The sequence below is a fragment of the Pempheris klunzingeri genome, chromosome 18 (assembly GCF_042242105.1).
Source record: "Pempheris klunzingeri isolate RE-2024b chromosome 18, fPemKlu1.hap1, whole genome shotgun sequence".
In the NCBI taxonomy this organism is placed as follows: domain Eukaryota; kingdom Metazoa; phylum Chordata; class Actinopteri; order Acropomatiformes; family Pempheridae; genus Pempheris; species Pempheris klunzingeri.
The window spans coordinates 21,245,274-21,383,294 of record NC_092029.1 but is presented as its reverse complement, the minus strand read 5'-3'; the positions used below and the strand labels follow the sequence as shown (position 1 = coordinate 21,383,294).

General features: G+C 43.4%; 4 protein-coding genes across 9 annotated transcripts; 2 read left to right on the top strand and 2 right to left on the bottom strand.

The window, feature by feature from the left end:
- The first annotated feature begins 12,117 nt into the window (after positions 1–12,117).
- LOC139218240 (probable ribonuclease ZC3H12D) lies at positions 12,118–20,938 on the top strand. 2 transcript variants are annotated; one of them, XM_070849801.1, is made up of 6 exons: positions 12,118–12,174; positions 13,390–13,736; positions 16,640–16,779; positions 18,125–18,359; positions 18,473–18,579; positions 19,193–20,938. In XM_070849801.1, exons 2-6 carry the CDS (start codon positions 13,441–13,443, stop codon positions 20,134–20,136), a joined length of 1,722 nt encoding a protein of 573 aa, XP_070705902.1. In that variant the 5' UTR covers positions 12,118–12,174; positions 13,390–13,440; the 3' UTR covers positions 20,137–20,938. The 2 variants fall into 2 exon arrangements, with proteins under 2 accessions (XP_070705902.1, XP_070705904.1); XM_070849803.1 differs by lacking the exon at positions 12,118–12,174 and adding an exon at positions 12,591–12,610.
- A 2,607-nt stretch (positions 20,939–23,545) lies between these two features.
- On the bottom strand, positions 23,546–61,655 carry tab2 (TGF-beta activated kinase 1 (MAP3K7) binding protein 2). Of its 5 annotated transcripts, none has more exons than XM_070849179.1 (8): positions 61,344–61,655; positions 37,381–37,571; positions 35,112–36,804; positions 32,110–32,270; positions 31,138–31,231; positions 28,591–28,686; positions 27,905–27,985; positions 23,546–25,722 (listed from the first exon to the last, which is right to left on the bottom strand). In XM_070849179.1, exons 2-8 carry the CDS (start codon positions 37,480–37,482, stop codon positions 25,583–25,585), a joined length of 2,367 nt encoding a protein of 788 aa, XP_070705280.1. In that variant the 5' UTR covers positions 37,483–37,571; positions 61,344–61,655; the 3' UTR covers positions 23,546–25,582. The 5 variants fall into 5 exon arrangements, with proteins under 5 accessions (XP_070705280.1, XP_070705282.1, XP_070705281.1 ...); XM_070849181.1 differs by having other exon boundaries at positions 28,606–28,686; XM_070849180.1 differs by having other exon boundaries at positions 37,381–37,568.
- A 16,515-nt stretch (positions 61,656–78,170) lies between these two features.
- On the bottom strand, positions 78,171–126,012 carry cdk19 (cyclin dependent kinase 19). Its single transcript, XM_070849334.1, has 13 exons — positions 125,836–126,012; positions 121,311–121,386; positions 99,629–99,739; positions 98,815–98,955; positions 92,134–92,191; positions 90,270–90,401; positions 89,174–89,317; positions 88,354–88,423; positions 88,161–88,233; positions 87,224–87,321; positions 87,061–87,139; positions 82,305–82,550; positions 78,171–79,131 (listed from the first exon to the last, which is right to left on the bottom strand). The coding sequence occupies exons 1-13, from the start codon at positions 125,961–125,963 to the stop codon at positions 79,006–79,008; spliced, it is 1,482 nt and encodes a 493-aa protein (XP_070705435.1). The 5' UTR covers positions 125,964–126,012; the 3' UTR covers positions 78,171–79,005.
- A 1,476-nt stretch (positions 126,013–127,488) lies between these two features.
- amd1 (adenosylmethionine decarboxylase 1) lies at positions 127,489–137,804 on the top strand. Its single transcript, XM_070849422.1, has 9 exons — positions 127,489–127,785; positions 132,337–132,423; positions 133,215–133,341; positions 133,482–133,584; positions 133,725–133,767; positions 133,971–134,115; positions 134,300–134,392; positions 134,499–134,654; positions 134,754–137,804. Exons 1-9 carry the CDS (start codon positions 127,673–127,675, stop codon positions 134,895–134,897), a joined length of 1,011 nt encoding a protein of 336 aa, XP_070705523.1. The 5' UTR covers positions 127,489–127,672; the 3' UTR covers positions 134,898–137,804.
- Positions 137,805–138,021: the final 217 nt, after the last annotated feature.

Below are 138,021 nucleotides of genomic sequence, written 5' to 3'. Positions count from 1 at the left end.
CTGATAAAAAGCAGCATTGGGAGTGGGTTTAGAGCATCATTTTTAGGGTTTAGAGCTTCTTTTTTTAAGTTTTTTAGCTTGTGTTTAGGGTTTAGAGCTTGTCTCTATAGTTTTGTGCTGCTTTTTCAGGGTTTTTAGCTTGCTTTTAGGGTTTAGAGCATAATTTTTAGGGTTTTGCGCTGCTTTTTCAGGGGTTTTAGCTTGTGTTTAGGGTTTAGAGCTTGGGTTTCCTTTCCAAAATGACGAGTGTAACTAAAAAAAAAAGGAAAGTTGACTGCGAGGGCTGCCGCTTTTTTCACTGAAAACACAACCCAATAGCACACATTTCCCAGCGCTACAGGAAATAATGTCCAGTTTTCCACAGAACAATATCAGTGCACAAACGAGGAGGTATGCAGCAGACATCTCATCTCTGGCTGAGGAGTTTCAACAACGCTTTCGGGATTTCGCAGCTATTGAAAAGGAGATCATTCTTTTTTCCTCTCCTTTCTCTGTGCAACCTAATGATGCTCCGGACCACCTGCAGCTAGAGCTCATTGAGCTGCAGTGTGACCTTGAGTGGCGCAGCCTGCACCAACAGCTCTCTCTTGTCAACTTTTACCGCCAGCTTGATAAAGGCAGGTTCCAAGAGATTCGGACATTTGTTAAAAAATGTTTGCTTGCTGAGTTTGTTTGGCTCGACGTATCTGTGCGAGGAGACATTCTCGGTTAGGAACTTTAACAAGAACCGCGTGAGGACAAGACCAAGTGACTCTCACCTGCCTTACGTCTTGCGCATCAAAACCACTGTCTTTGAGCCAGACCTGGCCTCGAGATCTCAGTGTCACCCATCACATTAGTGCAGGCAAGGCAACTTATTTGTTTTTGTCGTCTGAGATGAATACATTCCAAAATCTCAGTGAATTATTTTTTTGTGATGTTTTGTGCTGCTTTTTCAGGGTTTTGAGCCTCTTTTGTAAGGTTTTTAGCTTGTGTTTAGGGTTTATTGATTGATTTGATTGATTGATAGACTTTATTGATCCCCAATAGGGGGAAATTTACATATTACAGCAGCAATAGAGGCAGGGGCAAGATGCGCAGTAATAGAGAGAAAAGAAATAAAATAAGCAACAGCAGAAAAATAAGCCATAGCAAATAAATATATATTGTAATGAGAATACATCAATATTTACACTATGAACATAAATGTACAGTATGGGGAGGTGTATGAAATGATGAGTGAATAACAGTGCCAGTCAGCTACCATGTAGTGACTGTGGACTGTTCCTCACTGACTGTTTCAGCCAGTGATGCTGCTGTTGAAGAATCTGATGGCTGATGGGAGAAATGACCTGCGGTAGCGTTCCTTCTTGCAGGGTGGGTGCCTCAGCCTGCTGCTGAAGGAGCTACTGAAGGCCCCCACAGTCCCGTGCAGGGGGTGAGAGGGGTTGTCCATGATGGACTTGAGTTTCGTTAGTGTCCTCCTCTCACCCACCTCCTCTATGGAGTCCAGGGAGCAGTCCAGGACAGAAGCGGCCCTCCTGACCAGCCTGTTCAGTCTCTTTCTGTCCCTTTCCGTGCTCCCTCCTCCCCAGCAGACCGCTGCATAGAGGACTGCAGACACCACCACAGAGTCATAGAAAGTCCGGAGCAGAGTCCTGCACACTCCAAAGGACCTCAGTCTCCTCAGCAGGTGGACCTTGCCTTCACTGCTAAACTGAAGAGCCCGCAAGTCTTCCCATGTTTGAATGAAACACAAACATCACACTGATCTTTTCGTGGAATAAATACGGAATAGTTCTCCTCATGGAACACAGCTGTGAAATATTGGACTCCAACATCCCTCACACCAGCAGTTGCAGCTGCCTGTTGATATTCACGATGTAGTTGGGAGATGGTTGTGCCTGGGTAAAGGAACTTCTTGTCTTTGTAGGTAGCTGTGCTTCTGCAGTAGTGTGAATCAACACTGGGCAGGTCCCTCAACCAGTTCTTAATGAAATCCTTGACATCAGGTTCAACCTTTGTCTGCTTGCCACTCTTAGGTCCAGATTTAGATGGCGCCGCTGCTTGTTTTTCAGGGTTGATGGGGTCATTCAACCATTTTGTAATGGTTCTTTCAGGGATACCAAGTGTAGAGGAAAAAAGTGCCTTGCACACTTTAACACTTGTTCCATCTTCAAGCTTCAGTTGGTAGGACAATGATGAATTGCGTCGGGATCCCTCAGCAACTTTTTTTTGCTTGATGTTAACCTTTGTGACCAAAGTGGTGACGGATCTTGAATGACATCATCACCATCATCATTTGATATCTCCTCTTCATGGTGTAGATGTGTCTGCTTGGCATCTTTAACATCATCCATGGGAGTTGATGCTGCATCATTATCAACATGCTGCATTATCTCTTTAATGATAGTCTCATTGTCATCCTCAGTAGATGAGGATAGACTGGTGTCATGATTGTCAAGTGCATCTCCTACCAAAATGGAAAAAAAATATTTAAACCCTTCAAAAATGTGTGATCATTCTGAGAAACATGAATTGCCTTGTGGTCAATTGTATTAAGCTACACCTAGGATTCCCAAAATGGTTTGCAAGTTGTCTCTAGACACCGCAGAACAGGCATACTATAATACCAGTCAAATCATGTTATGATTTCTTAATTAGATGATGTACTGTGGAGAAAATTAGACAAAAAGCAATACTGTTTGTTCAAATATTGTTTGATAAGACATAAAAAGTTAACAGAAAGCTTATCACTTGTAAAAGCCATAGATTCTGGAGCCTATCCACTTTTTAGCTAAATTCCTAAACTGAAATTTTAACTAAAAAGACTGAATAAAAAGATGAAATATTATGCAATATTTATAGCCTAGTGTATATTATAGTAAACATCTTCACCTACCAATATGGGAGGAGCCCTGAATCGTGGAAATAACGTCAGAAACTGTGTAGAATTTTCTTCTTCTTGAATCAGCCGCCATCTTGAAAAGCTTGTAAAATTGCCTAAGTCACATTGTCTTGTGACTTGGGCAAAATAAAACTGCCTAAGTCACACTCTTGACATAGGCAATTATACTAAAGGGGTAGAATGGCATGATCTGTTTAACTGAGGATGTAGGCAATTTTACCAGAGGTGGCCAGCATCATGAGATGATTTAGGCAAAAAAATTTTTTTGTAAAAAAATGACTTAGGCAATTATTTTAAGAGGGTGACGATATAAGATAAAGAGTATTGGTCCAAGCACTGAACCTTGTGGAACTCCATGTCTAACCTTAGTGTGGACAGAGGACTCATTGTTAACATGTACAAACTGAAATCGATCTAATAAATAGGACTTAAACCAGCTTAATGCAGTTCCTTTTATGCCAATGAACTGTTCCAGTCTCTGTAATAAGATGTGATGGTCAATGGTATCAAAAGCAGCACAGGACAGAGAGAAGTCCTCTCTTTTAGTTGTTGTGTAGTTCCAAACCCAAAGATACAAATTTGACAGGAGCATTGACAGGGAAATGTGTAAAACATGAAGTGTCTGTCACAGAACTGCAGATGCTAGAATTAACCAACCATAAAAACACACAAATGTTGCACAGATAGCAGGCAAACCTCTCTCCCACACACACACACCTTCACGGTCCTTTGAATATAGAATATATTGAATAATAAGTCACAACAGAATAGTTATAGGGTTTCCCCGAAAATACATCAGTGGGCGGAGGGGAGCTTGTTGTGTGCTGTGAGCGGAAATGGAAATAAGCGTGAAGCTGACTAACTTTAAGAACTGAGAGTTGAAGTGCCGAGCAGAGTGGAAACAAAGGATTGCACAGCTTCAGTCCCCCAGGTGGAACCACTGGCAGAGACTTCCCCAGCCACCTACGCTGCATGCACAACTCACTGTCAACTTCAGCCTATACGAGCAAACCCAGAGGAGGTTCTAAATGAAGCTTAGCATGCTGTGGTGTTTGTCAGTTTATTCCTGAGACAGTGGAGCTGTAAACTCAATACTAAACACAATAGATCCGTGTTATGGCCGAGGAGGCAGAGCCCAGCTTAGTCACATACAGAAACAACAAACCTCCCTCTCCTCATCGGATTTAATCAGGTCTGGATTGTTGCTGCTGTTTTGCTCACAAACTCATGTCATCCGCGTGTTGACATGAGGGGGGCAAAGTGTTTAAATGAAATATATCTACAGCAGAGGGCTTGGTTGGCCTGTAAAAGCTGTCACACACTCCTGTCGGTCCAAATCCCTCATATAGACATGGTCATGCACATTTAGTTATACATTCACTCATGCAAACACACAACTGAACTGTGTACCGTATGGGAGTTATAAATCAGTTGTTTTCTGCCACTCTCTCTACTGGGAGGTAGAAGGTCAGGTCTTTATTGTCCCACTGGGGGAAATTCAGTTTGCAGCAGAGCACAGACAAAAGAAATTACAGTAAACTAATAAAAAAAAACTAATGGCCCATTAGAATCTAAAGATATAGTTTATAGGATTTTTATAATAGTGTGAGCAAAAGTGCTGAGATGTAAGGTAACAATCACCTTTTGTACAAGTTAAGCATGTGTGTTAATGTAGTATATGAGGAAAATTGAGATCTATTGCACTGACGTGGAAACCCTACACCTCTGACCTGAGGGGAGAAAAGTAAATGTGAGGTTGTCAAAGAGATGATGGTCTGGGCTCCCTAAAATCAGTCCTGCCCTCTTTAGTCTACTCTTAAATGTAGAGAGGGTGTCTGCCCCCCCGAACCCAAACTGGAAGGAGGTTCCACAGGAGAGGAGCCTGATAGCTGAAAGCTCTGGCTCCATCACTACTTTAGAGGACTTTAGGAACCACCAGTAGGCCTGCAGTCTGGGAGCACAGTGCTCTAGTGGGGTAGTACGGTACTATAAGCTCTTTAAGATATGATGGAGCCTGAACATTAAGAACCTTGTAGGTGAGGAGAAGGATTTTAAACTCTGTTCTAGATTTAACTGGAAGCCAATGAAGAGAAGCCAGTACAGGAGAAATATGGTCTCTTCTCTTAGTTCTCATCAGAACAGGAGCAGCAGCGTTCTGGACCAGCTGGAGAGTCTTTAAGGACTTATTGGGGCAGCCTGATAATAAGGAGTTACAATAGTCCAACCTAGAAGTGACAAATGCATGGACTAATTTTTCTGCATCATCTATAGACAAGATGGGCCTAATTTTAGCAATATTACGTAGATGGAAAGAGGAGCGATATTATTAGAGATGGTGTCTCTAAGGTGTCTGGGGCCGAGCAGTATAACTTCAGTTTGACTTCAGTTTTGACAAAAAGTCAATACGGTAAAGTTGTGTAAGAGTTTTTGAGCCCTCTAGGTAGTTCTGCAAATATTAAAATAAAGGGGCATTTTGGGGGTTTAGTAGCCCCTCAATGCTTTTAACTACAGGCAGGTGACACATTTAAGGAAAAAACGTGAAGTGTAAAGTGTGTCAGTGTGTTGCTAATTATTAAACACAGTTTGGTTAGAAGTATTTAAATTCATGTTCGAGGTTTCTTCCCCTTAAAGGGGAGTTCTTCCTGCCACTGTTTCCTAATATAATATCTGATGCTGCTCATGTGGGGATTCTTGAATCCTTAATGTTGAATTCCTGAATCGTTGGGTCTCTCTCTTCATTAAAGAGTCTGGAGATAACGCTGTTATGAATTGGCGCTATATAAATAAAGATTGATTGATTGAGAAGAGATTTAATGAAATCTCCGAACTGAGTGAAATTAAAAAAAGAATTCTGAGGATCACAGCACTGCAGCAAATAACAAAAGGGTGAAAGAAAACAACCATAATTCATAAAATAATAGGAAGTGCAACTGATGGAGAGGGTGAAAGTCAACCAAAGTGGTTGACCGCTGGTCACTTTATCCCGCCAGGCTCTTAAAAAGCCTCCCAGACTTTTTTGTGCCCTGAGCTTGTGAAAAAGGTCCCTGACAGTAGAAAAAGACCCACAAAATAATGAATATGGAACAAGTGTCTGGGAGAAGGTGGACCAGTTATCAGCCTGTCTTCTCGATTTCAACTACACAGTTTCTGATCACCTCTATAAGTGGCAAGTATGCTTTGGCATTGTGTACAGGAGCATCTGCATTGAGTATGGGCTGGAAGTCTTAGGGTCAGAGTGGAAGACTCCTCCCAAAGTGGTTCGAATGACCGTGCTAAGATCCTGTAGGACTTCCAGATCCACAAACTGGTGATGGCTAACCAACCTGACATCTTGTTGATTGACAAACAACAGACAACAGCAATGTCAGGAAGAAGGAACATGAGAAGCTCGAAAAACACCAAGGGCTGAAAGAGGAGCTAGAAAAGATGTGGGGAGTAAAGGCAACAGTGGTGATCAGAGCTGTGACCCACAAACTGGGAAAGTGGCTGCAGCAGATTCCAGGTTCAACATCTGAAGTCTCTGTCCAGAAGAGCTCAATACTAGGAACAGCTGAGATGCTGAGCAGAACCCTCAACCTCCCAGAGCTCCGGTAGAGGACCCGAGCTAGAGGAAGACACACCACCACCCTCAAGGTAGTGAGAAGGGTTTCTTCTTCTTTTTTCCATATATATATTTAATGTACAGAAATGTAGGCAGTATCCAACCTGATTGTCTTTCCCCCACCCTCTTTTCTAAATGTATTCATTTTGTTTGTCTGTCCAGTTTAAAATGTTGGTGACAATACGTTTGGACGCTATTAAGCAGTATTTATGGGAGATAAAATTACAGTTGCACTCAAAATTATTCAAGGTGCACTGGCAAAATGTACAAACTAATTGACTGCTTCACAATCTTTGTGTCAAAGTCTTTCCCAGCAAAAGGGTTTTTAACTTTAACTGTGTGAACTATCTTACATAAATGTAGTTAACATAGCAGCAGACAGTATCGGCACAAAACGTACAGTTGCACCTCCGATGCAAATTCTGTGTTTTGGCAAAATGTACAAACCTTCAGCTGAGTTCAATGAACAACTCAGACAAGAACAACTGAAACTCTACACAACTAATATTACAGGTGGTTTCTCTATTATAGGTGTCAAATTCAACACATAATGCAACTTTAAATGACTACTGCAGTCTCAAAATTATGCAACCTCCTGAATAGAATCCCTCATAAGAGCCTCATTAGTATCATCAGGTGTGCTTGAGACAAGGAAAAGGCAACAAAAAGACAGAAAAGGCACTGAATGTTCCCAGAGATACTGTTGGAAGCACAGTTCACCAGTTCAGAGCTAAAGGGACACTGGCTGCACCACCTGGACGTGGCAGAGGAAGCTAGAAGGAGGCAGGAGGACAAAAACCCTCAAGAGACTGCAGAAGACCTGCAGTAAGACTTGGTGGCAGCAGGCTCTGAGGTTTCACTTCCTACAGTAAGACACATACTAAACTCTGAAGGCCTCCATGACGAACTCCAAGAAGTTCACCACTACTGACCTACCGCTGCTGGGATTGTGTTCTGTGGAGCGATGAAACAAAATGGTAACTTTTCAGGTCTGTGGATCAGCAGTATGTCTGGAGGAGGAAGAATGAGGCAGACGCTGAAAAGAACCCCCTGCCTACAGTGAAGCATGGAGGTGGATCAGTGATGCTCTGGGGCTCAACGTCCACCAAGACTTAGCTTCAGAAAAAGTCCCGGAAGATACTAGAGTGGCCGTCACAGTCACCTGACTTGAATCCCATCGAAAATCTCTGGTGAGATTTGAAGAAGGTGGTTGCAGCACACAAACCCAAGAACAACAGAGAGCTGGAGGTTGTTGTCCATGAGGAGTGGGCTCAGGTTCCTCAGGACCGCTGTCAGAACCTGGTGTCTGGCTGTGCATCACATTTACAGCAGGTCGTAACAGCAAAAGGTGCTTTACTAAGTACTAAAGATGCTTGTCAAGAAGGGGCTGAATCATTAGGAGCCTGCAGTAGCCAGTAAAAGTGGTATTTTGTGTTGAATTTGGGAAAAACCTCCTGTTTCCATTGTTCTTGTTCATTGAACACAGATGAAAGTTTGTACCTTTTTGCCAATAAACCTAATTTGCAATAGAGGTTGAATAATTTTAAGTGTAACTGTGAATACAGAAAAACTGTCTATAGAAGTGGACTGTTCTTGCTGGCATAGACTGCATGTCAAGCGCAGTTTGCCAAAATTACCAGGATGTCCTACTACATGTACTACACTTCCTGTATGCAAGCAAGCATGCTTTTGTGGCTATTCTGCAGCAGAAGATATTCCACATCAACTTGGCACAGATAGATAACTGGACATGAGCAAGAGGATCAAAATTCAAGGTGCAGTGTTATGATGAAGTAGTGTGACTGACTTTGTCAGGGCAGCTGCACTGCGAATACTATTGCTACCATTTTGACGGTTCTTGTTCTTCTCATGTCACATTTATTACTAATCTAATGATGCGGATGATATCCATTGATGTTTTCTTTTTTGCTTCCAATGAAGTAATGATTCACTGTTTTTCTGGCTGCACTAGTCTGCCTCCCCTCTTGTGAAAGCTTGGCGTGATGCAATCATGCTTTGCCTTGCTAACCCTCTTATTTGAGCCCTACCTTCAATAACCCCACCCCCACCCCACCCCACCCCACCCAGCTGTTCCAGTGAACGAGCAGGTGTAGGAAATATAGACTCAGCTGAGGGAGTTCACAGGCTCCCATCTGAACAAGCCCAGTCAACAGGCTCAGAGAACAACCTGTGTGTTGGTGATTAGAGAACCAACATTATCTGCTGTGCATCTTCCTCATTTTCATAGTAGACGCACGCAGGAACAGAACAGATGTGGTTTTAAGGAACCAAAAGTACCGTATGTCATTTCAGAAAAAAACATTGTAAGCAACATGCCTTCTTACTCTCTTTACTGCTTTATTGCTGACTTATCGTGGGAAAACACTTCTCTATTATTCCAGTCTTGTGCCCCTTATTTTGACAAATGCTGTATTGTTGTAAGTCACAAGAATTTCAAGGAGTCATGTGACTCTTGACTGTGAGCTCTGGCCTTTTGACTCACCTTGGGTTGTTTTCACTGATATGGATTTAGAAAAAACCCTCTAAATTCTGACACTGTACTTACAATACTACCCTGTGAGAAGAACCTACATTCAGAATGTACTACAGCAAAGCATTTTGCAGAATCATTACTATTATTCTAGTTTGACAAAATATTTAATATATTTTAACACTGGATTGTTGTTACTATGTTGTAACACCTGTTTTTAACCTACTTTATATATATATATATATATATATAGTTTATAAATGGTAAATGGTCTGTATTTGTATGGCACTTTTCAAGTCATTCTGACCCCTCAAAGCACTTTTACATCACATCCTCATTCACCCATCATTCATACAGGAGGAATCTAAGCTGGAGGAGACTGTTCTTTCACACACATTCACACAGCTCAGTGTCTTTCCCAAGGACACTTCAACATGCTGACTCTACTTCTGAGCCACAGTGTTACAGTACATCATATTTTTAAAGATGATGCAATGTGTGTGTGTGTGTGTGTGTGTGTGTGTGTGTGTGTGTGTGTGTGTGTGTGTGTGTGTGTGTGTGTGTGTGTGTGTGTGAAACAGTTTTAGTCTTAGTTTGACTACAGCTGTCAAATAAAAATAGTGGAGTAAAAAGTACAACAGTGGCCTCTGAAACATAGTCGACTTGGCATAAAACAGCAGTATTTACTATTTCTTTTCATCACTGGTGTTTATATGATAAAGTCTATTCACATCATGGAACATGCATGTCATGTCTATAGTACTGAAACAGTAGGTTCCTACATATTATAGGCATTCCTGTTTAGAATGGTGACAGCTGAGTGGTGTGACTGCCGACGCTTTGTGGAATAATAAGCTGCAGGCGGAAAACAAGTTATTCCCGTGTTGACTGCACAGTCCTGACCAATACTGGCAAACTCTTTGACGCCTTGAGTTTGGCATTTTGGCCACCATCATCTTGTTTTTTTTTTAGAGCCAACAGTGGCGTTCACTTCACTGAGACCGCCTCTGATTGGTGAGTTTTAGCCGTTCGTGCGACATGCTGCACTTTTGTAAGTACGGGATCAATCCTGACAAGGTGTCTATTATCAGGAATTAAAGGAAAGTTGCCTCCCCAGAGTCCATTACTTCCTGATAATAGACACCTCGAAGGACCTTATCCCACTTATACCATGGTTATTTGCCAATATGACTAATACATGGATCAATCATTACCATCCCATTAGGTTCTTATGCAATTTTGCAGACAAAAGCTCCAGATTGACATGAAAACATTTTTCATTCAGACTGCTGCTGTAGTAGTCTACCTGTAAAAAATAAATAGGTCAATCAGCAGTTTGTCCTGCCCCTCCCATCAGATCAACAAGCCTAAACACACTGACATCAAACTGCTGTTTCATTGTGAGTGAGCATTATTTTTCCTTTCCCCATTTTCCTCTTCGTGGTCCCCCTGCTGACATCATGGTGATGATGCCCTGCCTTATGACAGTTTTATTCAAACATATTAGCAAAGAAAAACTGCATGCTGGAGGAACTAGTGAATGTGGAAAATATATTTTCATCTTCACTTGGTGCGTACGGAGATCCACAGTGGCTTTGTGCCCACACAAACACGGGTGCAGGTCAGATGACCGCTGTCCCATTATGGTAGTTTGTGGTTTCAAAAGTTCCCTTTTAATAATGACAACAGTGTCAAAATAATCATACGGTTATGAATGTTATCAGTCATTGTTGAAAATGTGAACCTGACCTGCTCCACTATTTTTAGAAGGAGTTCACTTCAGTCAGTTGCAGGTTGTTTGATGACGGATTCTCTCATTTAGTGTGTTTGTCCATTTGACAGACAGCTGACAGCAGAGAACAGCAACATGGTCACAGCTCACACTCTGTCATTCAGACACTTTGGTTGGATCAGACGTCACCGTGTGGTTTTGTGAATGTCAGCTTCAGTGCTGATATCCTGTTATGTTTTCATTGTGTTATGGCAAAGGTTTCTGGTACTTTTGTCATGGCCTACCAAACTGAAATTAGACGTTTGTGGCTCTCTTCTGAATCTCACACTACTAAAATAACATGAGGTGTACTGTATGCTATGTTGTTTTTTTCGGTTGGCTACGTGTACCAGGAGATATTTTACATTGATACAAAATCTAATCTGCAAATGTTTGTCTTTTGCAAAAAAACATACATTCTCTTGTATTTTTGGTCGTGATGGAAAGGCATGTTAAAGAGCAGAGGAGGAGGAGAGGACATTTTTAATAATTCACTTATTTGTCAACAGTTGGAGCTGGTTAGCTCATAAAGGCTAGCTGGGGGAAACCCGTTCCATCAAAAACTATAAAACTATAGACTATAAATGATCATGTGCTGCTTTATGGAGTGTTATCTCCAGGGCCGTTTCCATTTCCTCTTTGTGCTAAGCTAAGCTTAGCTAAGCTTTGTATTTATGATGGTCTGTCTAGATGGTTGCCCTAGCTTTGTGAAAGTCTTGCAAGATTTGGGTTAAGGTTTGAGGTTAAGCTCATGGGCTACATTTAGGTTAAGGTTTAGGATTAGTGGTGCACAATGAAAACAACACACACAATGAAAAAACAACACGTACAAATTTCGCAAGTTGCAAATCTGTGGTTACCATCTGGAGAGCTTTATGGGGCATTATGCTTCTCCTCTGTCTCTGCCAGAAAGTGCATTTCCCAAGACCTTTTCTTTAACTATCAATCCAACACACCTGTTTGATGTTGGAAATTTGTCATAAAAACATAACTGAATTAAAATCCAAAATGTCTGTATGACTAATAAAACCTCAACAATGTGATGGACTAGCTCCACACTGCTTTGTCACAGACACTCAGTCAGCATTTATTTCACCAAACCAGGAAGAGCTCCAAAAACTGAGGAGAAAGAGGAAATAAAATCCCTCAGTCTCCCACAACAAGCCTCCTCCTGATGAGGAAGTAGTGAGCACAAATTCACAGAGCGATCGCTTCCTTGCTGGTCAGAAAACTTTTTTTTTTTCCTCAGCAGTTTACTTCCTCCTATGAGTAATAAGAGCAGCTTCTCACAGAGCGACTGCTTGTCAGAGCGACTGCTTGTCAGAGCGACTGCTTGTCAGAGCGAATGACTGACTGAGAGCAGCTCACACAGAGAGAAAGGCAGCGGGAGACACACATGTTCTGATCTACCACCGGCTGAATGTGTAAGTACACAAGGAGACTGACTACTTTGAGTCATGCGACAGTGTAGCTCTGATGCCTGTGGTAATGTGAGTTGTCAGTCTTGTCTTGCTCGGACTGGGAGAGATAGGTAGGCAGGAGCGCAGGCTACAACGAGCAAAGGTTGTTAGAGCTTGGAGGCGACTGAGCAGAGATAATGATACTTTTCATTTTCTGGGGAATAACGAGTCTGCACGCCTTGTACATGTGCTGAATGTCAACTCAGCAGCAAAGGATGTGGTTTGGTGCAGGTTGTAGCAAGCCTGTGCAAAGCCAAGCCCCATGCATAGGGGAGGATATCTCCGCCAAAAACATCTTCAACTATAAAGCCAAGTGCCAGTGGCCCGTTTAAGGCGTGCCAGGTCGGATAAGGTGTTTGATTCTTTCAAGGCTTTTGTAGAACGGGGACGCTGTGGCAAGGTTTGCATCACATCTTTTCTTTTTTCCTCATACTTTAAATGTTTAGTTGACACATCAAATGCAGAGGTGAATCCATCCATCTAGCACACTGACAAGGATCACAAAGACTGTACAAAGAGAAATGCTTCAAAGTATGTTGGACATGTTTAGTCTGTGAAGAGAGATGGCGTTCAGGCACTTGACACACCTCCTCAGTCACCCTTACAGAGAGGTTTTGTGTTTTCATTGTTTCAGGTGTAATACCGAGCGAGAGGTTTTGTTAGAGTCTCATATTCGGAATAGCTCAGCTTTGTGGGAGGAAAAGTGGAAGAAGTGGGTTGAGTCATTCAACAGTCTTCACCCTAAAATACATCAATGTGATTTCTCTGTAGCTCTGAACTTCAGGGGGTTTCCAGAAAGAGCAATGAAGCATGTGTGGAATGGGTTGACATACCAACAATCACCTTCACATTAGTTCCATTCATGTTTGTCTTGGTGACTGACCCCAATGACACTGGAGGTAAAATTAGACCAGGGATCAGTGCAGACCCTCAGCTTCCTCTTGGTATGTGTGACAGGGGCTTTCTTCACTAGCCTGACGTCAGCTACTTTGCGTTTGCGTTGGCAGTCATGAGTTTGTGGTAACCAGTGCAGATTCTATCAGTGAGAACCAAACCGCAGTCAGTTTGTCCGAAAACCCCTGTGACACCACAAGCTGCGCTTCCTGTGTTTACACTCGCAGAGGTCGGCAGTGATTCCATCCTCCTTTTTACACCTGTCAACTGCTCCCCCAAACACAGGCCATCAACAAGCCAGAAACAGGAGACGAGGAAACACACACGTTCTGAGCGATGGAGCACGACCAGCAGCAGCATGCCAAAGTGGAGCGATTTCTCAAACTGGGATACTCCCACAGTGACATCCTGAGAGTGCTGGAGAGCCTCCGCCATGACGCCCAGACCAACGACATCCTGGAGGAGCTGATAAAGACCTGCCACACTCGCAGCAACGAAAGCCTCCCAAACAGTCCCAAGCTGGTGTCCAGAGGGTGCAGCCCCAGTCCCTGTCAGCCCAGACCCGGATCAGACAGAGAGCCAGCTGCTGGCTTCAGACCCGTGGTTATAGATGGAAGCAACGTGGCCATGAGGTGAGACAACAGTCATTTAGGATCCTCAGTCTGTGTGTTTACATCCACTGATAGTGATTGATATTATCAACACGTTATTATTGTAAATACATCGGCGGCACTTTAAGGTGGAGCTCATTTGAGCTACTCTGTATGCTGTTGGGTGACTTCATCTACATTACTGCTCATATTTTAGAAGCTGGTTATGTTTTGTATTTAACCCTTTGAGGGTCTTCAGCACTTTCTAGTGTGTTATGATTTTTATTTTTAGCATATTTTATCAGTTTTTCATGCATATTGCTTATAATTTTGCAAGATGGTGAATTTTTCAGAGTTCTCCATTTTTTTCATGTATTTTTTGTGTATTTTAGACCATAAAATGATGCGCATCATGACAAAAACATGGCAATTTAAGGGTTAATTTTTTAAAAAACTAATTAAAATTTGATATGTATGATTAGGGCTGATGCTGGTCTAAAAAACTATTTAAAAAAAATTTTAAAAAAAGAAAGATTTTTAACATTTTTATGGCTTGTTTTTATGCATACACATTTATGTGTGTAAGGATCTTTAACGTGATTATTTCTGAGGACCTTCAAGGGGTTAAACTCGTGATCTGCAAAGGAGTTGTAGTCGTCACATAGATCTATAAGTCTGACATAAGATGGAAATAATAAGCAGAGTTAAAAAAGCAGATGTGTCCATTCTTGTGTATAATTGGAGTGAGAAAAGAAGGAAAGGGACATCACAACTACCATTTTAGTTTTGAAATAAATGTCCGTTTGTAAATCAGCACCTCCACTTTGTGTCGAAACTTGTTTCGCTTCAGATTTGATAGCGCCACACTTCCTCTTTAAAGCTGAGGGAAGTGAAAACATCATGTGTCCTCACATTCTCCACTTACTTCAAGATTACATGATGCCTGAAGGACACAGTGGCCACCTTTCTCACCTATTTGATATCAAAATCCGAGCGATCCTCTTATCATAGCGTGACTTGCAATATGCGTAACGCTATACTGGGGTGAAATCCAGGATCTCATGATCGCCGCGTTTACCTAAACTAACTTTGGTGACAAGTCAAAGTCAAAATGTGTTCAAACAAATGACATGACAAGTAGGTGGAGGGCGGAACGTGAATCCAAAGTGGAAAACAAAAGAGTGATGCTTTCTTAACACGTATTTGTGTTTGGACATGAAATTGAAAGAGGAAGAGGGAGACGTTTGTGCTGTCACACCCTTAATGACAGGTGAGGCCTCAAGCGTGAAGCTGTGAGGAGACCCCCCCGTGCTCATTAAAGGGCCACTAATGTGATTTACTATCGCATCTTCATTCATTTGGATTTTTAAAAAGCCAAGACATCCTGACTTTTAGTCCCTAGTGTGAATAAAGGGGAAAACTGTTAATAAGAGTGTATAATCCGCAGAACAAGAGCTCAGCGCCGCACTCATCGGTGATTTTGCTTTACCAACAGATCAAACGGCAGCGTGTGAGGGCGTGATTCATAGTGACAAACCCACAGATCATTAGCACCTCACTCTGCCTCCTGCAGCTCACTGTTTTAGTGGCTTCAGTCTTTTGAGCCTCGTTAGCAGCAGGCAGCTGTTTTCAGTGGAAACCAAGACCTGCTCAGCAGCAAACAGCAGACAGAGGTTTCAAGGATTCAAGGAACTCTATTTGTCATACCAACACACATTTACACATGGGGAGGTACGAAATTACGTTCTCAGGTCCCGGTTTAAGCCACAATGAATATATAGAATAAAATATAGAAAATAGAGGTCCTATATAAAATAGCATTTAGCATTTAGCAGCCAAAGAGCCGTTTCATCAGTGCACTGCAGGCGCTTGTTTCCATGACGTCACCGCCCCTGACGTGAGTCCCCGCTCTCACCAGCCGCTCCAGGACCCATTGTATTAATGAGATACGATGACATAGTAACAAGTGTGTGTAACTCATCAACAAACTATCTAGGCAAAGCAACCAATAAAAATGGTTTGGAGATTCTGAAGAAATTTCATGCCAAGCTTCTCTGATACCTGTTGTGTGCAAAGTGTCTTACCACTTCCTGCTCACAGAGAGAAGGGAAACCCCCATGCATGTGCGCGCACACACACACACACACACACACACACACACACACACACACACACGTCCTGGCTTTCTTCTGCAGGCAAAACGAGCCAGTCTATTTCTACAGAAGCTCCTGAGCACAGCTCGTAGTGAGAGTGTCGCAGTAGGTTTGGATTTCAGAGAACAGATGTTTGTCAGAGCATAAAGAAAGCTGATCAGGTTACCCAACTTTTCAGTAACTCTTTCAAGACCTAGTTTTGAGAAATGTCACACTGCAGGGTTGAAATGAACACAGAGGCCAAGTTTTATTCGTGACCGTGTCACATGACGGAAAACATGTCAAACTGCTGCTGTCAGTCAGAACTCTCTCCTCAGGACGTAGCATTCATATAAAAAATCCCATTACTCTCCTAAACAGCAAGCTCTTATTAGCAGCACTTTTGCAGCACTCTGCTCTTCTTAGATTTACAAATCTTGAAGCACTTTCCAAGCACCAGTATGTCACGTGACCGTTGATGAGGTCATATTATGAACGACAACAACAAGATTTTTCTTTTTGTGTGAGAAATTGTATTAAATCTTATCTTCTTAATTTAAAAAATGTTGCCACCATTTTAAAGGCTTGATAATTTACAGTGAAGACACATCTTTCAAATTGTTTTTAGTGCATGTGAGCATTCAGTCCAGTTACTCATCACTGATTTTGCAATCTGAGCACATGCCTTACAACACCGTTGACTTCCTGAAAAAGAGGAGGACGTGTGTGTGTGTGTGTGCATAAGGTGCATGAAAACATAAAAGAAGAAGTTGTTTTGTTTTTTTGTTGAAGCTGGCTTCTGTGTCTTTGTAGCCATGGCAACAAGAAGGTTTTTTCGTGTCAGGGCCTCCAGCTGGCAGTGAACTGGTTCTGGGACAAAGGGCTGCGGGACATCACCGTGTTCATCCCCCTGTGGAGGAAGGAGCAGACGCGACCTGAGGCACCCATCACAGGTAAGGCCACCTGGCTGAGGCCCCCAACTGCAATGTCGTAATGCATTATGCAATGGCTGCAGGTTTCTAGACACTGAATTAAAATCGAGCAGGATTCTGCTTGAGGAGGCTGTGACACAACCAACACAATACCCTTTAAATGTATGAGCAGAATTCAAACCTCATTTACAGATGGACCGAATGACACTAAGATCTTATGTGTTATGGGGGCACAGTTCATCCATGACTTCTTAAAGCAGGAGTAATAACTCTCTAACATACGACATGTTAGAATCCATCAGGCAAGGAACCAATCAGAAAGGGCCCTAACAACACTGCACCGCTCTCCGTCTTGCACATCATTTACGTCACTTCCATTTTAAAGCTGCATTAATTGAGTATTCAGGCCTCCTGGCTGCAGCGAAACAAGCGTGTGAAGTCAGTATGGCGAACGTGTTGGCAGACGAGTTATTATTTACAAATGCAGAAGACGAATGATGAATTATTGCAGCTTTAACTTAGTTAACTTCAATCTGCGAATGCACCCTTTGTCTGTCCACTTCACAGGAAATGATGCTTTGTACACTTATAGCAGCAAAACAAGCAGATTCATTCGAATTAACTGAAGAAAAGGTAGAATTGTCTCTCGTGTAGCGTGCTGAGAAACATGCAGTCACTGCTGCCGAGGAAGTAAGATCATCTCTGTAGCTGTCCGGGCGTGCTATACAGTATGCTGCTCTGGCACATAATGATTATGGCGGCTGGTAAATTCCCAAACCTCCGCCTTGGCTGTGATCTTCATCCTGTTTGGCAGCCTGATCCTTCCCGGAGTGCAGCTGTGCTGTAGCCAGCTTGGATTTAGAGTGGCAACGCAACACATTTCACCTAGTTTCACTATGAAAAACAACTATCAAATGGTTTGTGAGCACATCTTGAGCTATGAGGAAGTGTAACCACCAAAACTGAGACCCAATCTAATGTTCAAGTTGGATCAAGTAGACTAAAAATAGCTTTTTCTTTCCTGAGAGCTGTCATCAGCACAAGGAAGCATCATCAGTGCCAAGCGCAGCTCCACACCTTTTATGATGGTGGTGTCAAACTCACTATCAAAAACAAGGGTTCTGACATAAAGACAAAGGCTCGTATGACCTGCGACGTGCAAGTCATCGGCGAGGACATGTTCCAAAATCAGTTGAAATGTAGCGCTAACCTTAAAAGGTAACAAATAGAAATCCTTCAACCAGAACACGTTTATGTTTCCACACTCTGGATATCTGGTTCACATGATCCTGTGCTGCAAAAACAAACACAAGAAGGACTAAGTGACTGCTCTGAGAAACCAACACAATCCTCATGCGTTTTGCAGATCAACATATCCTCCATGAGCTGGAGAGGAGGAAGATCCTGGTGTACACGCCATCCCGCTGTGTGAACGGTAAGAGGGTGGTGTGCTATGACGACCGCTACATCGTCAAGCTGGCCTTCGACTCTGATGGCATCATCGTGTCCAACGACAACTACCGCGACCTGCAGACAGAGAACCCCCAGTGGAAGAAGTTCATAGAGGAGAGGCTGCTCATGTACACCTTCGCCAATGACAAGTAAGTCTGCTGATGTCTTTAGGCGGTCATAACAACCTTTTCCACACACCTTTTTGACACCATGCATTCAACTGAAGCCACCTGGTCCTGACTGTGTCCCTGTGCTGGTGCAGGTTCATGCCCCCAGACGATCCCCTGGGTAGAAATGGTCCCACCATTGATGATTTTCTGCGGAAGAAGCTGTGGACGCCAGACAACAAGCTGCAGCACTGTCCTTATGGTTGGTTAACATTGCACCTTCCTTGTTCTTCCCTCTCCTGTGGGATTAGTGCAGCAGGCACACAATACAGTAAGAATGTAAGATCCACGTTCAGGTCTGGAAATGTCTTGCCGATGATTGGGCAATACTATCATGTCATATCTTTTAGGGGTAGTAGTATTTTGCCAATTTAATCTGGGAAGTGCAGGGAAAAGACAGTTTGGCCACAGTGTATTTTTTATCACACTGAGGTAGAGAAGATTTCATAAGAATTTTCTCATCCCATAGAGGAAGTATAAAGTCCAGGCACATAACCCAGTTTTACGGGTTTCAAGATTTCGAGTCAAAGTAGAAGCTGTGCTCACGTTACTTCTGTGTGTACTCCCTCGAAAGTGAAAAATTCCACCTGCCTTCATTGAAACTATGATGTCAGGCATAAGGGGCATGCTCAGAGAGAAATAGAGCTGGAGGGGGAGGGTTTCTTTTACTCCTTGGTGAGTACTGACCAGGGCACAGGAAACATGTTTCATGTAGAGGTTGGCTGTTCCCATGTTGACAGTTTCTGAAGGAGATGCTGTTTACAGCAACCTATAAATAACCACGTATTTCTTTCTTTCTTTATTGTTTATGTCAGGAAAGAAGTGTACTTATGGAGTCAAGTGCAAGTTTTACCACCCGGAGCGGGCCAACCAATCGCAGCTGTCTGTGGCTGATGAGTTGAGGGCACTGAGGGACAGAGCCAAGAACTTCTCGCCCAAAGCGAGCCTGCAGGACACACACTGCTGCCCCGCCGCGTACCAGCCAGAGCACGGATACACTTCATCCACCCCCCCACCTCTCATCGAGGATCCGTCTCACAGGGCTTCACCCAGTGAGCACTTCATCTGCCCAAGAGAAGCCAGCAGTCTGAGAAGCCAGCTGAACATGAGCCCCCACCACTGCCCCAGTCCGGACGTAGACGAGGCCTTCAGCTCCATGGAGGGCTCCATGTCAAGGCTCTACATCCAGAATGGGCCCTACAGCATGGAGTACCCTCCCCACAGCTACAGCAGCGGGGTGGCCAGCTACAGCCTAAACCACGATGACCACTCCCTCTCAGGATCATTTTGCGGGAACACCCAGAGCCCCTGCCCGGGCGGAGGAGCTTATTACGCTCATCAAAACAGTTCAGGTTCCTGCGAGCGCCCCGTGTGCAGCCAGTGCAGGTGTGGTCACCAGCAGACCAGGATGTCCCACCACCACCACCCGGCATGGGGCTCCTGCCCAGCTCTGCCTCCGCATAATGGAGAGCATCCTAGCCATTTTCCAGAGAAGCAGCTCTACAGACAGCCCTCCAACAGGCAGAGCCACAGCTTACCCAGGGATCCATGGGCACAGGGCAGCCTTTCCGATGGCAGGCTGATCGGCCGAGACAAGAGCCCGTCCGGCGAGTGGAGGAAGGGGCTGAGGAGCCAGCTAAGCACCCTCTTCCCTCAGGGCATGGTGGAGCAAGTCATGAACGCTTATCCACACATCTCAGACATGTCCAAACTGATATCTCTCATCCAGAGCTACAGGACCAGCCACATTTCCTTCTAGATTAGAAAAACTTGATTCTTTGACTCAAACTGAGCCCACATTGGAGTTCTCATTGCAGAAGCAAAGTGAAAACGGAAAAAAAGAGAAAATTTCTACTTTCAAAAATGACTGTGACTGTATTATTATAGGGGCAGCATGGTTCACACCGTTGCCTCACAGCAAGAAGGTTCCAGGTTCGAATCCAGGTTTGAACCTGCGGTCTTTCTGTGTCGAGTTTGCATGTTCTCCCTGTGCTTGTGTGGGTTTTCTCCGGGTACTCCGGCTTCCTCCGGACACGACACAAAAACATGCAGGTTAACTTGCCCGTGACTGTGAGTGGTTGTCTGTCTCTGTATGGAGCCCTGTGATTGGCTGGTGACCAGTCCAGGGTGGACCCCGCCGCTAGTCCAAAGTCAGCTGGGATAGGCTCCAGCTCCCCCACGACCCTGACGGATAAGCGGCATAGATGATGGGTGGATGGATTATTATAACTCAGTGTGGGAAAACGATCCCTCTTCTTAAACACATTCCAAACGTACCCTTTTTTTAAGCATTAAAAGTGACTCAATTGATGAAGTCTTGAAAATGTAGTCATACCAGTATAAAAGTGCAATGCACTACACTCCATACATGCTACTTATTGTAGCACTAACGATTGTTTAATTAAAGCAGCATGTGTTGTTTTCTCATGTTGCCTCAAAGTGAGGAACTCGTATTACACTATTCTATATTTCTGTAAAGAATGTCTTTGAACTGTTTTTGATACGGATGCTAGAGGCTTTTTTTTTTTGCTGTGCATGTGAAATAAAAGCATTCAAACCACTCTGGATGTTTGTCTGTGTGAGATGATATTTGAAACCAACATTGTTAGGACTGCTGCTGCACTGCTCTCTGCTGGTTAAAACTCTCAAGTGTTGGCACGATCCAATCAGCGACGACACAGCACGCGTTTTCCATCCGTTTCAAGCCCGAATACCTGCTGTGACATGCTGAAAACTAAGGTAACATTTAAAGGGGCAGTCCACTGATTTATTATCACGTTTCTGTAATAGCAGGAATTCCATGACAGAGTTTTTGTCTTCATCCCTCAAACCACATGAAGGAGCCACACTGTCATGGTGGATATGTTCCATCATTATATTCATCATAGCTGCTGTAGTCTGTTTAGACACAACCCCACATACATTGTCCTGCTGTCATCTGGTGCATCACCTGTGGATTAATACACATACTAATAGTAATACTTACAAATAGGCTATTTGCTTAAAACTGCAGTGGCTGTCCTTGACACGGTCCTCTAAATTATGTATATAACCAGTCTTTGAAGATTTTCATCTTTTGTGGGAACCACCGTGCTGAGACAAGACTGGGTAGAGCAGTCAGAAGGTTAAGAGACGGCCCACCGCTTTGTTGGCTTTAGTCGTTTCACTGAATTTGTTGACACATAAAAATAAATCCCAGAGCCAGACTTAAAATGAGTCTATGTGACATTTGCTTAACAGTGTCTAGGACCAATACTCTTTATCTTATATATGCTTCCTCTGGGTAATACTATCAGGAAGCACTCCATTCATTTCCACTGTTATGCAGATGATACACAATTATATTTATCAATAAAGCCAGATGAACCCAACCAGTTGGCTAAATCTGCCTTAAGGACATAAAGTCCTGGATGAGCAGCAACTTTCTGCTGCTAAACTCAGATAAAACTGAAGTTATTCTGCTTGGCCCCAAACACCTTAGAGACACCTTTTCTACGTAATATTGCTAAAATCAGGCCCATCATATCCACTGATGATGCAGAAACATTAGTCCATGCATTTGTCACTTCTAGGTTGAACTATTGTAACTCCTTATTATCAGGCTGCCCCAATAAGTCCTTAAAGACTCTCCAGCTGGTCCAGAACGCTGCTGCTCCTGTTCTGATGAGAACTAAGAGAAGAGACCATATTTCTCCTGTACTGGCTTCTCTTCACTGGCTTCCAGTAAAATCTAGAATAGAGTTTAAAATCCTTCTCCTCACCTACACCTACACACCTAAAGTCCTCTAAAGTAGTGATGGAACCAGAGCTTTCAGCTATCAGGCTCCTCTCCTGTGGAACCTCCTTTCCAGTTTGGGTTCGGGGGGCAGACACCCTCTCTACATTTAAGAGTAGACTAAAAACTTTCCTTTTTGACAAAGCATATATTTAAGGGCTGGATCAGGCCTTAGACCAGCCCCTAGTTATGCTGCTATAGGCTCAGACTGCCCGGGGACTCCTATGGTGCACTGAGCTCCTCTATTCTCTATCCTCCTCTTCCTCTCCATCATTATGTCTCATGTCAGCCAAATGTCTGCCGCTAACTTGGTATCTTCCCCGGAGCCTTTCTGTGCTTTCTCATCTCTCAGGTTCCTGTGGATCCTGGTCCTGGTTCTGCTGATATGGTTCTCTGCTTCATGAATCACTGCTGCGGATCGTTGGACACTCGTCATGTTTTTCAATAATATCATACTGCTGATCTTTTAGTCACATTTCTATTGCTAGTGCTATCTCTCTCTCTCTCTGTCTCTCTGTCTCTCTCTCTGTCTCTCTCTCTGTCCAACCTCCACCCAACATGGACCCCTACAGAAGCCGCCCACATTGAGCCTGGTTCTGTTCCAGGTTTCTTCCTGTTAAAGGGGAGTTCTTCCTGCCACTGTTTCCTAATATAATATCTGATGCTGCTCATGTGGGGATTCTTGAATCCTTAATGTTGAATTCCTGTATCGTTGGGTCTCTCTCTAATTAAAGAGTTTGGTCTAGACCTGCTCTTTATGGAAAGAGTCTTGAGATAACGCTGTTATGAATTGGCGCTCTATAAATAAAGATTGATTGATTGATCGATCTAGTAGTAATAGCCAGAGCAATAACCTGTATATAAGAATATCTGTCTACTGTTTGTCGCATCTCTCTATTGTCAGCTATGAACAATGGCAGAAAATTCCCATAAGAGGAAAAAACAAAGCAAAAAACCAATGTGTTGCCACTGCCTGCTCCTGATGCAGATGTTTCCCATCAATTAGCAGTTTGTGACAAAAACAGTGCGACACTCACCTTCTCCACAGCAGCTATGTGACAGGTAGTAAGAGGAAAAGGCCTGGAGTATTACATTGATCCTAGCACTACCCCAGAGAGCCAGGACACACACTGCTACAGCTACTAACTACTAGTTCCAGCTGCTGTTTTCTTGCTCTGATGCAGCAAATTGAGCTCAGTTGGTTTCTTAGTGTTGTAATAGCTGCGTGTTTATTAGTGTTACTATCAGAGCCCTTTAACCAGATCATTCCAGGCTGGTGGGACACGGAAAAACCTCCACGTCATGTGCCTCTGCTGAGGCCACGCTGTCCGTCTCTGCTGCCGTCTAGTGGACAGAAACACCAGAGGATCACAAAGACACCAAACCAAAAACATTCAGAATAGATTTTTTTTTATTATTTTTACAAATAACTTATCTGTTACAAAGACAGTTTTCCCAGCTAAAATCAAAAAACACTTTAGATATCCAAATTATTTTTTTTCCATTTATTAAAACATGAATAAACTGCCTCTTCACACCAAGGTGCAGATAAAGCTGAAAACTGGTTTCTTGGGGTTGGCAAAAGGAAAAAGTATGGCGTAAGTGCTTAAGAGACAATAATTCATCTTCTACTTTTAAATGGGTTTAAACAATGCTAAAATTTTGGTTTAAAAATGGCACTCGATGTGACAGAATAGATTAATACAAATTCAACAGTTTTAATAAAAGGCGCTGATGCAAGGCAGCATTTCACAAATGTGGAACAAACAAAACAAAGTAACTACTCCACAGTTAAGGTAAGTTAATGACAAGTAAACTTTAGAAACACCCTCATCAATAAAAGCTTAGGAGGATGAAATGAGCCAAATAAAAAATGAGAGTATATAAAGTGGACAGTCATGTACTTGTGTGTTTTTTGCCTTGTCTGCTTCCAGGATGGTGTAACAATTGTGACCTATTGTATATAAGGCACGAGGACCATATGAATATTTCTACATCATAGCAACACTTTAAACAGAAACGTGCTCACTTTGATTTTTGGTACCTCACAAAAACACAAATCAGGTGCACAACGACACAGAAACGTTCCAGCTGTTCAGCTGTTCTCCAGGAGCACTTTGACGCCGATCTGCAGTAACATCCTGATTGTACTGGAAAACAAGTGTCTCTTTGCACTGAGGTGTAGTTGTCCCCAAACATTAAACCTACATTCCAGTTGTCAGATAAGATGGCAGTTTATAATTTTGCTTTTTGACCCCTTCCTTTCCCCCGACTGTCCCGACATATTTGGCATCCTGGGAAGAAAAAAAACAAAAAAAACCAAAAAAAAAAACCTCCTCCATCGCCTTCCACTTTGCTGCATCTGCAGATCGTACACAGGAAATTCAGCAAATACACAAGCGATGAATGGACCGGGCGACGTAGCTTCATGATGACTGCAAGGGCTTTTACTGCTCTGCTCCTCTCCTTCTGCAAGGCTTCAACTCTCACAGAAATCAAGTAAAAAGTTTCAAAAGGGAGCATTGGTGCTTATGCGTTCGAAAGAGGGAAACAAAAGAAGACAAAAAAAGTTAATAAAGTCTATAAAGCTATACTTACAGGAAATACAAGTGATTCATAGTGTGAGGAAGAAGGCTTTTAAGGCACATTCTAAAATTATGTACAGTAAAAAGCTCGAGGGGAGTTTCTGCCTCCGTGTACTGTACACAAAGCATGCAACTTAGTTTTGTTTTCATTAACTCATGATTGAAGAGACAAGAAAGGGATACTGAAGAGGGAGGACGAGACGCACGTTTGAGTGGCAGCAACACTGCCAGATCCCCCTTTGGCATCCTCTAAAACAGCAAACAAACGTAGAAGTCCACGATTAGTCTGTTAGTTTTCCCTTCAGATGGAGAGTAGTGGCTGAACAGTTCCCGATCCCCCGGCCGTGCCACCGCAGAGGAAGAAAAAACTCAAATTCAAATCAGCAAAAAGGCACAATGGCACTTGTGTGTATCTGTGTCAGTGTGTGTACGTGTGTGTATGTGTGCCATCACACTGCAGGGCAACACAGGTAATACTGTAAGTGAGAGCAGCGAGGTACCCCGGGGGTAGAGAGTCACCTGTCGAGCTGACAGGGGGAGGGGTGGACCCCACGCGATCTGAGTCTCTAAGGTGAGGTATCATCCATCTCTGCCAGCCTTTAGGAAAAAACACAAGCTGTAAACACTATCCAGTCGAGCCTTCAGTGGACAGCATTCTACAAACGTCAGAGAAGAAAAAAGAAAAAAAAGAGGAAAAAAAAAAAAAAAAACGGGCCACATGATGACTGCACCCCGTCCCACTTTTCATACACCTAGGGGACAATCAAGGAGGGCCTTTTTCTATCCTAGTCTGGGGAGGGGGCAGGCGGGCAGAGGAGGGGGCAGCGCGTCACAGCCTCGTTGGCTCAGAAGTGCCGCGGGAACTCGCACTGTTCACAGCGGTTGAGGGCGGGATGGTTGAGGAAGGTGCAGGCGGTGCAGCTCCACTGCGTCCCCTCGTCCTCCTCCTGGTCTGCGATGGGCTTCACAACCTTACTGCCCGGGTCTGTGGAGAGGAGGAGAGCACGGCCCGCCGAGCGATCAACACACTGCCATCAAAATGATTCACACATGTGAATGCCGCTGTATCGGTGCGTTTCCATGCATCGCAGTAATCTGATTACTGCTCGCTTGGCAGTAATCTAAAGTAAACACAGAACCTGGAGTCAGCTTTCAGGTTAAAGGAACAAAAAGAAGTTGGATGGCGCAGCACCATGTCTGCTCTAAAGTGTTCCTAAAAGCTTTCTGAGTCAGCATACTGACATGGAGCACAATGTAAACATGGACATCACTCCACTGGAAACAACACATAGCTCTGCTAACATCTCCTGTCATGTCACTGTGCCTGCTTCCTAACTCGTCTAAGAGGTTTGCGGGATGAAAACTTCCCTGTTTTTAAACCTGGGCCCTATTCTTACATGTTTTGGGTCAAAATGAGTGTTGGGTACAAAAAGCCTGCATCGTAATGCTTTGGGACAACTGCACCTGATCACAGTAGGTCCAGTGAAAGTGCTTGTTTTAGCCACGGACAGGCTCAGAGAGTTATTCTAAGCTTTCTGAGTGTTAAACGAATATTGGGTTGGATCTTAACTGGCCCTTTAAAACACTTAAGTCACACAATAAGACTAACTAACCGACGGAAGCAGCAGCAGACCTGCAACTACTGTGCTCCTGTGTAAAGTAAGATCACTGTTTAATGAGGGAAAGTGGAGTGTGATGTGTCTGAGGAGAGCAACAACAGCTGTGGTTAAACCAAAAGGATCTAGTTGCACACAGAATTATTCAACCTCCTTTGCAAATGAGGTGTTTTGGCAAAATGTACAAACCTTCAGCTGAGTTCAATGAACAACTCAAACAAGAACTGAAACAGCTCAACACAACTAATATTACAGGTGGATTCTCCAAATTCAGTACAATGTGCCACCTTTAATGAAATGATCAAAATGATTCAACCCCTTCTTGACAAGCATCTTTAGTACTTTAGTACCTCCAGCTCTCTCATGTTCACGGGTTTTTGTGCTGCAACCGTCTTCTTCAAATCCTTCCAGAGGTTTTCTATGGGATTCAAGTCACGTGACTGTGACGGCCAATCCAGTATCTTCCAGAACCTTTTCTGAAGCCAAAGAAGCAAAGCAGCCCCAGAGCATCACTGATCCACCTCCATGCTTCACTGTAGGCAGGGGGTTCTTTTCAGCGTCTGCCTCATTCTTCCTCCTCCAGACATACTGCTGATCCACAGACCTGAAAAGTTACCATTTTGTTTCATCGCTCCACAGAACACAATCCCAGCAGCGGTAGGTCAGTAGTGGTGAACCTCTTGGAGTTCGGTCACGGAGGCCTTCAGTGTTTAGTATGTGTCTTACTGTAGGAAGTGAAACCTCAGAGCCTGCTGCCACCAAGTCTTACTGCAGGTCTTCTGCAGTCTCTTGAGGGTTTTTGTCCTCCTGCCTCCTTCTAGCTTCCTCTGCCACGTCCAGGTGAACTGTGCTTCCAACAGTATCTCTGGGAACATTCAGTGCCTTCACTGTCTTTTTGTATCATTTTCCCTGTTTGTACAAGGCAGTGATCTCTTCTTAACTTTTTGGACAATTCTCTTCCATATTTCTAACATGCAGCGTCACTCTGAACAAACCTCTAACTAGTACAGACAACACCAGATTTGCAAATGAGTGCTCTTGTGAGGGATTCTATTCAGGGGGTGAATAATTTTGAGACAGCAGTAGTTATTAAAAGTGGCATTTTGTGTTGAATTTGGAGAAACCACCTGTAATATTAGTTATGTTGAGCTATTTAAATTGTTCTTGTTTGACTTGAAAATTTTGCCAATACACCCAATTTACAGAGTCCAACTGTGTCTCTGTAGGGATCCTTTCCATGATGCTGTCACACACTTAGAATAACACTCTGAGCCTGTCAGTGGATCAAACAAGCTCTTTTAGTGGACCTACTGTGATCAGGTGCAGTTGTCCCAAAGGATCACGTTGCAGCCATTGCAGCCCGTTTGGTGGCTGCTGGCTGAGGTGATCTACTGGACCAGTTCCAACACTTTTACTACCTACCAGTCACTCTACCAGGATGTGGACAATAAGGCCCAGGTTTTAAACATCCAAGTTGTCCTTTAAAGAAAAGATACATGGCTGATGATAAAAGGAGGCAGAATGAGAGGAGAGAAGGACAGAGATACCAACCGAGAGGGAGAGGAGGGGAAGGACCAGAGGAGCGCTCCATCATGAGCTCAGAGGTGACATTATATCTACAGCCTCTCTTGTCTGGCCCAGGTGTGATGGAGCCAAGCAGAGAGCAAGGGATGGATGGATGGATGGATGGATGGAAAAGGATTGCAGAACAGGAGGAGGGAAGAAGACAAGTGCAGAAGTGAAGAAATCAGTAATCACTGATAAACAGGGTTGAACCAGTATCTTGGGCTTCTGTCATGTAATCAGCGACAACACTGAAAATCTGAACATGTATCTATTCATTTACTTTTCAATAAAACTTGGAAATGTAAAATGGATGAAACGATGAAAGTCAAATATTTGGTGGGAAGCACCGAGTACATTTGAAGTAAATACATTCTCTAGTGTCGGCCTTCCACAACCCACACTGGTACAACCCTGATGAAAACATGAATGGAGGAGTAAAGTTAGTACGATCAACCTTTAGTGGTGATTGGATTTGGAACAGTGTATTTTAGTAAACCCAGTTTGTAGCTGATTATCTAAACATGCAACCCCACTGACAGTCTTTAGAGTCAGCAAGTACAGTCTGAAAACATGACAAGACAAAATACATGGGGGCAGTTTTAATGTGGTTAAACCAATACAATGACATGAGTAATGTCCAGATATGACCATGCAACCTTTTCTAAACTTACCAATAGATAAAGTACCTTTGGGTTTGGGTGGGACAGGACCAAGGAATCCAATGTTGTCATAAAAATTGTGGATTGCACTGGGATTAAAGTGTGGTCCTGTAAACACATGGACAAAGAGTGGAGCCACAGGTTCACTTTCTGTTTAGCCTGGAGTAAGCAGTTTGACTGATGTGCTGTTAGGTTATCGTTTAGCCACACTGCTAAACACACACAGTCAAAGTGTTCTCTTTCTAACCCGGCACCTTTATCCACCACTATCACTTCTATACTCAACCTCCATAGAGAAACAGCCACACATATCAGATTTATATCTAATTATTTCCGCAAATTTAAGCATAATGGTGCAAACCCAACAACATGTTTTGAATGAAAATAAAACAGTGAGGACATGCAATTACAAATACATGCAGCCATATGAACAGAAATGTCACATCCACAGACTCATCAGGATGGTCTGATTTCTCCACAAACAAGATTGTACTGTAATGACACTGCAGGATGACTCAGGTTAAACCATTTTTTCCCCAAAAAGCGATAAAGTCATGACTTCTTAAACATGGCTTGGTGTGCCGCCCCTGCTCTTGGATCAGATGCCACAACAGCTTCACTATGAACTATAAAAATATTAAATCTATGTTATACTATGTTATACAAGGTGACTGTGGTTTGGCACCATAACTGCTCTGTTTGTCTGACAACATCTGGGGTTGAATCCCAGGGGTAGGGGTTAGATCTTACCCTAACCCTTAATCCCAATTCTGACTTTAGTGACTGAGAGTTACTGTTCATTCATGTGAGCCAACTCTTGCCTTCCTCCACCTGTGTAAACCGTGTGGTCGGTGGCTCCGTCTCTCATAGTGGTGGAGCGCTGCCAGGGGGCCAATAAATCCCTTGCTACCAACCAGTAACAGGATGCAATTCAGGAAGAACTGGTAGTTAAAAGTACAATGGCAGCAACTTGACTGCATGTGCCGAGGGGATGTGAGCGGGCCTGACCGATGTCCTACAGCTGCAGACCCTGGATCAAATCTGACCTCCCCCACTCACTGACTTACTGCTAGCTTAAATATCCAACACATGCAGGAACTGAATGCCAGTTTAAAGGATAACTTTGGTATCTTCAAACCTGGGCCCCATTTTTACATATTTGGGGCTCACAATGATTGGCAAGTACAAAAAGTTTTGCAGTTGGTTCAGTGGATTGCCTCTGTCAGCAGCCAAGAACAGGTGGCTAACAAGCTACAGTAGTTGGGATGTAATCCTTTGGGGCAATGTCAGTCCACTTTTTTTTTGCCACTGACTGTGAATGTGGTTCGAAGTGCCTGACAGCATCATGGAAAGGATCCCTACAGAGATGGACCTGGAAGATCCTTTTGGTTTAACCACAAACACTTGAATCCAGGCACCAGACTCTGCTGACAAAAACAGCAATTTTACAGCTGCTGATTTAACGCCGTCTCGATCAATTCGTTTTTTGTGTTGCTGTGTGACTGTGGTGTTTTGAAGCTTACGTTCAGATTCAACACAATATCTGTGTAACACACAATAACACAAAAACTAACCGATCAAGGCAGCGGTAGACCAGCTGTTCCTGTGTTCTGCAAGGTAAAATGACTTTTTGTCAATGGAGTCTGAATAGTGGGTCTGAATAGTGCAATACAGCAGCTGTTGTGGTTAAACAAAAAGGATCAACCAGGTCTATCTCCTTTCTGTAATGTCGTCAGATACTTTTGATAAAAATCTGAGCCTGTCAAAAGCAAAAACATTACTTTTGATAGATGTACTTTGATCAGGAGCCATTCCCCCGAGGGATTAAATCATAGCTTGTTCTTCTCCTGCTGGCAGAGGCAATCTACTGGACCAATTCCACAATGCTTTGTACCTACCAGTCATTTCAAATTCAAAACTGCAGGGCTTTCTACAACCAGTCTCCTCTCCTGTGAAATCTTCTTCAGTCTGGGTCCAAGGGGTGTTCACAAATAGGCTAAAAACCTTCCTTAGTGATAAAGCCTATAGTTTAGGGCTGGCTCAGGCCTTGGACCAGCCCCTAGTTATGCTGCTATAGGCTTAGACTGCCGGGGGTCTTCCTATGATGCACTGAGCTCCTCTCTCCATCTCTATGCTTCATGTCCTTCAATGTGTTATAAACTTGGTATCTTCCTTGGAGCCGGAACCCCCCCATCCCCCTCTGTCCCACTCACACCCAACACGGACCCCCCACCCACCTCTGAGCCGGATTCTGTCTGAGCTCTGAGTTTTTCTTGCCATAGTCACCTGATGCTGCTCATGTGGGGATTCTTGAATCCTTAATTTTGAGTTCTTGAATTTTTGGGTCTCTCATAATTAAAGAGTTTGGTCTAGATCTGCTGTTTTATGAAAAGTGTCTTGACATAACATTTTTATGAATTGGTGCTATATAAATAAGGACTGATTGGTCGATTGAAAATGTATAAAAACTAGGGCCCAGGTTTATGAACATCGCACTCATCTTCTAAGACACCTGAACACAGTGAATATTATATATCAGAGAGAGAGACAGAATCATACCTCTTGTTTGAAGGAGATCAATTTCTTTGGTGAGGCAGTCAATGTCGATCTGAAGTAACCTGTTTTTGCATCGCAACTGCTTCATTTCCTCAATCTGAAAGAAAACGAGAAAGGATGGATCTGCTGGTTAGACACCCTGATGCTAAGTGAGTGGAGCAGATCTGTGATTGTGTCAGGAGCAGAGCTGGCTGCTCTCAGTAAACAACACTGAACAAAGAAGCTACTGAGCTCAGCAACACCAGTCAATTAACCTTCGGCAGCCACTTTCCCCTGTTGATTCATACTTTAATAGCTGACTGAAGAGCGGCACTTCATCTGAACTCAAGAGGTTTCAACAAACTCACAGCTGGGAATCTAACATAAACATGAAGCTGTGCAGAAAATAAATATGAAAGGACATGTTCCCTTTGTGTTTTCCTTTGATCTCTCACCATCTCCATTTTAGCTATTCCTCTCTAGTAGCTGCAGAACTTTGCTGCAGGATTAACTGAGAAGTGAATCTGACACAAATTGTGCTCTGTCTGTCTGAAAATATGGACGATATCAGCCAAATCACAAACAGAGCCTGTAATCAGCATAGTTACAGGGTGCAGGGTGTAGGATGTGCCATGAGCTGGAACCAAGAATGTCAATGTGGCCCAAATCATTTAGTTTTGTCTTTTATCTGTCAGTAATAACCAGAAAAAAAAACATGTGTTTGCAGTTATGAAGATGGCTCTTAATCACATGCCTTTCTGAGTTAACTGCTAATAAAATCATATTGAACTGGGTTTTTAAATAGATTGATCTGCCGATGACGGATGTTTAGAGTTCCCTGATATTTTCCCTTTCAAACATCCCAACTGAAACTTATTACTCTACTTATTATATCACACTGATGATCACTGTTCTCAATGAAACACATCATAATTTATCAAAAAATGCAAACAAACAAATAGTTCTACATCTTTTGAATCACTGATTTAAGCTCACAGAAGGAATCTGGGAGGCAGAGTTGGATCTCTCCAGCCGTCTCCTGGTCAAGTCGTTCTCCATCTCGTTGACCTCCTCTTTTAGCTTCTCCAGCTTCTTCTTCTTCAGCTCCAGCTCATGCCACAGCCTCTCCATGCGGGCCTTCTGATGCACCAACAACGCTGAACAACACACACAGGCAGTACTGTCAGCAGCTGTCTCCTCTGTGCTACAGTCATTTACTTTCACAAGTTTCTAGAAAATGTAAGAGTGATTTAACATGATACAAGTATCAACACAATCAAGAGGGAAAGACATTCAAAAGAGTAATGTATTGAGACACCCCCATAACCAAAAACTGCAGATTAAAACAAAAACTGCTCCTAACGATCCCTTCAAGGAAAATTCAGTCCACAGCACTGACACATTTGCAGGTGCACCACAGGCTGATCCCTGAATACACCAGTCAAACCAGTTTTGACCATAATTCCCTGAGCATAAAGACAACTTTGTGTAAGGAGAGACAGGGGAACTACATTGGATTCATCACCCCAAATCTGCACTTCATCGCCTATTGTGTTAACACGGAGACATCACACTAACCCCTGTTAGCAGACCGCTTCAGGCCAATTCTGCTGCTCTGTTTAATACAGAACCACGCACATGCCCTGCTCAAGTCTGTGCAGCATGTTTCCAATAAGGCATGATAGTTCCTGCATCTGTTGATAGGTTGTAACACCTCCTACGAAGACAGTCACTGATAAACAACTCTCTCTCTCTCCTCCTACACACAACTAATGCCATGTTGTTATTATTTTAGTATGTGATAACGAGCAATTACTTTCCTACAGGCTGCTTAAAAATGTATCATTTCACATGAAATATTGTTTAAAGCTAATCTTCCTTGGCAGTCCCATGCCACTAATTTGTTGTCATTCAAATGAACGGTACAATGGCCGTTCTCTTCTTTGCTCAACGTGAACCCACCTCATGTGTGATTAGATAAATGTCTAGGAACTGTCAGCTATCTTTAAACCTTCAAACTGAAAACACCTGGAAGCTCTTCTGAAAATAATGTCTAATTTCTCCTAAACTATCAAATCATGTTGAGCTGACAAATAGGTCATGCAGTTACAGAGAGAGACTTCATTTTGCCTTCGTCTTTGAGATTCAGGAATTTAGGGGAGGAAGTCCCATTATTATCCAAAGGTTAGTCACGTCACTAAATGAAAAACATCAATCTTATTATCTGAACTGAGCTCAAAAGGTGCAGTTTCTGAACCCACAATAACAAACAGACAAAATCAAATATCTGCATTCAAAAAAACAAAAGGGTCATGTCCAGGTAAAGAGGTATCATTACTGTGTAGGTAGTATGTGCAGATGAACAATGGTCAACTTTCTTCCGTGTTGCCTGGACTCCAAGCCTGCTGAGGACTTTTGCGAGCTCTAGGAATGATGTTTGAACTACAGTTTGAACTACCTCATTTTCTGTCAGCTATCATTTTACCAGCTTGAAACTGGAATCAGACATTCAGACTAGAGGAATTATGGCATATGGAGGAGGAGGAGGACACTACAGCAGAGAGTCAAGTACTGCCAGCCGGTGAGACTAGCAGTGTAGTGCATACTGGTTGTAAATGAGAATACCACAGCCATTTTTCTCTGTTTTCTCTGGTCCAGTAGCACCAATTTTAAAAATATTTGCACTGTTGTACTGCGTAGACAGCCCAGTTTTATGAAAAGACCATCTTTCCAGCAGTGAAATACTTCCTTAAGTGTTATGTGAGTTATCCAAACAGACCGTTAACTGACTGTGGACTGAAAGAGGACATCACTTGCCAGTCAGAATTGGGTCTTCAACCAACTGATGTCATTACAATGCTCTGCTCTTACTCTGCTGCCACACACTAGGAGCTACAGTTCTGTGTGAAAGGTAACTGGTGGCACATTAATGTTTAATTAACAGCTATGTGGTGACAGGTGCAGCTACGATTGCACTTCAGTTAATGTCAATATACATTTTTTTCAAGCAAAAGCAGATAAAGGAGGAGAAAACTGGGCTGTTGGGGGTCAGCAGCAGAGGCAGCTTGCCCGATGTAGAGCCCCTCTTGGTGGTAGTCACCACAGTGCAGGAGCCACAGCCGGTGACTCACACGTAATGCAGTGAAAAGCCCAAAAAAGGAAACGGCAGTGTGCTCTGACACGTTTGACTCACACTGCAGAATCCGCTAATCTCAGGGGTCTTTGAAGCAAACACAGCATTTAGTGCAGAGGACTCACACTACAGTCATCACACTGGCCCTCGCTGAGCGAGTCACCTCTGTCTTTAACATATAGAGCGGTGTTTCTACGCTGACTGAACATTAGTGACAGCAAGAATACTCCGTTTGGCACAAGAATTACATTAGAGTCAATGTTATGGAAAGAGACTTTTAAAATCACACAGTATACTTTATAGTAAAATTAGTTTCTTGGCAGGATGCAGTGGAAAAAGCATTTAGACCCGCTGGTAGCAACCAGTATCATATTATTCATTGTTAAAACGGGTCCAAAAACTGGTCCCTTCTCTGTTGCACTCCTTAGGCACTTGACATTTGCTTAACTACCAATAACCAGTGAAGCAAACAGCTCTGACAGGACACCAGAGGCCTGCTCGATGGACGACTCAGTGTAAATAATTATTGGACATTTTGGACTGTTTGGTCCAAGTTGAGGGTGTTAATTCCTTATCTAAACTATGTATTCACAACCTTGACAGCATAAGAGCTGATCTGTGCTAGCTACAATGTTAAGTATTGTACTTAACATTGTAGCTAGCATAGCGTATATTGATAGTGTATATTGATTATAATCAATATAATCAAAAGAAAAAATAAACATTTTAGAAAACGTTTTTAGAGTATGAACTATGAAGACGTGAGAATCTTTTCTAGGAGATTTTTCCCCTGTTGAATTTCAAGTACATTTGTTACATATAGACTGGGATTATGATCAAAGTGATGGCACACAGCATTGCTCACCTTGAGTATATGCTGCGTCATCAGAGCCCATGCTGAGTCTGCGTGGCTCACTCGGCCTCTCCCTGTGTGGCGACAGCGGGTCTGAGAGATGGAGGGGGTCTGGCTCCACAAAATGGTGGTCTGAGGGTTGGCTAAGGAGATTGTTGGGCTCAAATGTAGGGGACACAACTCCGGGGGACACAGCTGGGGGCTTATTGGGGGACACTGTGATTTTAAAAGTGTATTTGGTGTTGGGCTGAGTCACCACCACACGCGGCGAAGAAGCTGTGCCTCCCCCTCCCACAGAGGCACGGGACTTCGGAGGATGGTGGTGGATGTAGGCGGGGCCCATGCTCACTTGGCCCCCCATGTTCCTGGCCCCTGAGGGCCCCTGCAGGGGAGGGTTGGCTGAGATGTAGACTGTGGGAGGGTTCCTTACCCCACTGTCGTCACTGGAGGCATTGGCAGAAATGTAAAACTTGGGTTGGGAGCGGGAGCCGGCTGAGGCCATGACGGCCTCCTCAGAGGGAGTGGTAGCAGCAGTAGGCGGGCTGGCAGAGATGTAAACAGTGGGCTGGCTGCGGCTCAGACCAGGACCTCCAATGGACAGAGGGGTGGTGGGGACAGCAGCCACTCCGGTTGAAGAAGAGGAAGAGGAAGGGCAGGAGGAGGAAGTGGAGGAGGACCGGGATCCGCTGCTTGTCCGCAGTACGGCTGTTGTAGTTGTGGAGTTGCTCCTCTGAGGAGATTCAAGTTTGATCTCTATCTGATTCTTCCGTGGGCCAGTGGAGATGTTCTGGATGTTGTACTGGCTGATGGTAGACAGGGACGTCGGCATGACAGAGGAGGAGGAAGAGGAAGAAGAGCACGAGGAGACACTAGAGGAAGAGGCCTGGCTTCCACTGGGGAGAATGGAGGGCGCTTGGGGATTTGTGGGGGAGCTGATTGGCATGTAGACATGAGACGTCTGGTGGCCCTGGGTCTGGTGCTGTGAGGTATGTGAGGAGGAGGCATGCTGAGGGCCGGACCAGGAGCCAGACAGGGATGAAGGGTGTGAGATCTGGTAGATCTGCTGGGGCTGGGAAGTGGGACTGTACTGGGCCCTGCCTCCCTGCTGCTGGTTCTGCCGGGTCGTACCGGACTGGCTAACATAGGGCCTGATATAGATAGAGTTACCCTGTGGACTGCTGAGGCCCGACTGTGGCCCGCCGTGTATGTGCAAAGAAGTGGGGGTGTTGCGACCTGTCTGGATATTGGGGGCTAGTGTCACGGTAATGGGGTTGAAGCGTGGTGTCTGCTGGACACCCATCGTCGTTCCTTTGACACCCAGAGGGTAGAGTCCAAGGTGCTGTGGAGGCTGTGGTTTGCGTGTGGGCTCCATCACACCAAATACATTGAGGCTGGAGGGTACCTGCACTGGGGCTGACTGGGGCTCCTGCTGAAAGAAGTCACTGTTGGGGGCCTGGCCTGTCTGGAGGGGCCCGTCACTCAGGCTGTGGGCCAGAGTCCGGCTGCCGTTCATTCTCAGGCCGTCCCGAACCGGGGCCACATGCACATTCTGAGACTGCAGGCCCAGGTTCAGCTGGGTCATGTGATTACGGAGCCTGGTAAAGCTGGGGTCGTCAGAAAAGCTGAGGTTTCCTTCTTCACTGTACAGGTAGCCTGGACTGACCTGGGACAAGTATTCACAGCAGGCGTCTAAATTGTTGTTGTTCTGAAGGAAGAAGAGAGAGAAGAAATAAACTTATTGTGCAATATCAATGTTTCAGATGACAATTTTAAGAAAACACTTGTTGAGTTACCTCTAATTCATTATTGTCCCTCAGATCTTTCCTATGATTGTATATATGTGAAGTCTGTGCATTCATGTCAGTCCTTCAGGTAGTAATATTTTTGGGCTCATTCTTTGGTCTGTTAAAATAGTGAACAGTGAACCCAGCCCATACTGGACACCCATATTTAACAACTAAAAAGTCTGAATAGAAAATACTTTTCTTATTTTTTTTGTCATAAATAAACAACAACAATTGACAACCATTTTTATTAAGTTGAATTTTGTTATAAAAGAATTGTGAAAGATATGCACATAGCAGAATATTTTACAGTAGAAAAATAACTACATGCATAGGTGATATTGGTTTTAAATTACTGTATCATTAACATATCTATACTGCTTGTTATTTGGTACCCTTATATCTCCAATGAGCAAATACTGGCCATAGGATCTATCAGCCGGGCTTTACTCTGCAGAAATCATCTTTTCAGGTGTCAGTAGCGTGAACTTTCTCACCTTCAGAACACACTGGGAGACAATACCCTCTGGGACTTCAGGGAACTTCTGGCGCAGGTCATGCAAAACCTGAATGTCAATCTGGTGGCTTCCCTGGGCCATTCGTATGTTGCCTGGTCAGGACTGCTTGTTCTGTTTAGCGCACTGGGGCGTCACTCGTGGCAGCAAACCGCCTTCATCTTGAACATCTTCTGAATTGAAACAAAGAAAAAAAAAGGGAAATCATCTAATGAGAAAACACTGTTCTCTATATGCTTTATGTAAAAACACAAACATGCAAACAGAAAACTGAGTTTGTCTCTGGTCTAAAGTACTCAGAAGGGAATCTTAGCATGGACACATGAGCTGGAGAAGTCTGTGTTCTGTTAACATTCAATGAATAAAAAAGCATGCCCAAGTGGAAGGGAAGGAGCCACTTTGGTCTATTGCAACTTCACTCTACAAGACATCCGTCAGACATTTGAGGTTGTCTATTTCATTATGCCTGGGAGCTTTCAAAACAAAATTTCAGAGATCCTCAATGAGAATAGATGGCATTCATTTCAGAAACTCTCCTCCCCACAAAGCCGCTTAATAAAAAAGTAGCAGGGGGAGGAAACCACCTCTGACGGACTACTGGGAAAACCAGCCTTTCCAACTGATCTTAACATCAACACTCACTTATTAAGCACAGAAGGGGGCGAATGCTAGTCTGATCTCTACATAAAGATCTGTTCCAATGTGAGGCAGCTCCACAGAACAGTTGATTCCCAAGAATCACTGCTTGATTTCTGACACTGCATGGCTTTACTATATAGTGTCCCTGACGGTCTCTCACACGTAAGTCTGAGTCTTACATAAGTCTTTTTCAGACTTTTCCAACTCTTCCAGAGGGAATAACTGCATTCTGCACATACAGTAGAACTTGCTAACAGATTTGGAGTTCTGTTTCAATGCAAGACAGTTGTGGGCCCATGTAAACTTGTGTGCAGCATTTTCTTTCATGCTCTTATCCCCAGTAAAGATGCTGCTGCGGGTTTATGTTGCTACAACTGTTAGCCTGCTGTGAGGAGACCTGCTAATTTAGACCATGACCAAAATGGGACACAAACTAATCTAAAGGATACGAAACTGCAAGGCTCACATGTGCATGTGTCCAAATGCACGCTGCATGCTGCTACCGACTTGGGAAACATTCACAGCTGTGCTTCAAAGTACTAAAATGAGAAAACATCTCTCCTTCAAGCTCTTCAAAATTCTGTTCTGTGTTTTCAGTGGTTGTTATGAAATGATTGTGCAATAACACATGCAAACTAAACCAAACAGGACCACCCATGCCCTTTATGCTCTCAAAGAAAAAAGTTACCTATTTCTGAAGACTTTACTTAACCTGGCTATGTTTGTGTCCTAATGGGATGCTTACACGTATCATTTCTTTAATTTGATGTCACACAAGAAGGGTTATTTGAGTGACCCTAGTCCTCTTACCATGCCAGCCCACATTCCCTCCAAGCACCCTTTTGTCAGCCCAAGTAACTCTGGTCAGGCAGCATTATTTCAACCCCTTTATGACTGGAACAAGAACTTAGGAAACCCAGTGCTTACCAGTGGTGTGAATGGTTTAACATGGCTTTTCCATACTGGGTTTAATGCAGGATTAAGAATCATTACACTGCTCAGGGTTAGGGTTAGGACACACACACATGTTGGATGTGTATGGTGCGGTCTACAGCATTTTCAAACTGATGAAGACCGTGCAAGGGAGACCAAGTGAGCCAGAGAGGAGTACTGAACACTAGAACCTTCATGAAGAAGGGATGTGTTGCAGGGTTGTTATATTACATTAATACATTAATTATATTAGTTTTACCTTGGTAAACCTGTTTATGTTGCAACCAAATGCATGTTGTAAATGTCGGCTGGTGAGAAAAAATGGTGGCTGGTATGTGTTCATTGGCTGTTCACACATTCACATCCACATTCTGAGAATAAGTTAAACTCATACCTTGGAACTGGTAAAGGAAGCCACACTATTAAACTATTTAACCACTGCGCAACTTCACTAGAAAAGCCAAGGCTTTGCTTAGGAAGTCAAACTTGCAGTTGAGTCTTATTCACTCCTTGAACCAAGATTTTAAAAACCTTGTCAGGGATTTGGTGTGGCACTAGCCAGCCCCTTCAACCACTACCTGACTACATTAAGGGACAAGAAACACAGACAAAAGTGACATGGTAGCCAAGAGAACTTTGACCGCACTCTTTCGAAACATCTTCCTGTAGGGGTTTCAGATCTACCATTCAAAACACTGTGACACATACAACACACCCTGTTCTGCTCTGTGCCGATCAATGCAGTGTAAAGGAACAAATGAGGAGTCTCTTGAGAGTAATCTTGATAGATCAGAGAAAGTGAATTTTAAGTACTGACAGAATCCAGAGCAAAACTTACAGAGGACACGTATTTAATAATGGAGAAAAGTCAAGAGAGTGCGCTTCAAATCACAGTGGCCTCCTATTTCTGCAAAGAAGACAAAGTATTTATTAGCAGCTTTGCCTCTATGTTATCTACGCAATGAGGATGTGTTGTGCCAATCGGCTTTGCAAAACATCCCTATATAGTTGATAACAGAAGAAGGAGCCATTTTGCTACTGTGAATAGTAGGAGGGCAGCTGCGAGGAGGAGCCTAAACTCAGAGAGATGGACCTGAGCGACATAGGAGACAACTGACTTGTTCAACCTTGAACCCCCAAGGGAAAGTTAAGCAATGTGTCCCAAGCGATTGACCAAGCAAAAGGAGAAGATTTTACATTCTGTACTCGCAAGGTAGTAACAATCACACTTTAATATAGAGAAAGCTGTCTCTATTAAGCGCCTCGTAAATGAAAGATCTAATCAACACCTGGATAATAAAACTTTAAAAGGTGTCTATTGAATGAAAAACCAACTAACAATAAGTCAATGCTTTTCTTGTCTTCTGCAATACAAGGAAAAGGAGTTTTGCAATTATGCCATCAGGCTGTGGGATTCATTTTGTGTGTCAAAAAAGAAGAACAAAAGCATCATGGAGAGCTAAATACAAACCAGAGGAGAACAGTTTGCCATATCTCAGATTACATGTTTAGAGCAAATCTCACTGCATTCAGTGATTGAAGTATTTTCCATCTCCTCCAGCAGATTAAGTCTACTGAAAATGAAGCCTTCAAAGTATCCAACTTTACACAACAGTTTTAGAGCCTAATCGATTATCTGTTTACATCTACCTGTTTAATCAACAGGCCGAGATGAGACATCACTGCACGGAGCCAGAGAACAACAGTCTACCATTCAAGCTACGCTCAGGAGGCTGGGCAGCTCCACCATTGTGGGAAAGGAAATTCACTACTTGGCAGCTAACCCAGTTACAGGTCAACAGAGTGGTTAGATTGTTTCCTGGCTTCAAAAACAAAAAAATCCACATCTCTTCACTGTACATAATTATAGGCCTGCAGTCGGCCCATGTGTGGGGGTGGCTCTGAGGGGGGCAGATTAGTCCTTGCTGTCCCTGGGGGCGCTGGTGGAACAGGGCCTGAGGCAGCGGTGCCCTGCTAGCAGAGATAGAGACAAAGCTTCTATTGCTGAGGTTGTTATTCACTGTGCCAAAGCATTGACCCACAGCCCCACACTCACTTCTGGAGGTAGCAGGCCTGCCATGCTCCATCAATGGGCTCATTCACTCTGCCAGAGTGAATGCAACTAAAAATGTCCAATTCAATTAAAGCTTAAATAAAATGTGGATAAATAATCAACAGGAGCTTTTGGCAGAAATATCAGCCCAGTACCTGACGCTGTGGCCACTGCGAGAGCCCTCTTGAAACCAGTTGATATAAACAAAGAGGCTACACATTACTGTGAGAACACAGAACACACAACAAAATGTCATGCCATTCTCTCTTCAGCATGCAAAGCCTAAATGCTCTGATCATGATTGTTTGGGACTGTGTTGATCTCGTCAAACCAGATCTTCCAACAATTCAGCAGCAAATGGTAGTTAAAATATGAAAAACATTAAAAAAAAAAAAACAGTGGAAACAGCGAGGAACCCATCTGAACTTCAATCACAAACATCCTCTGCAGCTTTAAGGAGCAGCCCAACGGCATCACATGGAATGTCTAACTGCTGTGTCTTGGTCCAGCAAAATTTAAACAAATAAAAAGGGACTAATTGGCAGTGGACACAGTTGAGGGTTGCTGGCAGGCACCACAGTCTTCCAAAGAAGCAATGGACGAGCTTGTATGTGTCTGGTGCACACACTGACACACATTTACAAGAATGCTGCACTGCTGAGTGCCATGCAACCACTGTAATTGCTGAACATACTTGGACCAATATCCAATCACATGCATGAGTCATGATCTTGAGAAATGATTATAATGGAAAACACAGCTCTGTTTTGTAAATATGTCATTCAGGTGTGACGTTACTTTCTCTTTAGTGGAGCTTTTAGCTATTTTTTGGTCAATATGAAGGATAACTGTGGTATTTTTTTTACATATTTTAGTGTCTAAATGACTGGATGGTACAAAAGTGTTGGAATTTGTCCAGTAGATCACCTCAGCCAGCAGCCACCAAACAGTCCTTTGGGACAACTGCACCTGATCACAGTAGGTCCACTAAAAGTGCTTGTTTGATCCACTGACAGGCTCAGAGTGTTATTCTAAGTGTGTGACAGCATCATGGAAAGGATCCCTACAGAGAGAGACCTGGAAGATCCTTTTCAAAGCCACAAGGCTCGAATGACAAACACAGTATATGTATTTTGCAGAACATAAGATTGTGCGGTGCACCTAGGTCAGTTTGTATGTTAGTGTGTTATTGGGTGATGTTTCAAAGGGTTCATTCTGAGCCAACAAAATATTTGTGTAATATACAACATCCCTGTTGTCATTTCAAAGCCACAACATGTAAAAGTAGAGCCTCGGTTTAAAAGTGCCGCAGATATACTTTAAAATATCAAATGGTAATTTATGCCTCAGATTGTAAAGAATGCACTGGTAAACAAACAAAAAAAAGAATTCCAAGCTAATAAGTTATTGATCGATTAGATTTATTGGACTATGTAATGTTTGGAAGATGTAGAATGATTGTGCTAGGCTATAAGTTAGACTGGTTCAGTGAAGCTTGCAGCACAGAGGCTCTGCTACACTTTTACTCATGCCATTCCTTCTTCATTTTTGTGACCGACTCAAATATACTCGCCGTTCTTAAAGAGTGCAACTTGATTCACACTTTTTAACATTTCAGAGTGATTCCATTACTCTGAAGTACCACAGACCATACCTTGCCTCCCACAGTGCGTATGAACGCACACGCTCGCATGGAAACTTAACTGAGGAGACTAGTCTTAACAAAAGAGCTTCTCAAGTCATCACAAAAGCTGTGACCCACTGAATCAAAGTGATTTCTCACCATATTAATGTCAAGAGTCCGGCTGAAATAAACTTAAGATAAACTGCCATTGTGTCATCAATGGAAACTTGAAACAGTTGTGCATCTTCAACAAGATTGTCTTAAAACATCCTGAAACTTCATCTTGAAAGGTCAAGCTGAGAGCATAAATCATGAATCTATTACCACTTTATGTACTTAGAATGAAAATTTCACCACAGTACTGAAGTTCTAAACAATAATATTTTCCTTAATTTAAATTTATCATGCTAATTACAACAATAGTGGACAACACATTTACTGGAAGTCTGTTAATCTTGCACATGAGCCCCATACATGAGGCAGTTCTTTTGTTCCAGGCAATGTCTCCAGAACAGAAACAAACCACACTTTAAGTGCACAACCCAAATTGCACTCAACTGTGCCATGAAGCCTGGGCCTCAGTGCACACAGTGCTGGGATCAACTCTGCAAGAGAGCCTGCCCGACTTTTAGTTGCCCACTTTAGAAAACAGGGGTATGAGAGTGTTTGTGTGCAAGCGTCTGAGTGCGTGGTGGTGGGGGGAGTGTGTGCAGGAAATCAAAAATTCTTTAGCACCGCAGCCTGCAGCTGGTGGTTTATTGGAAGCAGGCAAGGGCACCAGCTCCCCAGGTCGACCAACCCCTCCCAAGGCACTGTGGGAAACTGGGAGGTCTTAGAAACATGGAAGAGTGCCTCTCTCCTTGACTCTCTGAACAGTCAACGGACTGCTACTCCAACTTTTTGTTTTCGCCTGTAAACGCAGTAAATAACAGTGAAAAGAGCTGCCTGGCTGGCTGTGTCTGTCTTGGCTGTATAAAGAGGAGGAGGAGAGGGAGGTATTTAGAGGCAATGTGGAGGTGAAGTTGTCAGGCGCTTGCTGCAGCTTGCTTTTCGGTGTGCTTGAATGCGTGCTTGGGCTCAGACTATTTTTTGTTCTCCCCTCCTCCTTCCACCTCTTCAACACAAAGTGTCTGCGGGCAACAAAATGCTGAGCTCACCCAGCAGCTTCTTAAAGTACAAATGTGTGTTCCATCATACAGCCTCACAGCTGCTTTTACCTGCAGTCTCCTCGACCACGAGCAAAATGTTCGCAGGTCTTTCATCAGTTAACAGGCCTGACCAAATGTACAACTGAGGCAATGCTGTTGGTCCACAACAGTGGTTCCCAACCTGGGGATCAGGATCTTTTGCGCAGGCTGCTCAATAAAAAAACGCAAGATAATTAACAGAGAAAAACAGGTTTTTGCAATAGACATATCCCTGTTTTTTTGTATTCTGAAATATTGGATTGTTTTATTTCTCCCACCTTCTGCTATTAAAACTTAACAGTCTGAGAAGAGAACATCACATCATTGGTTGAACAGTTCAGACAAGGCCATGAGGAAACACTGCGTTACTTTAAAGGTCCCATATTCTGCTTTTTTTAAGTTCAAACTTGTATTTGGAGGCTCTACCAGAACAGGTTTACATGGTTTAATGTTCAAAAACTTCCTCATAGTGGACTTGGCTGTGGCTTCAGCCTGTTTTCCTTTTTAGAAGAACAGAACAGTCCGCTTGCTTTGCTGTTGTCTTTGACATGTTCGTGTTACCGGGAGCTGGCGTAGTAAATGAGTGGAAAAAAATGGTGAATTCAAGAGATTTTCAGTGAGAGGGGGACAGTTGGCCTGCTGAAGGGCTGGAGGACGTCACATGCTCAACAGATCCCCTTATGACATCATAAAGGGAGCCAAATATAAACAGTGCATTTTCACACACACACACACACACACACACACACACACACACACACACACACACACACACACACACACACACACACACACACACACACACACACACACACACACACACACACACACCTTCCAGGGGTGGAAAATAAACTATGTGCTGCTAAAATCCTGGCTGAAACAATTCTTACCTTTTTCAAAAAATATGTAGTTGCTCCTGTTTTCATTAGTATGCTGTTAATAGAATCAAAGATTTCACCACATGGGAATAAAGGTCATTTCAAGTGAATGAGTGGAACAGTACATATACCTCGCAAAGGTCTCATTGTAATCAAACATACTATGAGTTACATTCGGTTTTGTTTTGAACCCTACATTACCGACACTGCACAAAGTTCACTCCCATTTCTATTGAAATACATATTGCAACTTGTTGCTTATACAAGGTTTCCTTATATTCATTAAAAATGAAATGTTCAAAAGGTTGACAGCAGCTTTGTTTGTTTTGTTTGTCTTACAGTATCACAGCCTTTAGAGATGCTCACTTGCCGACTTGCCAACACTGAAGAAAGCATTTAAATGCTGCTTCCAGACAATAACTGATAAAAAATAAGGTTAGTCTAGCCATCCCCAGGGAGGACTTTTCTCTCCCTTCTTATTATGGATTCATGACATACTATTATGAACCATCGTCCAACTCTATGTGCACATGTGGAAACAGATGACCAGAAGGTCAACTATCCATAACCACAGACATGCACAGTTAAAGCATACACAGTTTAAGTAAACATTCTGCTATAAAAAATGCAAATGCACTGTCAACAAGGCATATCTAGTCTACATTAGTGGAGTTACTGACTGGAAATGAAAGTGATTCCTAACTATCTCTGCTGGGCTGAAATAAAATGTTGTTCAGCGTCAGCCGGTAGCTAAGAAAAAAACGGGGGAATATAAAATGTATTACACATTAAGTGAGTTTGCACTGCTTAAGGCAAGGAGGCAAGGATGATATCATTATAAGCCCTATTACTTCACTAAATATTTCAGATCATGAATAATCATATTCTCCCCGTGCTTGGGTGGGTTTTCTCCGGGTACTCCGGCTTCCTCCCACAGTCCAAAACACATGCAGGTTAGGTTAATTGGTGACTCTAAATTGCCCGTAGGTGTCCGTGTGAGTGTGAGTATGAATGGTTGTTTGTCACTTTTTGTCAGCCCTGTGACTGACTGGTGACCAGTCCAGTGTGTACCCTGCCTCTCGCCCAATAACAGCTGGGATTGGTTCCAGCCCCTTACTCAGAACTGAAAAGTTTAAGGTCACAACAGTAACCACACTGTAATAATGCAGTAATGACAACACGAAGACTGATTCATTGACAGGCTCATGTTCTAACAAGTGGTGCCACTGAAGCCACAAAGCTGAGTGATAACAGTCAACAGTCAACAGATGCCCTATTAACAAAAATCAGCAAGTAAATTTATAGCAAAATTGTCTATGATAAGCTGCATCTGAAATACATGCCATTTTAATTTGCCAAAAAAAAGCCCAATCCCCCTTTGTCACCAACTGTGACCTTGGAATCACTAGCAGGGCTCCATCTGTTGATAATAGAGGACAAGAGGGCACATATTGGGTGAGCAGCTTAGATGAATACTTAGGGGCGAGGGCATTGAGGGCCTTAAAAGTCAGTGATAAAATTTTAAAATCGATTTGTTGGCTAACAAGAAGCCAGTGTAAGGAGGCGAGCACAGGATGATACGCTCATGTCACTTTGTTCCAGTGGTGGGTCGAGCAGCAGCATTTTGAACTATCTGGAGAGGGTGGAGGGAGCTCTGGCTGATACCTGAATAAAGTGCAGTGCAGTAATCCAGGCAGGAGCAGGTGATAGGAATGATCTGATTTGAGAAACAAGTTTAAGATGGTAAAAACATGACTGAACAACACTTCACTTGGCCATTAAAACAGAGGTTGGAATAAAACATTATCCCAAGATTCCTAGCAGTCTGTGCAATATTACTTGACAAGGCTACAAGATTAACACCAAGGGAGCGGATAGAGTTTGGGGGACCAAATAAAATAACCTCTGACTTGTCCTCACTGAATTGAGTGTCATCAGCATAAAAATGGGAAAACACATCATGGTTGTTAATGACTTGACCAAGTGGCAGCATATGTATAGAGACCAGGAGGGGGCCAAAAACTGAGCCTTGATGGAAGCCACAACTGTTGAAGAAGAGAAGGAAGAGAGAGAGAAGGAAAAAGTTCTGTTAGAGAGGCAATAGCACGTTTGGAATGAGGCAAATGCTTTATTAAACTGTTGGCATTCATCGCAAGTAGTGCATTATTCTCTCAAACACTACCACAGGAGGAGGGTGGAGATTTGACCCAGCCAATCCAAGTCAGGACAGTGGGAAGAAATAGAGCAAGGTAAACATTTAATTGGGTATATAAAGCAGTTGGATGCATGTCTGAGCACTTATCTGAGCACTGTCTTTTTCTTATTATTGTGCAAAACTCTATATACTATAATACTATATATTTTACATATATTTATATTTTTTCTCATATTTTTACATTTGCATTTATTTTTATATTTTGTTATGTCCCTTGTTTTTGCACAAATTCTTTTACTGACACTTTTTTTCTGCAACTTTTCTGTCTCCTCTGTTGCTGTAACACGTAAGTTTCCCCGGTCGGGATAAAGTCTCTCTTATCTTATCAGCACAGTACAACAGTGGGGCTCCAGCCTGACCAGACACTGAACATTGGCCTTGTGCTCCCTACATTGTTATTTATTATTCCCATCGCTGTAAATCTGGGTAAATCCTGTTGTATTTAGACAGCCGCTAAAGACAGCTTTTAGTTTTGTCCAGAAAAATCTCTTCAGATCTTCTTCCAAGACAACATGCTGCAGCAACAAGGTGTGAGCAGGAAAAACTAGAAAACATTGAATGCAGAGTGCAGACGCGACAGATTTTGTTAGCGAGCACCAGGAAAGGACGACAAGACAGATAAAAGGCATTTTCCTGTGTCCTCTGAGAAGGCTGAAGGCTGACAGATTCAGGGCTCCCACTCCCAAACCACTGCACTGACTGGACGAGTCCAATCTGCTTGCTTTGCCAGAGGTTTTAGCAGGTAAATATTAATATAAAATACAAAAAGTACTAAAATATGAAGACTATGAAGAATATGAAATATGAAGATGGCAGCTGTTGAAAAATTCAATTCAATTCAATTCAATTTTATTTGTATAGCCCAATATCACAACAGAGTGTCTCATAGTGCTTTACAAAGTTCACTGAAATAAACAAGTGTAAGCGAACAAACAATCTAATAAAGAGTCCAGCAGTCGATGAGGCCAGTGGATCAGTCCGATGGATCAGTCCGAGGCATCACCTGCCCTTTATGACCCTCCTGCTGTGATTTTTAATTATTTTATCTATGTAAAGTAAATAGAATACATAAAATCAGTTTAGGATAATTCAATCATAATCTTTGTTATGAATTATTGTTTATAATGATCATTTTGTGTCAGTTTAACAGTAATTTACTGATGGTCCCTATGTCAGTGTGAGTTGTGGTAGGTGAGCTAACTGTGGGAACCTCTGTTGAACTTACTGCTAACTTTTCAGTCAGGTGCAAATGATCATTCTGTCAAGACAAGTTTAAAAGGTCAGTAGTATATAATTCAGCAACTCCTGAATCAAAACCACTTGAAAAAGCCCACTTGGATTTCCAACTTGAAGGAACATTTTTGTGTGACTTTCTCCATTTCTAAAGGGGTGTGAAAGCAGGATAAATGTGATAAAGTGGTGCTTTCACTGCTAAAGCGGTTGCCGAATATTGAGATGCACCATTGGTAAAAGGCGTTTCATCAAGCTCGTGGATGGCACAGAGGAGCTCTGCCTCCCCTGATCACAGCAGCACTGCACTGTGTGGAGGAGCTCCTGAGTCTGTCCACAGTCATACAGTGACTCATAGACATGTGGCACAGTGGACCTGCTAGGTTGTTACTAAAAACTACCAAATACCAGCTGAGTTGTTGAGTGGAAGAGAGCGCTGAACAAGCAGCCCGTCAACCAGGTACAAACCATTCGAAGCATGTAAAACCTTATTGAATGGGGAGACTAAGCCCTGCCCTGCCCTGCTCAGAACACTGCAATGGCTGCTTTTGTCATATCACAGACAGAAGGCAATGAATTGAAGGAAACCCAAGTTATGTGAAAACTGATCTAATAACAGTGAGGCTTGCGAGGACATGGACAACAGTGGGGTGGTGGACTAAAAGAAGGTTCTGAAACAGTTCTGATCGATTTTCCGCCAGGAGTTTTAAAAGCTGCGTGGCAGCAGATTCCTCCGCTACATGATTCACAGTTACAGATTATTTGTCAGTTTAAGAGCCATGGTTACAACCTCTCATGCCATTTCTGCTGTCAGCTGCCACATTAAGTGTTGCATAAAATTGGGAGATTGTTGGGTTATCTTTAGCTTAGCATCAAATCCATACAAATCAGTGTCTGACGGAAGTTATCAGTTGAAGCTTTAACACTATAGTAAAAGTTTAGATATGTACATCAGCAATTACACATCACTAAAAGTTGGCCTTCTTGTGGTTAATAATTAATGAACCAGACAAAGCTATATATCATCTATATGTCAGATTAACAGGATAAAGTACAGCAGATTGATTAGAAAGAGACTGTAATTCAAAGTCTGTAACCAAACTCTATACTCGAAATCACGAGTAATACCTTTAGAATATTCTGGCGGTTGACCTGGGTAGTCTGGTACCTTAACAGACTTCTATGCCCTGTTCTTGAGATAACAACGCTGCATACAAAAAGCCATAAATACCAGACATAACTTCCATGTCAATCCCATTCCAGAGCCCCACCTTCAAGAGGAAGTCTCACACGCACACACACGCACACACACGCACACACCTCTTTGTCATAGGTGCAACGTTGCAGACACACAAACATAGGATGGCACCTCATTCAAAGATCACACCCAACATTTCCTACAAAACAAAACAGGTTGTAAGATGTCGAAATAGGAGCCATATTTGAGTTTTTTTCAAACCTGTTTTCATTCGCAATAAACTAACTAACTTTTCCCTTTCTTTTTAGCAATGCCCTGCTTATCACTTGGCTCCCTGGGGTTGCAACAATTTATGAGAGATTCATTTTTTCATTAGTGCTTCCATTAATTACAAACTAATTTAGTCTGTAGAGGCAACAGTTATGACAGCTGTCTGTCACAACCAGAGCCCAAAGTGATGTTTTGTTCTGAAGTGCACTTACTGAAAAAAAAACAACCATTTATTTATTTGCGTTATTCTCCTGTATATGGGTGCCTTGCTCAAAGCCACATCCACTTAAGCTACTGAAGAATGGGAAAGCATTTCTCATCCACATCCTCCTCCCAGACTCAGCTGGCCTGGGATTCATACTGGTGACCTTCCGGCCCACTGCAGCTTGAGCTTGGGTGGCAGCGCTGTCTCTCAACACTCACTGCGAGGCAATTGAACACAACGGGACGGCTTGCACTCAGGCGCTTAGCAATGACATGCCAAGTATGCACCAGCCAAATCTTCACCCTTTATTGCCTAGTGAAATGCACTTACTGTATTTCATCATGCTCTTTGAAGCACACAGACAGCAGGACATTAGCAGCACTTCTGTCTTTGGTCAGCTCATTCCATCAGTTCACTCCACTACTTGTGGTGTTATCTGGTCCTCACACACAGGAGGAAGAGACCCTATAAAGACTTTTAACCACACCTCTAACAGGTCCTTGTTAAGCTAACATGGGCCAACAAATACTTTACATGAAAGTAGAAAATGTTGCTTTAAGTTAAGTAACTTAACTTAAGTATGAAGTAAATGCTGATTGCACAGTGTAATGGCTGTAGAATAATGACACCATCTGCGTTTAGACTGGTTCCCCATAAGCCTCACTTTCACTATGCGGTCCCATCTGCCACCAGGTTCGATCTCATGAGAAAATGAAGACTCCATTTAAGACACATAGGAAGTACATCAAACACTGTCTAGCCAGACTGCCATTCAGATGACAGATGGCCTTACTCTGCCTTTATCAAATGCCTCTCTACAATGTTGCCTACTTCCACTTTAAACCTGTTGAAGCGAGTGCAACATCTACTGTGAGTTCCAGTCAAAGTATAGCTTTGTAACCAACACTACAATTGCTGTGCTAAGGGTATCTATTGGTGGTGGAGAAGTAATTATCGATACATCCATGCTTCAGTGTGTTGCTGGACCTCCTTGTGCTTGGCTGAAGAGAAAAACCCTGCGCCGGAAATGCTTCCCGCAGCTGTTAGGAGAATCATTCCCCACCTTGAGGCCAACCAAAAGACAAATAGCAGCCAAGTCACGTGACTCTTCTGCTGCCGAAATGCCATTCAGCCTTATTCCAGCCCTCTCAAAACATTCAAGTCACAGTTGTCTCCCTCACTGAGCAAGCCCTTTTCACCTACATTAAGGTAGCTGACTGTAATACAACCCTGTTTAATATCATCACTGCTAAGATGCCTAAGCCTTCTGCTATTACTGATATTTAAATGGCCTATATTAAATGGATCAGAGATGATTTCTCTTGACATCCCCTGTGCAGTGTTTAGATCAAATGAGCTTTTATTTCATAATAATTCAATTGGCTCTCTCACATTTTGAGAAACCCATTAGTTGTCTGGCTCACATTTTGCAAAGATGTTGATGTCACTTTCATCTCTGGGTGTCCGGTACAGCAACACAGGGCTTCATTACTGTACTGTACTGTACTGTACCAATGACATGAAGGAGGAAATTACTAGCACATTTACTCAGTGCTGAATGCTGATTTTAAAAGGGGACTGAAGAGAAGCCATTCCCTTCATCAGCCTCTACCAGTGATTCATGAAGTCAGGTATTCCTTTTTGTGAAATGTCTGGTAAATTTGTCAAAATGCCTAAAAGTCTAGTAAGAATACCACTTTGTTTTCCTTAGTCTTGAACAAGGTCTTTATCATTTGTATCTAAAATGTGTTGTTAGCCATTATTAAGTTAAAAATGTAAACGATAGGGATGATTACAGGGGCCATTGACTTTTTGTTCCAAAACAAAGCATGCCTGCAAAGTGAGATCTGGAGGCAAGAAATGGAGTCAGATCAGTCATTATTAATGAATGCACACAGAAGGATTCACAAATGTATTTCAGGATTCATATTTTTATATTTTTCAATGTGCACAAAAATAATTATTGTTGAACATAGATGTAAAAAAAGAAAAAAAAAATCACGAATGTATTTCTGAAGCACTGATGCAAATGTAGTAGAATTCCATAAGTATACTTTAAAGTATTAACATCTGCATTTCCAAACTGCTTGTCATGTGTGAGCGTCACTGCAGTTGTGTGTACCCTGACGTGGTTTGTTTCATAGATACATTTTTTTCCACAGTGAATGATCTATAGCCAATCAGATGGCTCCATCAGTGTCAGCGTTCATTAAGGTGATTTTGCTCTATATAGTAGTTTTAGGAGACCGAGAGGCTCAACCAATCATCTGTGCGTTCCACTGTAGGTTTCTGGCTCTGGTTTCCCCTCACATCCAGTTGGTCCATGTGAGGGGGTGCAGTGTGTGCAGGCAATGGTCGGCTGTGCTGGTGCCCACAGAGGACAGGAGGGACAACACAGCACTGGTTCTGCTTAGACTGGCGCCAACAGGTGTACCTTGGAGGGTGCCAGTGCCGGCCTGGCCTCATATGCTGCAGAGACAGCAGCAACCCCCCCCCCCCCTTCCAACACATGTGCACGCACACACACACACACACCTCTAAGGAATACCACAGCAGAGCGGCTCTGTCATGACATCTCTAACCAGGAGCTGAGGAAGGCCAGTGAGTTTAGGAGGCCAAGGGACACCATGGAAGAGAGAGGAAAAGGGTAGGGGGAGTAGGGGAGAACGTGTGGGAGGGGGGTGGACTTAGCTAACCCAGGGATATCCCTGTACTGAGTGCTACTCTTCTCTTCTTAAAATTGAAGAAGAGTTTATATGGCTCTGTAACTGAGAACAGGAAAACATCAGAAACATTTCAGATAAGGACACTTTAGGTCGCTAGGTGAAAGCACAATGCTCAAGCAATCTTTAGCTGATTCCACTTTTACAAACTTTCACTTACAATATTTCATACTAGATCTCAGGTTAATTATAGACACATGTCTTTGCACAGTGCGAAGGGATGTGAGGGTCAAGGCTCCACGAGCTGTTGTGCGATCTGCAATGGGAGGAAAAAAGGTTCCCTTCAAAGTGTTATGGGAAGTCAGGTTTGTTTTCTTCCCCCAGAGCACAGGTGGTTTTATCGGAGATGCAAAAGTTTGCACAGCACTACTAGCGCTACAGACCACTACTGCTGGAAGAATTTCATTGAGACCAACACAGGCAGTTGCCCTTGGCAAAGCTACACTGAACCACAACAAACAAAGGCTTTTCAGCTGGGTGGACTCTGTTGTCCACCACACCCTGACAATATGTTTTCAGAGTGAGACAGCAAAGGAGCAAGGGAGTATGAGAGCCTGAGGCCCACGCTCTTACTGATAGGACACCAGATCAAAGCCCTTTCCCATCGTTAGTGAGTACAAAAACCTAAGAGAGATGAAAGACCATCAGCAGACTGTGGGAGAAATGATGAAGGACAGAGCAGCCCCTGTATGGCATTTACAAACAGCACAGAATAAGACAAGCTGTCTGGGCTGCCCCTGCAAAGAAAAGTTGGAGGGAGTCAGAGGGGGACGTGGGGCCAGAACCTGCCCACAGGATAAGCAGGGGAGTGATAAGAGAGCAGCCTGCAATATCCATCCTACAGAAAACAGCCAGCTAGGAGGTCAGCTCACTATCTGTTGGCTGACACTACATCAAGTCCATCCAAAATCATTCTTGTAAATCCTCATTCACAATCAGGCCACCAAAACAATAATAGATTTACAGGAATCCCTATTTTTTAATATATAAAAGCACACAAACCTCCAACCTCCATCCAACACCGTCCCCGACCGAAAGCCCCCACCTCTGAGCCTGGTTCTGTTCCAGGTTTCTTCCTGTTAAAGGGGAGTTCTTCCTGCCACTGCCTAATATAATATCTGATGCTGCTCATGTGGGGATTCTTGAATCCTTAATGTTGAATTCCTGAATCGTTGGGTCTCTCTCTAATTAAAGAGTTTAGTCTAGACCTGTTCTTTATGGAAAGAGTCTTGAGATAACACTGTTGTGAATTGGCGCTCTATAAATAAAGATTGATTGATTGATTGATTGAAATCCCCTTTAGTGCCCCTGTGCAGCAGTGCCACATCACATGACCAGAGTAAGTAGAGTTGACTGAAAAGATGATGACAAAGCAAAAGTGCCGCTTTGTCAGTGTTTCTGAATTAAATGGAAGATCTAACAAATCTAACGTTTAAGATCAAGGTAAACTACAGATATCGAATGTCATTGAAAACATCTGTTCTTGGAAAAAATCCAATGTAATCAGTGACACCAGTTTTGTCACAAGTTTATTAAGCAGTGAAAACTTTTTCTGTGGCGTCCGAGGACACTGCGCTGCCCCCGGCCAATATACGGGTTCAGCAAGTCATGTAAGGTCTGGAAATGCTCTGGTAGAGAGATCAGTTCAGTGCGTAGTGACCCATTTATTTCAGAGCCGAGAAAAGACAGACCCATCTTATCAGGTTGTCAATCATTCAAAATACACGCATTGTCACTGCCATGCAGAGGGGACTCTGTGTTCATGTACCGTCCAGAAGAAATGGGATAACCTGTTGCTCCACTGTGCATCTGCTATCCTCTCTGTATCTCCTCAAAGGATCCTGTTCACTATGAACTGTGAGGGACAGTGCTCTCTAGTTGCAGCAAACACAACTCTAATCTTTATTCAAACATTACTACTGCTCTGAGGTCAGATAACATGGAGTGAGCTGCATTGACTTCCTGCACACTTTTATTGTTTTTGTTTTTTTTTTTTAATCACAATACTATGTCATTGGCCTCGGCAAAAACTAAACAGAGGAGGCCAAATGTGAAAATGCAAACTGAGGTGTTTCTCAGAGAACTGAGACTACAAGAGGAAGTGTTTGTGTCACACACATATCCTGCAGCAGAGGCCTCAGAGTCTGCTCGGCTCTGAGGAGCACAGAAGCCAAAGATAACCATTGAAGCGTCTTACTGTGCGCTGCCTGTCACCGAGGAGTTATGTTCACAACAGCAGTGTGCATGTGGAAGTGCAGACTCTCTTAACACTAGAAAGGCCAGTAGACCTGTGGATGTGACAGTTGAAGGGGACACTTGTACTTGTGCTTAATATTTGGCGGCTTGTTTGTGAACGTCAAACGGCACCTGTTAGCACTGAAAGCAGTTCTAGGTCACAGACAGCCAATTTAAAATCTGAGAGACGTTTTCTGCTCAAAAATGTGACTGATGTGGGAGAGCGGGCCACTGCAGGCAGCTTGACCTTTTGGTGGCCATGATGGAGTTAAGTTTTAATAATCACACACACCAAACATTGTACTCCAAAGGTTCTGAAGTGATGGAAATGCCTTTTATAGACTAAAGCTATTTTAAAGATATTGAACAGTACTCCAGGGTAAAAATGTTACACTATCTGGATAATAAGATGCCATTTTCTAAATGCTTCCGCCTTATCAAAGTCAGTCCTAAAACCTGTTGCTTCTTGCTCCTGGTTTTATGTGGAAGAAATCACACCTACAGTTTAAGTCCAACAACAGGAAGTAAAAAGGTTTTCTGTGGGTTCCACTGATTGCATGTTAATATGATGCTGTTGTGACAGCACATTTTCTTGTCACTCAGAATAAAGGGCAACCTAATCCTTCTGGTCTGCTGCTTCTATTGCCCAATAAATCATAAAAACGAAACACGGGTGGAAATGAACACTTCAAGCACAACACTGATCCCACTGACAATGCCGAAGTGTCTCAAGAGCTGCGCTGCTGTCTTTCAAAACATGTCTGTTTAACACACCAACACTTCTGGTTCCAATTAGTTTAAACGCTACATCCAAAGGCAGCCGGCGGAGGAGCTCCACTATATTCCTTTAATTGATGGGTGCGCTACTATCCTATTTCACAGGCAAGTTTCTGCAAAGGCAACTTGAAAAACACTTCATTAGCGCGTAAAGCTGTTCTTTAATTATTCCACCGCATTCAAGCCTGATTTACAAGTGCCACTACACGGGATGTGTATTTTCAGTTCATTTATTTAGCTGGACAATTCAGCAGTCCGCAAACCTTGGTCATATTAGGGTTGATGTACCCCTGTCTCCAGATTTAAGTTAATACATTATAATATTGGTGATTCATTCAGTAATTTTATTTATCCACACGACTGGTATAGGAAAGTTTCTGCATTTGTTGATCTGTTTCTCTTGCATTCAACACTTCAAAACTTCACAACATCCAACTATACGTAACAGATTTTAATAAGTATTTTAATGGTAGTTGGTCAGCTATCACACTCAATGAATTAATCACAACTGCATTATTCTATTGCAAATACATTGCATTGTAATGCTCCTGTTACATGCTACTGAGGTGTGTGTGTGCACTTAAATTCTAATTCAGGTACTGAAAGCCCTCTGTGTCATTTCTGTAGCAGACATGTGTAGAGACATTCTCTAATAAATATGGAGCATCGTGGCCTTGATGTTCAAGAGACTAGATCAGAGGGCTGCCAGCTAAATACTATAAATACTAGTATTAAAATACTAGTCAGTTTTGAGGAATCGGACCAAACCAAGTAGTTCAAGGTCTGAGCAGCTTGTGACATAGGATGTGTCAGATAAGGGAAGCGGGGACAGAGATTTTAGAGGAATAGAAAAGCCATCTGAGATGAAACTTTGAGTCCAGGTCAAGGGCAAAGGGTTGGGGGAGGAAGGGGAGCACACACAGTCACAATGTAGGATGTGGTTCACTGTTCTCCTGTTTACTGATGCATGTAACAAAAGACGGTAAGAAGGTAAGCAATAATGATACCTCTGGCTGCATTCAAAAGCATGACAGCAGAAGGCCAACAAAGTGGAACTGAATGTCATGCGCATAGCATTGCAATAACCGGTTAAAGACGCCTGAGGCAACTTTCACCTACATTGCATAAAGTGGCAAAGTTCACTCCGAAATTTTACAAGAAGTTTAACGTCTAAACGAAAATGTGTGTTCTGTTACACAGTAAAGCCAAAGTTACTACTGGGGATCTACAAATTGTAGGCTACACTTGGGATGTTGTTGTTATTCAAACTGTGATTAAAATGACCGCCTAAATGTCATTAACTTAGACTTTGTGGTTGTTCATCTGAGTGTCTGAACATCTCAAACCATCATATAATGAGAAAAGCCACCACATTTAAATATACGGGAACATCTAAGAAATGCCATAAATGATAAGAGGCACAAAGAGCTCAGGAGGAACTGTTGTGTCCAGCAAGAGTTGGAAACTGTCGAAGGCCCTTTGGCAGAAACGGCTTAGTGCAGCAGGAACATAAAGACCATCTTTTATAAGGATCCACATCTTTATGATCTAACACTTTTCATTTTTATCAGACATTACTTCTTCTTCACTGCCTTATCTGTATTACCTAAACTGTGCGCTGCTGCAATACCTATGCAGTTAGTCATTTTGACATAAAACTTGGCTCGTCATAACATCTACTAAGCAAGTGTCTCCATGAACTCATGAACATGAAAACATGGACACCGAATGAACAGAAAATATAGATGTATGTTCATACTACTTCTTTATATTTATCTACATCACTTTTATTGATCGCTAATGTATTTTAATCATATTAAGTTCTAAGTAAGTGTACAAAACAAAGTCAAACACTGATGCTTCACTTATTTTGTTAAGTACACATGTTTACTGCATATCACTCCCCTGCTTAAACATGTTGACTACCATGCTGTACTGGTAACTGACAAAATATCACTTTGACACCAGGACTGATTTTAGTCCAATAACCAAAACATACAGGGACCAGGGAACCTACTTATGCTCCTCTTTAAAGCTTCACTAATCAAAAAGGGGGTGTTCATAGTGTCAACTGAAAATTATCACCCAATTTAGCCCAATGTTTCTGTTTCATAGCCCGTAAATTTACTGTATGTTTCCGTGTCACTGCTCTCATCAACAGGCAGATAAATCCAGCAGGCAGATGTTTTCAGCAATAATGAACCCAATGTAGGCTACCCACCCAGCACTAGCTAGCATGGACAGACTAAGCTGGTAACCAGTTGGTCAACAAAGTCAACCATGTAGCAACTTCAGAGCCAGATGCTGTTCACAGGGGTTGATCTTGACCAAACCAGAGCTTAAAGGGGAGTCAGTATTGGACTTGCATATATCAGGTGGCCAGAAACACAACTCCAAATGAATGCTTATGCAGTGTTTGCTGGATGTGTAAACAGGCAATTATAAAGCCATAATTTGTCAAGCCTGTGGGTTTGTCAGCTCGTTGGAGTTGTTCTGCCTCCTCTTGCAAAAGAAAAAACAATCAATACCATTTTATGCTGTTTTGTTGCTGTGTCAAAATGAAACCTCATGCACAACTACAAAGTGCTGTCATAAATGTGGATCATTTGTAAAGCCGCTGCAAAATTATCGAGCGCTGAGAAGGCGACAGCCAGAGGTGTAGTGGACTGTACAGCGTCAGCCTCTATGCATGCAATTTAACCTTTGAACTGGAGAGGACCACAAGCAGCATGTGTAATGGAGGACTCTGTTTAAAGTGGAGAAGTCAGGACAGCTCGACAGGGGGAGGGGGCTCCAATGAGAGCCTCTCTTCCTGACAGCCACACATTGAAGTGGGGGAGGGTTAAAAAACGCCAAGCCCTCTTCCTGAGTCTGCAGCAATGGGCACAATGTGATGAATCCTTCCCTTCCACCTACTAGGTTCCCATTTCGCAGTATAATGTAGGTCTTACACTGACACATGCATCCTGTATAATAACCTATGTGAACAGGTCTCTGAGCAGACAGCTGTCTGAAAGAACAGGTATCAAGTTAGAACTACACTTATTCAGAGTCTACAGCCTCTTAAAGAGAATCTCTTCTGACACAAAGAGAAAGGTAGGCCAATATCGTCTCCCGAGTTAAACTGACTGTGCACAGTTGATCCAAACAACAAGCATTTGTACTCCGTCCAAACACACTCGTATGCAGTAATTATTGTTTCCCTTGTGAGAAGGGAAAAAATGCCACTACACACCTACACACCCCCACCCTTTGCACTGGCTGGTGATAAATTGTTGTGCAAACTGCAAATGATAAATCAGGAAACAGGTTTTTCAGGAAAGAACATTTAAGTGCACAGATCTCGCAACAACATGCCACAACCTCGGCTCGTTGTAAAAGCTCTGGAACACAACTGTCAGTCCGTCGTGTTTATTGTGCGAAAACAAACACAACAAGAGAGTCCAAATCTTCACCTCCATCAAGAAGCATCAAGGCAACTTCGGTAACACGCTCAAAGTTTAGATCTGTAATCTGTGCAGTCACTTAGTCGTGTTGATTTAGCCTGTTAGCGTATGCCAAATGACATCCAAACAAAGCAATAAGCAGCCTGCTGTTCTGTACAAGTTGCATGATCCTCGCCAATATTCTGATTAAGCACTGATCATACAGGCCCTGAGCATTTGCTGCAGAGTTTCCAAAGAGTGGCAAATCAGTAAGGCCTCTGAGCAACATATTTGCCCAGCTACAGGCACACATGGTTTCAGTTAGGGGTCTGCACCTATAAACAGTTGGCCATGGCAGCTTATTGGTCAGGAAGTGCAATGCTGACTGCAAGTCAAGACAGGCACAAGTTGCTAATGAATGATATAGACTCTTACTGTCTAGCAATGACAACACAGATTAGACTGTAGGTGTTTAGAGGCCGACAGAAGTGATTCTGAGCTCTTTGGCGCTGTGAATAAACTCAAATGTTTCAAAGCAACCAGAAGAGTCATCCAATCAATGTCTGCTGAGGACAGAGAGTAAAATAAGAAGCCCGGACTGTATAAAAACACACACACACAGCTAGGTAGATTGTACTTTAAATGTGATTTCTACACCACTACAACAGTGTGAAAATCTAAGTTCTACATCAAGTCCATTTCAAAGAGCAACTCCATTTCTCAGCTGCCAGTTTTAGAATGAAAACACTAATTGGACGCAGGTTGATTACTGGCCAAACTGGCTCGTAGAGCTGACAGACTTTCCAGCCACAACCAAAATTTTGCATTCATTTGCCTGGTGGCTGGTGTTAATATGAAGACCAGCTTAAGTGATACAACATGGAGAGACACACTCTCAACACACCCAGAGGGGTTTTCCCTGCGCCAAGCAGACCACCACAAAGGGTCACTACTCCATCGCCACCATGAAGTGAAAGAAGCTTCATAACTGCATACTGCCATTCAAAAAAAACTTGTAATCAAACAGTAATATTTAGTGTAGAGCTACATTTGGTTGCAATGATCATGATAGGACTATATGAAGACTGATTGTCAGAGGAAGGGAAGATTTTGTGAACACGCAGATTTTAACCGTGTTCCATTAAAACTTTAAAGCAACTTCCACGTCTCGGGTTTCTCGGTTACCCAACTCTTGTCTTCCAAACAAACATACAACTTAAAAAAAAAAAGGATGTTGCTACCTGTGCCTTTGAGTCCATCCCGGCACCTTTAGTGGCTCGACCATAATAAATACAACTGGGGAGAAAAGCCACAATCGTGACAGGTTAGGTTATCTCAGGGTGAACGTGTCTCAACTACAACAAGGACGACAGCGACAACTGAGCTGTCACTTGGGCTGGCAAAGGCTCCGACCCACCCTCCTTTTAAGTTTCTATCACAATCGCCACGAACCAGGAGCCTCTGATCCATCGGGGACAATGTTGGACGGTCACTGAACCAAATGAAATGACTCACTCATCGCCTCACTTTTAAAACAGCCAAAGACACAGTGACAGGCTTGTGTGTCTGCTGTAGTTGTGCAACACCACAATGGTTCCTGATCGAGCTGATACCTCTGAGGCTGTGTTTGCACGATCCTACTGTGAAAAGGACAGGATGCATATAATGAAGGCATTAACTAAGACAGACACACAGCACTGTACCACACTGGCTAGCCAGCTAGGATACTTGTGGCAAAGTTTCCATGTTACACAACTAAGTGGTTCCAGTGTTGAAGCAAAGGGATAAATAATAATCACAAAGACTGTAACTGCTTGACTCTGAAGGCGTGAAAGAGATCAAATACTCCGTCAATGAGATGGAGTGAAGCAACAGTTTTATGATTTAACATTTCCATCCACGACCAGTCCTTGCGACGTTTCAAAGGAGAGCTCAATGGAAAAAGTAGCCCAACATGGGCTAAACAACATGTAGCGTCAGCCAGCGTTGTGTTGGAGTAAAGAGAGCCACAATATCTCTGCACAGATATTCATATTAAAGCGGACTCAGGCTGGAAGTTCACCAATGTGTTTTAAACTCCAAGACAGTCATTTGCTAACTCGGCCGAGACGGGAAGAGCCCCAAACACTTCAAGTTAGCTAACTTAGCTAGCAGCCAGCTGTAGACAAAAACTTTTTCCACATCTGCAAACTTTTTCCTCTCCATTTTACTTCTAACAGAAAGAGACCGTGTGTGAAGGCGCTTATCGCACAAGACGCTCAAATGCTTTTTCGTTTCCCACCACCGCTTCTAAAACTGTATTCTTCCGGCTGTTGCTAACTGGCAAAAGCCGAGATAACTTGATATAACTTACCTTTCCGTCTCCGCTGCCGCCGCCGCCGCTCCCCGGGCCGCCTTCAACACCCGAGACCGCCGCCGGACCTCCAGAGGGCCGCGGCGCTCGGAGAGGAGAAGCCGAGAGGGGTCCAGCTACTACCAGGGAGAAGAAGAGCCAACTGCACGGAGGCCCGGGGCCTTGTGTGTCCTCGAAATAGAGTTAGGGGAGGGACACCGAGCCTCAGCCCTCCGCCGTTTGACAGAGACTCGGGAATACCTTTTTGACAGCTCCTCTTCTTCAGCCCCCCCCTCCCCTCGACAGCCCTTCACTTTTCTCTTTTTCCTCACTTCCAGCAGATACGAATCAAAATACTGTCACAGAATATGGCGGCTGCATAAGCAAGCTACTATCGCGAGAAGAAAAGTTGTTTTTCTTTTTTTCAGTTTCCCAGAGTTGTGCAGAGGGAGGGAGGGGGGGGGGGGGGGGGGGGGAGCCGTGCGGGCACAGCAGCCTGCCGCTGTGGAAGAGGCAAACCAAGGGGGGGGGGGCGAGCCACGTTTTTAAGGTTAATGGAATAAAAACTATGCAAGAGAAGTGGGATAGCTGAAGAAGACGGTGGCCTGCTTTACTGAGTGAATGGGACAGTGATGTCTTCATGTTCCCCCAGTCATACAGAGGTCACAGGTCAGCAGCCCTTAACAGCTGAGAGTAGGCAGCATGTACTGTGTTGTGTCTGTACTGAGCCTCTGGTTGAAGGACTGATCCAGTGGTATGACCATACATCCATCATCCATCCATCATCCATCCATCCATCATCCACCCACCCACCCATCCATCATCCATCCATCATCCATCCGCCCACCCACCCATCCATCCATCATCCATCCATCATCCATCCATCATCCATCATCCATCCACCCACCCACCCATCCATCATCCATCATCCATCCACCCATCCATCCATCCATCATCCATCCATCCACCCACCCACCCACCCATCCATCATCCATCCACCCATCCACCCATCCATCCATCCATCATCCATCCATCCACCCACCCACCCACCCACCCATCCATCCATCGATCCATCAACCCACCCGTCCATCATCCATCATCCATCATCCATCCACCCATCCATCCATCATCCATCCATCCATCCACCCACCCACCCACCCATCATCCATCCACCCATCCATCCATCATCCATCCATCCACCCACCCATCCATCATCCATCCACCCACCCACACATCCATCATCCATCCATCCACCCACCCACCCACCCATCCATCATCCATCCATCCATCCATCCACCCACCCATCCACCCACCCACCCACCCATCATCCATCCATCCGCCCACCCATCCATCCATCATCCATCCATCCGCCCACCCACCCATCCATCATCCATCCATCCGCCCACCCACCCACCCACCCACCCATCCATCATCCATCCATCCGCCCACCCACCCATCCATCATCCATCCATCCGCCCACCCACCCATCCATCATCCATCCATCCGCCCACCCACCCATCCATCCATTAATCCATCCATCCATCCACCCACCCACCCATCCATCCATCCATCCACCCACCCACCCATCCATCCATCCGCCCACCCACCCACCCACCCACCCATCCATCCGCCCACCCACCCACCCACCCACCCATCCATCATCCATCCATCCGCCCACCCACCCATCCATCCATTAATCCATCCATCCATCCACCCACCCACCCATCCATCCATCCATCCACCCACCCACCCATCCATCCATCCATCCATCCACCCACCCATCCATCCATCCATCCACCCACCCACCCATCCATCCATCCATCCATCCACCCACCCACCCATCATCCATCCATCCACCCACCCATCCAGCCATCCATCCATCCATCCATCCATTGTCTAGACTGGACTGGTCACCAGTCAATCACAGGCCCAACACATAGAGACAGTTGACCGTTCACACCTACAGCCAATGTAGAGTCACCATTTAACCTGCATATTTCTGGACTGTGGGAGGAAGCCGGAGGACCCAGAGAAAACTCACACAAGCACAGGGAGAACATGAGAACTCCTCACAGGAGTGGAGTTTGCATGTTCTTGCTGTGAGGCAACAGTGCTAATCACCGTGCTGCCCAGTGGCATGACCTCCAAGAGAAAAGAGGATTCCCCTCCTAAATCAATGATAATCACTTCATTGTGTTCTTCCAGCCATAATCTGCAAAAGATTTTCACACCACTTTTACTCTCAATGCCACAGAGTGACACCAAGTTCTGGAGCTGTTGAGGGCAGACGATGCTCATAAGAGGTATTCTGTCCAAATAAAGCAGGACACATTGATCTTTGATGCCGTTTGGTTCACAGCATCACAGACCAGCTGGGTGATGGATGTCTGATGGATCAGAGTAAATCACGCAGCAGGGACAGAGAACAGCTCCTTCTTATCACTTATTGACACATTTGGCCAAAGACAACAACTCTTTTCTTACTTGAGTGTGGAACAAAGCTGTCTTATGTACAGCAGCATGTTGGAGATCTGTCCAGCTCAGTGGACCCTCTGCCTTTGATGCCCTTTGTGTCTGACTCTAAATTGAATGTCCCAAAAGCTATTCATCATATTGATGGTAATCGCTGCTAACAGGACATCGGTGAGTCCCTTTATTGGGTTTGAAATGGCTCATTGTCCAGAGACAGTTAGAGATGACACTACACATCATGAACACTGACACCTAGAAGCCTGAACACAAAGTGTGGAAAAAGGTCTGGCTGAACAAGACTCAGACTGACCCATTAACAAAGTGTGCATGATTGCATGTCATTGTCTGCATTTCAATGTTTTAAACAAAGATGTATCACACTCCTCTGTTTTTTTTAAAAAAACAAGGCTTCTATCTTGTATCTTTTTAGACCACTCCAACATTGCAAACAGTAAACCAGATAAGGTTTGGACCTGCGGTACTTTTTACAGTGCTTGAGTGTTGGAAGGCAAGCGTAAAAGGTTGAGTGGCTAAATCTGGCAAGTGAAGACCAAACACTATGTGTAAACTGTAAACACACTTTGCTGGTATACTTATGCAGAGGAAGGGCTGCCAGTGGGCAACTGAAAGTGCAACAGTGCGCTTTCACAAATCTATCATTATTTTTTTCAGTTTTTAGTCAGTCCATCGCTTTGGTCCAGACTGAAATATCTCTACTGGATCTACTGCTATCACAGAGGATGAATCCAACACAGTAATAAAGGGTGTATAACACAGAAACTTTGGTTGTACTTTTACCTGAATTGCGCTGAGTGATTAAAATGAATGTAGTCTGGTGTGTGTGCTGTTTGTGGTTAAACCAAAAGGATCTTCCAGGTCTCTCTCTGTAGGGATCCTTTCCATGATGCTGTCACACACTTAGAATAACACTCTGAGCCTGTCAGTGGATCAAACAAGCTCTTTTAGTGGATCTACTGTGATCAGTTGCCCCAAAGGATTAAGTTACTTCAACATTCAGAAGATAACCCGGCAAACTTTATCTGCTGAGGAAGACTATGTGATAGGTGCAAGGTGGAAAAAAGCTAGTAAGTGAGTTAAGATTTTCTCTCGTAAAATGACCTTTGAACGGTTTCCAGATGAAGCATTACCTTTCAAAATCAGCGTAACTTTTGGTTTATGTTTTAATGTTTCTTGCATATTATGTTTGAAATACATATTATACCAGGTCTTCACATTTAGAATGGATATATATTTGATAGTAATGAGATCACTTAGAGTCTCACTTAGAGTTTCATTAGAAGAATAAAACAGTCCCTACCACAGAGGAGTTTGTTTGTTCTCTGCCATGGGTTGGTTGCTGAAGTGACACACTTCAAGTCCTCAGGATGTTGTGGGATGTCATTGGTAGTGGGTTTAGGTTTTTTTGATGTCACATGATCAACCTGCTTTTTCAAAGGCCTTTAGTGGCCACCAACAAATTATCGTGTCCTCCAGGGAGCACCCTTCAGTCTCCACTTGCTATGTTGCACCCACTTTCTAAATTAGACACTTTTTTTTCATTCTGCATGGACACCATAAACAGGTGTCCAATTGAATTCTTCTTTTACAACATAATTGATGTGGACCACGTCTCCTGTTCGCCGCTTCTTGCTGCATTAACCCACACACGGGGTGAGCGAGAAAACAGACGCTTGTGAGAACCCTCATGAAAAAGGACGGCACATTTGTTCTTCAGTGAACTGGGTGGAAACACATGGCGTCTCGTGTGTCGGCGTAATGCAGTGACTCACACACACAGCCAGTCAGTCACCCTCACACTCTCTCTCACACACACACACACACACAAATTGTGGCCCCTGCTATCTCGAGCAGACTCTGACCCCTTGACTCCGGGTTTGAAGCCCGGGGAGCTGAAATCCCCTTCAGTGCGAGCAGCGAATTGACAGCACAGTGCAGCCTCTCATCCTGTTTGACCAGTGTTCTCACAGAGTATTCATTACTTCACACAATGCCTTACACACTTTGTTATGTGCTAGTGGTGTGTGTGTGTGTGTGAGGGGGGGGTTAATGTGTCAGGGTAGTGCATCAGCAAAAACAAAAGGCAGCAGAATTCAAATTCTCAAGAATTTCCAGTGATGGTGTCTCCAGTAACTGATGACTGTGGCTGTATTTTATGCCTTCTCCAGTTTTGGTCTCATTTTACAATCTACCTAACAACTGGAAGTGGACTCTGTGTGCTTTGGAATCCCTCCCCCTCCCTCCACCCCTCCCACACACATGCACACACACACACACACACACACACACACACACACACACACACCACTAGCACATTACTAAGTGTGCATGCTGTACATAGACAAAGATTAGAAGAGTGACAGCATGGTCTGTGCGTAGGAAAATAAAACATTTTTATAAAGGACAACATTTCGCTCACAGCCTTGCAGAAGTCAGACAGAAGAACCTGCCATTTCACTCCAGTGCTGCAAGTGGCCACGCTCCTCGGGGCCGGCCACCCACATTCTTGGCATGGAAAGAGGCCCATTTCTCACGGTCTGAGGACAGCTTGTCATGGGTCAGCAGTTTAGATTTAGCCTTGCTGTGGGTCTCCAGTCATTATTCCTAAAGAAAACTTCTGTGCTTGTCCACTGGCCATTTGGAGCGGGTTATGCAGACGCTCCACTGACAACAAGCTCGACACAGTGTTGTTAAGGACAGGGGGTACAGAGAGAAGAGGAAGTTGTTCTGTTGCCTTATTGTTGGGACCCAACCTTGTAACTGATGAAAAGAGTACGCTTTGATTCCAGTCAGCTTCATCAGGGAGTTGACCTCACCCTGCACACCTGTATATACCAACAAGCTGAAAAGCTTTATTATTGTGGTTAACTGTCCAACCTGGTGTTAAAACTATTTACAAAAATTCCATAATTTCACAATTTAAACTAAATCAAAGAATATATCATTGCACTCAGAATTATTCAACCTCCATTGCAAATCAGGTGTTTCGGCAAAATGTACAAACCTTCAGCTGAGTTCAATGAACAACTCAAACAAGAATTGAAGCAGCTCAACACAACTAATATTACAGCTGGTTTCTCCAAATTCAGTACAATGTGCCACCTTTAATGAAATGATCAAAATGATTCAACTTTCTTCTTGACAAGCAGTACTTAGTAAAGCACCCTAAATGTGATGCATATCCAGATTCAGGTTCCTGAAGAATCTGAGCCCACTCCTCATGACCAACAGCCTCCAGCTCTCCAATGTTCTTGGGTTTGTGTGCTGCAACCACCTTCTTCAAATCCCACTACATTTTCTATTCAAGTCAGGCAAATATTACGGCCACTCTAGTATCTTCCAGAACTTTTTCTGAAGCCAAGCCTTGGAGGACTTTGAGGAATGTTTGGGATCATTGTCCTGTTGGAAGGTCCAATGACCTTCAAGCTTCAGCTTCCTCACAGACGGCATGAACGTTTCTCCTGGATTTCCTGATACTTGATTGAATCCATGTTGCCCTCCAAACGCTGCAGGTTTCCAGAGCCAGAAGAAGCAAAGCAGCCCCAGAGCATCACTGATCCACCTCCATGCTTCACTGTAGGCAGGGGGTTCTTTTCAGCGTCTGCCTCATTCTTCCTCCTCCAGACATACTGCTGATCCACAGACCTGAAAAGTTACCATTTTGTTTCATCGCTCCACAGAACACAATCCCAGCAGCGGTAGGTCAGTAGTGGTGAACTTCTTGGAGTTCGGTCACGGAGGCCTTCAGTGTTTAGTATGTGTCTTACTGTAGGAAGTGAAACCTCAGAGCCTGCTGCCACCAAGTCTTACTGCAGGTCTTCTGCAGTCACTCAAGGTTTTTTGGCCCTCTTTTTTGCAACTAATGAGGCCTTTGATTTGTTGCATCAGCTGTGCTTGAGACAACACCTGGTTTGCAAATGAGTGCTCTTATGAGGGATTCTGTGTGAATAAGCTAGCTGTTCCCAGAGTTCCCAGTGATCTATATTTTAATTCAATAAATCCCAGATCTGTTCGATAGGATTCGAGTCTGGACTTTGACTTGGCCAGTCCATCAGTTCCTCTACTCCAGATTCCTTTTACATCATTTCAAATCCATCATTCTGATAAAAGAGCTTACACTTACTGGTGGGTTAACCATTACAGGAATTAAAAGAATATTTTGGTAATCAGCAATACTGTTACTTTAGTGCAGGGGAGGCAAACACCTTCCACTGGGTGGTGGTCTAATACATTTGTTTAGCACTGCATATATATATATGTATATAGTACAGCATTATAAACAAAGCTAACTATTGTATATATGAAATTCTGCATAAATACAGTAGAACTCAACAGGAGGTAATAGATAGTGATACAAACAGTCTCAGTCTGGACTTGTTTTTGAGCAGAGTGGAGAGTTTATTACTAAGGCAATGAAATGCAATGAAATGTCAAGGTCTGTGGAGTGTAAGCATCAAGTTGTGGTTGGAGGCAGCTCTGAGAGCAGACTGGGAGTGAGTGGTGTGATGGCAGAGCTCCAGACACTGATCTCCTACCCTTGAGGTCAAACTGACTCTGTGGATGGGCCCAGCATTTTCCCAGTAGAAGTGCAGTGGAAAGAGAGGACGTGTAGAGCTGTAGCACAGCCAGCAATTGTTGCAAAGCAAACATGGCTGCCGTTAGGCTGATAACATTCTAAACGCCACTCAAGAAACCAGGAAAACATCTTCACCAACTTTCTCAACAGTATCTTTAGTCACAAGAACAGTGTGGCTCTATGGATCCCTTCGTGTGTCCATCACTTGTCCAACTCAAATAAATCAACAACTATCAAATGAAATGATTCTCTAATGCCACCGTGAGGATCACATTTGTGGTTGGAAGTGATGTATCTCAGCAACTATTGGATGAATTTCTATGCAGTTTGGTCCGAGCATTCATGTCCACCTCAGGATATATCCTTTTGATGATGTCTAGCGCCAGTTTTTAGTTTGTTCAGTACTTAAGCTTATGACCAAATTCCCATCAGCCTCAGCTGTACTTTGTGTTCACTGCTGATTAGGGTTAGTGTTACACAAGCAGCCTCTTGAGGAAGTTGGCTACAGTAATCTCTGTAGTTTGTAGTTTATTATCCTGAACAGGCCGGTGAAAGCACAAACACTATCTAAAGCACATAACTGTGTCTGAGGAGGAGGAGTAAACCAAGACTTCAGTCTAACATCCCACGCCAGGCAGTGAGCTGGTCAACAGGGCGGCAGAGGTGGGGGCTGATACTGCAACACTGTAAACCCACAGTACTCCCAAAACTAAGAGAGAATCGTCGATCGAGGATTAACAAACACTAATCCCGCTGTAGAATGCTACAGCACAGAAAATAAGCCTTGTATCAGTATAACTGCCCCTATTGTGTATGATCTGGACCTTTCGTTGTCTGATGCCACTTTCACACTTCCACTCACGCCCTTCTCATATTAATTGTCCCTTTGTGTTGTGAGTATGAACAGAGGAACACAAACTAAATAAATTCATCAAATAATTCATCAATTAGCCAATAGAGGTCAATAGGATTTTGTTTATGATGCTTACAGCATGAAAAATTGCATTAGAACTCTGGTCCTGGATACTAATCCACAGCACATGATGTGAGCAGTTTTGTACACTATGAGGTTATTTTTCAATACCTTAGGGACATTGATGTTACTGCTGATGCTACTTTTTCTAATTTCACAGTGCTGTGAGCAGCACAAAGGCCCACTCACCTCCACTGCATTGGTGCGGAGGCAGAAATCTCACAAGGACGCCTCCAAACTCAAAAGTAGTGTTTGAGAAATTCAAATACATTCATTCAGTCACCCAGTTTTAAAGATGATACGATTTTTTTTCTTGCGTTGACATCAGTGAGCTTTGAGTGCCACAGAGGAGACGGTGGTACAGTGTTGGAGACGGACTAACACGTCGGTGGTTTTAGTCTTTTCATGGACCTTAAGAACACTATCCAGTAAGATATCCTTTAATGGTGGTCCTCAGGCCACCTCTGAGGTACAGGTGGAAGCGCTCTGGGTTTCTTTTCCTGTTACATTTCCTGTACATGTTGTGATATGTGTCCTTGTTGTCATGTTACATTAGCTTGTATCATGTCATGGTCACGTCATGCATTTGTCATACTGTCTGTAGCGCCGTGTTAAGTCATGCTACATTCATGTAGCATGACATGTTCTGTAGCTGCGTGTACCTGCACGTTGGTACGGTACTGACTAGTGTTTAGGATGACATCAACCAAATTAATGATGCTGTTAATTTTCATTAGACTAAAGCATTTATTTCCAACTATAATGGAAACCTCTCAGTATCTTCTCTGTTGCTGGTGTGACCGGCACTGTGGTGGCAGGCACAAACTGTGCAGTGGGGAGAAACTCTGTTGGCAGTTTTATATTCGGTATAACTCAGCTGCCTGTCAGGCTGAAGGTCTGCGGAGTATGCGTGGGGTGCTTGTTCCTCAGTAGCTGACCCGAGCAGCAGCACCTGGAGACAGAGTAGGAAATGGGATCATCTGCATTAATACATTCTGCTGAGCTCTCTCCAAGTCATAAATTTCCTTTAAATGGTAACAGTAAGACTTCAGGCTGAGCCGTCGATCCAGCGCTTCTGCCAGAACTCGCGAGGTCAATGCCAAGTCTCAGCTTGCCTGCACTGGTTTCACTTGTCAAACCACCAGCCCATAACTAAATGCAGCGCTTACTTGATGCATCTTGTGGAATGTCTTGATGGTGGATACAAGCGTTCAAATCATCAGACATTCACGCCTATGTAATGAGTGTGTTTGTGTGTGTTATCTTATCACATCAGCGGGGGCGAGTTCACATTTGAATGCATGCAGTCTGAGTGGAGGCTTTGTATTTCATGCCGTTTATGACACCAGTGCCTGGAAGGTACAGTTGCATTGAACCTTTTGTGCAATTAAAAAGTACAAAGGTTTGTTGTACCATGCACAAGTACAATAAAGGGCTGGTTCACCCAAATTACAGAAAAATGTTCCCACTTACCTCTCGGGGGTTTCTAATGGAGCTGTTTTAATGCACTTTTTTTTTAATGGTTTACCTCAAAAGTGACTTTTCAATTCTACACCTCTTTAGGGGTGGATGCAGGTATCTCAAAATTTGGACAAATAAAATCAAAACTATTTCGCACCAGTATGTTTCAGTGTCAATTCAAAGAAGGTCCACGTACTAGCTGAGAAGAGGTCAAAGTCAGTGAGGTGGCCATTTCCATTGAACTGCAGAGGTGTGAGGTGAAGACAACAGCCAAGCTCCACACCAGCACATGTGATGACTTGGGCCACAGGAGCCGTGAGATGTAGTTCCATCCATCCATCATCTATACGGCTTATCCTTCAGGGTCGTGGAGGAGCTGGAGCCAATCCCAGCTGGCATTGGGCGAGAGGCGGGGTACACCTGGACTGGTTGGCAGCCAATCGCAGGGCCGACACACAGAGAGAGACAACCTACACAAGCACAGGCAGAACATACGAACACAGAAAGGCCCCAGACTCAAACTGCAAACCTGCTGGCCAGTAGATTCAAACCTGGAACCTTCTTGCTGTGAGACTGTCAGATGTAGTTGAAAGGAGAAAATATGTAGTCACAAGTTGTCATTTATAGACTGCAGCTTTTGTATGATTTAACAAACAAGGTATGATTAGTGTGTTGTGTGTTCTGCGCTGTTAGGGGAGCCAGCCTAGCTGTGTCGTCCTGTTAACGGTCTTTATGCTAAGCTAACATACATATCTGCTACATATCTAACTTTCAGACATGAGAGCAGCATCTTCTCATTAATTCTTCAGAAAGCCAATGAGCCTTTTCCCCAAAATGTCAGAATACTTCTTTAAATAATCAGAAAGTGTTCTACTTTGGACTTCATACACTTTTTACACTTTACATTTGCGTAACATACAAAAATATATTTCTAAGCTGCTGTTAATGTAAAAACGGACAAATATATATATATCTATATATATATATATATATATATATATATATATATATATATATATATATATATATATATATATATATATATATATATATATATATATATATATATATATATATATATATATATATATATATATATATATATATATATATATATATATACACACACATACAGTGCTAAACAAATGTATCAGACCACCACCCAGTGGAAGGTGTTTGCCTCCCCTGCCCTAAAGTAACAGTATTGCTGATTACCAAAATATTCTTTTAATTCCTGTAATGGTTAACCCACCAGTAAGTGTAAGCTCTTTAATCAGAATGATGGATTTGAAATGATGTAAAAGGAATCTGGAGTAGAGGAACTGATGGACTGGCCAAGTCAAAGTCCAGACTTGAATCCTATCGAACAGATCTGGGATTTATTGAATTAAAAAATAGATCACACACAAATTTAATCCAAAGCAAGTCTCTGGGAACAGCTGGGAACTATTTGGAGCTCAATAACAAAAGAGACGGTGGAAACGTCCATGAAAACAATCAGGGCCAAAGGAGGTCAAACCAAATATTAAGATTTCTGGTTAAAATATGTGAATAAGGACTATTTAGTTGTTCCAGTTTGTTATTTGCCTAATAAATAATAATACAATGTTTAATTTGAAACAAGTTTTGTCTTGTGTTTTCTCATTTTTATGACAGCTGGTCTGACCCATTTGTTAAGCACTGTATATATATATGTGTATATATAACAGTATAACAGAAAAAACATTTTCTTAATGAGTCTTTGTAAGAGGAGTTTTGTAGGACTCAACAGCAAGACTCACAGTTCAGTTAGAGAATGGCACCGGCACAGTGAACAGTCACCCTTGGGTGACATCAAGTGGTGAACAGGCAGTGGCTGCAGCGCTCCAAACAACGACTGCACACATGAAAGTGATTGAGACAAAAGAGGTTTTTATTATAATAGAGGATATAAAATAAATATACATGACTTTTTTCTCATTTAACAGTCATTTGTACAGTGAAATATGGACAAGTTTGCTAAAAGCAGCTAAATAAATGTTTCCTTTTTTTGATTTTCCTGCGCTGAGCTATTGCTGCCTTATTTGCAAATGCTATGAAAAGACAATACATTTAGGCCATATGTGTATTTCAAACCTGTGTGCGCTCACACACACACACACACACACACACACACACACACAGAGCTATCCTTATTAGGATTATTAGGACATTGCATTGACTTCCATTCATTGTAGTCAGAATGACCCAAACCCTAACTCTAACCTTAGCCCCACCTTAACCACCACCTCAGAAATGACATGTTGTCTCATCGTGGCCGGGCTTTGGCCCCCATGTCCCAACAGGGTTGATATTTATGTTGGAAATGGTCCCAATAAGGATCAATTCACACACACACACACACACACACACACACACACATAATACAGAGACTGTAGAGGAGTGGACAGATGCTCTGACCTGCAAAGCCTTCTGCCGATGCAGCTCACAGAGAGCTTTGGGGAGTTAAGTGCATGCAAAGCCATTAAAAAACGTTGAACCATATTTTCTCTCGATGACCAAACGTTCACTTTCTTCCTCATCAGGGAGCTGCTTTAAAAGACGCTCTGAGATGGAGGATTACTTCAGCCGTGTGTTGTGACACAAGCCGAACAGGGATTATCATCAGGTTAGGTTATTTGGATGGCACAGCGGTCATTGAGGGCACGGCAGAAACTCTGACTTGTAGATGGAGCATCTGTCTGTCTGTCTGTCTGTCTGTCTGTCTGTCCAAACGGTTGAGAGGGCGACAACAAGTGCTTACGTTCTCCTTTGGAAAAAGACAGGCACATGCAATACTATCAAAAAGGAAGAGATGTGAGCGGAGAGTGCGGCGTGGAGGTACACTACATTTCATAGAGGGGTGTACTAAAGTGTGTCTGTCCATATCTACACACAGAGGAGCATCATCTGCCCTACAGCTGTCATAGCACTGCCAGAACTTTAGCGTCTAAAGCAAGACAATAAAAAACATTAAATACTCTTTTTATTTACCACTAAATATTTGAGCAACGACAGTGCATTAAAAGACAGTTATTGTATCAATATCTCGATGAGAAATTCTTAAAATGTGTTTTTATGTACAGCATTTCAAAACAGACTTATAACTGCGCTTCAGTAATGTGTGAGGACAATATCTATTAGAAGAGAAACAGGAGCGAATCCTCCGTCAGGACTGTTTGCAGTCTTTAGAGGGTGGACACGAAGAACTGAAATGAAATGAGATATATTTAGCTGCTGGCGTCCACATCGTGTCAATAACAATATGCTACATAGTAATGAGAGAAGTAGACGTACATAGACCCAAAGAGCTAGCAGAGGACGCATGAAGATACAAATACAAAATAAAATCCTGAACAAATTCCCGTGACATCCTCAGAAGACGAACGACTTAAAAAAAGGCACCATCCACACAAATAAAAAACGTGGATAATTATCATTCCTGTAAAAAACAGTGACACTGTGGAACATCTGCATGACGAAGTCGAAAACGAGCCGCGAGAAGCCGGCGAGTGACCCCGAACACCGGGGGCACCTTCATTCTACTGTACATTGAGGTGGCATTAACACATTCAGTAACTAGACATGATTTCACGTGAGCATATAGAGAAGAAATAACTCTAAAACAACAAGAAATATCGTCTAGTGATGCTTGCTTTGTCTAACAGAGGTCCCTTTCTATAGCTACTATAGTTAAGGCAGAGGAAAGTTCAGAAAATGGGTATTATTCATAGATGTATGGAAATAATAAATATGATTGTATACTATCCATATATATGCATTTCTTTACAATAGTTCATTTAGAGTACATTTCAAACTGCTGTGAAAAAAAGGACATAAGTGAGCTCCGTCTTAGACAACTATACTCTATATAACACCAGGAATGAATACACATCACCCATCACAATATAAGAAAAGCTGTCAACTGCAAAACCTAAGCAACCTTAGTGAAAGCTTTAGTCTGGGATTCTTTTTTTTTTTTTTTTGCATAGGAGTTGTTTGACAGTAATTTGTCTCCCACTGGAGCCTCACGCTCAGGAATACTTGTGACACCTCGCTTGTGTGGAGAGAGAAATTTACAACAAAGAGTCATAACACACGGTCACTGTGACTCAGGTTGACTTTACATACACAGACTAGAGGGAGGAGAAAAACCTTTGAGTAGCTGCTGGTTTTGATCCCCGTCGCACACGACTGAAGAGGCTGTGCTGCCCTGGGTCTGTCAGAACACAGGAGGAGACGAGGTGGAGCAAAGGACTAAGGCAAGAAATCTAACAACGTCCTAAAAGCACATTTTGGGGTGGAAATTAACACCCAAAGTTAGTTTTTAAAGCTGCATTAATCAATATTTTGTTGAAGTGATCACATGACCATGTGTAAGGTGGAAGGCGTAGAATGCAGAATGGATCCAGAGATCCCCTCAGATCCACTCGGTGTTTTAGCCTCTTTTAGCTCATTCTTTTGGTTTTCAAGGCCACAAACTCTGCTCTCAGCCACAGGCAGCTGTCTTTAGCAGAAAGCCCACAGACCGTATAGAAGACATGGACGTAGCACCGTGATGTCACCCACTGATTTGTGCACCGCCGCTTTGAAGCCTTTTTTTTTTTTTTTTTTTGGAGCCAGAAGTGACACACGTCTGACTGGTTATGCAAAGACATGATCAGCTCTGATTAGTTAGTCACGAGGTCGCCACCCTCAAGCATCCCTGTTTTATATTCCGCTTTCCTCCACATGGGAGCATCATTTACTGAATGAACATCCTGCTGTGTCGAAGAAGACTGTAAACTAGCGATTGAAACAATAAACCTTGTGCATGGAGGTAATAAATCAGTGACAAGTCGGCTCATTTTCTCATCGACTTCCATCCAATCAGACTTCTGTTTGGAGCCAGCGGAGTCGCCCCCTGCTGGACATCAGAGAGAACGCAGGTTTAAGGCACTTTTCAGACCCGGAGGCAACGTCCACCTCTTTTAAACAGTCTATTGGAAAAACTGTTGAGCTGTTTAGCACCAAATGGAAGACAAAGTTAGCAACTAGCTAGTGTACGTAATGAAACACATAGCAGCTAAAGAGAAGATGTTTCTATTTAGGGGGTGGAGACCAAAACAGAGGTAACAGAGGTTGTCCTGTGTAACACTTCTATCAGTGGGAAACAGCTACAGCTTAGATGCCGTAGTGGTCTTATGGACACTTCATCTTACGTCTCATGAACCTGGACGGGCTTCATGCTTTCAGCAAGGCAGAGGAAAGACAAAGAGCTGAATGAGAGACTGTACTGAGTTACAGAAGCTAGTGGAACTGAGGCGAGTCCAGTGGTGACGTCAGGACTTCTGCTCTCTAGAAGACGACTGCTGTGCGAGCAAAATATCAATGAATGCAGCTTAAATTGGTTCCGTTGAACATTTCTTAAAAAGAAGATGTGACTTGTGTTATTCTGGAAAGAAACTCCAGCGATCACACGTTTCTTTTTGCATTAAAAAAAAAAAAAAAATGGAATCGAAAATAAAAACTTTTTGCAAAACTAAAGCAATTTGGACGGAAGTGACCTTAAGGCCGTAACACTGCCTGTAATCCAGCCGGTGTGGAGCAGCAGGACACACGAGGAGTCACTGCAGGAGATCTCCCCAAAACCGACACACATCTTTGCATTAGTGCAGGAGCCAAAATACTTTTTAGCAGTGGGGTGGGAATAATAATCAGTGTTGTTTTACTGAGAGCAAAGCAGGAGACTCCTTAAGGTGATCAGTGAAACGTGACGGCAACAATATGAGTTTGTGTTCAGGAGAAACTGCTCCCAGTTCAAAAATAATAATGGCAGAGGACAGAGGTCCAGTTCTCCTTCCAGCCACAAGGTGTCAGTGTTTCCTCACCCCCCCACCTCCCCCCACCCTCACACTCCAACCCTGCTGTGACCACGTCTGTGTTGGAACAAACCACAGTTACAGTTGAGTCATTGGGTGCCTTCTGTAATACAACCGACATGAAGGCCAGAGTGGACGGAGCTGGTCGCCCTTCACTGAAAGTCTTGCATTAAAAAAAGAAACTTACTACTAAACATATTTCCAGCAAAGTTTTAAGTATTAAAAGTAGTTTCATAGTGTTTTTATAGATTCTATCATACTGGATTACTGGATTAGTTTATTTGGACTGCTTTCTACACTGTCAGGCAGTTTAACCTCGGACAGAACAGTACAGTACAAAAGCCCCAACATTAAAAATGCTATTCTGACTATAACTCAGCAGAAATATGAAAAGTAAAACTGGATTTTAGAAAATACTGACAATAATTCAGTGGGTTAGGACTAAATTACAGCCCCAAATACTTTGACAAGAAGTTTTTTTGCAGGATAAATGCATCAGAATTGAAGAAGTGATGTTTTTGTATTTAAAGTAATCTAACTAGGATCTTCCTTTCTCAAATGAATGTAGTGCAGCACAAAGTACAATATGTGGAATAAGTAGAGCAAAGCGGCTCTACCTCAACATTACAATCAGTTTGACATGAACACTCCTGCACCTTACACTGTTTCCAGTCGTCACGAGAAGCTAAGCTAAAGAGAAAAAAAGCAAATAAGCGGATTTCCCAAAATGTCGATCTCTACGTCTCTGTATCAGCCCACCACTGATCATCCTTCCACTTCTTCTGTCAAACATGCAGGTGGGTGACTGCTTGTGCACTAGAATGACAACAAAGATTAAGTAGATAAGAATACTCTGCACCTTTACACCAATGCTTTGGTTAATTAATTGCTCCTGCCCCCTTGGCATGTATTAAAGAAGGCACCTGTTGTCTCAGAATGCCCCCCCCCCCCACGTCTCCACAGAGGGTGTGCTCAGTGCTCAGCCAGAGCGTCGGCGTGGAAGAGGGCGAGCGCTCAGACAACAAAACTCACCCAACATTTGTTCCAGCTCTTTGCAGACCAGTTCAGTGGTCAGTGCAGTTCTAGTAAGTAAAGGATGAACAGCACACACACACACACACACACACACACACACACACACACACACACACTCTCAGGGCAACAATTATAACATTGAACCTTAAAAAAAAACAACAATCTGACATCAGGCAGTAACAGTCTCAAGAAGCATATGATAGGGGGGGGGGCGTTCTGTTAGCTGCCCTGTACATTTATGCGCTTGTTCATGTTCAGAAACCTTGAAAGTCTTGAGGGGCCACGATAAGATGGGGCCAGAGTGAAGAGTCCCCCAGCAGGAAACACTGCAGAGCTGCTGGCCACAAACAAGAGGCGTCCGTCCGTCAGAGGAAGCGACGCTCGTCTGTCCAGTGTCTCTCATCTCTACAGGTAGTGGAGTGGATCAGAGTGTACACAACTTAGAGCCGTAAAAAGAGGACTACTTTTCTTACTGTAAATCCAACTCTGGAGGAAGAGAGGTCGAAATATAGAAACCCTACGATAAGAAGATTAAGTTAAATTGCGCATTTAACATTTCCCTGCAATGGTTTCAGCAAGAGCTGATTTTTTCTGTGCAGAAACATGTGGCTGTCTTTTTTTCTTCAAAGGTCGGGGTTGGCTCACACTTTGTCTGCTTTTCTTTTGATTATCCAAGGTCATGTTACACTAGAGATGACAGTAAAGGGCTGTTCCACCTGTGTTTTCTTTCAATCGTATGTAACAATATTTACAATGACATCAACTATCAAGGTAAACTTGAAAACTCTAACAAATAAGTGAGAGAAAAATCAAATAGAAAAAGGTGCTATATAATGTACATATATGAACACAGCTGCGATTCTTCCTCGTGAGGAACGTTTGTTTCTAAGTGCCATGGTTCGGAGTCTGCCTGTGTGACGCCTTCACATCTATCTTACATTATTTTCACTTGTTTTAAAAAGGGTTCACCGGCCCCGAGCGGCAGAACTTCTTTTGGTTCCTACGTTTGTTCGCCTTCATCTTCCAGTGCTGCCGAAGGCTGTCAGGACAGAGGTCAAAGGTGAGGGAGGGCTGAAACGAGGACGGTTGAGTTGGAATGGTGTCACGCACCGCAGGAGGTCCAGCCAGCGAGGTGGAGTGCTGACTCAGCCGGAGCTGAGGATGTACGGTGACATCTGGCTGGAGGAGGAGGAGGAGGAGGAGGAGGAGGAGGAGGAGGAGGAGGAGGAGGAGCTGACTCCTCTGCTGGTTCAGGAGCGAGCAGGAGCCTCAGTAACGGTGGGTCTGGTGGGAGTACTGGGAGCTCTGCTGGGATGACGAGGAGTATCCCATGGTACTCTGGGGCTGAGTGGAACCTTGGACGTTGCTTTGGTAACCAAGGCGGGGGCCCGAGTGCTAATGGAAAGACAGAGGGAGAAGTGGGGGGAGGGAGAAAGGTGAAAACTCAGTAGGGAGCAGCTCAATGATGCAGCTGAGATCTTATTACCAACAACACAAACTCAGAATACGTGTGCAGACGCATCAGGTGTTTCTGAGTAATGTGGTCCCACAGTAAATACATCCCTTTTTGCTTTACCAGCAAGTAGAAGAAGATAGATCCATAATGAAAACTACAGGAGAGGGGAAAAAGATGCAACAGTGGAAGAAACAAACCACAAACACACGACAGCAGAGGTTCCAGTGATAATGTGCCTGCAGCATGATGGCAATGATTCCAGCCTCTATGCTTCAGGTTCCCCGGCCTTATAGAACTGCTCTGTTTTTGACTGTATAATAAAAACGGCACCCTGATCCAGCCTTTAACTTAGTCATTAATCCACACATACATGTCATGTGGAGTGTGTTAACTAAGGCTGCAACTAATGACGTGATCCTCCATCAGCGATCTATTTACTGAACTAGTCATATCTCATTCTGTTTGTGTGGATTAAACAAAAGAGAGTCAGCAGTTTACCGTTTTAAATCGACTGTTTAGGCGTGGCCAGACCCAGGCTCCCTGTTTCCCTCTGCTTCTAGTCTTCATGCTAAGCTAAGCTAACTGCCTACAGGCTCTAGCTCCACAGTAAGTATAAAGATATCTATGAATATGAGTGCTCCTCTGAGAGCAGTGGTGATAGTGGCATTAATAATGTCATTTATGCTGTAAATGAAAGTACACATTCATGTTCAAAGAATAGTTTTTTAAGGGACTGCCAACTGATGTTCACTTGGACATCAGTTTTCCAGTCAGCTCTGTACCCCACCAGGGTTACAGAGACAGAAAGTCTGTGTTACAAACGTGGGCGTTAACCAGGCAGGGAGAGTCTCCCTGGGTTGCATTATGGAGAAATGTTGGATCTGGTGTTTTTGAAGCCTGACCAATAGAAGGAACTAAGAGTCAGGATTTCTCAGTCTGTTGATTTAACAAATCAACAAAAAATCCGTATCTCTATAATAGAGCAGCACTGCTGCGAATGGCTTCAACACCCATTAAGATCACAAGAGAGCTGGATATCCAAACCATTATCGATGGAGTCACGAGATGACAAGAGGGCGGCTGTGAGGAGCGGGGACCTCAGCTGAACCGGCTACATGTCTGCTGTGCAACAATGCGTCTGTGTAGGAGAATGACTGGAGAGTGGTGGAGGGTGGGATGGCCTGCGGTGGTGGATCAATGAGGGGAAAAGTGGGACAATGACAGTGACAGCGCTGCCACCCTCCTGGTATGTCAGCCAGCTCCACTGGTTTATTTATACATCTGCTGAGGCCTGACAGCTACCAGCTGTCTCACATGCATCCTCAGCCACTCAGCCATATCATATATGTGTGTATATATATGTGTGTGTGTGTGTGTGTGTGTGTGTGTGTATATGTGTGTGTGTGTGTGTGTGTGTGTGTGGAAGTATGTGTGTATATATATGTGTGTGTGTGTGTGTGTGTGTATGTATGTATGTATGTATGTGTGTGTGTGTGTATGTGTGTGTAAGTATGTGTGTATGCGTGTATGTATGTATGTGTGTGTGTGTGTGTGTGTGTGTGTGTATGTATGTATGTATGTGTATGTATATATGTGTGTGTGTGTGTGTGTGTGTATGTATACACACACACACACACACACATACACCGTATATATAAATATATATAAATAAATACATACATTAGTGCACTGCTAGTGCTTCCAGCAGCAGGACAGTGATTGTGGGATGGAGTGAAGATGAACTACAGTGTGTGTGTTCATGGTGATGCAGGAACACGTGAGCCAGTGCAGTGTTTTGTTTGGACAACAGTGGAGCTCTAGGGCACAGGAAGAAGATCAGGCTGTGTGACACACACACACACACACACACACACACACACACACACACACACACACACACACACACACACACACACCATTTGTTCACAGAATCCATTTGTTGTTGGTGACAAAAGCAAAAACACCTTGCCTTGCATAAGGAACTTTCCCTATTTGCAGTGTTACAATTTGGAATTCAACCTGATTTTATTGGGCTTTTCACCATCTGATTAACATGAGATGTATAGTGCTTTGAAGGCTCAGACCCCCCCTAGTCAATACTCAGTAGACCCATTATTCGATCCAATTACAGCGGCAAGCCTTTTAGGGTAAGTCTACACCAGGCTGCAACGTTTGCCCATTCTCCTGGGCAAAACAACTGAAGCTCAGTGAGACTGGATGCAGACTCTTAGCTGGATTGTGGTCTGGGCTTTGATTGGGCCTGAAACCATCCCGGTGTGGCTCTGGAGTCATTGTCCTGCTGGAAGGTGAACCCATGCCGCTCTGTCCCTCAGCCCTGACCCGTTTCACTGTGCCTGCTGATGAAGAGCGTCCCCTCGGCATGATGCTGCCACCTCCGTGTTCCACTGTGGGGGTGTGCTCAGGGTCAAGTTTAATGTTGGGTTTTATCCACACATAGCGATTTGCACCTGGGCCTCCAAAAGGGATTTCTTATGGCTTTCTTTCTGCAAAGGTTTTGTTCTCACCACTGCTTTACCATCAGGGTTACTACTCTCTTGGTAGATTTGCTGTTTTGCCATATTCTATCCATTTTGAAATGATATGGGATGTAAACAATGTAAGCGGGACGCTAAAGGAGCTACACTACAACACGCTGGACTGTGTATACACAGCTGCAACACTTCCTGCCTGGTCAGGAAGGCCTCTACCAGACCATCAGACTGAGGAACAGCTTCTTTCCAGAAGCTCGCAGACTGTTATAACACCAATTATGATGTCACAAGGGGATCTCCTGAACATGTGACCTCCTCCAGCCCTTCAGCAGGGCGACGATCCCCACCCACTGGTAACACAATTATGTCAAAGGTGAGAGCGAAGCACGCAGCCATGTCTGGAGGAGTAAAAGAATGTGTTTTTTGAACATTAAACCATGTAAACCTGGTCTGGGAGGACCTCCAAACTGTCAGCTTCAAAATGAGCAGAACATGGGTCCTTTGATTTGCGGTTGTAAGATGACAAAATGTGGAAAAGTCTTATAAACGTACTTATTAAACTAAGTCACTTCTAAGCACCACGTCTGTCTGGAGTGTAAACCTCTGTGCATCCCACTAACCTGGTACTCTGACTGTAGCACCCCAGTGCCTGAGGAGGATCCAGAGGGCCCGAGCCGAGGTTTTTTGTTGGGGGGCCCCTGGTCCTGGCCGTGTTGTAAACCTCCGCCAGCGGTGCCTCCCGTGGTTCCGGCGGTGCCATTGGTTTGGGCTGAGCTCTGCTGGGAGGGGGCCTGCTGGGCTGCTGTCTGCTGCTGGTTCTGGGCCTGAGTCTGGCCCGTCGTCTGCTGGTGCTGCTGGGTCTGGTTCTGTAGAAACCACTTTGGTTAGCTGCTTGTCAAAGACCTTTTGCTCCATTTTTATCTGCAGGCCATTCTTTTCTGCCTCTGTGACCCACTTTCCCACTGAGAGGACTGGGTTCCGGCAAAACACCATTACTTTAAGGAAGCATCAAAATAAAGAGAGACCTTTTCTGTGTTCAGTCTATAATGACAGCTCGTATTGTCTCTTCACGTATGTGTTGGATGACATTTGAATAGCATCTATCTACAAATGTTTTCAAAGACGGCCGGATGAAGCGGTCACACTGCACACTTTGTTTCCAACAGATGCTGTTAGGAATGTGTGCTGCTGGCTCAGCCCTTCAAGCTCTCATGTGACTGAGCCCTGAGACAACAGACTCTCACTACATCTGGTACTTTTATCTGCCTCAAATAAAAGTGAAAGAAATAACTTTTATGTATATTACTGTGTTTGTTTCGTTTGCTAATTCTGTTTCTGTATGTCAATGTTGGTTCGAATTTGAATTTGCGTGGGAATATTTAGTGTTAGGTGTCAGTTGTTTCTGATCAAAGGATTCTTGAATCCTTAATGTTGAACTCCTGAATCGTTGGTCTCTCTCTAATTAAAGACTTTGGTCTAGACCTGCTCTTTATGGAAAGAGTCTGGAGATAACACTGTCATGAACTGGCGCTATATAAATAAAGATTGATTGATCGATGTAAGGCCCTCCTGCTCCTCAGACTCATCAGACCAGGTGTTGTTTTCTAGCAGCAGCTGCTCGTGTGATGCAGGAGCTGACGTCTCAGCACTGACTTTCCATTCAGGTTACAAAACAGCGGTCTGCTTTTTAGAACCATGCATTTAGCGTGTACCGGCTTTGGTGGAGGGCTTTTTCGAGGCACGCTGCTCTCCGTCTCTCATGATGGACTCAACAGTGGTGGAAGTAGCATTAGTACCAATACGACAATGTAAAAGTGTTCCATACTTCCCCTTTCTTAAGCTCAGATGTGAGCACGAAGAATAAAAAAAAATAAAATGAAAAAATCACCAAAAAAAGGACAAAAAAATCATTTGTATGTGTGAGAAATAAAACAGTTTTACAAAGTAGTTTGCAATAATTTAGTTCCATTCAAATATATACAACATGAAAATGTATTGAGACAAGATTTGTTAAATAAAAATACTATCTACAAAAAGGATTTAACAGGATGTTGAATAGGTTGATTGTGCTTTGGTGTCTTGTGTTGGGCCTCACCACATGGTGAAGACTACATGTGTCTTTGTCTGTGGAACAAGGGACTCCCTCCCTGAACTCAGTTTCCCAGATTCCCTTAAGTTCACAGATAGGTGCTAAATCACCCCTGGACCCAGATCCACAGCCACCATTGGCCAGAGTGGGACAAATGATTTTACGACCTCAGGCCAACAAAACCAAATTACCCCCACTGAACCCTCTCTTTCTCGGACCTCTCTGCCTCAGTGTGGCCTGTATCAGAGCAGACCACCTTCTTCATGGCAGCGACACAAAGTCCTGCCTGAACCAAGTTTCTCAGCACCAGCAGGTATGATCCAAAGTCTGCCAGCTGATCTTCAGAGCAACAGGAGCACACCAGCTAGTTAGCACTGAGCTGCTAACTATCAAGGAACAAAGGAGCGACCAGATTCCTCCAACCTGCAGCCAGGACAGCAAGGACAAAGAACCAGAACCTTCTTCCAGCCTGGTTCATCAACAGGCTGAGAAAGCAGCACACTGAAGGACCTTCTTCTTCCCTTCTGAGGACTGGGAACAAACTCTAACTGGACATATACAGCATAGAATTACTGTATACATGGTTTAACCTTGTTGATGTGTTGATTCTGATTTGCTTTAATGTTCACTGAGTTTGATTATCATGATTTAAGTTCAGTTGATGTTAGTGTGCTCACACAGACACAGAGTCTACAGTCTAACCATCCTCTCCTAACCTGGTACCTTTATCTACACACACACACAGTTTACAATAGGCCTCGAATAAAGTCTATCTAATCTAATCTAATCTAATCTGAGAGACAAAACTAAGCTAACAGCCACATCACTTCAGCTTTCCTCTGTCTACCTCTGCCCCACACCCCAGGGGGTCTGGCCATCACCATTTGGGCTCCCCCACCTTTATGGTCCTCTATCTCACATTCCTCCTGCCTAATCACACACACACAAACACACACACACACACACACACACACACACACACACACACACACTCACTCTCCCTATTGTTTGTTAGCTAGTCACAGTCACACTTAGTTAGATTGTTGTATGTATGATTTTGTCATGTTTTAATAAATGTTTTAATCCACATGCTGTCCTCTTTAATGTTGTACAAGAGTGAATACTGCCAACCTCTACTCTGTCAAGAACTCTGAAACCCTTCAGCTAGCTGTCAATGTGGTCATTTTGGTTTTAGTTATTAAGTTAATTATTAATCATGAAGCCAAATTGATAGTTTAGTTACTCTATGAGACTAAATCAATTAAACCGGCTATCTTTTTCCCCGTTTATCGAGGTGGTGCCCCAGTCGAGGTGGACTTTATACAAAGTCCATTAATTTAAATAATCATTAATTATCTTTGATAGTTATTCATTATTTCTGATTATGTTCCAAATTGAACATACCATTTGTTAAACCCCAACACTTGTGTTTAATCTAGGCTGGCTGCTTACTGAAGTCAACAAAAGGTTACCAGATCTGGTAGAGTGTGTATTTGCACCCTCTCAATGAGAAATAAATTTTTTCCAAATGCAGACAATGCAAAACACCTTCCAGACGGGAAGAGTGGGTTGGAGCCTGTGTCTGCTTCCAGTTTAATTATATCAGTCTTTGACCTTGAAGGGTTACAAATGTTATCATGTTACATCTACAGCTGGTTAGCACAAGGTCAGATCCTTTCACAGGATTCACAGGATTCACAGGTCTGTCCTATTGTACGTTTTTTTATGTGAAATTATAATCTGGACAGAACCCCAAAAATATACTAAAGTACGGTACTTAAGCAAATGAACCTAGTTACTTTCCACCACTGGGACCCAGTCCTGCTGCATTATGGTAGTGCATGTAGAGAGTGCCCTGCCTCTGACAGAGTCACAGCTGAATCCCTGTAGTGATTTATTACGCTGTAAAAATAGCTGAGAGGACAGGCGGCTGATTCTAATGGGCTGCAGATTTCTACGAATCAGACCTACTGTAACATTTCTAATGTGTAAAAAAAGCTGCTCTTTTATGGGGGGAATGTAAAAGTGTCCAGATACATGTGGCACATTGAGATGATAAAACTCTAATCTAAACCAGCGTAGCTCTCCTATCTTACACTGCTGAAAAGCTGAGAAGCCACAATCGACACTGCCAACAGTCCCAAAACATTCCACAATGAAAGCACAGAGCCTGAAAACTAAACAGAACTCTCCGTGCTTCGGGGGGGGGGATTTTCAGTTAACAACCGCAATCATGGTGGTGGCAGTTTCCCAGAAATGATGATACCTGAAAAAGACTGAACTCCTGTGACAGTTGCACTGAGAAGTAAATGGATACAGTAACAGGTTTCTGTTTGAACACCGGTCTGTGCCGATTAGAGCTGAAACTATTAGATCATTAAGAATCATCTGAAAAATAATGGACAACAATAGTGATAATTGATCAGTCATTCTAGTCATTTTGTCAAGCAAAAGTGTCAAACATTCTCTAGACACAGTCATTCTTCAAGAGCATGTGCTGCTTTTCTGTTTTATATCATTGCAAACTGTTGATATCTGGACTGCTGGCTGGACAGAAAGCCATTATAGAAGTTGCTCTGAGAAATGATGATGAAATAATGAATCTAAAAGAAGTCATCCATGAGCCTTTCAGTGTGCTGACACTAAACACTGAAGTGCTGCTACTGTGCTACTGTGTCCCAGCTACCGTGCAACACATCCAACTGATCTGTTATCAGTGTTGCAGCTAAAACTGACGCCCTCACCTGGAAAGGTGCTCAGCTGCTTGTGTTTGTCCAGCTTGTGTTTGTCTTCCTGTCATGAATCTCTCCAGACATTAACACAACCTGGACTACACTTCTGACGTAGAGCTAAGTCAGTGTAGCTTTTAGCTTTAGTAGTGGTTGGAAATTCAACTGAATGACAACAAAAAGGATGGAAAATGTGCTTATCTTTCATAAGCACACAGGTTGGAATGGATTTGGTTTTTATGCGAGAGCCACTTAGCAATTAAAAGAAGAGGTGTGGAGTCCTTAAAGTACCACAACGCACAATGTGGGTTGGCAATTTAGAGTAAAGATCGCTGTGGTATTTCAACAAGTGGGATTAACATTTGAAGCCATTTGTGTCCAGCTATAAGATGTAAATAAGGCACAGTGCCCATTCTCAGAGGAAAGTATCTCTGTGACCATGGTGTACACGCTGTGCACTGTGGAGTGTATCTGCAGTCTGAAGCTACTACAGGGAGAAGCAGGTGGACAAAATGGTGTTCATGCTGTGACTTGTTTTCAGTGGGACTGGACATTTACCTTTTCAGTCTTTTCCTCTGGCTCGTCTTCATTCAGAAACTCTCGTTTAGGGTAGGGGATCTGACACCCGGCAAACACACTGGAGGCAACCACAGAGAGTCAGTGATTCCTACATGTTTCTGCTACAAATAACAGCATCTTGCAAAGGTTTACTAAGGCTCACTCAGTGGTTGGTAATGGGTCCTCCAGGAAGTACGGGTCCTGCAGCGCCTGCTCTGATGTGATTCTTTTGGTGGGGTCCATGGTGAGGAGCTTCTGGAGCTGAAGGCAGAGAAGAATTCCACAGTCTTACAAAGTAGTAAAGTTTAGAGGTTTCACTTCAGGAAACCCAGAAGTCTCCGGTTTAAAGTGCAGTCAGAAAGTGTTCTGGCCTAACTCCAGAACCCTGGAACAATGACTTTCTGTTCATCTGGAAAAAGTTTGTAGTACTGGAGACAGTTAAAATCCATACTGAAAGAGCAACTTGCAGGTTATATTCTTGTGACTCAGGCTTAACTGAGTCTGAAGATGACTATTTGAAAAGTGAATGCAGAACTTAATGTGCTTTACAACACTTCAACTTCAGAGGAAAAAGTGGTCTCCCTCACTGCTCTCTCTTCCTTTTTTCTAACATCAAGTCAAATAACATATTGCGATGGACTCTGTGTAGTCAGTTCAGTTCTCTTTACCGTACTGTTTGAACAATGCAGACTTGAAAATGAATTTATTGAGGCTCCTGTTCCACTTTTGAGGGGGGAACCTGTCTGCTGGTGCACTCTGAGCTGCACCTGGCAATTTTGCATGATTGCAATGAATTTTTTTAGTATTAAAAAATGTGTATTTTGGGTACTAATAAATCGTGTAAAAAGTATGTCCTTAAAAAGTGAACCAATCCAGTCAGTCCCATTATCTGGGCGAAGCAGACCAGTGCATGGTATCTGGACAGACGTGTTTACATGTAAATAATCAGCTGAGCTCATCCTTGTGTTTCAGGGGAAACGACTAAAGGGATGTTTTTCAGGTCAGTGCTGACCATCTTCCCTTGTAGCATGTGTGTTTGTGTGAGTGTGTGTGTGTGTGTGTGTGTGTGTGTGTGTGTGTGTGTGAGTGTGTGAACGTACCAAGAGAAAAACTTTGCTGTCTGGTTTGACTTTATGCTTCTCCATGTATTTGATTAGGCTGCTGTTTGCGTACCTGTCAGATCAGAAAACACAACAGTCCCCTTAATAGGCAGTTGGCCTGTGTTTCATATTTAGTTTAGTGGTCTGTGATACCGATCAGGATCAGGACCAGATCACCACAGCTTCCACTCACGTTGTCCTCCTGAAGTCTTTCTGCAGTGTTGGGTACTCTGGCATCTTCCTAATATCTTCCCAGTCCTTATCTGTGCAACACAGAAACAAGCTCACGGTTACAGGATACAGCATGCAGGTTGAAGAAGAGCATGTAGAGAGAATCACTATTACTACCATTACTGTCACATCAGCTCAGACTGTGAGCGGCCCGAGAGGCTGACCGCATCCATGTAGAGGCCACAAAGTCTTCACCGAGGCTTTGTTTGACTTTTATTAGTATCACCACTACTACTTACTCCGTCATTATGAAATAAGAGTGAAATAGTGTTAACGCTCCAAAAACACAGCAATGTGCCACCAAAGGCAGGGAGGAACATGGCCGCTGGGAAGTAAATACATGGAAACGGATGTAAATAATGTGCATGGTTTCAGTGTGTTTACAAAAGTGCTTTGCAAGTACGTAAATCAACTCAACTTATTTGTTGGACCTCCAGGATACACACTTCAGTAAACACACTCTATGTAAACCTGTGTGTGTTTTCTGGGAAACTCCGTGGGGAACTTTAAAGTAAATGCTCAGAGTTGTGAAACTTGTGCTGTAATCCTCCAAATATTTATTCAGCACTTGTAGGATGTAAAGTGTTTGGTTGGCAAATGTCCCCCACTGTGTCATCAGTCACTTTGCTGTGATTACTGGATGGCATCAAAAACTACAAAAAATGAATCAGGGGCCAACTGTAGTCTGTCAGTGAGCCTGCTCGCTTGTCCTAATCACAGTGTGAGCAGCAGGCCGCCGTGTTGTCTGTGTGTAGCTGTGCTTGTGTGTGCTGCGTGCAGACCTGCGGGGAACCCCATGACGCTGAAAATCCTGTCCAGCTGGTCGTGGTGAAACGGGTTACTGGTCTTGATGTCTTCCTGACGACAGTGGAAGATGGGCTCGGACGTTAGCAGCTCAGCGAAGATGCAGCCAATTGCCCAAATATCTGGTGCATGCATGTATATACCCACACACACACACACACACACACACACACACACACACACAGGCGCCACTTAGTCTGAGTGTTCTTGAGGTGCATTAGCTGCACTGCATAGTCTTCCTGGGATAATTCACAGCCAGTTTTTCAAGTCTGTTGGAAGATGGATTTTACATGAAAGCTTTTCACCGTGTTATCAGCTGTGTGCACGAGGGACAGAACCAGTTTGGACCCAAATGACTGCTGATCTTAAATGCTTCATCCTACTCTACAGCAACAAGTGAACACTTATTCTCTTGATGTCCTGCCCTGGTTTCTGCTCGAGAGCAAAGTGAGAGCACTCTGGGATTGAGGTGTTTGTGAAGCTTGGAAGGTGGCATCGATTCTCTCGTCTTACTCAGGAAAAGCAAATGATGTTAAATTCCTTTGAACAGCGGGGCAGTTTTAGTTTGGAACCGTGTCTCTGTTTCGGTCGCATCTCACACACATTTCAAGGTGATCACACACACAGTGGACACCTAACACACTAAGTCACACCGTGATTAGACAACAGAGCTGTGGTGTTCCAGGAATGACAAATATAGATATGAAGACACACCCGCTTCATACTGCTGATGAGACCATACATCACATGAGCACTCAGACCTGTCAGCCAGCAATGTGCACGGGTTAGGGGGGGGGGCACTAAAAGGTTGATGATGCTGCTAAAGTGACATACTGTGTATATTGTTATATTCTTTTTATTATATCTATTCTTATTTTATTTTGTAACTATTTTCTTGCACCAAATTGGAGCAGCGCTCCTACTGACAGTAAAAGGCTATTCTACTCTGTTCTGTTCTACTCTTTTACTCCTGGACAAACCTGTTTCAGTCAAGCAAACGAGGGAACAAAGTCCCGAGTTGGTACTGAGAGTTGTGCATTGTGGCTATTTTCGTACATGTGACCCCTGACTCACCAATAGCTTTGGTGTAGTGCCGGGCCCCCAGCAGCAGCTCCGGGGCCCTGTACCAAAACGTCACCACCACAGGGTCGAGGTCTGCCAGCGGCTTGAGGGGGGAGTTGAAGAGTCTGGCGAAACCCATGTCAGCTGAGGTTGGGAGGTGTGTGGAGAAGACAATAATGTTAGCAAACAACAACATTATCAGAGTGAGAGATATGAATGGAGCCCCCGGTCCAAGGCTCCTGTCAGGGCCAAAGGCTCTCTTGTCTCAGATAGCACCTCAGGCACGCTAAGAGTGTAGAGCCCGATAGTGTCATTAGTTTCCAGGCCTGAATAATTTAACAAAGTACAAACGGCATGGCTACAGCTGTCCTGTTTTAAACCAGCAGAGAGGAGCACCACGAGGTCCCTCTGTTTGACTGATATACCCCTCAAAACACTTCAGAAAGACAAGTGAAGAATAACATTCATCACATCACATCACTCACTCATTTAATGGAAGTAAGAGGAATCAATCAGACTAAAGGACAAAAAATATCAGCAAATCTTATTCTATCTAATTTCACTCAGTGTTATTCTGCAAAACACATCATGGTTCGTTGTATCGGAGTGAAATCATCTCCAGAAATAATGAACATGTCAATTCAAAACTCTCACTATCTTCTGTATTACATCGATTTTTTTTCCCTTAACAGTGTCCTCTGACTGACTATAACCATCTGAGTGGCCTTCAGTGTGACTCAGAACACTCAGTTTAGCGAGCACCCGCGGGTGCTGAAACTCGTTTTGCTCTGGGCGTCGCCTCTCAGGTTACAACGAGTGCATGCTGCATTACCTTTGTTGCAAATAGCAAACTTTTTCTCTTTACTTGTAGTGCATACTTCAGCCCTTATTTCAGTCACAAATCTTCAGCTGTGCCGAGGATTGTGGGTCAGAACAGCCAGAAAAGCACGCTGGCTTGCATACTGCAGAATGTGATCAGATGCAGTGGGACATCCTGGTATTTTTTGGGACAAACTAAATCTTTTTCTGGCAAATGAAACAGCATGGAAGTCTGGGTATTGGAACACATCCAGCCCCTCTTCATGTTTGACACAAAGAAGAATGTTAAGTGGATTTTTATTATAGTACTCATAAAAGCCATTAGATATGACATACCAGTAAAAGACAGCGATAAGAATGTATGTTTGTGAGTGGAAGTATGTGTCTTTTATCTTTAACATTTCACACGAGCAGTTTGACAAACACAGGCCTGGGGTTTTGGGAAATGTGCATTCCTCTGCTGAGCAGCAGCTCAAAACTTCAGCACGAGAACTCTTACAGAGGTAAGAGTGAGTCATTCAGAGAAAGCTCGACTTCAAATTTGCTTTCACATCAAGTTTCCTTTGTGTGAATGAGCATCCACGTTCATCTACATTGAAAACAACGAAACCAGCATCCCAGTTTCTTAGAGCACAGAAGACCTGCAGTAATCACAGAGCCTTGTTCTGCTGCTGTGAGCTTTCTCTAGATGGAGCAGCCCAGTGCAGTAAAAGTGGGAAATACTTACCAGCACCAGTTGTGGAAGAACAATAACTTGTACAACAATATTAAAGCACTAGAACAGTATTGTTACTGTGAGCACAGGATTTAAAAATAGACTCCAGTATTGAAGAATTACCCTTCAACAGTCCCCCGGGCAGCTGGCTTATGTAACAGCTCTGATCTGAGTTCCCTGTCGACCTCTCAGAGAGAAGGTTAAACACTGCAGCTACCGGACGCTCACACAGGTCAACAGCCTCATTGATCCACTGTGGTGATGATATCCTGCCTCAACCGTGTATCTAAGAAATCTGCATCAGTGATGCTGTTTTCATCTGCATCTTCTAGTCCACCTCACCGATTTTAACTCTTCCTCGCTCAGGACCTTCCCCCATCACCAGGATGTTAGCTGGTTTCTAGAGGAGACAGAGACAGAGCAGCATTAGATACTGTGAGTAATACAAACCATGTAGTGCTCCCACTCTTTTACATGTGTTACTGTGCGTGTCACCTCTACTGTTACAGTTAAAGAGTATGAAAAATATACACCCAATTTTATCAGTGATTCTCTTTTCCAAAATAACAAGCAGCAGTTGTTGAGCATGTGTGTGTTCAGTGGCCTGCACTGGCTGCCCTGTTGGCTATTGAACCACACGATCACATCAGCATGTCAGGCCGCCATTTTGTGAGAGTGCACTTAAAACTCCTGTGGAATCCTGTGGCAGGAATGGGCGTCAAGCACATTCCACTGGTTGAGGTCTGGTTTTGGGCGAGGAGCCTGTAACAAGCGAAAGTGAACCTACTGACTGATGAAATCCCAAATTGTAATCAAAAAGTTCTAAAGATGCATCATTATTATTACTTTTTTAGTTATTTGGTAACTTGGGGAGCACACAATAAGCTGAAAACACACCACTGACATGTTATCACCCCATGAAGTTTTTTACACGTCAAGCAGACAAGAGTCTTGTTTCTGGTCGCCTGACAAATGAAGTAAAAGCTTCACTGTCAAATTCAAAATCCTCTTCAGTTCCATCTGCTGTGCGGCGCTGGGCACCTAGTATACATTACAATGGGGTCTTCAGGCCTTTTCCCTGAAAACTGCTGCTGCTGGTATCAGTGTTGATGAGAGCAGAGAGAACAAACTAAAGCAGTGGCGCTGAGGACCTAAAACAACGAACGTCATGACACTAAATCTTCCCCAGAGCTGAGGGGAAGATCATTTTTTGTGTGTTTGTGTCATCAACAGCCTCCTCTTTGACATCACACGTCATCCACGTTAATATAAAGACTGTCATTAAGCTTTAAAGCTGGATTTGTTCATGTTTAGACTATTTGGAAGCAGTGTAACATGAAGCAAACACAATGTTGACACACAAAACACCTCGCTGAACAAACATTTGCCTTTATGCTCTTCCCACAGACCATCAAAGTTAATGCAATATTGACTGTTGTTTTAGCTCTGGTTTGCTCTCCACCAACTCCTGCGGCTGCTAAAATGCTTTGCTATGCTCACTAGCTATTAGCTAACCTTGTCAACAGGCAGGCAGCATGTAATTTGAATGCAAACAGCTGCCTGCTGGAAATTAGGTTGACGAGAGCAGGGGCAGTGGGCCGTAAAATACCGAGCTGAAAGAGGATAAAACGCTGCGAACAGAGGTATGGGCTAGCCACAAAGTGTAAAATCTTTCACATTACACATGGTTGGAATTTGATCCACTGTCACAATAGAAATATTGATCAATGCAGCTTCAGCACAGCAGGGAATGGGAGGCTTTCACCACAGGGGGGGTCACAGAGGGGGCAACATGGACGCAACATGGGCTGATGACTCTGTAACTTACTGCCATTAATCAGCACTTACACTTACTCTAATTACAGGCTAGAAGTACAGTGTTGTTATTCACTAAATTACCCAGAAACAAGCTTCATGTTTTTTTAAGTCTACAGTTGCTTTCTCGTGCTGATACATTATCTGCTTGCTGTCAAACAGTCTGCAAATTCTCCCTGGGTATCTGTGCGAACGGGAACCCTCCAGCTCGGCGGACCCAGATCTGCCTGGCAAACAGTCTTGTTGCTATAGAAACAGCACTAATAATGAGGTCTATTATTCACGCCCACAACATGACACGCTGCTATCTGCAAACACAAAGACAAACATCTCTTAAAAGGCCAGAGGAGGGCAGGCTTACCAGATCCTCTTACATATTCTAAACAGGTCTAGCTGAATTAATATGTCTGGCGTGAACATTTCCATTTTCTTATTGCCTCTTGAATCAGCGAGTGTCAGGGCATCATCAAAATGCAAAATGAGCAGCTGAGGAAAAAAAAAAAAGAGAGATCAAAACAAAAGAGACCAAGTGAAACTACAGCTGGCGTTAAGCATGGTCAAAGACTGTGCTGAAATACACATATCAACTGGTGTTATTCTGAAATATGCAGAAAATTGTGTTTCACACCCCAAAATTTAGACTTCCTCTTGAATCCATCCAGTGAAATCAATCAGCTACACTTGTTAGTTTTGTAAATGGATCGGTGGCCGAGGGAGAACACAAAGCCTTCATCCCACCTTTGATCATTGAAGATAGAAATGTGAAATGTAAAATATATCTTTTTAAAAATCCAAAGTGTACTGATGCATAACCAGTCAGCTAAAGTCCATGCATGTTTAGAGGTTAAAGGCTGACATGAGGAATAATCTACAGCCTCTGCAGCAGCATCAGCCTCTGTCCATCTGCTCTGCTGCAGTCTGGCTCCACTACTGTACAGCTACAGTACAGTACAAACAGTATGGGCTGGTCTAGATTTACTGCAACAACTGATCACCTTCAGTAATTCACCCTACCCCCCAGCAGAGACTGTTGGTACAGTCCGCTGAGATGCCTTTTGCTTTGGCCGGCAGAACTGCTAAGTCAGCATCTTGACTCAGCTAGCCATGCAGGACAGTGGGCTTGGCGCTAGCTAGAGGCTGTTATATAACCCTTGTGGGGGCATGGGGGCGTAGGGGATCGGGAGAAAGGATTGGAGGAGTAGCAGGACAAGTGGGGGATGGGAGCTATGCAGTGGTGCAATGCAAAGTACATGGCTGATACCTATGGTGCAGAGACAGATGCAGAGCATGCTACACACCAGCGCAGGCACACAGTTATATAAGAGCAGGAGCGCTGGAGCCATGAGAGATGAGCTGGTAGGAGGGCCTCAGACTGCAGCACATCACATCTGTCCTGATGCTCCTGCTCTCACATGTATAAACAACATAACTCAAGGCAAGACTCAACGCTTTCACACTAACTGAAAGCAATAAGAGGCCTTGGGGCTTTTTCCTTGTAGCAGCAACAAGCTCACTATGAACAACATTTTCATTTGTTATTACTCACACCCACAGAGGGAGCTGACAAAGAGCCAGGCACCTGTACAAAGATGATAGTCTGATCAACAACAAGAAGCAAAAACCGACCAGTCGTACAAGGGAGGATTTAGGGAGCTCTCTGGCCACAATGGCAGGAAGCCCTGGCAATGAGCAGCAAAATAAGTCACTGCAATACATCAGTGCACAGTCACAGTTTGACAATGGAGAATTCCATCTGGCTGCAATGAAAATGGTTATAAATGGCCGGAAGAGTTGGTGCACAGATAAGAGCGGTGTGACCTTCAGGGAGCAAAACAAGCATGCAGCTCCTGTGAGAGAATTTATGTTGTTGTTAAGGAGAACCAAAGCCCCTCCCTCTCTTCTTCTTACTGTGATACTTCATCATTAAAACTGTTTTAGACTCAATATGCATTTTCAACATTTACCATTTCCATATATATATAAAGTATATGTATACATACATATACAGTTTACTTCAGACTTTGATAGTCGATATTACTTGATGATTTAAGGCACATTTCCAGAAGTGACAAAATTCCAGCTTCTCACATGTAAATGTTTCCTGGTCCTCTCATAGTATGCTCTACTTGGACAAAACAAGCTGATTAAATCAAAGTTAACTTGGGCTTGTTAAAGATTCACATCCACATCCACATACAGGTGATGAGATGAGCCATGCACTGTTACAGCTGGTTGAGCCTAAAGGTGACATAACAGACGAGACTGAACTCTGTGCTGAAGCCAGAAGTTAAAAAACAACTTCGCCATCAGTGCAACCAACGTAAAACATTAGTGTGGAGGCCTGTACAAGTCAGCGAGGAGTTTGAGATTAACTTGTGCAACAGGACTACAAAGTGTCCTGACATCAGATGCTGGGAATGACGTGCTTCATTCACCATCTCAGACTGACTGATTCCCTGAAAGCAGAGAGTCAGCACATTTCTAATCAATGCATAGCATTTCAACTCAACAGCAGGCCGCCTTGGTCCCAGCTCAGAGTTCACTGACTGACAAACTGTTGTGGGCAAAGAGATGGACCATTTATTGAGGATTGTTCCAAATCACCAGAGAGAGAGACAGGGTGTGAAGGACTGAGCGCGCTCCCTGATCCCTGCAGCTTTACATGATGTAATGTCCAGCTGCCACATGGCCATCGAGGACTGCTGGGGATTACATAAGAGCAGAGGGCCAGATTTCAAATAAGACAGATCCCTGACCCGGACTTATCCACTGAGAAGTGTACTCAGAGACATCGACCAACAGCTTAGCTACTTTACAGTCAGACTGTATAATCTCACTCGTCTCATGGACATCATCTTCCCTCTGGATCATCTGACATCGAAGCAGCGACGGTTGTAATCAAATTAAACGTTTGCCACATAATGTGTTTGGTCAATTATCATGTTTCCTCCACAAATGTTCCTCTCTATAGGGGCTGACAGATGCAGGAGAGTGAGGCAGCCATACTTACAGATGGACTGTAGGAGGCTGCAGAATATTGACGGAGAGAAAGCACTCTGGGTTTTTTTATGTCATGTTTGATGGATCTGATGTTTTCTAAGAAACTGCATGGTGTCACATTGATTCAGCTCTGATCCAGGCCGCACTGATATGAGACACAACGTCAGATCGGGGAGTACTGCTGTGCATGAAAAAAAGGTCCAGTCCAGTGGGACTCAGACAGCTCCTCAATCAATGTTAGGGCATGCCACTGCCGATACGATCTTCAGTGTAACACAAGAGGGCAGACTCTTTTGTAATGTAGTAAATGAAACACGAAAAGAACTAAAAGGCATCATATTCCTTAACATTACATGTTTGTTCAGTGTATCAAGCAAATGGTGGAAAACATGTTCCGGTTTTCTGTTTAAGTGAAAGCAGAAATACAACAATGCAAAACTACCCTGTTACAAGTATAAGTCCTGCATTCTGTCCTGTACCATTTTCATGTGGCAGTTCGTGGAGGTGAAGCTACTACCTACATCTTTCTTTATTCATCTGTAAGCATCGTGCTCTATGAATTGATTATGTTTTGTGAGTAAAATCGAAAATCTGGAAACTATAGCTGCCTGACAAGTGTAGTAGAGTAAAAAGTAGGCAACAACATTTCCCTCTGAAATGGAGTGGGGTAGAAGTTTGAAGCACCATTAAATGGAAATACTAATGTAAAGTACAAGTATCTCAAAACTGCACTAGAGTACAGTTCTTGCCAACCAAGACCGTGGATGTAAAAGTTAATGCAACACTTGATTTAGTTGCAAACTGGAGGCATTTTATCTGTGAACAAGCAGAGATTTTGACTGAATTCCTGCCATTCTGCTATCCTAACAGAGACTGCAAGGCGCACAATGAGAAGCCCTGTGTTCTGGCTCCAGCCTGACTCCCAGCTACAGAGAATAAAATCTCCTTCTAACCAAAGCACTGTGGGAAAACCGAGGTGGGGAGAATCTCACAGGAACCACCAGAGTGTTGTAGCCAGGTTAAAGGGTAGGCGAGAGTCAGACAGCGTTCAGGACGTTCTGCTCCTCAGGCGTTACACACAATCAGAATCATAATAACACATCACACAGAGACATAACACCGACGCTGAAATAACTGTTATCTGCTGGAGCGTCTTAGTGTGACAAGAGGTGCACCTTTCCCCAATAATACCTCTTCTTTAGACACAGTATGTTACCATTCTGGTTCAGTCTCTGTTTAGAGAAAGTGGGCTAATTATTCATTTCTTTAGCTCATCACGTTTTTATATAAAGCTAACGTTAGTGTTAGTAGCAGTTAGGTAAAAACCTGCCTAAACCTAGCCTAAAGTATCATTAACATTATCTTTTTTCACGCTGGCAGCACAGTGGTGCAGTGGTTAGCACTGTTGCCTCACTGCGAGAAGTCTGCATGTTCTCCCTGTCTCCCCCCGTCTAAAGACATGCAGGTTAGGTTAACGGGTGTCAGCCCTGTGAATGAGTGGCGAACAGTCCAGGGTGTACTCCGCCTTTCACCCAATGTCAGCTGGGATTGGCTCCAGCCCCCCCTGCGACCCTTAAGCATAAGCAGTACAGACAATGGATGGATGGATGGATTTTTTATGCTTTATGAATAGATAACCATTCAAAACTAAAATCTTTCCTAAAAAGGAAAGAATATGTGAATGTCTTTGCACTGAATTAGCAAACTAACTGACCTCTGCTAAAGCCAGCGGACAATCTGGGAAATGGCTAAACCACAGAGTAGAAAAACATGGCTGCAGGCTCTATACTGTCACAGTATTTAATCTGACTGTTGGTTTCTGAGGGGAGGTCTTTAATTTGCACGATTAGACATATTGCATACTCAATTAACAACTGACACTCAGACTTCATGTAGAAAAATCTTGCCTTGCAGCTTTAATATAAATTGAATTTAGAAAGAAATGTACATCTTTACACACATCTAGACAATTCTACCTTATAAGACAGCACTTTTTTTATCCGTCATTTCTATCTCAGAGGCTCCACTTAGCTCCACTTGCCTGGACACTGCACATGAAGACAAGAAACCTCCTACTTCTCCTGGGTAACGGTTTCTGTGACGTTAACGTGGTTGCTTTTGGAAACGGCTCAGAGACATAATGTGTGCTGGAGCTGGTGTGTGTCTGTAAAGGGAAACTGGAGCACTGGAGCTAATATAGCTGCTCACCAGATCCCTGTGGAGTACCCAGTTGGCATGGAGGTAATGGATCCCATCCAGAATCTGATACAGGAGAGACTTCACCATCCCTCGGGGCAGCTGCATGGGCTTCTTGTTGGCCTTAGAGGCACGGTGGAACTTGATGATGTGCTGAGAGGCAGAGAAAGGTTTCACCTCAGTTGTGTTTGTCATCTCAGCTCTGACAGTGTAGCTACACCATTCACAAGTAAGCTGCTTCTCCACATTTTCTCCACAACAAGTGCTGTCATTTTTGTATATTATAATCTCATTATGTAACCCTATTGGCAACTAGAGGTACTGAGGAGGTTTTTGGAGTTTACAGCATAACAGGGTGGGAAACCAACACCAGCAGGCAGATGAATGTGTGTAATTTACCCGACACTTTGGCAGGTGGCCAGGTAGAAGAGAATAGCATTTCCAATTCCCAGCTGGCTACTGGTCTGTTTGGTAAAATTGTCAAATTTAAGATTGACAGATTATTGGCAGATATTTGGGTGCTGGCTCGTGTTGTCAGGCCAACATGGTGTTGTGTAAAGAAGATATTTCAAGGAGAGACAGCATGGAAGAAGGCAATACACAATTCATTCAGGGATAAATGAGAAAGCAAAAACACATTTATCTTTGTGGATATCCTATTACATTGGAAAATAATTCATCTGAACACCAGGAAACATTTTCCGTGTTGTGCGTTCTGCCAGTTATAGTGAAAGAGGAATAGGTTTTCTGTGACAGTAAAAGTGTATTTTGAAAATATCAGGTTACATCATGTACACACGTGTAGCGATAGCACAGAGAGACTCACCCAAAGGTCATGTTCAGCATAGTCAAAGAGGAGCCAAACTTTTCTGTCACTGTGGGACAGGAACACTTTCTGCAGCGCGATCACATTTGGGTGTTTCAGTTCTCGTAGCAGCTGGAAGACACAACAGAAAGGTGTGAAGAATATGGTAAGAGGTCATTTTGAAACAAGACAAGACGTGATCACATTGTAATTTAATACCAGTTTGGTGTTTCAGCACAGCAAACATGTTTTCTTGAAATCTGTGCGCATGTGATACTGATGTAATAACAACCCAGACTGCCAGGAGCACAAAGTAAACAGATGAACATTTTTTACTGTTTTATCATTCTGAAGAGTGGTAAGAAGGGACAAAGTGCAAATTCCTCCAGTGTGGTGATGCATAAATAAGCATCAATTGTAGTAATGTCAAATTAACGGGCAAATGTACCCTGAGGATTTCTAATACAACAACATTTCTTTACATGATGTGCAAAAAATAATAAGAAAAAAATAGAGGAACAAAATGAGGAAAAATAAAATGGCACACGAGCATAAAGGGTGTCTTCAAGCACAGACTCACGTATGCTGATTAATCAAGTACATTCTTTTGAAAATAAGCCTGTGTAGCAGCCAAAACACAACAAGGAATAATGAGAGGAGTAATGAAATAGGCCTGTGTGCCATTTGGAAGGCTCTTATGCAACACCCCGTACAGTATTGAGAATGAACATGAATTTAGAGCATGGATACACACAGCAAGTCAAAAACAGAGAGAAAATGAGACATCCTGACAACTGATCAATGTCCAATCTAATATGCCATTATTACCGTCATTTAAGAAAGTAATGTTAATATTGTATGTAATGTTTGTTAGCATATGCCCTCTATGTGAAAAATATTCATTTTAGAAGAGAGATCAGGTAAAAGACAACCAAGTTTCTCAGAAATAATTTTGAATTCTGGTGGGCAGCTGTGGCTCAGTGATGGGGCTAATTGGAACTTTGAAGATCCATGATTCCTCCATTCCTCCATTCCACGATAGTACATGTCAAAGTATCCTTGAACCCCGAAACTGTGAGTGTGTATATGTGTGTGATGTGTGTGTGAATGATTGGCACCTTGCACAGTAGCCCCTGCTTTCAGTGATTTTTGTGAGTATTACAGCGCTTTGGTTGAAAAGACTAGAAACACACCATACAGAGACCATTTCCCATTCAACACAGTGTGGATATGAGTCAGTAGCCATGTGCATCCATCCATCCATCCATTATCTTCCGCTTATCCAGGGTTGGGTCACAGTGGCAACAGGTCAAGCAGGGCACTCCAGATGTCCTCCTCCCAAGCAACACTTTCCAGCTCCTCCTAAGGGACCCCGAGGTGTTTCCAGGCCAGATGAGATATATAATCCCTCCAGCGAGTTCTGGGTCTGCCCCTCCCAGTGCCACGTGCCTGGTAAACCTCCAAAGGGAGGCACCAGGAGGCATCCTGCCCAGATGCCCAAACCACCTCAACCGGCTCCTTGGCTCTACTCCGAGCCCCTCCCGGATGTCCGAGCTCCTTACCCTATCTCTAAGGCTGAGCCCAGACACCCTACGGAGGAAACTCATTTTGGCCACTTGTATCAGCGATCTCGCTCTTTTAGTCATTACCCAGAGCTCATGACCATAGGTGACGGTTGGAATGTATACATATTACTGCTGACACACCAATCTGCAGCAACTTGCTTCTCGGACTAAGAGGTGCTGACTCTCATCCCAACCACTTCACACTCAGCCGCAAACCGCATGCTGAAGGTCATGGTCTGAGGAAGCCAACAGAACCACATCGTCTGCAAAAAGCAGAGATGCAATTCTGAGGTCTCCAAACCCTCTCCTCACTTCAGCTGCGCCTTCAGATCTTGTCCATGAATATCACAAACAGGATCGATGACAAGTGACAGCCTTGGCGGAGTCCAACACTCACTGAGAACGTGCTTGACTTTGTGCCAAGAATACGGACACAGCTCTCACTTTGGTTATACAAGGACCGGATGGCTCATAGCAATGAACCGCAGTACCCCACAAGATTTGCTGAGGGACACGGTTATAGGCCTTCTAAGTAAGTCCATAAAGCAGATGTAGACTGGATGGGCGAGCTCCATGATCCCTCTAACAGCCCTGCAAGGGTAAAGAGCTGGTCCACTGTTCCACTACCAGGCATCAGAATCTGCATTGTTCCTCTTGAATCTGAGGTTCGACAATCGGGTGGCCTCTTTTCCAGCAACCTGGAGTAGCAGTGTGATACCCCGATAATTGGAGCACACCCTTTGGTAACCTTTTCTGAAAGTGGGGACCGTTTAAAAACTACAGTTCCCATGATGCTTTGAGGCTGCAAACAAGAGGTATAACGTTCAGTGTGTTCCGCTGTAGGCTGCTCAGTCCATTTTTCTTTAGCTTATATTTGTTTTCATGTGCCAAATTAACTTAATTGCAGTTCCTGTTTGCAGTGTACCCATGGATGTACAGACTACTATCTCTGGATTAAGGAAAAAACGTGATGATTACAAGTTACAAGTTACGAGGACTGTGTCTTTTTATATGATTTCTTAGTGGGTTTATGGATGTTCATTTGCACTGGACATCAGATATTGTGATATACCCTAAAAGTGTGAGTCCCCCTGAATCCGAAAAAAATATGTGTATTATGTCTGTAGGTTCAGATTCAACAGAGTTATGATTCTGAAAAGGAGAGCAAGCTTTTATGCAAATTGCAACAATCAGGCATTTAGGTTTTTAAAACACCTTAATAACCTTTGTGTGCTGTGTGTCACAGCCACTGCTGCAGCTGCAACTGCTAACCATTTTGATAAGCCAGCTAAATCAGTGGGCCAAATTGCAATAACTAACTTCCTTCTATGGACCTGTGCCTTTGTAAAGTAATATCTTTATATGTATCACTATTTAGGATCAATTAACACTATAAGAAAAGAGCATACACTATGATTCTAATGGGAACAGCAAACTATCCATTGTCACAGAAAGGCAGCAATGAGGTGTCCCAATTTAAAATGAGTTTAATCTATTGTTCCAGCTTCAATGGAACAGTGTGGAAATTTCTGTTTTTATTTATCAGTGAGCCCCTGGCTGTAAAAGCAGCTGAAGGGCTAATGGAAGTTAGCAGCGAGAGAGCTGCATAATGGAGGACTTTCATCCTGGCTAATGCTACACACTGTGCTGCATCATTCAAGCAGTATCTGGTGCATTGGCTTCACCCACTCCCAACTGCAGTGTGCCATTTGCTGACCCATCACAGAGTATCCACAATCAATCATGCCCTTTAGACAGACATCCATGTCTGCAGGGTGTTTCATGAGGGAGGGAGACAGAACTGAAACAATCTACAGTGACTCCCACCCACTGAATGAATTATTCAATTGTACAGGCTGTCGTGACTCCTACTGTACTTCACCTACAGTAAGATATAGAGAAAGACAGAGCAGATGCTCTCATACTGGGCTTGTGTGTCCCTCTAGTACAGGGCTGGGCAATTCATTTCAACATGGGGCCACATGAAAAATCTGAACTGTGTTAGAGGGCCGAACCAACGATAACTTGAACTTAATTCTGCTCAGTATTAATTTTCTCCCATTGTAAAAGGCAGTCAGTTATATATTTTGATTAGCTGCTACTGGTAATCAGAAGTATAAGAACATTCTGTAAATATTTATGTAAATTCATGAATTGTGGAGTAGGTCGAAGAGGAAAACAATCCTATAAAAGTAATAAACAGTTTAAAACAAAAACAATCATTACATCACTGTTTCATTCTATTTGTAACTTGTTAATCTTCACAAATACTGAAAAGGTGTTTTGCAGTATGTTAAAGAGAAGCAACTGATCAACTTCATACAAATAACAATAAGCGCTTTTGATGTTTTCAGTTCAGTTTACTTGTTCAATGAGAACAATCCAGTCTGTCTTGGGCTTCAACAAGTGCATTGAACTTGACTGAATGTCTGAATGTTTGTCCCATTTTCCCAACTTGTCCAAACTCCATTTACCTCCGTTAAGGAATCACTCCCTGTTGTTGTCTCTTTCATTTCGCCGTGCAGACAGACGCAGCTACGTGCGTCCTTACGTAAATAATAATAATGCCAGGCTTTTCAAAATAAAAGCAACACAGTTGTATTGCATGCACAGCATAAATACTTGTTCACAGGGATGCCCAAAGGGCCGTATGTGGCCCGCGGGCCGTAAAATGCCCAGGTCTGCTCTATGGGAAATTCCACTGGTAAGCTAACAGGCTAGCGGCCAAGAAAGCAGGTCGACCAAAGTGGGAACAAGCACTTAAATTGTCCTTGTAAATCTAACAGAAGTGAATGTCCAGCAGCTGGGTAGCATATTTCTTGCCTGAAATTCCCTCGCTAACCGCTTTAGGTGGACTGCTCAGGAGAAATAAGTCAAACTTTACATGGCTTTCTGAAACATCTCTGTTCATACAACGGTAAGCGCCTTGCATTGTGGGACACAGTAGGTGAAGTAGACTGGTCCCATGCATGCTGCAGATTTTGCTTTTGTTTGCAAACTGTATAAGACAAACTACATTTTGTCCTATTCAATACAAACTGCCAGTCTAGTAGGCCATTTCCAGTACAGCCCTAGTCTTTTGTTGTGTTAAGGCTTTAGCCTCTTATGCTACTTCACAGGTGATTTTTTTTTTTGTCTTTGAAGTTTATTCTTATTCTTTTGGAGCTGTGTGTAACAAAAAGCAATTTCCCCCTGGGGATTATTAAAGGAATTCTGATTCTGATGACAGTTGGCCACCATGTTGGATTAGTGACCTCACAGATGATGTCACCAGTTGTCATACGGAAGATTGTAAATAGACCTTGAAAAGATCAAACCCACTGAATTGGAGTCGACCCGGCTCCCTTAGGTGGGATGATGCAGCGGGTGTCCCTCACCAACAGAGGCCTCGAGTTGAGTCGCCGAGTTTCTGCAGGGTGTTCCCCCCGCTGTCAGATTCAATCGGCGTGCAATATCAGGTATAGGGGAAGCCCCAGCTTGACTCGTTTCCGTAGTGCTGCCTCTGTTTGTGTGCCGCCTGCATCATTCCATCTTCATATTTACATTTCAAGTATGAATTTTTATCTGGACTCAGGGCTTGGTTTGTGGACCGCCACTTTGAGGCCTTGAGTCCCGCTGTACAGGCGTCGGCATATTGTTTTCATGGCCCTCGCCATCTTGGTTTTTAAGCATCAGAATAGACAAACTGCAGCTAGTTTGTTTAAGGAAACAGGACAGGCAGCTGAATCCACGCACAATGTGATACAGAATTTTACTACTGTACTGCTGGTAGTTTGACGCCATTCATGGCCAGATATCATCTAAGGAACAGCTGAGCAGTCAGACAATGAAAAGAGCCTGTCAATCAGACCCAGTATCATATATATACATATAAACATTACTGCACTGCAAACATATCCCACAGTATTAGAGTCTAGTACTTTGGGACATGTTTGCAGTGCAGTAATGTTTCAGTTTTATATTGGCAATATATATTTAGATTTTGACTTTTGTCTGCACTGTGTTATGACTAACATGTGATTGTATGCACTTAATTTTAAGCCCCACCTTTTTTATTTTGCATATGCATATGGTGGCTGAATCGAGTCAAAAAGGATAGCATTGAAGAAAAACAGTAACACAGATGTAGGACTGAATAACAGATACACAAATGCAAGCGGAAAACCCATAAGAACCCAAGTCTACCATAAGCAGTTTTAGCAATCAAATACCAAAGCGAACCTGCAGATCGATGGGTATTTAGGTCTTGTTCAATCCAAGTCACACCAAAAGAGTAACTAAAGCTATGTTAATACTTTGGGATCTTGAAACCAGGTCAGCAACTCACAGGGAAAGGCTCCAATTTCAGAGAATCCATTGATACAAATCCTGAGTTTCAAGGTAGAGCTGCTCTCTTACACATTCACAGACTGGCCTGTACCGGTATTGAGCACCTTATGTGTTATGTAAAGCAGCTTTGAGTATCTGTTTGAGTGCACACAGACATATGGCACACAGAAGTTCGGCAGGTATAATGTTTACTATGTTCACAAACTTAGTTAAGCGTGTTAGCATGTTGACATGCATGTTGCAGGTATTTTGGCAATAGAGTAATGTGTTATCATCCTCTGGGGACAATGAAAGTCAGTAACTATTTCACAGCAATCTAGCTAATAGTTGTGCAGATATTTGAATAACAATTAAAAATGTCATGGTTGCACTAGAGGAAAACAGGCGGATCCCTAAAGACACTGTCTGTGGACCCTGAATGTATGTACTAAATGTCATGGCAATGCATCTAATACTTGTTGGCTTATATCAGTCTGGACCAGAGTGGCAGATTGACTGACAGACCAACAGGCTGACATTGCCAACCCCATGAGGCATGAAACTGCATGGCTAATACAAACAGGTAGATCTGGGCAAATAACTAGGATTTGTGTTAAGATTTGGGTTTGGATAATTGGGGCAACAATAAAGTAACCATGGTCCCTACAAAGAAAACTAAGGTGAAAGGTTGCTTCAAACTAGTTCGTACAACATGTAATCAGACCACGTTTACAGGCAAGTGTTTCATAGGGCTGCACTCAAAGCCAGTGGAATAAAAAGCAAGATGGGATGAACTATAAAAACTTGGCAGGGCTTAAGAGAGGAAGTTCAAACCTTGCTTTCTTTCTCACCTCTGCACATCTCGCCTATAGCTGCGTAAAGTGGGAGTGATTTTCTGCAATGCGACCCGCCCCCTCCCTGATTCCCATGATGGAAAGGCAGGGAAGGAGGGGTTTTCACACTCCAACAAGCACTTTGTTTAAAGCATACGGAGATCTTTAGAGCTTGTTCCTTATGTTTTCGTCATGACACATCTGACATGAAAACAAATGGTTGAGGTATCATCCTACACAAAGGAAACACATCAGACAGGGACAAATCCCTCAAGTTAACTTGTCACTTTGGATTGTACTTGTACTTGAGCTGCAGAAAGAAACATTTGTCCAAAAGAAAATGTCCTGCTTGATCACACAGTCAAGCATAACTGCACATCTGAAACCACAAAAAAGCTTTCCTGCTGTCACACTGTGGGGATTTTACTGAGATGCCTCCAAGGACACAAGAACCCACTTTGCATTACTGGATTTGATCACTAGCCTTGTATGACCCTATTAGTTGATGCTTCATCTAAGTTGATGCTTTGTAAAAGAGGAAATACTGACTCTGCCATCCTAAACCTTTGCTGTTTTTTTTCTGGAAGCTCATCCTTAATGTGGAAAGTTAGTTTCAAAAAACTAATCTGACCACCACTACCCAGAGCCAATGCGTTCTCGTGATCTAACATAGATTAGCAGAATCAACTAAACAAACATACAGGAGATCAATTGCGATAACTGGGTCAACTCTGCAGAAAGAAAATACTATTTCTAATTTCGTTGGAGCCACAAGGCAGTTGAGGATAGCCGTATGGAAAGTGACAAAGGGAGGGACAAACTACAGAATTGTGCAGGAATTGTATGAAAGCTGTTTGATTTGGTCTTTGGGTTGGGAAATGAGGTTTGTGTTTAATCACAACCTTAATCCGTGGGCTATAATGAGGCATTGTGGTAATGAGCCCTGGGCTTAGGACTTCTACACCCCCGGCTCTATGGCACCACTTTCAACCCTGAGGGCCGTATGCTGGATGAAACTGACCCACTGAGACATCATATGATCACTGACTCCATGTTGCGCTTAATCCACTTTCACACAAACCCAGTCTCCGACATGGCATCATGAACATACTAGATTAGTATCATGGTCTCATTTCTAATGATTGCTCTTGTTTTGATCCAAATATATCACTGCTATGACATAAAATTATACCAACTTAAAAATTAGCTGACATACAGTTTCATAAAAGTGGTCTCTTTTTTAAAATCTACATTTACATTGGACACATTCTGTTATTGCCATTAACTAGTGCCGAAACTAAGGATTTTTTCACCAGTGATTATTTTGCCTTTTATTTGCTTGATTAATAGCTTTGTCAATAAAATCTCTTGTTTTGTCCAACTGTCTAAAATGGCAATTTTATTTATATAGCACCATTCATTAAAAGGTAAATTAAAGATGCTTTGTATAAAGGCAAAAAATGTGAACATTTTAGCAGAAACATGAGTAACATGTGCGAGTAGACTACAGAAACACAAAACAAGAATCCTGCACACACACATTCATTACTATCAACAAAGTGCAACCATACAAGCACACACACACACACACACACAGTAATCAGCCATAAGCCTGTGGGAACAGGGAAGTTTTTACTTAATGAGGGTGACATGTGACTCTGAATGAGCTGGAGGCTTCTAAATGATTGTTTGGATAATTCTACAAATAGAGTATTAGACTAGTCTAACCTGCTTGAGATGAAAGCGTGAACCAGGCTCTGAGAGTCAGATAAGAGTTTTGCTATCTTTTCAAAGTGATAAATGCTGTTCTGGTGAGATTGGTGATGTGATTTTCAAAACTGAAATCAGTATCCAGAATAATTCCAAGGTTTCTGACTTGCTCACTGTATTTCAGAGGTAGCGATGCCAAGTGTGAGTAGGTTTTCTGTCTTTCTTTCAGGACTAACTACAAGTATGTCAGTGTTGTATGTATTCAGTTGTAGAAAGTTTCTGGACATCCAGTAATTAATAGCATTTATATGGTTTACTAATTTGTTAACAGGACTGAGTTCAGAGGAAAGTGAAACGTACAGCTGTGTGTCATCGGCATATGAATGGAAGATATATTGTTTCTTTATGACAAATGCATCACATTTGGTTGTGGAGAGAAATTCATTATGGGTTGATTTAGGGAGGTTTGTCAATTTGTCAATTGAGAAGAGAATTGCAGAATTATTCCGATTATTAATGATGATTGAGAAATGTAGGTCTGTCGTGTTTTTGTTGTAACAGTAAAGTGCACTTCTATAGATATCAAAATCAACTTGGAAATGATTTTTCTCCGTTCAGCTCTCCTGCAGTTTCATTTTGCCGTCCTTACTCTTTCACTTTTTCACAAACTAATCATCAACCATTATCTTAATAATAGATCTACTACACATTCTTCACCACAGCCACCTCCTGCCAAGTGAAATGCTTAATGTCCTTCCCGACCACACAGCTCAGCCAAAAAAAACATTTTGGAAAAGGCAAGAATCGGCCATCACAGCATGACAAATTGTTGTGACCAGAGACGTGTTTTCTATGAGCAACCCAAGAATCTCAGCAATGTGCCAGTAAAGGGAGGGAAGAATAAGACTGTTAGCAAGTAAACTAGCATAAAAAGAATGCAGGCTAACAAGCAATGGCAGTTATGTAAATATTTGAGGAAATAAATGCACTGAAAAGGTTCATTAGGCCTCAAGAATACAAACAATGCTATTTGGCATCTGTAGTGTCTTCAAGTAAATGTTTACTTACATGAAAACACCACAGGGGTACCTTTAAGGCATGACCATGTAACTTTTAATGAGCACCAGCAACAGCAGCCTCTGCTCTGCCTATGGCCATTACAGGACGCTAGCACATTTAATTCTGTTGATATCTGAGCGACGACGGGTACTGCATTATTCTAACGACAGCAAAAATATTCAAAGGGCACCAGACCGCGACAAAAGACCAGACAGGAGAGCAACTGAAAACATCTGCACCCCCAGCAGTTAGATGCCAGACCCACAGTTGGTGGTGTGTGACATAGTGCTTTTTAAATCGTTCCGGATAGTATGTTAGCATACCATCCAAATGATTTTGAAGCTGTTCTTTTAAGGTAAAACTGTTGCATAGTGTAGCTTCAAGTGATGCAGCCTGCAGCCCAATGGTCCCACAGAGAAAGTTGAAAAATGGTCATTATGATACCACCTCACAATAAATCCATTTTTAAAGGACTTACAATGTTAATTTTGAATGTTTGCAAGCTACTGGTATAATAACATAAAACAATAAAACCAAGTCCTGGGAAACGTTACTGTAGGCCATAATCACACATCTGTAATCCAGCCTTTGCCACAGAAAGTCGGGCGCCCTGTGGGAAACTTTTCCATGTGCAGAAAGCCTTGTGACTTGCTTTTATGCACTATTAGGCAAAGGCCATTTAGGCCATTCTTCAACATGTGCAGGGATGGAAGGCACACCGCTTCATGTCATCATCATAGTGAACTGTTTACTGCTGCGAAAAGATGCTGACCACCAATAAAAGAGACATTCTGAATTAAAAGGGGGCTCAAGAACACCATACAGCATAGAATGTTTTAATTGGTAGTTAAATGAGAGAGAAGTGGAATATGAACATGGCAGGACTAAAAGAACAGGCTGTTTGTCTCCCATCTGACTAAAATAGGTCATGTTGTTGTAAAGGCCTTGGAGAGAAGCACTCACTGGACCGGCTCCAAACATGCACAGCTAAGACAGAGTCTGGCCGGGGCTGCCAGTCCACCTTTGAAGAGGCTCCTCAAGACCCAAGTGTGTTTTCAGGTCACTGTACATCACGAAACACTTGTTTCTGCAATCAGACATTTTTGCCTGCGCCTGGGATCACCTAGCAAAACTGGTTTTCAGTCAAGCCTGAGGGTTAACTGGAAGCATCTGATGGTATCTTTGGTTTTAGAGAACTGAAGGCAGAGGCCACACAGCTTCTTCTTTGACTTTCTTTCTTTGGTCATCAAATGTTTTTTTAACACAACACACACACCACGCATTTTGTTGAGGACCAAGATACTAAAACAAAATAAAACCTTTAAAACTCATTGTTTTACCACTGGTTGAGAGGACACATACGTTTAAAATGAGCTTAGCACCTCACTGATGAACTGCCCTATATTTACAATTATTAAAAAACATCTGATTCCACAATTAACATAGATTCAAAGATGGTCCCAGCTCTGAGAAGCAACACTTTATAGATCTTTGGGTTCAGAATCATCGTCTTGAATCTTCACATCACATAAAACGATGAGGCCTTGCATGAAAGAGCAGCCCACAAGAAGAACGCCGCTGCCCTGGATCATCCTGCTCCTGAGGACTGATTAATGGCTTCTCTCATGCGGCTGATAAGCAGCAGGTCGATAAACCCACTGCAGGCTGCACTGAGCAGGGCTCTGTCTGCGGCTAGTTACAGACAAACGCTGCATCTGTCTGTGGCGGAACATCCATGCCAAACCTTATTTCTCTAGAATGCACAAGGTGACAGCAGTACAGCAGCAGCAGCAGCAGCAGCAGCAGCAGCCATTTGATGTTATTCACAGATGGATACACTGACCAGGCTGTGTCTCTGATGGATTGCAAGCTGCAGCTTAGGGAGTGATAGTTTTAGTACAGGATCCAGCAGAATTAATGCAACAATACAATGCAGATCTACTAGTACATATATGCTCTCTGTGATTGACCAGGTATTCTATTAGATGAGTTTCTATCAAACAATGGAAGAAAAAACACCATTCTTTGGTGAGACACCAGCACTCATTTGATTCCTAGCAACCATGTGTTCGAGCTTTTTCACCTACACCCTGTACAAATACAACTAAAATATGTTCTTGTTTGCACAGGGATGAGCATGGTGGGGATGAATGGCTGGTAACAACACAGGCTGCATTATGGAGGCTGGGCAAAGAACAGCTGAGGCCTCATCTCAGGGCAGGACTGTGTTTTATATTTCTACCTTGGAGGCAATGGACAAAAAAAAAACTCCCTCAGCTAGGCGATCTAGAGTTCATACTGTATCTGCCCACATGTGCTGCTATGGCAGAGAGGGACAAGGGAATATTTAGGAGGTCGAGACATTCAACTAAACAAAAGCGATTGTGACTGTTGGGGAAAACAAGACTCATTTCATGGGAATACTGAAATTCATGAACCATGTTTAGTTGACAAAGGTCACATTTGATGGAATAAACTGATGTGAAACAGGAGCAGGTGGGTGAACGGACTTCCACCATAATAATAAAACCACTGGAGAAGTGGTTCATATTTTCGTCTTTCAGCAGCATCAGTTGAAATAATGACATTCAGTAATTCAAAAATAATTCCACCTCATAATAACACTTAATCCACTATGGGTGACTGCGGAGATCTAGGAACCCACCTGCACTGCTAAAGAGGTGAATGACATGTCAGACAGGTTTAAAACAAAGCCCCAAGATTAAGCAAACTCATCTGGACAATGTTGTGAACTTTCCCAACAACACAAGGAGACTTTCAAGAGACTGCCAAGACCTGCAATGCGAGAGGCTACATGACATCCGCTACTGCACACTAATACAACAGTCCTGCAATAAATGCTCCGGGTGAAATTGTTGAGAGGTGTTGAATCTGAACAATATAACCTCCACGAGGGCAGGGCTGTTAGATCATACCATGTTAGTTTGTAGGTAGGGGAATATAATAAAGTGGTAACTGATTGTATAATCAATAATTACTGGGTTTTCTTTGCTCTGACAATGCCATGAGTGCCAAATGAAATGTGGCACAAATGTGTTATTATTCTTTCCATAATTAGTCAATGCTTCCTTACTACTGTTTCAGAAAATGCTGTATATTCTCTTTTATTCCTGTGTAGAGAAACAACAAGTTCCTGTTATTCCTGTTCTAGTTCCTGTTTGACCCTACATGGACTCCCACCATCTCTAAGCCCCACCCTGATGAACTCCACAGGTCAGCTCACCTCCTACTACCAGTTAGCAGAGGATTTACCCAAGTTGCCCAAGCATTATCTAAACAGGCTGCTTCTGTCACAGGAGCTTAAAGGCTGTGAAACCTCAGTGGGCCCTGTTATGCAACCTGCTGCCCCTGTTGAGCTGAGCGAGAGAAGTGCAGCAGGGCTGGGACTGCCTGGACAGTCCAGAAGAAGCAGGGTGGTGTGATGATGAACAAGCATTTTTTTTTTTTTCCTGGTGTATTAAGCTCAATCATTCACTTCTACCTGAGATAATGATTTCTAAAAGCTGAATTTATGCCTGTTTTTTTAAATCGACTAGTCTCAGATGCAGAGGCGGCATTTAAATGTGACAAACAAACACATTTACACATTTGGGATCTGTATTCAAACGATTACACGGATAAATGAAAACCCGTGTAGCTTCAAACAGCTGTCATGTCATCACTTACTCATTTTTGCAGTTCATATAATGCTGCTCTCGCTCAACCTGTTTCAAAGTGAACTTCATGTAATTAAAGAAGAATGCTTGCCTGGATGATAAGCTCTTTGATGTCTTACTAAGTCAACCTGAACAACAAACCTTGTCTTCATGGAGGTGACTTGGATTGGTTTGCTTTTACTTCTCATGCCTTCTGTTACTCCAATCCTAAAGGGGCATCAACACGGACATGGAAAAATCATAAAAGACCCTGGCCATTTTATGCTGCAAAACCAGAAACACACTGCAGCCAAACCAACGTCTCTCCACCCTTCCCGCCTCAACTCGACTGCATGTGGCATGCCACTTGCTGAACTGCACAGTTAGCTAAATGACGCGAGGTGGTGGTTTGAGAGGCACAAAGACTCCTTTGTTCTGCCGGGCAAGTCTAGAAGATTTTCTAAGCAAAACAAATTTCTGGTAGCTGTTATGTTCAACAGGAGGCTTTCTATGCTGGGAAATAATGGTGGGAAGGACACACTCCCACCTGCATTCGCCTGCATCAACTCCATTTGCACCTAAAATTCAACCCCCACTGCAAATTAGGTGTAATGGAAACATGTACAAATTATATTTTTGGACAATTCTCTTGACTTACCCATATTTCTAACATGCACCCAAACGTCACTGTGAACAAACCTCTAGCCAGTCCAGGTATTTGATGTGTTACTGATGATACTAATGAGGCTCTTCGTTTGATGCATCAGATGTACTTGAGACAAAACCAGATTTGCAAATGAGTGCTGTTATGAAGGATTCTGTTCAGGGGGGGTGAATAATTTTGAGACTGCAGTAGTCATTAAAAGTGGAATATTGTGTTGAATTTGGAGAAACCACCTGTGATATTAGTTGTGTTGAGCTCTTTCAGTTGTTCTTGTTTGAGTTGTTCATTGAACTCAGCTGAAGGTTTGTACATTTTGCCAAAACATATAATTTGCAATGGAGGTGAAGAATCCAGGTACATGGAGCTGTAAGGTCCTGCACACAGCTTTGGAGGTATTTACTGTGAGGTCTAAGAATACACCCACATTCCTAACGTGTTCTTAAACCATAATTGACAGAGAGTGAAGAAGAGCACTTGTTTTGTCTCTGTCACCAAAAACAGTCCTCTCTAAACTAAGCTTCTGCTGCCACTTTGCTGCTCATCTTAGAAAAAAAAGAGTTGTATTGTCTGAAGCAGTTGGAAATAAATAAAACACAGACCTACACATGCAGTGACTTTGGTGTATATCAGTCTGGCTTTTAACACTACGAGGGCAGACTAACGCAATGGGCTCTTTCTCAGTTTACCAAACTCCAGGGAGCTCTTCATCTTAGCATCATAAACTGCTGCACAATTTTTAAGCACTTATTAAGCCTTCAACCTCATACATCTATTAATAAGACACACTGATGTGATCCTTTGGATCAGTATTGGTATTGATTAGTTACCTGATCAATTAAACATTCGTGATTCACATTAAATACAGTTTGTTTTCTCTTCTGTTGCATCCAGTTACAGCAGTAGGCTGGTGAGTTTAATCCTGCTGATAGCGTGCCACTTCCTGTATGTGTTCCATGAATGACTTTTAATATGAAGGCAGTGGTAGCCTGGGATTGATATTGGATCAGTACTTAGTATCGCCCGATACCCTGAGCCTGAGTGACAGTCTTTAAAGTGGCTGACTGAAACAGCATGCCCACCTTTTTATTGCCACATTGTTTCCTGACTGAACCCCCAGTGAGGACTCGGCGGCAACCAATGCTGACTGACCAACACTTTGAGCACGTTTGCATGTCTGGTTTGCCTTTGAATTGAATAAGACACAGCGAAGACAGAATGCAGAACAACAAGACTCAGTCACAGTATTTACAGTGCACTGAGCGGTCCCTTTTCAGATCAGTGCTACACCAGCCATAGCCAGACAAATTCTTTTCTCATGGAAGGTTTCTTGAATCCACATTTCTAAAAAGCTGAAACAAGACACTGGGATGTTCTGTCCTCTGTGCTGGGCAGTAATAGATATCGGTGTATAATAGTTATTTGCTTGCATTTCCTGTTTCAAAAAAGCAAAAGCCAAAATGCCCCAGGAATGCTTCTGTCTGCTCCCCCCATGAGCCACTGTCATGGTCTGATTAGATTATTCAGGATCTTATTTTCAGCTTCAAAGCAGAACGGACATCAGAAACACCAAACAAACTATTTTGCCATCATCAGAGGCTTTAGAAAGGGATGGTTGTTCTTTCAAAGCTTAAAAGACAAAGCAAATCAGCGGTCTCGCTTTAACCACCGAGCTTCACTGCTTGTATGACACAACATCAGATAAGTGCTCTGCAGCGCTGCCATCCTGCTCCTTGGGAGAATCAAACTGACAACACCTCTAGTTACTCAAAATACATTTGAGATTCTTCAGCCAGAAGTCTGACTCATCATCTGTCAGCTAATGACTAAGCGTCCAATTAGACGGTGCAGCAACACCAGCATGAGTCTCGGAGGCTGTGACTCACCCCCCCCACCCTGTTAGATAGAGGAGCTGTGATCAGAATCAGAGGTGAAGATTGGCAAGCATGAACGAAACTTGACACCTGCTGAGCTGCAGATGTTGAAAGACTGTCAGAGAGAGAAACAGGCCAAACAATCCTAGGAAATAAGGTGCCCCATGAACACAGGCACACAGGAAGTCAATTAGAAAGGCAGCAACTGTATCTCAAGCACAAACGAAAGGCCGATGAAACTTCTACTGAGTAAGGTGTGAGGTATGTCCACACCCAAGATTAGTGTCACCAATTCAGTATCCAACCAAATCAGAAATATGGTCATAATCTTCCCTTTTGTTCCTAAGTGATCCCGCTTCATAACGAACAGAAAAGTGTTTTTGCAGAACATTATGATGTCACAGTGAAGTTGACCTTTTGGAAATAAAATGCCATCACCTAATCATTTTATCCTATTAGACATTTTTGTGAAATGCTGTCATGATTAGCTTATGAATTCCTGAATCCTACTTGAGTTATGGCCAGATGTGCGTTTTGTGAGGGCACCATGACCACCGAGATCTAATCAGTTCATCCTTGAACCCAAGAGGACATTCGTGCCAGATGGAATACAATTCCCTCCAGGTGAACAGGACGGACATACAGACAAACAACTCAAAAACATAATGGCTCCAGCCACAGCTGTCACAAACGCAGAGGCATGAAAACACAGCCCCCTCACTCTCTTAAATCAGGCCACTCTGCTGATGCAGCGAGGATGCCAACGCGGAGCAATCTGGCCAAAAAGAAACACAGGTTTTGGTGTGATAACTTGTCACTGTAACTTTCCTTGATTGAAAAATGCTTCCCTCACATTATAATATTCAAACGACAGACAATAAAGCCTGTGCTTGCATTACAGCTCATGTCGTAAAATCAATAATGTGACCACTCAACTTGTTCAAAATAAAACAACACTAAAGAAGAATTACTAAGAAGCCAAATGAAGACCTCATGTTTCCTTTATTACATTATTTATCTTGGCTTTTCTCTGACCGGAAGCTGTTTTTCATTCTGCTCCTCTGACGGTAAGGAAACGAGCCCCGGAGCGGTTCCGCATGCATGCAAACTGTATGCAAACACAGCAGCAGCATACCAGGAGGTCCGGTCGGGAGGCTGGAGCACTGCAGTCATTTTTTCACATCTCAAACCTCGCCATCGCTGAGTGAGCGACAAAACCAGCAGGAGGCTGCTATGAATGCGGGGAAGTAAAGTTACATAAAACAAAGCCAAGGCAGGCATGCAGATGACTGTTAGGTGACTGTTAGAGCAGCAGATTTATCGGTCTGCTGAATCAAAACAACATCAAATGATCAAATGATTGTGAAGTTTGAGACAGATTTGTGAGAACATTTCATTCAGAAACCATGTGCTTGGTTAGGTGACATTATATCCCCTCAGAAAGTCTAGCTTTGCGTTAGCTCTCTTCTCCATTCATCTTACAATCGTGTGCTTCATCCACCTGTTTCTTGGGGCAGACAAGTCTAAAGAGGTCAAAACTCCAGACCTTGCAATATAAACAGTTTTACTGTAGGACCAACGTGTTTCAGCCTCAGCTGTGTTTCAGGGTCATCATGAAACACATTACAAACCACATTTCAACAGGGGAAATGAGAAAGGTAAAAAAAAACCCCACAAGATGCACTGGTTATGTGATCATGAGGCCTCATAACAATCCCTTTTCGCATATTTAATCAGCATCAGTGTTGTTTGTTCGCTTACACTTGTTTATTTCAGTGAACTTTGTAAAGCACTATGAGACACTCTGTTGTGATATTGGGCTATACAAATAAAATTGAATTGAATTGAATTGAATCAGAATCAGAATCAGCTCTTACTGGCCAAGTATGTGAACACATACAAGGAATTTGACTCTGTTCTTGTGTACTTACACATAAACAAGAACAACAGAGCTGAACAAAGCAAACACACATTTAACTTAAGCCAAAGAGTTAACATTTAAGGTCTATGTACAATGTAAATATATAAATATATATATACTATATACTATATTATATATATAAGTATAGATATATAAGTATAGATGTACAAAACTATGACAAAGAATGTGAAGAAGACAGTAGTGTAATGATGCTGGAATAACTACAGAATGACTATGTACAGGTTCCATTCTATACAAGAGGTGGGGAGGACATGGATGTATACAGTATAGTAATGACCATCTTGGTGTTGACACAATTGCACATTAAAAAAAACACAAGTGGAACAAAAGTGAAAATGGCAGAAATTTCAAACAAAGTTTAGTGTTTAAGATTCGACTGACAGGAAGCCAGAGGAAGACATTCAGATGTAGAAGGATGTCCTCCCAAGTAGAACGCTATCAGTAGTTTAAGCAAGTGCCCCTACATGACGTCTGTTACATGCTCTAGTGATGATGATGCTCAGAAAATGCATCTATGTAATGTTCTAGAGGACACGAACAAACAGTTAAAACACCTTTAAACCAATAGTTGTTCTCACAGTATGGTCTAGTGTTCCATTACTAATTACACCTGTGCCCTTCCTGCAGTGACAGCTCTAAACATGAACTGTGTAGAAGGCCCACCCTGACCTTGATTATGGTTTATTAGTTTATTATTAGTTTATTGCAGCAGCGGCAGGAAACGTTGAGTTAGTATTAAAATCACACCCACCAAAGGCTGTAAAGAGGCAGAGCATTCTCTGTCTGTGTCGGGCTGCCATCGGCCATTACACAGGCAGGCTAACACTCACATGACTGAAATAGCTCACAACTAAACTTTCTAAACGCTGTCTGGTTGCACTATGGTTTGTTTTACGATGTTATCTTTTATTGCCTCATTTTCTGTTTAATAAGCACACTGTTTTCTGTTAAGTGTACCCAGGCCTATCACCAGCACTAAAAATAAATTCAAGTACTTTGGAAGTGGTCAAAAAAAGCCTTGTGAAGTCCGCCTGTCTCTCAGAGTAGCCGGGCGCTGACCTTCAGCCTGGTATCTGGTCAGAAGATTGTTGTGCAACAACACTTGTACTAGCGAACCTTTAATGCTGAGAGGTGACAGCTACGCCTGCCTCGTGTTGGCTGATGTGAGATCAGCTAGTTGTAGCTGAGCAGCTGACTTCTGTCTCTGACCTTTGTCCCCTTCTCTACTGGCTGGTTGTAATGCTGGTGCTTCAGGAATGTGAAGGACCGCATTAGGCTCTCTGCATACCTTTGGCTCATGCACTGCACATTGTGGATCCTTTCCATTACTGCCAGTCATTCCAAAGGCAACCCAGTAGGGTTTGGTACAGTTTTTCATAAACTGAGGCTTATTACTGACAAAAAGAGGAACAGTGAAAATGCAGCGTAAACTGTGAAGTGCACAGGGTTAATGCACAGCTTGGAGTCGGGAAAATATTCCAATAACTTAGACTACAGCCTGTTTGCCCAGTGTTACTGGGAGTGTTTGCATAGTGTCAGTGACAATGTTTGCACCGTATGGACTATAGTCTCCCTCCAGGTGAACAAGTTATACTGGAAACCAGAGAACCTTACATAACCACCCATCAGCCTGTCAGAGAGGCCACATTCTTTCTCTATCTGCATCTGCAGAGGACTGGCTGAGTGGCACACTAACTCACCCTCAGGCTGCACCACCCCCACCACTATAATATAGGCCCAGACTTTAACGCTGGCTGCAAACCATAAGAGAGTCAACTAAATCTAACACTGACCACTGAATGACTGGAATGAATGATTCTGTTTACCTTATATACTCTTTTCATTCCTCTTTGAATGTACACGGCATGACGACATGACTTTGACTTGGCCATTACAAAATGCTTCTAAAACACCGGAAGCATCTAAAACAACAACCACACCAGGCTTCGGTGCCAGGTCGGCCAACATCAAAAAGCAAATGCTTCTTTGTAGAGCCACAATTCTGCTGGGGCAAATCCTTTTCATTCTGTTCCCTCAGTCTGCAGCACAGATGGATAAAACTTAGTCTGTCATTAGGTTATTGTAGTTTGTTTGTCTGATTTCACCAGATATCACAGCTGCAGCAGCAGCGGTGACATACACTTCATGGCAGTTAAGGTACTTTTAAAACCCCGAGCACCAGATTGCCACAATTTGCACCAAACATTTTACTCGCGGGAGTATCTTTACCTGCTTTGTCTGTGGTAGGACTGTGCAAAATGACAATATATATAGCGTGTGACCATTCAAACATCATATTATCCTCTATAATTTATTCCGTTGTGTCTCAAATGACACTCTTACAGTAATATTTTTGCTATTTGGACAGATACACAATTGAATATGGAGGAGAGTGGACGCGACTCAGTGAATAAGCCACTCCACCCAGCTGAGACAAAACGATGAGTGTGGACCTAAAAGAGGGGCTCCTTACGTCACATGGATGTTTGGGAATGAAAAGTCTGACACAGACCAGACAATCATACTTTTAAAATTAGGCTGCAGTCCCCATAACAGACTCAAACTCTTCTAACCTTGTTCCACCTACGCAAGAACCATGCACAGAATTCACTGAATGTATCTGGATGTGAAATACCCTATATGAGGACAAGAGATCTCAGTCATACTCCTCAGCCCTAGCCCATGACAGATAAGCGCTCCTTATAACTCCAGAGCTGCCTGAGAATCTTCATGTTTTTACGTTTTTCTTCAGTGTTACAGTAATCCAGCCTGTACATCCATGGATGCGCTGTAAACACCTAATGCTAATAACTCATTTGACTTACTGTTAGATTCTCCAAAATGTAAACAAATACAGACTACAAAAAAGTTGTGGTCCATAGGAACATACATATTTCATAATCTGAAGGGGACCACAGCATCAGACTTTGAAAACCTTACTTTATCAGAGGGGGGGCTATTATATCATACAGTCTGACACAAGCATAGCGTGACAGGACCCTCAGTGGTGCCCTGTGGGGTTTTCTGTACATTAACAAAGTTCTGAGTGTTACTCAGACTGCATTGTTTGCATCCTTGGGGCCTGACAAACATACTTTATTTGACTATTTGTTTATTCAAATGTGAGAGAGTTCCTCATCATCATGTGCTTATTTCTAAAGGCAGCATCCACACACCACACACAGACCCTTAGAGTTTAAAGTGGTTTATTTAGAGGATAATTAAGTGCAAAAGTTAAAACTGTCTCTGTGTTTATTCACAGGCTTAATGCTGAATTCAAGAGCCTCTTATCTACACGACTGTGGGCAGACAGCCAGTGGAGAGTAAAGCTTTCAAGACTCCATAATATAGTAGTGAGCAATTAAACACAGACACAAGGGTCCAGTAGTCCCACTCCGATATAATAGTGCAAGGAAGCCCATTTAAAACACTAGGGAGACTAAGACTTTACAAATCAAATCAAAACAACAGTGAAAATGGTTTAAAGGGTAAATGTGTGAATTTTCATTGAATAACATTTAAAATTTCAGCAAGTAGTCAATTTACAAACTATCATCATAAGTCATTTTTGATTTCTTTTACACTTATTTGGATTTGATTCCATTCTCCTGTCTGTGTGTTGAGCACAGAGCTTGAGTCAGGGCGCTGATAGCCTCGCTTTGTATAATGAGTGGATGCAGGGGGGACAGTTAGCCTGGCTCTGTCCAAAGGTCAAAAAGACACCAACAAACCACTGTAAAAGTGCCATTTTTACAATGGATGCAGTTAGTCTAACATGTACACAAACAGAGATGTGAAAACAATCATTTGTGGTTTCAGATGGTTGTGTGCTGGAAGTAAATCGACAAACAACAACTAAACCACAAATTGTCATTTTAACATGTTTGCTTGTGTATTGATGAGCATAGATTAACTTTAGACAGAACCAGGCCAGCTGCTTCCCCATTTCCGGCCTTTATGCTACGTGAGGTCAAGCACAAGTTGACTCCAGCTCTGGACTCAGGGAGAAAGCAAAGTAGCATATTTAGCAAAATGTTGAACTGCTACTTTAAGATCAAACAAAAAGAAACACACTAATGAAAAGCTGTAACTTACAGCGATTTCTCTGCAGGCAGACATCGATATTCCAGTGCCTTCTATTTGTTTCAGTGCATACTCCTTCTCATCTTTCCTGTAGAGACAAAAAGAGAACATGGGACTAGCATTACCAGATGGCCTTAACATCAACCATCAAATTCTGACTCTTGCTTTGGCCCTTTGGGTTTAGATTGTTAAAGTAGGAGGTGTTTTGGGAGGAAGACAAGGACAGCCGAGGGCACGAAAAAGCCAGCACGGGTTGACTGCCAGGGAGGAATCCCTGCCATCAGAGATAGCCTTTGGCAGTAGAGGACCATCCGTTCCCAGCAGGAGTGCTCTGTTGTAGCCGCTCCCCCAGGGCCTGGATCACTGCCCTGCATGAATTTCATCCTTGATGCAAAGACAGATGCTCGGGATTCAAACTGCACTCCGGCTCGGCTGCATCTCTTGGCAGTGGCTCCATTTGGAAGACGGGCATTTGCCCTTGTGAATCACATTTGTGCATGAAAACCAGTTAATAAGTGAAATGTGAGACTGGAGGGCAGAGCAGACTCAGCAGACAAACACTGATCACGAAGATAAAGACTGTTTAAAGCAGTGGAGGAAATGAGAGCTAAAAGGAAACGATTCTATTAAAAACAGTGGAAAGAGGCACGATTGAGATGTAAACACACATCTGTGGATGGTATTCATTAATAAGTTTGTTCGGTGAGCGGCCCGCACAGATCAAACAGGTCCACGCGGTGCCAACATCAAACCCACTTCAGCCTCATTTGCATTTGAGTTGGTCATGGATTAACTGGAGCTTTCAGGCACACATTTCTAAAAGTAATTGAGCCGCACAGATGCTCAAAACAGTTCATAACATTTTATCTTTCAGTCTGTGAGCTAATTTTCCTCATATGAATTTAGCATAATTCAAATAATAAAAGAGTATATTTACTAATCCACTAGGCAGAAGTGAAAGAGACGACTCCAGAACATGACAGCTAAAGATGGATATGTGCTGTACCTTTTTGCTTCTTCTTCATTCAGACATGACATCAAATTTCACTTTTTTTTTCAGTGAAAGAAGGATTTCCCTACTGGAAAGATGGCTTTTTCATAAAACTGGGCTGTCTGTGCAGTAAAGAGGCACAACGTGTTTTGAAATAGATGCTACCAGGCCAGAGAAAACAGAGAATAGTGCTGTGGTATTCTCATTTGCTAAAAGAGTAAGCCTACAACAACCAGAATGCACTGTGCCGCTATCCTCGCCTGGTGGTGCTTGACTCTCTGCTCATATAAGTTAAACTCATTAAACCATTCAAATGGTTTCCTTCGGGCAACCATACAAGTAATGTGGAGGTACAATCTATAAGTCGGCAAGAGTCTGCTGCATGATGCTTTGCCGGGAGCTGAGTGTAGGTGACATGGAGGAAAGTTCAACACTCTTCATTTGCATATATTACCAAAACTGTTATGATACAAAGCTGGTTGGAAATGGAAAAAACTTCCCCTTTATTGGATACCTCCTCCATGTAATCCTAAAATCATTGATTGAAGAGGATAAACCAATCAGCCAATCAGAGAGCTGTGGTGTCAAGTCAACATGCTGTAGGAGCTGCTCATAGAGCCAACAGTGGGGGATGCAGCACAAAATCCAACCTAACCCACACACAAACAACACACGATGGGCCACTGTGGGCTCGCTCGTTCAGGGCCGCTGCATTCCTCTTCTGCTGGTTAGAGTGTGCCAGCGGTGTCAGCAAAGGCCTCTGCAATTCCATCACCGCGGTTTGCGAAGTCCCATCATGCCTCTCTCAGACTTTGGAACACTGCGGTCTGCGGACACACTGGTGACTGGTTCTCAGTGTGAGCTGCAATGCCAGCACCATAAACCTATGCTTAAAAAACCACCAGAGACAAGCAGCACTGCAAATGTCTGAACAAAGTTTACTTTGGACCTGAGCAAGCACAGCCAACCTAACGTTTCCCCGCGGTGGACCGAACGCAGGCCGTGGGCAGCGCTGTGACAGTGACTCCCCGATAAAAGTGCAACAATGGCGCTCATGCTTGCGCCTCACAGCTACCACCCTGGCCCCTGTGTGTCCATGGTGACATTACATCTTCACACCTCTTCACAAGCACACTTCTCCTTTCCCTGCCAGGTGGGATACACTTGCTTATTCCTTAGGTGTGAAGCTAGCAAACATCGAAAGCACACATGGTATCTCAGACTGTTCAGCAAGGAAATCGGGATAATTCATTTCTAGAGTCTTGTGCACTGGAGTTAGTGTTGACTTTAAAACCCCTTACAGGTTAGGCTCACTGGGAGTATCCTCAGGGCCTTGCCTCCAGCTTCTAAGAATACAATCCAGGCTGTAGCACAGGGTGTCAGATCCCACTTCTAATTGAACGGTTTATTTTCCAAGATAGGAACAACCTTAACATTACTTATAACAAGATGATGTCTATTACTTATTTCACTTTCTTCTTAGGAATGCTGTATTTAAAAGAGCCAAGAGGCTTTATAACACCTGCATTAAACAACACTGAGTATCTCTGTTTCACTGAATACTTCAGCCGTCTCACTGTATTTCCTGATGAATGTGTTGAAATAGGTTCCACGCCCTGGATCCCCTGCACTAAATGTGTAACACCCTTGAGGATGTTACCTCACAGCATGAAACAGGTTCTCTGGTAATACCGCCTGAGTTCACCTTTTGACCTCACATCACATCTCCATTATCCAGTGCTGTGCAGGTGGATGTGATAAGACACTGCCTGCAGCCTTGACTCAGCTTTACAACTCAGTGAGTCAGTGAAGAATGGTGGAGAGGCTTATCTGAGACATGTTAGTTACTGTCAAACAACAAGGAAACGACCAATCCCACTTTTCCTGTGTGGATACAGAAAGTTGAGTTAATAAAGTTAATACCAGTGCTCTGTTTCATTTTACTGTAGATAATGTTGTGTGTGAGCTAACAACTGAACATAATCTCCAAAATCACACCTGGCTGGTTCCCCATCCCTGTTACATTTTCAGGGTTTGTGCAAATTGGAATGGTTTTGCTCTAGAAGTCAGTCACTGACTGTACTACCCCAACAGGGATTAAGAAATAGTATTTCATGTGGGTCAACCACATCTGGCCATAAACGGCTACATTTATGTAATGCTTTCATCCAAAGCACCTTACAAGGACACTGCTACTCACTCACCCACCAAGCTACTGCGCGGGCCAACCATTGGGAGCAATAGGCCTTGCCCAGGGACACTTTGGCACGTGTACGGGAGGAGGTGGAGATCAGACCGCCAACCGTGCGATCAGGGGACACGACGCTCCACCTCCTGAGTCACAGCCACGCCTGGTCATCTGGCTGATACATGTTCCCCGTAACAGCTTGTGAAAAAGGTTGACACAGTTTCATCGCTACAATGTCATACCAACAGCCACGTATTAGCGCGGTTTTATAAAAACACTGACAACGAAACAGTATTGAATGGTAACATCTGGCCATCTGCCACATCTGGCTGATTCCCGATCCCTGCGGCATTGTTTTTGAGCTTGTGCTAATTTTAATAATATTGTTCCAGAAGGCTTTAAAGTTGGATTATTACAATTTCATGGCAACAGTGACAAAGAAACAGCATTTCACGTAGATTGGTCACATCTGGCTGCTACTGATCCCTGTCTTCAGGGTCATCTCAGCACCAGTACCACCTAGAGTCCATCACTTTTCTAAATAACAAAGATATACCATTCAAATTCTAAAAGGATGAAAAGCAAGCGACTCTCCATGCACCAGCTCCCTGGTCACAACGCTTTTTGCATTCAATTTGCTTTCCAAGTTGTCAGGTCTGAGTGACTCCCCTGGCCCTGGGGGACACACTTCACCATTAAACTAAAACTGTCCACTGGGATTTGGTCCATTTTAGGGACAAACAGTGACACTGCTGGCGTGCTTTAACAGAGAACTCCATCTTCCTACTGCTGCTGGTGTACACACTGTAGTCACACATGCATTGTCACATGCTTGGTAGTAACAGTGTAAAGAGCAATTACATTACATTCAACTGTGAGGCTAAAAAAAAAAAAGTTTGGCCAGGGCGCACAGTGTTAAAACTGGGGAGGGGGGGCAGCTTGGCCATGCAGAGGCGCTGAAATGTCACTATCGCGTCGAATGACGAGAGCAACGTCTTCCGTTGCGTTCAAAGACACTAAAGCGAGATGTGCTGGCCACCCTAAAGACTTGGCTAAACATAAATAGCACCGTTGCTTCTCTGCGCTGTTTTGGGGGGGTTGGTGAGGAAAGAGGAGGAGGGGAGGAGGAAGGGGAGCGGGGAAGAGGGGGGGGCCGTTGGTTGGTGAGTGAGTGAGTGAGTGAGTGAGTGCGTTACATGAAAACAAAAACACAGACACACACACACAGGGTTTTCGCTTCGGGAGGCTCAAATCTAACGCGCCGCTCGGCACACAACGAGCGGAGGCGTGTGTTCACAAAAAGCATCCTGCGGTCAGTTTCATGGCAGCAGAAACAATAACGTTCACGGTTATCTTACCCGTCTTTGCGCTTAGCTTTATAAACGTGCCCGTAGGTGCCTCGACCCACTTTGCAACCTTCATATTCGAACAGATCTTCTACTCTCTCTCTCTCGGCCGCCAGCTTTGTTTTGAAGTCGTAATCCATTTTAACCCATAAATACGTCTTAATTTACAATAAAATAAAATATTAATTATTACATGCATTAATTAAATAATCTGGTCGTTTTATTCCCCCACCATTTCCTTGTTTGGGATTTTGGTCTGCTCCGCTTAATGTTCACTGGCTCGTTGACGTTTCTAATTGGCGCGCAGGGCTTGCTGGGTAACGTAGTTCTTTTTTAGCAGGCGCTGCTGTTCGCCAGCTCGCGAGCGGAGATGGAGGAAACTACAACCCGCGTTTCTCGCTGCGGTTTGTTGTACTTTGCGTGCTCATGAACGCTCTTCAAAAATGCAGGCATCGGTTGTTTGAAATTCATGATGTACAAGCATGGCTGTTTGTCCAAAGTATAACTAGCTGACATTCTATCTACATATTTAGAAATACTTGTATGATCCCTGAACTCTCTCTCTCTCTGTATGTGTGTATATATATATATATATATAGTATACATTTTTATATATATATAAATTTTTATATATATATATATATATATATATATATATATATATATATATATATATTTATTTATTTATTTATTTATTTATTTTTTTAATTTATATATATATATATATATATATATATACACACACACGTATATGTATATATACGTGTGTGTGTGTGTGTGTGTGTGTGTATATAATTACATACCATTACTATCAAGGTAATACTGTAGGTACAGAAGAATATGAATTAAGGTTTCTCTGAAGAGATGAAAACTTTTAATAACAGAGGTATAAAATGAGCACACCAATAATAATAATAATTATAATAATACATTGATGCCTATACTATAAATAAACTGACATATTGAGTTATATACACACTTGTGCAGGTACAATGGTGTTATAAACCGTAACATATTTTATTAACATATTTTCTTCAACTTCAATTGGCCAAACGGCTCACTTACAACTGAATGTCTGCTCTATGTGCACTAATATTATTTTATAATATTATGCTGTAATATTAATGCTATCGTATTATTTCATAATTCAGAGTTTAAATTGTGCATTTGTTTCTGTGGAGTTAAAACAATAAATAAATGTATTATGGTCGTGCAATGCTAAGTGTCAGTAATAAAATACACATTGAAATTCATAAGACAGCAAAAGCTCAACATATGTCAGAGAAGCACTTAGTTTACACAGAATTTTTTTAAATTAAGCATTTTGGGGTTTCTGATATATAATATCTATGAGATTAATGGATAAATAGTCCCATCTTTTCAAGTAGGGACTTAAATGAACACCACTTACTGTCGTAAATGTAGTTGGCATCACTGTACTTTAATATTTTTGTGCAGAGCAATGGCACGCTACGTGCAGGCTGTAAAAAATAACGTCACGAAGGAAACCCCTTTTTTACAATGATTGATAGGTTCCTGGTCCAACCGCATCTCACAAGCCAGAGTGCTACGACCGGATTGGCGACCTGCAAGGATGACGCAGGGCGGCTAGCATATAAAGGCACCGCGCCATCTCTGTTCAGTGCTCTACACAGTATGGCCGGCGATATTAGCTAGCACTCGCTAACGGTATTCTCTGCAAAAGGGAAGACGGTAACTCAAGAAAATCATCACCTGGATTGCTTAAAGGACTGTACCTCAATAAGTTATAAGTGATCGAGGAAGGATTAATAAAGCAGTAAACGTTACAACCGACGTTTAATATTTTTTGTTGGGTGTCTGTTGTCTCATGATGGAAGATAACGGTGCACATTTCTTCGAGGGGACCGAGAAGCTGTTGGAGGTGTGGTTCTCTCGGCAGGACGAGACCAAAGGAACTGGGGACCTCCGCACCATCCCAAGGTTTGTGGCATCTGAATGTACTCGCTGCCGTGTTAGTCCTTAGCAGCATATGGAAAGTGTGGCTGAAACGCCGGCCACCTGCTTGGCTTCACCCCCCCACTCCCCCCACCCCCCCACCTCCTCGGTTCACCCGTGACATGTAAAAAAGGTTGACTAAATGTGGTGAAAATCTTGTTCTTCAGCGGCGGGTCCTTCTTTGTAATCTTTAGGTCATCCTTAGTAAACTAGTAAGGGACGTTCTTAACACCAAAGCCCACGACCAGTAAGCGAGCAAACACCGTCACTGGAAAATGGCCACCTCCCCCTTCAACAGTGGCACTTCCAAGCTGAGTCATTCATTCTTTAGCGAGGAAATTAATGGCGATTGACGTGTTGGGACACTGATACAAGCCCTCACTTGTTACGGTGAGCGCTAGTTCACTGGTAGAATGTTAGAACGGCGTCTCGACAGCAAGTTTGCAGCATGTTTGTAGCTCTAGCTAACTCTAGCTAGGTCCTGGGAGCACGTATTAAAATACCCCGCTGCCTCCTGCTATTTCCTACTCGTCGTACGGCTCTTTGGGGCTGTTGTATCATGTGAATGAGCCTTCATATTATTCGCGTAATGTGTCACCTTACTTTGGTGCCAACATTAGGCGGGCTTGCCCACCCCCTCCCCTCCCCTCCCCTCCCTCCCCGCCGGTGCGCACGCGTTATTTATTGCCCCGCATTGGAGCTGGGACGTGGTTTGGCCACATTTCCTCAAAGTGCTCCAACACCCAAAGCTACGTGTTTTACGTAGTCAGTTCTTGTCAATACAGCAGCGGTGCGTTTGTCTCGCTGTAACCGGGGAGCTTATTTTTTCTGCGTCATTCAACAACTAGGGGGCCTCAACGGAGGTGTCAGACATGTGGTCGTCCGTCCTCACCGCGTGTCTCCGTTTGCACCGACAAGTGGCCACCAGCACGGGCACGCGCATTCAAATCATACGTCACTCCGACCTCCGTGTCCGTGTGCTCAGCCGGTGTGTGTATGTGTGTGGGGGGGTTCTGTCCTCCAGCTAAGAGGGGTTTCAGCTTCCGTGACAGGGAAAAGACGGGAAGTGAAATGCTCCCAGACAGAATGTGTGTGACTAAAATGACAGTGAGTCACCATGGAGTGTTTTTTAGTACGGGATGCTATGACCCGGGGGGGGGGGGGCTCCTTTTTAATGTTCAGGTTCATTCCCCTTTTGTACAGTCCGTGTCCACAACGTCTAAAGTTCACCCACTGCATGGCAGCCCCATCATGTGCTGCAAGTCCCCCCAAAAGTGCATGTAGTCGTTGTTCCGGTCACGTTTCCAGTCATGCAGGCTCTCCCCTCCCACCTCCCCTGATTGGCTGCAGGGCCTCCCTGCTGTGATCTGCTCCGAGCCACTTGGCTGCATTCAAAGAAAAGGGTATTTCTGGGTGATGGGTCATTCTGAGAAATGGATGGGAATGGTTTAAAAAAAAAAAAGGCTGTGGACCTTTGCCCTTGTTCAACACAACAAAATCCACTCAAGAAGTGAGGAGCATGTGCCAAGTAGAAGTAAAATAGGTCATACATGGGTAGATCAGACATGATTAAGGTGAGCTTTGTCACCACTAAAAACTCCCATGTGTTCATTCATCAGTGTGAGAGTAAAGCAACTGGAGGTGTCCCCCACAGAATGATTTACAGTGACAACAGCTGGTTAGGAATCATCACACACCCCAGCCCACCTCCTTCTACTGGTTTAAGAACCAGTCACCTACACTCTGAATGGGGTTCATGCCTCCTGATGCTTTGCTCCGTAACCTGTTGGTGCAGAGCTGTGTGAGTGAGTGGCCTGTGGCAAGGTTCAAGGCGAAATTAGTTTTGCACTCCGAGTAACTTTCCTGGTCATTTACCAGATCATAGAGGTCGGTTTAAGAAAAGTGAGTGGGCAGTCGAGTGAATGAGGAGCGGCATTAATTTACAGCCAGAGGGCAGATTAACGGCTCAGAGGGACACTGTCAGTGGATCAGGCTCGCTTGGACATCAGCCAATGTCCAAATAAGTCCACAAGGGCATCTGATTCACAAATGCAGAGCTCACTCACATTACCTTCACTGTCCTTCCTCAGGGCTCAACTCCAGCTTACAGCCTGCTTCTAGTGATTGTTGAGCAGCTAGTCCTGAAGGCCAGTTCATGTTATCATATCTGTGCTGCTCTAAGTGTGGCCTTTAGTGTCTCTGCAGCTCAATGAGTGAAAGTAGCTGTCTAAAGGTTTTGTTTTGTGTTATTAGTGTCCCTCTCGTGCTCTCCAGTCTTTTGAATTCATCATCAAAACTATCCACAGTTCCGGGAATGTGTTGTCTTGGTAAACCGTGTGTCTGTGGATGATGACTCTAATCTGGTCCTTTTCCTGGAGGCCGGTCTCTCAGTGAGGACGACCTGATCCTGCTGAGCAACCAGAAATAGCCCCTGGTGTACATTTCACACTGAAATGGGAGCTGACCCAGGTCTTGGATGAAATTTACCCTTTGGTATGAAGCTGGGAAGCCGGCATGTTGCAACAGCTCTGATGTCATTCTGTGTAGAAGAGTGAACCACAACCTGTGATTGGGCCTGTCCTTGTTTGTCTAGAGGCCATTTGTCATTTTAAAACCAGATGGAAATGCATGCTATAGGTAAGAAAGGTAAAATGTGTAGAATTCGCTGGAAACACTTGAAGGGTCTAATTCCTACCAGCCTGCCACAGTGTGGTACTTCAGTGCACTTTTAAATTTAAACTCAAGATGGAAAAGAGGAGACAGACTGCATGAATGACTGTCAGAAGCAGAAAGTAAAAGGGTCTCTGCTCACTATGAAATAACCCCCATGCTGCCTGACTGTAATGTAGTTTCATGGCGTGTTAAGACAGCTGCATGGTAATAACACATCCTAATGGTGACACAATGTACGGACCATAATGAATGCGGCTAAATGACACGCTGTCCCTCCTTATGTAATCTCTAAACATGGTGGCCACGATCAGGAAGTAAGATGGCGAGTGACCATAAAACTGTCCTGTTGGCTGCTGAATGACCGGAGCATCATTGTGTCGTCCTTTTTTGTGGGACGCAAATTAGATTTGGAGACTTTCATCATAGAAGCAGTGCAGCTACTGGTGTTGTACAGTTTATTTATGCAGAAGCAGCTGCACTGTTTTGTCTCCTAATGATCCGTATGAGGCGTTCCCAAAGGACGCACTAACCAGCCGCTGATGGATATCGTCAGGCTCTGGTTACATGGCACCCAGAAACTCTGTTTACAAAAAAACAGCCAAACTTCACTAACCCATCCACTCTGCAAATAATGCTCCAGGTGAACTACTGTGGATGTGATGCATCTAAAAGCATTTTTTGCTGGATTGCTAGAGGAATGAAGGAAGGGCGGCATACTACAATGCCCCCCCCCAAGCCAGACTAACTTGGGATGTTATGTAGTAGATCACCCACTCGCCTGAAGCTCCCAGAATGGTGTTTTATTATTTTACGGCTATATTTTGGTATGTCTGTTTGAATGGGGGCTTAGAAGCATAAGTGGCAGCACAACTTGTCAGATTCCTTGTTTTCTAGGGATGTGTCACCAGAGCCAAGTGTGAAAACTAGTCTATTAGCTTTTCACCCTGAATTCCTGTCATTTCCTCTGCTCTTATTAAGACGCGTATTTAAAATCAGATGGCTGACATGAGGTGATCCAAGCAGTCGGGGCTGACTTACTGCTCACACCTGCTTTCTGACTAGAGCTGTCACTGACAGTTGGAGACCTGGAGCTGACAGTGCAGTCACTGGCACATCTCCCGTTCTGAGGTTCCCCAGAAAGGCTGTCGCTTCATGCAGTTCTGTCGGTCTCTCAGGGTGAATTATGCAACATTGGCTTCTGGTAAATTCCCCCGTTGAGCGTTGCCCTCCTCGTGGTGTTTCTCTGCAGGCCGCGCCGTGCTTCCTGCTGGACGCTCTGAATGGGTCCCGGTTGTCCCCTTCCAAGGTTGCAAAAGAATGTGACGCAGCTGCATTTGCACTGCAGCTGTCTTTGGGTGGTGGGGGGGGGTACCCTCCTGCCACTGAGGAGGAGAGTGCTGGCTGTGTTATCTGTCCCAGCTTGTGAATTTCAGTTTGCCCAGAAATGCTGAACTGGGGCCAAGACTCCAGCAGCCCAAATCCACATTTCACTGCAGCTTTTCTGCACATAGCAAGTATCTTATTCCTGTTGGTCTGAACATTTTCTTCACTGCTAATCTCAGAATGCAGCATTTTATTGCAGTGACCTCCTCCGGGACAGTGAATTTCATCTCAAATGAATGCGTACATTTGCTAAGTAGTTGACCAACTACAGAAAAGTCTATTCCATTATCCGTTTGAGATTGTTTGAATGTTTTCTTACGTGCCCTTAGTGCCATGAACTCCACTCGCTGAATGCCTTCCTCCCCGTTACGGCTTGTAGGGCGTTACTGTAATTGTTAAACGCTAACCGTCCATTCAAGTGTGTGTGATGAGCATGGAAAATGAGTGCCTAAATGTTGCTTTTGCTTTCTCTTCTTTCAGGTTTGAGTGGGATAAACTCTTGGAGAATGTGCATTGTTTGATCATAAGTGTGACACAGTCTGACAAGCAGGAAGCTTATATACTCAGGTGAGTGCTGGGTCTTGACCTACAGTTCATCTCTCTATTGATTTAGAAGGCAGGATTAGGCAGCGGTCACCTGTAAGCCGCTTGCCGTTGACGGTGCACTGTCTGTCCCAGATGATGAGACGGAGCCATGGACAGATATTACATGCTGCGTAGTCTTTGTAGGAAGTACACCAAGTCACACGTTTTTAAGGAAAGCCCGCCTCAAATGTGAAGGGTTAAAACCAGTAAGATCCGCTCTGCTGTTCTCAAGAACCAAACAAGTCCTCACAGGTAGCCGGGGCAACGATGAGTTTCTGCTGTCAGTCAAAGCAGCCACAGTTCTGATACTGCAAACGAAGCATAACCAGCGTGGCATTAACAAACACCCTGGTTGTTTGATCATTTCCTTAAACCAACCTTGGTATCAGATGGATGGGATTCCAAAACTCTAAGTTGCTTATGTGTACCTCCCCTGTAATTACTGCTGTAAACCCCCGTCTGGTGCGTTGAAACACATTTAAGAAGACTTTAGTTTAGCTCCCCTCACTGATATCCACATTTCTAGACGATGTCTTTTTGCACTTACTGTGAATCCATTTGGTTTTAACAGCTCGTCCATGTTTAGGGTGTGTGTGTGTGTGGGGGGGGGGTAGGAAGAAATGCCCTGTCTTAGATTAGGCCTGTTGTGTAAGCTCACAGGGTGGAAAGAGGACCTCCAGTTAATCATCTCTTGTATAATGAATAGGATAGTGTTAAAGTGTAATCCTAGTACAGATGCTTTACACCTCTCCTGTGCCTCCTTCCCTCCACAGTGAGAGTAGCATGTTTGTCTCCAAGAGACGTTTCATTTTGAAGACATGCGGAACCACCCTCTTACTGCAAGCACTGGTGCCTCTGCTGGAACTCGCCAGGGAGTACTGTGGCTTCGACGCCATCGAGGTAGGCTGCACCCAGCACCTTGGTATTCTACATAACATAACCTGCTATATGCACATATCAGACTGAAGTACCACGTCATCACCCACTGCCTGCTGCTGTTCAGCTCTCACTTTGTCATGTGCTTCTTTTTTTTTTTGCAGAATTTCTTCTACTCCCGCAAGAACTTTATGAAGCCTACCCATCAAGAGTTCCCTCATCGAAATTTCCAGGAGGAAGTGGACTTTCTCGGCCAGATTTTCCCAAGTACATGAACATTACATGATCTTAACACTACCATACTGTTTTTTTGTTTTCTGAAAATGGCTGCAGAAGCTCCTTTGGGCATTTCACACGTACGCTGGCCGTAAAGGCGACCAAACCAAACCTGTCTCTGCTTCTTCCAGATGGCGCAGCCTACTGTATGGGACGTTTGAACTCTGACTGCTGGTAAGCAACATGCAGCTCCCTGTGCTGGTTGAAACTTCATGTGCTGTCACACTGTTGCCAACATCAGAGCATCTGTTTGTCACTGACATGAATATAGTCATGGCCTCTACTGATTTCAGAGCCTCCGTTCGGACTTCACCTAGTCAGGCTTTCTCCTGATTTGGTAACAGGCGTAAATAACGTCCCGTGTCCGTCACCCACAGGTACCTGTTTACCCTGGACTTACCAGAGTACTGGGAGAACAAGCATGCGGATCAGACGCTGGAAGTTCTGATGAGCGACCTTGATCCAGCCATTATGGACCAGTTCTACATGAAAGATGGTGTTTCTGCAAGTGATGTCACTCGTGTGAGTAAATCCTTACCATCAGCGTGTGTGTGTGTGTGTGTGTGTGTGTGTGTCTCTCCAGTCACCAGCACATATTGGCATTCTACTGTTGTGGAAGAATGCAGCTGGGTGAGTGGTTAGGCATGAGCAGACATGGAGGCAGAAACTGAGTTAAAGCTCACATCCTTTTCTTCTTTTGTTGCAGATGAGTGGAATTTGTGACCTGATACCAGGTTCTGTGATCGATGCCACAATGTTCAACCCATGTGGATACTCAATGAACGGAATGAAGACTGATGTGAGTGGCTCTTTTTCTTTCTTTTTTTGAGCTGTTGCCTTCATTGCGGTCCAACTTGAACATTTCTGACAGATCCTACTAACGTGTCTCTGCTCGTCTTCTCCAGGGAACTTACTGGACCATCCACATCACCCCGGAGCCAGAGTTCTCCTACGTCAGCTTCGAAACCAACCTCTCCCAGACGTCGTACGACGAGCTGGTCAGGAAGGTGGTGGAGGTGTTTAAGCCAGGAAAATTCGTGACTACGCTTTTTGTCAATCAGGTATGTTTCTAGAATACAAGCTGGCTTTCATTCAGTGTGATTCTAATTGAAGCTGTCACTCAGTAAATTCTCTTCTCTCCGTCTCGTTTGCCCCCGCAGAGCTCCGAATGTCGCAGTGTCTTTTCTTCTGCCCAGAAACTCGAGGGCTACAAGCGTCTCGACCGCCAGTTGGCTCAATTCAACGACTACAATTTCGTCTTCACAAGCTACGCCCAGAACCGCCAGCAAGACCAACAGAGCTGAGGGTTGAGGATGAAGAAGAGGCGTAAAAAGAAAGGCGACCGCTTGGGACTCCCTCCCTGCGGCCGGCTTCACTCCCCACTAGAGAGCCTGTCGTCCTCCCCCTTCCTCGTCCCCTTCTGCTGCTGTCGTTGTTCAGAATCTCCCGGTGCTGACGCGGCCGCGAGCCCTAGTTTTACCTCCAGTTTGAGTTGTTTGCATTGTTGTACCTGTGACTTAGATCTCTTGCATGAAAGCTCTTTTCTCTGTTTCGATATTCTAGCTCACTCTTGCTGTGATCTTGAAGTGCATGTAGAGGAATTAAACACGCTCTGTTTGAGGCTGTCCATCTGTGCCCAGTATAACGGTCCCTTCCTGCAGGTGTCCCCCCTCATCCCCCACAGACAAGGCTTCCGCCCTCACTAGGCCGGGGCCCTGACATGCTCAGATCAGTCCGCCTCTTTATGAGCTTCACTCAGCCTGTCTGTAAAATTTGAAATTCCAACGGTCTCCGTCTAATTTGATTGATGCCAATTGTCACATTAGAGCGACCCCTACCGACGACTGCCTGCACTTTACACACCTGTTTACTCACGGTACGAAAAGAAGGCCAACCTCCTGTCTCGAGTCTGATTGAATGTACGAGTTGTGGTGAGCTTTTGGCCAGTCTAACCGTCGTCTTGTCTTTGGGACATGTTTTGAGTTTCTCTGAAAACAGACGCCATACTCGCTGTTTAACGTCACATTGTTGGATCAGAGGCTTGCAGCTCATTGGTCAGCGCTCTGGTTGCTGTACACTGCAAGTAACGGGGGTTTCCGCTTTGCTGGGCTTTGACGCTGACTCCCAACACCGGCATTCAGTCATTCGTGCTCCTCCACCCGCTAATAAGATGAGATGGTCCCTGCGTTTCCCCAAATAGACGGGCTTTAAAAGTTGTATGCCTGGAAAATGTATGTATGAATCATTGAAGACTTTGAACGTGTGCACTTAGCCAGTCAGCCTGAGTGCAACTATCTATAGGAAGTTTCCATCCTATAGCCCCCCCACCCCAGTCGTATTCAGCACTCTCATTTCCACGTTCACGTGAATTGGTTTAATGGAAAATGTTCAAACTGAATGTAGCACAGTCCCCCCCCCCTCACTCGTCTTTCGAATGTACATGTCTCTAGAGAAAAGCCTGGACTGGGTTTGAGCTGAATGTACGACTCCAGGAGAGCATGCCCCCACCCTCCTCTTCTCTCTCTCACACTGCTCACAATGACCTCTGCCGACCAGCCATTGTCCAGCTCGCAGCAGGTCTCCCCTGCCAGAGTCAGACTGTCAGCTGGCCCCAGAACCGTGACATGACGAGGGCCGGCCCTCCTGGCTGCGCCCCGCTCTGAATGGGAAATAATGAATCAGACACTTTTTGCTTAGTTGCCCAGCAAAGCATTTTTCTTCTTCCCACATAATATCCATCCTCTCTCTCTCTTTCCGCCCCATACAGAAATCTGTAAGCGCACAATAGAGGCCCTCCAGTCTGAGCATGCCAGGGTGATCCCGGATCATTCCACATGTACCTGCTGCATAAACTGCCATTTTATTAAATTTATTGTGCCCAGACATTTTTTGCAGTGAATTGGTCAAAAATGTCACTCCCCCAGCAGTTTTCTTTTTCTTTTTGTTTGGATCAATGCCCTTTGTTCACTGAGGGGGAAAATCCTGTGACACTATGGTGCATGTGACTAGTGCTGTGTTGCTTGACAGTGTAGCGTAGCGCCGTCTCTTCCTCCTTTTGTCAGTCAGTCAGTCTGTGCACCACTTTCCTCTTGTTTTCTCCGCTCAAAGTGTCATTGCAACTGCCGCATCCTGATGTGTTTCTGGGTAGGCGGGGACTTTTTTTTATTTATTTATTTTATTTTTGTTTAGGGGTGGGGTCAACTTGTAATTAATCTTCATTTCAAGTTGTGGAGAAGTGCCGAAAGCGGTGTGGGTTTCTTCCTTGTAACCAAACGCATGTCAGACGTCCAAGGTTTGTCCTCTCGGCCTGCGTTCAGTGGCGTTCACGATGCTTCTCCTGCCAGAGAATGCAGTTTGAATTTTGAACCGTAGAGGACGCAGCTTTACCTGCTTTCAGCCCCGTGGTGCAGTACAATCTGTTCTTTCCAATATCTGCGATGATTGCATCAGCGCCTAATAACAGTGCATTCATCACCTAGGGCACTCTGAGCCTGTTGGAACAGTTCATGTAAGAGCGAGCAGTCGGGTTAACATTGGAATAGTTTCCCTCTAGTTTGTCTATCGTGACATTTTGGAGCGATTTCATTCTTTTCCTGAGGACCAATCTCTGCTCTTACATCAACTCCTCAACGTGCTGTCAAAGGACTGCCACAGCTGGCAGAGGCCCCTTTTTTTAAAGTCCCACATTTGGAGCATATGAAGTGTAATGTTCTTGGATTAGGTACATTTTAGCCTTGTTGGTGTGGATCATTGCTCTTCTGTTTATTTTTTTTTTTTCTGTTTTTTTTTTTTTTTTTTTATACAGTGAACTCAAGACACATTTTTGCAGTTGAATGGTAATAGTTTTTTACAAAAGATATTTTGTATTTTTGCTGCGGACCAATATGCTTCCCCTTTTTGTTCAAATGTTTGTTGTTAAACTTGCGTGTTCTGAAGTTGAGGGATGACCTTTTTCAAAGCTGACTAAATCATGTTTTATCTTCTCACTTCCCCTTCCTCTGAATCGTTGAAAGGCTCCAGAGGAATGGCGAGTGAAAGCCCCCCCCCTGGGTGAGAGGGTGCAGTTGCAGGATCTGTCAGGAGGAACTTTTGAAGGAGAAACTTTGCTGTTCTAATTCTTTCTTTTGCTGTTCTTTGGATGGTCAAGATGTGCTAAATATATCTGTGCTACGAGCTTGATGCTTCAATAAAAAAGATACTTATCTGTGCAACTGCTGTCGTCTTTTCTTTTAGAGGCTTTTTTTTTTTTGGTTTTTGTTTGTCCAAACCTTGTAGGAGCAAAGAGCCTCATTTGGAATCTTTTGTTTTTAAAGATGTACAAAAGCACAACGGATGAAACGAGATGACAGCATCCTCTCACTAACACTGTCACATGAAATAAGTGTTATTACAAAGTCTTAGATGCATATGAAATAACACGGAGGTCAG

What these genes read in the sequence shown, in the direction of transcription:
- LOC139218240 (XM_070849801.1), top strand. Translation starts at nt 13,441, where the DNA reads ATGGAGCACGACCAGCAGCAGCATGCCAAAGTGGAGCGATTTCTCAAA. An exon ending in GGAAGCAACGTGGCCATGAG is followed by an intron (nt 13,737 to 16,639) that starts GTGAGACAACAG and finishes GTGTCTTTGTAG; the next exon opens with CCATGGCAACAAGAAGGTTT. An exon ending in TACACCTTCGCCAATGACAA is followed by an intron (nt 18,360 to 18,472) that starts GTAAGTCTGCTG and finishes GTGCTGGTGCAG; the next exon opens with GTTCATGCCCCCAGACGATC.
- tab2 (XM_070849179.1), bottom strand. Translation starts at nt 37,482, where the DNA reads ATGGCCCAGGGAAGCCACCAGATTGACATTCAGGTTTTGCATGACCTG. An exon ending in TGATCTCCTTCAAACAAGAG is followed by an intron (nt 28,687 to 31,137) that starts GTATGATTCTGT and finishes ATGTGTTTACAG; the next exon opens with GACCACACTTTAATCCCAGT. An exon ending in CAAAGGTACTTTATCTATTG is followed by an intron (nt 27,986 to 28,590) that starts GTAAGTTTAGAA and finishes CACCTGGGCCAG; the next exon opens with ACAAGAGAGGCTGTAGATAT.
- cdk19 (XM_070849334.1), bottom strand. Translation starts at nt 125,963, where the DNA reads ATGGATTACGACTTCAAAACAAAGCTGGCGGCCGAGAGAGAGAGAGTA. An exon ending in AAAGCTAAGCGCAAAGACGG is followed by an intron (nt 121,387 to 125,835) that starts GTAAGATAACCG and finishes TTGTCTCTACAG; the next exon opens with GAAAGATGAGAAGGAGTATG. An exon ending in GCGAGGAAGAGTTAAAATCG is followed by an intron (nt 90,402 to 92,133) that starts GTGAGGTGGACT and finishes TCCCAACCTCAG; the next exon opens with CTGACATGGGTTTCGCCAGA.
- amd1 (XM_070849422.1), top strand. Translation starts at nt 127,673, where the DNA reads ATGATGGAAGATAACGGTGCACATTTCTTCGAGGGGACCGAGAAGCTG. An exon ending in GACCTCCGCACCATCCCAAG is followed by an intron (nt 127,786 to 132,336) that starts GTTTGTGGCATC and finishes CTCTTCTTTCAG; the next exon opens with GTTTGAGTGGGATAAACTCT. An exon ending in TGAACGGAATGAAGACTGAT is followed by an intron (nt 134,393 to 134,498) that starts GTGAGTGGCTCT and finishes CGTCTTCTCCAG; the next exon opens with GGAACTTACTGGACCATCCA.